We start from the raw sequence: 144,179 nt of genomic DNA on the forward strand, positions 1-144,179 counted from the left end.
TAATTTAAAAACTATTAAAAATGAATCAATTGAAAAGTTGCTTACAATTGACCATTCTATAACAATAATTTAGTAAAACGCAAGCTAAACCTGTCGAAGTCATGTAGAAGTCAATGGCAGATGTCCCTGAAGATGTTTCTTGACATCGTAATTTTAGCTGGTTTTTGTATAATAATCGGTTTTCGGGCAACAACTCAGAAAAATCGAGCGATTTGTGCGCCAAACTCGAAAAATCCGTAAGATTTGAATTGTGAATTTTTGAGATGATTTTTTGTTAAAGGAGTAAAATTTCAAGTTTAAGTAAATATCCCCCTAGCTCACTGGGGCATCACTTCTCCTTGAATGTCACTGCGAGAGCATGTGTGTGCTCACGTGGGGGGAGGAAGCATTATTATGAGCGTGAATTGCCTTTGGCGCACTGGCGACTTGGCCTGGCCCTGTAGTTGAATCTAATTTTTGCTTAATCATGTTTAGGAAACCATTAGTCTATCCCCTATATGTGCTAAAATGCACTAAGATTAGCCATGAGCAGTAACCCATAGCAACCAATAAGATGTTTGCTTTTAAACAGGTGACCAACTCTACCTGCCAATTGGTTGCTATGGGTTACTGCTCCTGGGCAAACTTAGTGCCTTTTATTACATAACCCCCTATGGGTGTTTTTTCGCGACTTTATGTGCCCAAAATAAATTGTGTGTTTTGTTGCCATGAAAAAATATTTTTGTGCTAAAATTTTGCAGGGGTTTCACAAAAATATTTGCAGATGGCAAAATGTGGAATTTTGCAACAAATCCATGTCATCCATTACTTAGACTTACTGTATAATTTATTTTCTTTGTTTTCTGTGGCTGGCAAATTTTTAAGATTTTTTTCAAGTTCATTATTTTAATTGCATGAAGGGAAAAAAGTATAGAAAATGGAATAAAACTCATTTAAAATGACATACAAATATAATTAACAGCATCTAGCTATTTACAGTAAATGCCCTTTACAAAGTATTTTTAATCAAAGTGCTGCAGCATTGGGCATTCTTAGAAGAAAAACTAATTGTCAACCCTTGTAAATTAACATTCATGTAAAGAAAGTTAAAGAAAAAAACAGCTGGAAATATTTTGGTAGTTTCCAGTTATTATAAGAGCAAGTAAATAAGGGTGCTACCATTTATGTGTGTCCATCTTTATCATTGAAGCAAACTATAATAACAGAACAGATCTTTTCTGCCCTGAAACTGCCAGCTATGATTGATAACCCCTTTTCCGTCATGACTTGTTGATTCAAGCTGTCATTCATCCTGTAGCTTCCAGCTGTCAATCAAATGAAAATGGCAAGAATAGAGGAGTATTGGGAGCCTTTGTAATCACTGGAAATTGTCCCAGAAAATGAGAGTCCTCCAGACTGTAGAGGAGACTGTGGACTGACAAATTAGATATAGTATATAGAGTGTATAGAGTAGTATGCAAGACCCACAAGGAATTTCACAGTGAGGCTATTCTTAAAATGATAGTATTAGAGGCAGCAACTTCAATCTGGGTATGCATAGAATGTAAAACATAGCGCTCGGCTGCTGTGAAGATTTAGAATGTTAATTTTGGTGTATAGTGACAAGTGTTACAAACAGAGTCCCAAACGCAGAACTAGTGCCAAGCTACCAGCCGCCGCTCACTCTTCCATCTATAACAACCACCTTTCGCTTCGGGAGGAGCCCTCCGCTACACGGTGCCGCCAGGTCTTAACATGAGAGGACCAGGGAGAGAGATCTGGGCAGGCAAGGGAAACAAACATTATAACTGGAACGGAGAAGAGGAGCTTGGTCAAGGGACAGGCCAGGTCAATACCAATCAGGAGATGCAGTACAGATTCAAGTGATGAGAGAGTAGTCAAGGTCACAGGCCGAGTCAAACACACCAATATCGCAGTACAAATCAGGATTCAAAAGAGTATTCAGTACAAAGGTCAGGAAAGGCAGCGAACTAGACAAGGTCAGGGACAGGAACAGACCAAAACACTAGAACACATTAGCATCCAGTAACTATGAAAATAGGCCTTATGTTGGGCAAGGAAAACCTTTAAAAATACCTCTTTAAATATTTGAACTCCACACGGAAGGGACCGCTCCAAACCCACTATCCCTAACTGCTCCCACGTGACCGGGTGCTCAGTCCACAGCTTCCCCACTGCCAATCTCAAATCTCAAAACCAAACAAAGGACGGCACTCCGGCAGGTTTATTGCAGGTTCCTGCTGGTATACAGTACATGGCCTTACACGTTTTGGGAAGTCCCTTAATCATAGGCTTCCTCTTTAAATATTTGAAATTTGCGCCAAGTGTGATGACATCAGATGCAACGCTCTCGCCAAAACCCAGAAGTGGCACGTTATTTGCGCATCACATTTTCATGATGTTTTATGCTTTCACCCTTATTTGTGAATGTTACAATCCATAAACCAATCTGTTGATGTACATCCTGCAATAAGCACCACTTTAAACATTCAGTGCTATGCCAATCAGCCAATAAATATCTAATTTACCAAGATTCATTGATTTGCTTATTAAATGTAGAATGCGAGTAATGCACACAGGGACATATTAAGTACCTCCTCTGCTGTATTACTTTCTATATATAAAGAAGAACAGATGATAATAAAGAGATGCTTTCCAGGTGCACTGATTTCCTTATTTTCTTGACTCCCTCTAGTGACTTGGTTTGATTTCACATGTAATATTGAAAGTAAAAACAAAGGAGGGGAGGCAAGCTACATTACACCCTGTGACATTTCTATAAGAAAATTAAATTTCAGTCAATAAAATCAATAAGCAAAGCAATTTCATGCTTTTACTTATTTGTTGCTTTCAGTTATTTGCTGTAGTTCACTGGAAGTCATTTAACTATTGATTATGCCTACAGTATGTGAACATGACTATTCAGCTGTTAAACTAAAACTTGCAGCACCCCTGAACCCTAACTATCCTTTTGGTGTCTATGGGTAATGGGCTTTAGTTCAGCAGCAAAGAAGGGTTGCTGATTGATATCATTTTGTACCATATCTTATATAACAGTACCAGAACCCGCAGAGGGTGTTATGGCCAGTGCTGTGCTTTATCTCCACTAATTTAAGTGTTATTTTGCTTTTATCTTCACTACTATTAGATGTGGTAGGGTCAAACTGTCCTGCTAGAGCTACCACATTGTATTGGGCCCTGACATAGGGAAATTTCCATGTGACACCACAGACCTTTATCACCTAAATCATTTATCACAAAGGGGGAATATAGTGTAGAGAAAATCCAGTAGCACCCTAAACAGTTGCAAGGTGCAAACGTTTTTTTATGTAGGCTTGATAAAGGCTTGATAAAGTGAAATGTATCCCTTTTGTACATGTTTATCTGGGATATATAAACATCTTCTACAACTTGCAAATGATTGGTGTGCTACTGTATTTTATCTAAAGTGTTATTGGAGGGTGGTCTTCTAGATTACAATTAGAGGGTTGAGCTCCCTGTAATCATGCTCAAAGGGGTGATATACTAATATGGGTGCTACATTGCACAAGTACTGTTAATCATCCCAATTTTAAATTTGTGACTTCTAAGAGGCTCAATCTGACTTGGTGCTATTTGCCATAATAACAGGTCTCACACTTGTATTACCCTTGCTACTGTTATGCCAGTATGTCTGTTTCTATCACAGGTGTCCCTTTTCTTTTATCTTACTACAGGTATGGGACCTGTTATCCGGAATTCACGCAACCTGGGGTTTCCGGATAACGGATCTTTCAGTAATTTGGTTCTTCATACCTTAAGACGACTACAAAATCATGTAAACAAACCATATATTATGTAAATAAACGCAATGAAAAAGGTGACACAAACAAAACACCCATTGACACTAATTTAGTTTCAACAAACTGCATTGTGCGAAGAAAAAAAAATGTTGCGTGTCAAAACACAGCTGCGCATCAGAAGTCAGATTCGCAACAAATTTTTTGACATGCGACAAAACCGTCATTCTTGTCAAATCAGTTTCACAAATTTTTTCGGCAAAGCAAAATGCCACAGATTTGCCCATCACTAGTAACCATTAAATAAAGTAAACCTAAATAGGCTGGTTTTGCTTCCAATAAGGATTAATTATATCTTAGTTTGGATCAAGTACAAGCTACTGTTTTATTATTACAGAGAAAAGGAAATGATTATTTTTTTAAAATCTATCAAAGACGTAATTTGGAGCTTTCTGGATAACGGGTGTCCGGATAATGGATCCATACCTGTATTGCCATTGCTGATATCCTATCTCCACAGATGCTGGTACTGCTGTGCTGCCTGTCCAGTCAAGATGTGAATAGTTGCAGGGCTTATCCATGCTGCCTCTGCCTATAAATGTTGCTCTATGGGGCACCACTCTATGAGAGACCAGAAGCATTCACCCCTACCAGAAGCCACCAAATACTTCTACTATAGAATTGATTGAAACAACATGAGAATTCTAATAATTGAAAAAGCTGGCTAGAATTGTTGCAAAGTGCAGCTCCAGCCATGTAAAACACCGTCATCAGCTCTGGGCCAGGGTTCTGTCATAGAGCAAAACCATTTTCAAGGGATCTTCCATCAATAAAATCAATAGACAGCAATTTCATGCCTTCACTTATTTGTTTCTTAGAAATTGCTGCAGTAACACCGATGTCATCTAAATACTGATTATAAACTGAAAACAAAATAAAAATTCAATGCCAGGCTGTCGATGTTACTAAAGGCATGGCTGCCCTCAGTGGTAGCAGGTGTGGGGCAAACCTACCTTCACACATCCCTACTTTTTATTAAGGTAAGACTCATGGCCCTTCTTCATTTAGGTGTCAGTTGCAGAGTGGGGTGATGCACATTGTGGGCAAAAAAATATGGCACTTGGCACCTTTTCCCTGTTCATAAATATGTCCTATAATCTCAGCAGCGGGCATTTAAATTACAATCCCTACTAGAACTACAATAAGTCCACAAAAAGTGTATGTAAAAGGCTGGCCAGGCACTATATGTATACATTGATGATTAATAAATACTATATTTGCATTTAATGGACAATAATTGAGATAAAATTATAGATGGGTAAACAGGAACCAAAACACAAATCGATGGGCAGAGTTGTCAATAAATGAGGAGAATAATAAAATGAGGAGAATAATAAAATGCACCTTCTTCTAACAGACTAAATACCAAGTATCTCAAACTGTCAGTACCCATGCTGCTCACTTATTGCACTTTTTCAGTACAGGTATGGGATCCGTTATTCGGAAACCCGAAATTATAGAAAGGCCGTCTCCCATAGACTCCATGGGGCGTATTTTACTAAACGTTACCTCTTTCGACAGACTTGTGCATTGGAGTTCCTAGATCTTCTTCAGTTTTTTGTTGAAAAATTTTCTAAGTCCCAAAAAACGCTGGTGTCTTTTTTCAGAGTGATAGCCTGCAAAAGTCCGTACATTTTTTTTTGGGTAACTGGGTTCTCCCATACATTTTATAACATATGGCACATAAACTATTCAATGGGCTCATGTGTAGGGCATTATAACAACTCTATTTTCTTTATTAAGCTTCACTGGACTTGTGAAATGTAATGCATTTGCTGCAACATATACGTCCATTCAACTTTATAATTTCCCACCGTATGCAAATTATCCAATGCTAGCGCATCTTCAATTTGATTGCCGAAGTAACGCTAGCAAAAATTTAGACGCAACTTCTCATTTTAGTGAACTAGCGTTGTGTGAGTGAGTGTGAGTGAGTGAGTGAATTTTGCCTGGTGAAGTGTAGCGATGGGTGAGAAGTGCTCGCCGTCGACTTTTCGGTCTGCCCCCATATTATCCAAATAGTCAAGTTTTTTAAATTGATATCCTTTTTCTGTGCAATAATAAAACCATATCTTTTACTTGATCCAAATTAAGATATAATAAATTTTTTTAATTTTTACATGATTTAGACTCAAGGTATGAAGATCCAAATTACGGCAAGATCCATTATCCGGAAAACCCCAGGTCCCGAGCATTCTGGATGACAGGTCCCATACCTGTATTAGTATATTAAAAAGGCAATAAAGAATACACAGTAACACACACACACACACACACAGACAGAAGCAGACTCACTCAATCTCTCTTGCCCAGATTCAGAGCAGATGCAGTTTTCTCTCATTCTTACACACACAGAAACAAGCAGATTAAAACGTCACCCCCACTCAAATAGAAGCAGTCTCAAGCACACACTTTTTCAAATAGACACACACGCACACTGTGCACGCACATGTGGTCCGATGCAATTAGCAGAATGCGTCAGTTTGTGAGAGCAAGGGGGATTCTATTGGGATGTGCAGCAGGGGGTGGAAGGGGAGGGCTGGGGAGTTCAGAGAGGCCCGTGACATCATCACCTGGCTTATATAGTTGGGGAATAGTCCAGATCCTCTCATGTTCCTGAGGCACACTGAACTCTACATAGCAGCCAAGGCAGAGCCCATCCTAACAACTTTTATTTTCTACAAATATATGGACTTGGCTTGGTAAAATACCTGGAAATGGCAGGGACAAGATTTCAGCTGGTGTGTTTGATGCTTCTTGCCTTCACCTGCACTGGGATGTGCTCAGGTACTGTAATCTGCTTCCACCTCTCTCTCTCTGTCTCCCAGTCCAGGCTCAGACATGCCATGTAGCTGTACAGTTTAATTTTCTACATACATGTCTCTGGTGTGTGTGTCTGTGTTTAGGGGGGTGTAAAGGGCTACACTTGCCCCTTCCTGGAGATGCCCAGGGAAAGGGCTTCAGATCCTTTTAATACTGTTAAAACTTCTAAAGGATCCCAACAAATGCTGATTTTATGACTCAGAGCAGCAAGCAGCATGATTTTTACTACAGATATATTTTAATACATAATATATATTTTATTTGTGTGTGTGTGTATGTATGTATGTGTGTTTGAGCCTAATCGGATTAAATGTTTTCACTATTAACACTTTCCTAACTATGAGTGAGTGAAACTATTTGAGTACGTGTGTGAGACAGACAGAATGTGTTTTAGGCTGGCTCTGCTTGTTTACAGCTTTTATATACTGTATATCAAGGAATAAAGAAGTAAGTAAAGAGAATGGCTACCTGTGGTTGTTGTACCAGGGGAACATCTTACAGTTAAAGCTCCTGTTCTGTTTCAAGAAGAAATATTCTATTGTTTGAATATTTCTTCCAAAGCTATGTTATGAGTCAGTCTCCCTATTTTTACTAACCATTGATTTAGAGTTCCTGTTTGCCTGTCTTGATTTTAAAACATCTCAATAAGTGTCCACAGAAGTCACAGAATATGTAAGAATGCTAGCTTTCTAGATATAATTCATCATATAACCCATTCAAATTATTTTTTGTACCAGGGTATCCACAAAATGGACTGCTGATTTTGGGACTTATTTAGTTAGTTGACATAAGTGATGTGCATGATGATGTTTTTACAGTTGTACAATATATATAGAGCTTACACCTACAAAGTACCTGCATTTTGTACTTGTTTGATAGACCTTACAGCTCAAGGTACAGAGTGTAGCTCAGATGTTAAGTTAAGGGTATCAGATACAACCTGTGTTGACTGATGTTCATGCAGATAGTGTTGCATGCACAGACTGGTTCAAATGTTTGCACTCTGTAGCACAGGTTGTGCCTGATAGATAAATTCGCCAGACACGAAATTGCAGTGGATTTCCGTGTTTCGCCGCATGCAAATTCATTCGCGAAACTGTGGCGACTATTTGCCAGTGAAAAATCAGCCGCGTCAAAATTGGCGCCCATTGACTTCAATGCGTTGCACCCATCACTACTGATAGACATAGGCACCAGCTTTCTACATATTGTAACATGTGCCACCTCCATTTTTTTATATTGCAATATGTACTGGCACTTTTATATGTGCTATGAAGAATTGCACCTAATGGGCTTGCCAGCCACTACAATTATATATTGAATAATTAATAATACATAAATTGGTATTCAAGTGGAGACTTACTGACATATATTGTGTACATAGATTTCCTTCTCAAGAGGGACCATACCTTGCTTTTGCTGCTTTTGAGCCCCCAAATTCGTAGTTTCATACATAAATGGGGATCATTTGCTTCTTACTGCTTCCAACAGGTTTGTGGAATATGTTTTCCTGTTGACTGCAAACACTTATGGCAAGATATACTGGATTTTCTATCATCTTTGTCAATATTGGTATGGGTGCTACTGATTTTAATCATCTCTGTAGGTGAAATTTTCTAGGTCAGTGAGTTACGACCCCGGGGCCTTTTGCTTTAAGTGCTGCTGGCAATAGTGCAGTGAAATATCACTTCCCAAGGATCTAACACATTATTTAAACCTGTGTCCCATGTATCACTCGGATCAAGCCTCTTTTAGCAGTTATATCCTGTTTATCTTACTATTTAAATGGTCTTTGTAATCAGCACCCCAGTTACAAAATGTATATAAATGGTGGGATCCTTACAGGGCTTTCCAAGCAATTTATACCCAGTTATCACAAACAGTCTAGGAAATCAATATTGTACCGGGGCAATTTTTTTTCATTAGTAACCCCTCTCCTGGAAGATTTCCTATGCATTCCCATGATTATGTTGCTGCTATATTAATACAAGCTTCAGAAGTTCATTATTCTTTACAGTAATATCAGTCCCATCGGGCTTTCATGGACGTTTTTTTTTTTGCAAAGCTTCTTTTCTGCTTACACTTTTTGTTCTTAGCTTGTGTGCTTAATCTAAGGACAATGAATAAATTCAAGTGTCATCAAAACGGCAAAGCTATGAACCAAGAAATTAGATTTGAAATGAGAGTTTCTGGTCCTGTTGCATGTCACAGAGACACACATACCTACATGTGATTTTACTGTGCCTCTATTTAAAGGTAATATATTATAGAATAACTGACATATCATATGACATTAGATACATTCATTGATTAAGGTCTTGTATACTATACCTTAATGTTATCTGTTCAACATCAAAAAAGTGTTAACCATTTATTACTTGCACTCAGACATCTGTTTTTTATTTTTATTAGTGCATATAGTAACATATTACATTATTTGTTTTACTTTAACCCCAATGCCTTTACCTTCATAATGTATTTTTCCTTCTCATACTGTATCTATCAATAAGCCATTAGCATTTGATAGATATGGAACAATCACTGCACCATGGGGTATGTTATTACACATACAATCACAATGAAAGGCAAATAATAAGTAAATAATAAGGATCAGCATATAAATGGATGTAGCAGTTGTATGAAGGGATAATATAACACTGGGGTATGAGTTAAGCAAATATTAAAATATGTTCATGCAGTTATTTATTATGGTAGGAAGGGAAGCTATTGGTTGTGGACGGGGTGAGAGATAGAAGCAGTATGATGGTGCATCCTTATAACATTCACAAACTAGTAGGATGAAACCATTAATGAAATGTTCACCTTTTCACTCATAATATCAGTGTTGTAAAGTAACTTAATAAATAATGCTAAAAGTGTTTCTAGCTGCAGGGTGAAGTAAATTAAAATAGGCTGGAGCCTTAAGTATAGATTTCCATTGCCCCGCATGTTGTTAATGTGCATGTAACATATTCACAGAACATTGATTCAGTGCAAAAGCACTTTCCAAATTATGCATGACCCAATACCCATGCAGATTGATTTTGTATGGGCTTTAAATGTATAAAAATGTTGAGTTTAACAGCAGGCAATCAGGCAATTAAACATAAATAGCACCACCCCGTTCCAGCTTGTACATTATAGATAAACACTTGATATAATGTGGATAGGTTTCTCATAATGTATTAAAATTAGAAAACAGATGGCATATTTAGATATTTACTTGCAGTAATAAATGCAGTTTAGTCCTTAGCCTTTGTACTTTTATACGTGTGTGTTTTAGGGCAATGGTGTTTCGTTTGTGTACTGTTTCACGAAGTGCAAATATTCAGTTACAACGAATAATATCATTTATATATCTGGGGACACTCATATTGATTAATCTTCTTAACTTTGAAGGATTAGATTCTTAAAAATATATTTTTTTATGCTTTTACCAACTGAAATATGCAGTAGTTCATCTTAGTCCTGCACTGTATGCATGTCTATATCTGCACTCATGTGCACCGTTACCAACCTTGCAGTACAGTTACCTATACTGTCATAATAAACACATATATCAGCAAGATGGAAACAAAATAGAAATCGCAACTTCTTAAATTTGAAAATAAAATAATGAATATAATATAAATATAATCTATATAATAAGAGAGAAGCTCAGTTCAACTTTACATTGAACATCTCAGAATATAAAGACTTTGAAATGACATCTGAGGCTAAACTGGTATATAAGTGAGTAAACTTATATAATTATTCTCTCAATAAATCTGATTACAATGTATTTTAAACACACACACAAGCTTTAATTTGAATGTTTAATTGAATGTATGCTTTACTCCCCCCCCAAAAGAAAACCCCAAAGCAAACATAAATAAATCTGTTTTCATTAATACATAGTCAGATATGTTTCTCAGTCCAGCATTTATATAAACAAACATTGGCTTGGCCAGTACAATGTGGACATCATCCAGTATTTAGCCACACGTCTTTTTTTGCAGTATGAAAAGATAATATTAATTTATTGTTTTTCATGGTGCAGATTCAGAAGAGGATATGAAAGCTCTAGAAACAGACGTTCTGAGCAATATATACTCATCCAAGGTGAGTGTCTGCTCTACATTCAATTGTACTGTAAATGCACTAATATGTATACAGGTTATCCAGAAAGCTATGGACCTGGAGTTTTCCAGACAATAGATCTTTCTGTATTTTGGATCTCCATACTTTAAGTCTACCAGAAAATCATGTAAACATTAAATAAACCCAATAGGCTGCTTTGTACATGCTGTGCTTTTGCTGTATGACTGTTTATGTTTGTACTTCTTGCCTAACAGAGTCCATTTTCCATTCATAAACATTATACAATAATGGAAAAACTATAAATATAATGCTAAAAAACAAATTGATCTGTTTAATTATCAGAAAGAATACCTCTACCAAGGTTAGAGTATCCCCCATTCGTGTCTATGTCTGAATATCCAAAAAAGAAATGTTATGTGCACATAATAAATTCAGCTGTCATAGCTAACCTTGTTATATGCTACAGAGAATATGAATATATTCTCTGGACTAATATCCATAAAGTCTGAAATTCTTTGGAAAAGAGTAAAGGTACAATTAGGGGGTTATTTACTAAACTCTGATTGCAAAAATCACGAAAAATTCATGATTTGTTTTTTATAAAATCGGACTTTTAAAAAATCACATATTTTTCAGAATTTATTAAACCCCGAAGATGGAAAAGTCTGAATCTGAAAATCCAGCATCTCAGACCTGTCAAGGTTGCATATAAGTCAATGGGAGAAGTCCCAATGATTTTTTGCTGTGCTATGGGTTTCATGCAATACCCCGAAGTTTTCTGAGTTTTCAGCCAAAAATCTGAGTTTGGGGTGAAAATCAGATTTTTTCCCACAAAGCAAATTTTCAGGAAAATTTTATAATAAATAAGTGCAGAGTTTGTAGCAGAAAAATATTGAGATTAATTCAGACTTTGATAAATAACCCCCATGAAGTAGAAGGGAAATAAAGGGTGAAAAGAGGCAGGGACGGTTTAAGGCTATGTCAGTAAAGGGAGGTGGAAATTAAAAAAGTAGAAAGGGGAAACATTAATTTAAATTATGATAAAAAAGAGATATTTTGAAAATATATGTTATCTATCTATCTTTCTATTTTTGTCTCTTTATCAATTTTAGTATCTCATCTATGTAAGTAGCTGCTATTGGTTATATAGAACAAGCAATTGTTCAAGATGAGACCTTTTCCATTTAAATATAGGGGTTAAAATGTGTAAATCCTATTTATTTTTAAACACCAACAGAAATGTTATGTGCACATAATAAATTCAGCTGTCATAGCTAACCTTGTTATATGCTACAGAGAATATGAATATATTCTCTGGACTAATATCCATAAAGTCTGAAATTCTTTGGAAAAGAGTAAAGGTACAATTAGGGGGTTATTTACTAAACTCTGATTGCAAAAATCACGAAAAATTCATGATTTGTTTTTTATAAAATCGGACTTTTAAAAAATCACATATTTTTCAGAATTTATTAAACCCCGAAGATGGAAAAGTCTGAATCTGAAAATCCAGCATCTCAGACCTGTCAAGGTTGCATATAAGTCAATGGGAGAAGTCCCAATGATTTTTTGCTGTGCTATGGGTTTCATGCAATACCCCGAAGTTTTCTGAGTTTTCAGCCAAAAATCTGAGTTTGGGGTGAAAATCAGATTTTTTCCCACAAAGCAAATTTTCAGGAAAATTTTATAATAAATAAGTGCAGAGTTTGTAGCAGAAAAATATTGAGATTAATTCAGACTTTGATAAATAACCCCCATGAAGTAGAAGGGAAATAAAGGGTGAAAAGAGGCAGGGACGGTTTAAGGCTATGTCAGTAAAGGGAGGTGGAAATTAAAAAAGTAGAAAGGGGAAACATTAATTTAAATTATGATAAAAAAGAGATATTTTGAAAATATATGTTATCTATCTATCTTTCTATTTTTGTCTCTTTATCAATTTTAGTATCTCATCTATGTAAGTAGCTGCTATTGGTTATATAGAACAAGCAATTGTTCAAGATGAGACCTTTTCCATTTAAATATAGGGGTTAAAATGTGTAAATCCTATTTATTTTTAAACACCAAGCAGTTCTGGCAGGGGCACATTTACTAAGGGTCGAATATCGAGGGTTAATTAACCATCAAACTAAAATCCTTCGACTTCAAATATCGAAGTTGAAGGATTTACCGCATTTAGTTCGATCAAACGATTAAATCCATCGATCTAACAATTTTCCTTCGATCAGAAATTGCTAGGAAAGCTTATGGGGAAGGTCCCCATAGGCTAACATTGGTGCTCAGTAGGTTTTAGGTGGTGAAGTAGGTGGTCGAAGTTTTTTTTTATAGAGACAGTACTTCGACTATCGAATGGTCGAATAGTCGAATGATTTTTAGTTCGAATCGTTCGATTCGAAGTCGAAGTCGTAGTCGAAGGTTGAAGTAGCCAATTCGATGGTCGAAGTAGCCAAAAAAAACCTTTGAAATTTGAAGTATTTTTCATTCTAATCCTTCACTCGAGCTAAGTAAATGTGCCCCTTAAAGTATCATTGAGAAATCTTTAATAGGTGTATTTTATTGCATTATGGAACAGGTCATGTATCATTTGCTTGGCTGACTGGCTATATATACATGTTTTAAAGGAAATGTATTAACCCTAGTACCAACAAAAAAACATTTCTACTTATATAAAGCCAAATTCCATGATAATAGGTTAGCTGGGGATATAGTATATCAATCAAGAATGTCTTTTAAACTAAGGTTTTGTTGCTAATATCAGTGATTGTTAATGACCAAACAATAGCTGAAATTAGACAGCTTCAGAACAGAAAAGTAATTTAAAAGGAAACCCAAACACTAAAGAAGTGATGCAAATTCAAATATTCTGTCATTGCCAACAATATTCTAAAATTTAATGTCACCATGAACGAACCCTATGAGATTGATTTTCCACAATTGTTACAGTATATGTAATAAGTTTCCTTACATGCAGATTAGATAATGCTAAAAGCTTCATTTACAAGGTACAATAAGGCATTCAAAATGGCTCCCTATTCCTGATTACAATAAGGAGTACAATTAGGAAATTACCCTTTTCAAAAGACAGCAATCCATAATTCTTGGGTTCAGTGGTGAGCTTAGAAGTTTCTACTCAGGAGACAATACCAATGGGCTTTTTCACAAAGTAAAAATGATAAAAATGGAGAAAGTTGTTAAAAATTGGAGGAGGAAATTGGCATGCAAAATAATTGGCAGAAAAAGATGAAGAAGACATGAGAAAGAAGTTAAAGTAAGAGGCGGTAGCAGAGAGATCAAGAAGTCATAAAAAACAAAGGGTGAAGTGGAGCAGAGGTGGAACTGGGAAACAAACTGAAAGTAACAAGTAAAACATGAGGAGAAAATAAATATTAGAATGAAGAAATGAATACTGGTAAAGATAAAAATATGTAGAGGGAAGAGAAAACAAAGTAGTAAAGGTTATTTTATAGGCCCAGTGTCTTTTTGATTAGTAAAGTACAAGTAACACCAGGAAATTAAAATGCTCTAAAAGCATTCACACATAAATGGGGCAAATTTATCTAGGGTCGAATATCAATATTCGACTGCCGAATTGAAAACATTCGACTTCCAATATTGAAGTCGGAGGATTTAGCGCATTTCCTACGATCGTACGATCGAAGGATTTTAATCCATCGATCGAAGGATTTTCCTTCGATCAGAAAATTGTTAGGAAGCCTATGGGGACCTTCCCCATAGGCTAACATTGGCCTCAGTAGGTTTTACTTGCCGAAGTAGGGGGTCGAAGTATTTTTTAAAGAGACAGTACTTCGACTATCGAACGGTCGAATAGTCGAACGATTTTTAGTTTGAATCGTTCGAAGTCGAAGTCGAAGGTCGAAGTAGCCTATTCGATGGTCGAAGTAGCCAAATTCGACCATTCGAAATTCGAAGGTTTTTTCCTTCTATTCCTTTACTCGAGCTAAGTAAATGGGCACGGTAGGGAAAGAAAGCGGCACCATTCCTTGAAAGTGTGATATTTGCATATGGGTATATTTCATTCTTTGTATGGCATTCAGGGAGAAATAATAAATATATAGAGTAAGCAATAGTAGATAGAAAATAGATAAAAATGTATACATTAGCTAACTCTACAATAAACAGACCAGATGGGCTTAGATTGGTGTTTGGACAACATATAAAAGATGGCTGAACAAAGCAGAACTGATGACAAACACACTGCCATAAAAACCAGTACAGGTATGGGACCTGTTATCCAGAAAGCTCAGATCCTGGGGTTTTCTGGATAAGTGATATTTCCTTAATTTGGATCTCCATTAAACCCAATAGTATTGAATTGCCTCAGGAAAGGATTAATCAAATCTTAATTAGGATCAAGTACAAGGTACTGTTTTATTATTACAGAGAAAAGGGAAATCAATTTTAACTATTTAATTAAAATGGATGAGAGATGGTCCTCCAGTAATTTGTAGCTTTCTGGATAATGGATTTCACATAAGGATTCCATACTTGTACTGCTGATAAAAATAAACAGCATGAAAAACATGTCAAGCTAAAGTAACATTTTAATCTTAACAATTATCTTTTTTGTGTTTTAGTAGTTTTGGACTATTTGTATCTTTAGTGCATTGTTACATGCCTTTCATTGTTTCATGCATGCTTCTAATAACATTCGTTTTTTGATCATTTATTTTCCAGCCAGATAGGATAAGGCAGATTTTATTAGTTTAGTTTACAATGACTACAATGACAATCTTTCTTAGTATTTAATTGATCTTACAAGATAAGAGAGATGTTGTTTATGTTTTGAATAAAACATTGCAGTGTGGGCTCTGCAACATTTTTTAAGCAGTGATTTGTGGTTGGTTTACAGCCCTAACATTGCAATTTAGAATCTTGTGCACCGGTGTTGCAGCTGAATCAGTGTTGCAGATGAATCCCACAATTAATGTATATTTCTGTTAAACACCAGCCAGTGGTCATGTCTGTAATTATCATAATGCAAGTCTTTAGCCTTCAGTTTTACTATTACTCTGTTGTTTCATAGCCCTGTCCGGTATTTCAACTGCACAGCTTTTGTAAAAAGACCAATTTTGCCTTAATGGAAAGTAACACAGTGCTACGCAATATGTTGGCGCTATATAAATACATGTTAATAATAATAATTACTGAATGCCTGGCATGTGCACCAGATGTGACTTAGTCAAGGCACTATCTGGCCAGCACTAGCAATGAAAGCTAAAAACAATGCATTATTTACTTGTATAATGGTTAAAGGTTAACTTTTCACAACAAAATTATTTCCTAGAAGTCATTATGTTTTGTTTATTTCATATAAGGGAAAAAAACTGATTTCAACCTGAATAAAAATCAGTTTTTTTTACAAAGATATTACAGGTATAGTATGCAGTATCTGGAATGCATGGGACCTGCCTTAACATTACAGAGATTTCTGAATATTTATTTAGGTTTCAAGACAACTCATTCAAAACCTGTATAAATGAACACGTTTATAACTTAAACAGCTGCAGATGCATCATATAGCACAAATACTTGTGAGGGGACATGATTATTTTTTACAAGTATATTAAATGGCATAAGAGACTGATAGTGGGAGATCTTTTTCCCATGGAAAATATCAATGCACCAGGAGCCACCACTTTAGACTAGAGGAACTGAACTTTCATTTGAAGCAGCAAAGGTGGCTCTTTATGTTGAGGTCAGTGAGGTTGTGGAATGCACTGCTGGGTGATGTTGTGATGGCTGATTCTGTTAATGCCTTTAAGAGCTTGGATGGTTTCTTGAACCCTCCTCCAGTACAAGGAGATATCCAGGGACACCGAGGTGTAGTCCCACAACTCTTTCATTTGCTGCTCCCCTGAAGCCTTATCAAACTGCTACCTGTAGCTGGGCAGCTGCAAAACACTCAATGGAGCATGGAATGGTGTATGGAATGAAGGGCCCATCCTGCTCTCCTCCATTCACTCCAGGGACCCATTTATCTGCCTTTTCTTGAGCCTGTACACAAACACAGCCATGCTTGCTACAGCAACATACATTCTACCTGAAGTTTAACAGTTTAGCAGTCTACCACTCGTGAAAAAAAATGTAACCATGGTCATTTCAAACACAGCTCTTATATATATATATTGTACATTTGCATTATTTGGAGGGGTTGAACTTGATGGACTTTGGCCTTTTTTATTCCAACTTAATTATGTATTACAGGTATAGGACCTGTTATCCAGAATGCTCAGGACCTGGGGTATTCCGAATAACGGATCTTTCCGTAATTTAGATCTTCATACCTTAAGTCTAGTAGGAAATCATGTAAACATTAAATAAACCCAATAGGCTGGTCCTGTTTCCAATATGGATTAATTATATGTTAGTTGGGATCAAGTACAAGCTACAGTTTTATTATTACAGAGAAAAAGGAAATCATTTTTAAAAATTTGGATTATTTGATTATAATGGAGTCTTTCCATAATTCGGAGCTTTCTGGATAACAGGTTTCCGGATAACAGATCCCATGTCTGTATATAATATTTTCTGATCAGTGTACAGACTAACATTTGTGCTACATTCCGTTTCTACAAATTCTCCAAGGTAGTGGTAGCTCCAGGGTTCCCATAGCAGCCTGCATCAATTGACGCAACATACTTATAGCTAAAAATTACATCGAATTTGCATTAAAGCGCATGTGCATATAGTGCATATAAAGTGTGCATATTTAATTGCATCAAACATAATTACGTCAGGCCACAATTATGTTGGAATTATGGGGAAAATTGTGTTTTAAATCATGGATAAAATCATGGAAACTTACTCTTAATTTTGCAAACTGCACTTGTGTTGGTAGAATAAACCTTATGTCTATGCTATTGAGCTACAGAAAACACTAAACTGTAATGCATGATTCACAAGTAACTTGTCCTTATTATTTCATATAACTTCTTAAGATTTTTAAGCTTTGAGCCCAAAAGCAAACATTACTGTTATTACATCACCATGTTGGGAGCCACAGACAGTTAAAAAAAAGCATTTTTATGCAGCCATAAACAAGTATTGGCTTGAAGGAATCAGCTTGAATTAAAAAAAAAAAAACAGTTCAACATATTCATCAAACATTTACTACAAGTTCAGTACATGGCAAAGATGGTTAAACTTTTTAAAGCAATGTATTAATATAACTATAAAAGCCTATTTAGTTTAATTAACAGTTGCAAAAGTGACCACCTGCCTCCCCCGGTGCCCAGTTATTCAATGGGGAAAAGTGCTAATAGCCTTAAGCTGGCCATACACAGAGAGATCTGCTTGTTCTGCTGATCTCTCCCCGAAATGCCCACATTGAGGTGGGCGATATTGGGCTGATCCAAACATGGGCCCAAGGACCCAATGATCGTTTCAGAATGGAATGGGACCACATCAACGTACAGTGGCTGCAATTCAACGGGATTTTTTACCCTGCCTGATCGACATCTAGCCGACTTTCAGGCAGAAATCTATGGGGAAGCCCGTCGGTGGGCTCCAGGCTCGGTCTGTCTGCAGCTTTTATCGGCCCGTGTATGGGGGCCTTTAAACATGCTTCCTTGTCCTCCAAGTAACTGTGACTTTAAACCAATCCCTTAAGCTTTCTAATGTGTACTCTCTTAACTCTCTTTCCAGACCACAGTGATCCTAGATCATGCCTGAAACTAATTTTTAGATCACTGTAGGATTTGAGTAAATAAGAGAATTAATTATCTGTGAGTGACTGAGAAAACAAAGTTGAATACAACATTAAATGATGCATTTAGCATTAGAATCCTGCTAACACTTCCTGTTTTATAAATACAGGTATGGGCCCTGTTATCTAGAATGTTCAGGACCCGGAGTCTTTTTGTAATTTGGGTCTCCATACTTTTATGTCTACTAAAAATATTTGAAACATTAATTAAATCCAATAGGATTGTTTTGTCTTCATTAAGAATCATTACATCTTAGTTGGGATCAAGTACAAGTTAGTTTTATTATTACAGTGAAAAAAGAATACATTTTTAAAAATTTGAAATATTTAATTTAAATTAAGTCTATAGGAGAAGTTCTTTCCATCATTTCGGAGCTTTCAAGGTAATAGGTTTCCAGATAGCAGATCCTATACCTGTATATACAATTATATATATATATAGTATTTTTACAAATAATATTCCTTTCATTCTCTTCAAATATCCTGCCTCACTTTACTGGGATTAAAATTAAATTGTCTGTCTGTCTGGAATAAACCCCCCTTCAATCTTAAAACAAACAGTAGCCAAAAGCAAAGACCATATTAAAACATTTCTGTATATCTACAAAAAGAGAGAGAACAGATTATGACAGATTATGGAAATCATTACCAGCAGTGGACATGACCAATAGTGCACATCCAATTAAAGCAGATGCTTTATAGTTTTGAGGCAGTGAACCCATGTAGAGATGACAATTGTAATAAGATAATAAGAAGTATGTATAGGAAAGCTGACATCCATCACATAACCACCACAAGAATACATTTTGTGTTTTTCTTCTGATATGAGCTTGCTATTAGGTCATCATTTATTTGGCTTTCAAAAAAATAATACATTTGCCTGGAGCAACTGCATATACTTTGCTGTTTTTTTTTAGTACAGGACAAACAACCAAAGTAAAATATACTCTTATAAGTGTGTGTGTGATTTGTCTTTCTATTATTTATAGTCCACAACAAGTTACTGAATAAATGTGGATAACACAAATACAAAAAGTGTTCCTGGCTGCTGGGATTTCATCATGCACATTAGTAGCTTTGTCAGTGGAAAAAGCAGACAAGAAAAAAACAAGAGAACAAGAAAAATTGGAAAGAAAGGAAACTGAAAAAGGGAAAAAAAAATTTGAACTACAATATTTCTCTGTGTTAATAAAAGGTTTAAGCAACAATTCAGTAATGTGTATCCTATGACACAACTTTTGTAAGATCACACTTATGAACAAAGCTTGTTGCAATCTGCAATTTATGGATAGTCACTGGAGATGCACATAAACATATGAAGATTCCCAGGGCATCTTTCAGGCAATGATGCAGACACAGTCCCACCCTCTTACTTGACTGCCATCCGGTAGGTGCAGGATGAAAAGGAACCCTCTACTTTCTACTTTTTTGCACCATAAAGCCCTGTGTAGGGCGGTTAGTGGATATTTACTATTTTGTACCCAGCACCCAGGCATTGATGAGCGGTTTGTGTGTGCATCAGCATACTATGTGGATATACTGTATATATTTAAAAAAATAATTATAGCATCTGCTACTTCTACATAGAAAAAAGGGCAGGGTTTAACTATAATCTGGGAACTGTGTGAACTTTTGCTGAAATTGTAAAATAAGGCACTTGTATCCCAAAGTACCCCCAAAATGTATATAATTTTAAAATCTACATTCCTTTTATATTTAGCGGAGCCTCTCTTGTGCTTTCAGTTCTAGCTGTGCTGTGTATTAGGCAACACATGAATAATATACACAAAGTACAAAGAATTGACCATATATGCTGTAGGTGTCCCCAAACCCACCAACTAACTTGTACAATATTTAGACACAAGTTAGGGAGAGTAAGGTGGTGCAACCTGTATTGGGACCCTGTCCTTACCTCCTGCCAAAACTGTTTATCTCTGCATTTTATTGTATTCACCCAGATGTACTGGATTGTAAACATGTTATGGCATTTATTTTAGGTGAATAAAAACTTAAAAACTTAAGACCTATTCACCCAGATGTACCGGATTGTAAACATGTTATGGCATTTATTTTAGGTGAATAAAGCAAGACTCTCATATTGGAAAATGACTCTTCTAAATGTGTGTGGTATAATAAACAATTTAAATAACCAAGCTGAAGAACCAGAAGAAAATGGTGAAGATGAGCTTCTTTTAAGAAAACAATACCCTATGGATGGTTTCAATTTGGAAGCAATGCTGACAATAGTCCAACTTCAGAAGATTTGCCAAAGCAGAGTCCTGCAGCACTGGGAGGTATGGTACATTAGCTTAGATTTATTCATGAGAGAGGGGGAGCGATTTAAGACTGCTCAAGCCTTTTGGCTCAAACAGTCATTAAGGAAAACCTTTTTGAGTTAAAAAACTCACTCTGGGTTTCCAGGTAAAAAAAAAAACCTCATTAGGTCTTTTTCCCCAAGCGGTATTCTGTGTCACTAGAAGAGGATAAATAGTAGATAAAAAAACAATGTCCCTTTTAATACAATTGAAAGACTAAAAGCCTAATTTATTAAAATGGAACGAAGAGTAAAAGAGGTAAAACCCACCAAGTTTTTTATACTGTGCCTCTTGCACTATCAATTTTGCTTGCTTGCTGAGATTTTCTCTATATGTAGCACTGCCTGTAATTCCAGTGCTACGTATAGTAGAAGATGGTCAGCATTTAGACATCTCCCAGAGGCACCCCCTCGCACACTCCTATGTTGCATATAACCTATATTAACAAATTGCCACCTTCTAGCATGGAAAATAAATTCTAAACCTAAAATGGTTGGTAAGATTTTATAGTTAATTATCAATTGGTGATAAGTAGGCCCTAATATGTACATATGCTACCAAAATACAGTCATAAAAAATGTATCTGCCTTAGCTACACCTAATATACTGTGTGCTCCACTCAATCCCACTGTGCATAAAATTGCCATATGTGTATCCTCCCAAGGCAGTTCAAACCATATGGCAATTTCACACAGTAACAGTTCTTGTTCAGAAAAGTGGGAGAATGGCCAACATGCAAATCAGGGATAAATAAAAAGTCATACAGTAGCATATGGTTGAGCTGGGGTGAGGTGTGGGTCAAAGGGCACTTTAGTGAATTCACAGGTGAAAACTGGAGCAGCAGATTGCATTTAGATACAGCTAAAGAGAATGTACAGATAATGCATCTGTGGAAGTGACATGCTAAATCAGTTATTGTACTTACTGTCCGATCATATGCATCTATCTATGTGTAATATCTACAATCCATAGCTCTACTGTCTCCCAGTAAAGAGGCACTGGTATTGTCATAAATATCTCTTACCAATATCTCAAAAAATGTGTATATATATATATATATATATATATATATATATATATATATATATATATATATATATATATATATATATATATATACAGTATATATATATATATATATATATATATACAGTATATATATATATCCATACTGTACTTTAGAATACAGCAGTATAATAACCTTCAATGAAAGATAAATCTCTGGAAAGAGTAAACTTGTCCAGTTGCCACCAGTACCGATAGCAGAACCTCACAGCAGCCATCAGTAAGATAAGTTCATAATAATAACCAAATTAAAGTGGAAACATATACTGGTAAGCTCTTGCTATACTGTCCAAAAGTAAGTCTATGGGGGTCATTTACTTATCCCCCATGTGCAAATGCTAAAGCACACCCCTTAGTGTTTATTTAACAACAGTCACACCCCAGGGAATACTGCACTTTGCTCCTTGCAGAACATGCAAGTTAGGGGGCGGGAGGGAGTGGCAGGGGGTGCCTAGGTTCTTGGATAGAACGTTGACTCATGCAGACAGCACTCTTTTCTAAGGGCTAGCCGCAGGTCTCATCTTTAAAGATTTGGGTAAAATTGCCAAAATTGGCCAAAATTCTTTGCAAATGGGTAGTTATTTGGTGGCTTTGGGAAGAGTCTACCTAGTTGCAGTTATGATCTCAATTAAAATAGCTCTCTTTCTTAACCATCTTTTACTGTTTTAGTGGTGTAAAAAAATAAACTGAATAAGATTTTTTGATATAGGGTTTCAAGGAAATTGTATTTTTGTCTTACAGTTAATGCAACCAGATTACTTAGAACCTAACAGCCCAAGCAATGAAAAGGATGAACTCATAAAGAGGAAAACACCTTATATTTTTAAAAGACAAACATATGCAAGCAAAGCAAGAAGACCCTACATACTTAAAAGAGGATCTTATTACTAAAATATATAACACATGAAAATGATGTATTTAATTTATAAGTAAATGTGATTTATGGTTATTTTGTTTACAATTAAAAATATATTTGTGTGATTAATATATTGGAAAAATATTGTCATTCATATCAAGTAAATCTGTTTTTATTCATGTTGTTTCTTAAAGGTTATTTTCCACACAGCCCCGGTCAATAGCTTCACATTGACAAATTCATTACAGTTTACAACATCTGTACAAATAAGGAATACAGGCAAAAGAAACACATTTGCTCATGATATCAAGTAGGAATAAACATTGTTCAAAGGAATTGTGACCATAGCAAGAATAGGAAAAAAAAAGCAGATATGAAATAGCTGCCAGATCTTATGCTGCAAGTAACCTTCCATTAGTCCCAGAGTTATACGATTTTTCTACTGAAATTTTAAAAAGCTGATAGGTAAGGATTGGATTTAGAGTAGAATGACAGCAAATTGCACTCACCAAGTCACATGAATAATTCCTCATGAATCCAATAGTAGTCAGGCTGTTGCTGCTTATGGATCACTGTTTATGTGAAAGAAAGCAGAGCAGGTAGTAATCCTTCTTGAAATTCTGTTGTATCTTCACTTACTTCACCAAGAATTATTTTGTGCCACATAGCAGCCTATTACACCATCACTGCATTTGGGAGCCTTTCTAGAATTGCCACTTCAGATTTAAAGAGATTTTCGAAAACGTTCCATGTGCATTCACACACACATTTTGGAAGAAACAAATCAATACAATAAACAAAAAATGGTGTGTATGTCTGCTTCTATAAATAAGTGTATATAAATGGTTTATCAAAGATATGTCACCAAGCAGTCTTATCCGAGAAACTCCCAGTCCGAAGATGACCAAAAAGTATTTATTAGGACTTGCATTGCCTAATGCGTTTCATGCCAAATGGGCACTTACTCATAGGCACGAAATGCGTTAGGCTATACATGTCCTATTAAATACTTTTTACATTTTACTATCATTTTGCTACTGCATTCACTAACTGAAGATCTTCTAACCCACTTTGAGCTTCTCTCCAAGAAACAAATCTGTAAACTGTGAAATTAGCTGTAGAGTTCCAGTAATTCCCTAAAAAGACAGTGATAAGTAAATCATATAGCTTGTTGCAATATTCATGTTTCATCTCTATTACCCCTTCTGCATTAATTGATCAAGTACATGGTTGATAGGAGATTGCTGCAAAAAATCTTAAAATACCCCTAACTCAAATTCGAGGTAGCAGTAAGGGGGAAGGCTCAGTAGCACCCCCATTCTCCCTAGCTTTTTATTTATTTTAAAGGTAACAATGTTTGATTAGTATAAACTTGGACCACATTAAATAGGGGGAGCTGGAAACCCATTAATGTAACCCTGATAAGTCCTACCCCCTATTCATAATATAAATGGACTGTAGAGATTCCCCAGACCCAGCATGGATCCCAAATTCCTATCGGTGCTGTTGATGGTAGCTAATGGGGTTACCAAGGGCATAACATTTGAAGGACAGAATGCTGCCACAACTTTGGCCCCTTTTTAGAATGAAATAAAGTTCAAATGATATTGGACTTAATTACATAGAAATTGGGAAATCCATTTATAAATCATCAGCTTGCCCACCTGGTTTTTGATCTTTCAAAGCACTTTTTCCCCGTGACTTTAACCACCCTGCCTCTAGTTCTCACCCAGTTTGAGCAACCCCTGGCAAATTACATATTTGATATGTAAAATTTTATAAGATGCAACCCCACGTCTAATTCAAACAAAACTTTCTGCAGGTCCTTTAGTGTATGACTTTGCATCTAATGGCTATTATAACCCAATGAGGTAACTATGGCTAGGAACCTTGTAAAAGAACAAGTGGAAGGGTCTCCAAACATCTACACATGTTCCATTTACTGTTTTCTTTGATTATCACAGTAGTTGTTTACTACTTTCCATGGGGCCCATTTCTGTAATGTAGTTTTGTCAAATCTGTTTTTCTACATTCCAGCACAAACAAGAATATATGGCACATGTAATCATTACAAAATGTGGGAAATGTGGAATAAACCTATCAAGAAATGATACTGAGGCATTCCATAGAATAATCTCTGATCAACCCTCAACTTTATAAATGAAACAGCCTGCTGGAAATCAGAAAAAGAAAGAATATCTACATAAAAATAAGAACACGATATAATGTTATTTTCTAAAGCTTGCTAACGTACAGTATGGTGTATATTAGTAGAAACAAGTGTGTGTTGCTTATGCAAATAAATAATTATGGGATTAGCAATTTGTGCCTTAGTAGATATTCCCCACTATATTTAATAAAAATAATGCAACCCATTTGTTAAACCTAATAATATTCCACTTAAAACCACATTTTCCATAGCTAATAGGTTTAATACAGAGGATTTTTAAACTCCTGTTCTCCCCATTTACTGTAGGTTAATTGCAACTGCCTTACAGTACAACAGTAGTTGTGAACTGGTGCAATAGTACTGGGCACTGGTCAGCTACATGAACATGCTAAATGTAGAAACTCAGAAACATATAAGAACTTAACAATGCTTTAATAATTAGTAAAAGCTCAGCCCATATTTACTAGTAACCCCAACATCAAATACATATCAAGGTACAAAACTATATTACATTTGGACCATTACCTATGCTTACCAATCATATGAATATGCATGACAAATTAATTATACCAGATATATTACAGTAGATTAGAAAGTTTAGGGAGTGGGTCTGTTTCCGAAATATAATATTATAATAATAAAAAGAATGAGAACAGATGATTCATTCAATCGGGTACAATCCCTTCCAGACCTAAAAAGACTTTTATCTAGCGCAACACCTTCAAACATGTAACTCACATAAAAATGATTCAGTCCAATCCAACAGAAAACCATGAGAAGAAGGTGGCTCTGATCCTATAGTATCATTGCATCTCTAATCAGATGGTTATGACTACACTGACTTATAAATATGTAATAGATTAGCACAGTAAATTTGGCAACTCCACCCTAGGGTCAAGTTTTGGGTAGTGACTAGTGATGGGCGAATTTGCCGCCGGCCCGTTTTTCGGAAAAAAAAATTTTTTGACGCCGGCGAATTTTTTCGGCAAATTTTCGCGGGCGTTTCGCAAATTTATTCGCTGGACGCGAATCGCGCAAATTCGCCGCGAATTCGCGCCTGGCGAATAAATTCGCCCATCACTAGTAGTGACACATGGAGCTTTGTAGTGCAAGTAGTGCAAAATACCGGAAGCATATTGTAATATTTATAGGTCTTGGTAAAAAGGTCTAAAACTTGTGTTCTCCTTTGTAGGATTGAAGGCACCCATGCTTGGATATAGGCTCACTTTGCATAGCACAAAACAGATAAACAATTTAGAATGCCTGGAATGGTATCCATAAAAAACCTGTAAGATTTCCTAGAATACTGCCACTTAAACAGTGGACGCATTTGCCACCTGATGTTCTCTTACTCATCACGAAAATCATCTTACTACATTTATAGGTCCATCTGCGATGCATCCAGCTGTTAGGCAGGTCTAATAGGAAATATGGTTTGAGGCTGCCCTGTCTGCTTTAATTTTCTTAAGTAAAGGATGACACAGGAGAAGGTACAGTGAAACTTAAATGGCACATATGCAAAATGTATGCATTAAGTGCATTTTTCAGTACACTCCTTATCGTAGAGTTGTTTTGCCATCTCTGTGTCTGTATCATTTTAATCAGCCAGATGATGATGGAATTGTATGATTCTATATGCCCAGCTCAATAACACAGTTTATAAAGACTGTAAGCGAAGGGAAATGTTAAACCCCATATTGCTATTACTGCCGTTTTTAAACAGAAATGTAAAACAAAAATAGTTGTTTTTTCAGGTTGTTTATCTATATCCTGGATGAATTATATTAAATTACAGAGTTAAAGGTCTTTCTTCAGGAACATTTGTTATTTCTGCATTTTGTTGTTTTTTTCACAAGCAATGGGTTGAGATGTGCCATACAGCATTACTTGCCCTATTGATAATGCTAAAAGCCTCTTTGATCTCAATTGACTGGCAAACATTTGACTGGAGCATCGCTCTTTACTTTAGTCAGTACTCACAGCAGTAGAAATCCTATAGTCTAAAGCCTCTTTGCACATTTCTGCATCTGCCTTTAATTGTCTAACTTTATGAAATGCAATTTCTCAAAGAAAGATACTCAAGCAAGAAAATACATTATACATGCATATACAGGATATACTATGCTCCTGGCCAGGCTATATTTTAGCTGCATGAAAACAAACCCATCTAAGCAAAATAGATATAGAGATATGTATTTTCAAGACTATTATTTGCCAGTTTCTTATTCATGTACTTCTCTCCATTAAGATAATATTTTCAAACTCTGCCATTCCTATTCATGAAGGTCCATACTGCATTTGTTAGAAATTACAAGGCAAGATTTTTTTGTGATTCATTTGTTTTTAAAAAAAATCCTACATTGACTCTCTCTTTTATGCTTTAGCTGTAATTTGCTCATCAGCTATTTCCAATTCACTGTGCTAAGTCAATAGTAATTCAATTGCCATAAACTAATGCAAATCAGTCATGAATTAGTCATTATACTCCCACCACTCAAATACAGGGCAACCCCTCCAGAATAATAAGGGCCTTGAAACAAGTTGAGAAGGAATACATGTGATTATTTGCATGCTAAAACTAAAAGGAAACTATTGAAACTTGTTTTGGATACGTGAAAGGGGTGTTAAATTATTTGCTTAAATGGATAAAGCTTACAACCTCCCCCCCAGTAACATCAGAACTCTACAACAATTAATGTCAACTGGTGACCCAAACAGCATTCATTTTACAGCTCTTTTGTATCTATCATATATGAATGTACAATAAAGTTTCATTTCTTGAAAAGCTACAGCTAACAATGTTACCCCATTATTGTGTTTCTCTTCCAGATACATTTATCTCAAAAGAAGAAATAAATGAAGCAATTTATTCCTTCCCTTCTAGTTAGGTATCAGTCATATTTTTGGTATTCCATTTGAAATATAAAAAAAATTCAGTAAGGTCCTGTCTCCAAGACAAGTCATGCTAACATTGATGTATGGAGCCTATACACCATTAGTAAGGAAACTAGGAAAAGTTCCTAGACAATGTTATGATTATCATCCTATATCATTTTTACAACACATATCAAATCATTGCTCTGTGATTGAGCAGATTGGTGCAAGAAGATCGGATCAGTGTTATCACAGGAAATCCTGCTGCTTACATATAATAAATATAGAGACCCATATACCAATCTTGCTCTGTCCCATGACAATGGTGGCCAAGAGCAAGAGTGGCTTCTGATATCGCCAAGGCATTTGGCACAATAGAGTGTTTGAGTCTAAATTTAGAAATATGGTTAGAATGCTCTGTCTATTGACTATGAAAGCTAGTATCAGATTTAATGATGACTAATTCGACGTTCTCCAATTTGTGAGTTTAACCCCTGTCACCCTTATTCATCCTTTTGACATGGAGCCATTTCCTCAATTGGAATGCAATAGCTAGATTTCAACTATGTAGTAAAGAAGAACGTATTTAATTGTATACTGATTATATTATCATATACTTGCGTGACAGGGGAGCTACACTACAAAATACCCTGGAGCATTTGGTAGAATGTCAGGCTAATTAAATCTAAATCTATGGTACTTATGATAGCCCCCAAGGGAAACATACCCCTTTTAGATTGTAAAGGAGATGACATATATAGGTGTTAAAATTACATTGACTCTTCAACAATAAGCAGTATTGAATTTAGTCCATATTTTGAATTGGATGTCTAACAAAAATAAGGCTTATCTTGGCTCATGTTCCTATTGGCCCTATTATGTGTTATAATAAAAATATTTCTTGTACTGTACGTGAATTTCTATATGAATTTCAGCATTCTTCAATATGTATGTATGTATGTATAACTTTATTTGTATAGCCACAGTGCTGTACAGTGCATAAAAGTACAATATTTACATAAAAGTATACATGGGGGAGACAAATCACATAATAAATAAATACTGAATCATAGGTCAAAGAGCTTAAGTGCTATGTGGTGAGAGATATCGTGGGAAGAAGGTCCCTGCCCCATAGGGCTTACAGTCTAAGTGGATGGGAGGCTAACATACAGGTACAAATTGGAGATAAAAAAGTGCACAAGGTAAGGCATAGTCAGTTGGGACAGGACTAGGCTAATGTTCTAGTGGTCCAAAAGGTAGAGTCTTAGTTTTTTATGAAGAAATTAAGAGAGGATTCCTTACGGAGGAATTCAGGTAAGAAGCAGCAAGATAAAAGGGTAGTGGCAGTGGATGTGGATGGTGTGAAGAGAAGGTGGCTCTGAGAAGAGCGGAGAAGAAGACCAGGAACGTATGGTGAGACAAGAGAAGAAATGTAATGAGGAGCAGAAAAATGAAGAGCTTTGAATGTTAGTAGAAGGGTTTTATATGCTATCCTTTGCTTAACAGGCAGCCACGTTAAGGATTTTAGTTGGGGTTGAGCAGGTTCCCTTTTAAGAGAGAGCAGAAGGATCTTGGTAGCAGAGTTTAAGATTGATTGGAGGGGAGAGAGATGGGAGTCAGGAAGACCAGTTAGGAGGAGATTGCAATAGTCTAAACAGGATAAGATAAGGGCATGGATTAGTGTTTTGGCTGTAAAAGAAACGGGCGTATCTTGGCTATATTGCAGAGGAAGAAATGACAGGTTTTGGCAGTATTATTAATATGTTTAGAGAAGGAGAGGGACTGGTCAAAGATGACCCATAAGCAGCTTGCTGAGTTAACCGGGTTAATAGTCATGCTATCAATAGTAATGATGGTAATGGAAAACATATGTTTAGATAATTGGTGTATACTAGACCTAAAATTTAACTGAATAAATTAAACCAATCCAAAAAAAATCGATAGAGTCACACAACTCTGGAATCACTCTGTGCTCAACTGATTTGATAAGGCACCTGCAAACTGGTTATTTAATAAACAACCCAGAATAACCCAGCAGTCAGAATACATCATTTCCATTCAAAAAGTCCAACAGGTTGCAAAAAAAAGAAAAAGTAAATTTCCCATCCCAATGGGGAAATCTAGCTTATCCTCTCATAACCAGGGTGGGACGATACGTAACCTTTAAAAAATCACAATTGGAAATATTTGGCAAACTAATACGGTTCTGTGTTTCTTATGCCAAAATTATATGATTCTATGTATGCTTTACTACAGCAGGAATCTCATAAATTAAATTTTGGATAATCTATTCTAGGCACTACCCTAAAGACCAAAATAAAAAATAAAATACCTAAATTACATTTTCCAACTATAATGTTTGCTATTGAATTTAATCAATAACTTCTTTTTGTCCAAGAAGCAGTTCTACTAGCTAAGAAATGAATTGAAAAATACTAGAGTCCCCTACTTTACAGGTACACAGTGCCAGAAATATTAATCAACTTACTGTATATACATCAAGCAAGGCAATTCCAGAAAGTTTAAAAACATTTAAAGGCAGTGGATAGTCCTACATCCCATTACCTATGCTAGTTATAATTGACAAGTAATGGTTCTTTGCTTATAAGTATCACTAATGTGGGCCTGGCAAACATTAGAACTGTAAACTACAACTGTAAAACTGTAACTCAAGATATAATTGTTTCAACATACCATAATAACATGTTTAAAATAGCTGATCAAGATCTTTATCATGTGAATCAGGTGGGTGTCTCCAACTGAATACTAAACCAAACCAAACAAGAGAAAAAGACACTTGGTCCGCACTTGATTCAACCCAATTCAATAATAACCCAATTGGAATCATCTCAATAAATGGAAAAGCACATCAAATATCGAGGGTCAATTAACCCTCGATATTCGACTGTTGAAGTTAAATCCTTCGACTTCGAATATCGAAGTCGAAGGATTTAGTGCTATTTTAATCCATCGATCGAACGGTTTTTGTTCGACCAAAAAAAGATAGCTAAGCCTATGGGGACCTTCCCCATAGACTAACATTGACTTCGGTAGCTTTTAGGTGGCGAACTAGGGGGTTGAAGTTTTTTTTAAAGAGAAATTACTTCGACTATCGAATGGTCGAATAGTCGAACGATTTTTAGTTTGAATCGTTCGATTCGAAGTCGTAGTCGAAGGTCGAAGTAGCCCATTCGATGGTCGAAGTAGCCAAAAATTGTAATTCAAAATCGGGAGTCCATATCATTAATCAGCCAGGCACAAGGGACTCGCCCCAGTTCAGAAAGGCATTCAACTACAAAAAATTTTTATATCAAAAACGATATAAGTCCCAGGCCTCTTCAAATAAAAAATATTAATTTATTGTAATTCACATTAAAACAGTAGCTAGTACATACAACCCCACATACCCCACCACATACCCCACCTTATGCGTTTCGCACCCTCCGGCACTTAGTCATAGGATACACCTATGACTAAGCGCCGGAGGGTGCGAAACGCGTAAGGTGGGGTATGTGGGGTTGTATGTACTAGCTACTGTTTTAATGTGAATTACAATAAATTAATATTTTTTATTTGAAGAGGCCTGGGACTTATATCGTTTTTGATATAAAATTTTTTTTTCGAAGTAGCCAAAAAAACAACGTTTTTTTTTCCTCTATTCCTTCAATCAAGCTAAGTAAATGGGCCCCTTATTGTATGCACATCTTTGAAAGACGTGATAATGCTCTTAAACTGCTAGAAGTACTTTCTGGCTTATCACTGGGCAGTCAGCCAATAGACTGAAATGATAATTTAGGTTAGGGATGTAGCGAACGTCGGAAAAAAAGTTCGCGAACATATTCGCGAACTTGCGCAAAAATGCGAGCGGTTCGCGAACGGTTCGCGAACCCCATAGACTTCAATGGGAAGGCGAACTTTAACATCTAGAAAAGACATTTCTGGCCAGAAAAATGATTTTAAAGTTGTTTAAAGGGTGCAACGACCTGGACAGTGGCATGCCAGAGGGGGATCAAGGGCAAAAATGTATCTGAAAAATCTGCCTGTGTGTGCTTGGAAGAGATAGTGTAGGGGGAGAGCTGTTAGTGATTTCAGGGACAGATGATAGTAAGTTTGCTGGCTAGTAATCTGCTTGATACTGCTCTGTATTGGAGGGACAGAAGTCTGCAGGGATTTGAGGGACATTTTAGCTTAGGTAGCTTTGCTGGCTAGTAATCTACTGTTCTCTTTAAACAACTGCCATACGTTGACCTTGTAGGCATTGTTTGCCCAGTTTTTTTGGACGCAGCCACTGAAGCACAGTTGCAATAAAAAATATGCCATATAAATGCTGAAAATAGTAATTTTTCGCCATACGTTGACCTTGTAGACATTGTTTGCCCAGTTTTTTTGGTTGCAGCCACTGAAGCACAGTTGCCAGAAAAAATATGCCATATAAATGCTGAAAATAGTCATTTTTTGCCATACGTTGACCTTGTAGGCATTGTTTGCCCAGTTTTTTTGGTCGCAGCCACTGAAGCACAGTTGCCAGAAAAAATATGCCATATAAATGCTGAAAATAGTAATTTTTTGCCATATACGTTGAGTCAACGTATGGCAAAAAATGACTATTTTCAGCATTTATATGGCATATTTTTTCTGGCCTCTGTGCTTCAGTGGCTGCGGCCAAAAAAACTGGGCAAACAATGCCTACAAGGTCAACGTATACACTACTACAGCGGTGGATATGGATTACGTAAAATATATTATGGCTGCTTGAAAAAAGTCACTCCGGTGTTTTTTCTGGAGACGGTAATATTATGGATATTTAGACAGAATGTGAACAAGGTCACACAGCTAGATGGCGGGTTGAAGAAAACAGTGTGCAAATAATGCCTACAGGGCAAATAATGCCTAAAAGGTCAACTTATACACTACTACAGCGGTAGTAAAATAAAAAAAAGTAAAATAAAAAAAAAATGAATATTAAAAAAAAAAAATTAAAGTTGGTGCTGCTGAACTACTAGGAGCAGCAGATTAGCACACCAGTCCCACTCCCCAACACTGCTAGACTAATAGCACTGGGCTCTTATAGTAGTAGTAGTAGTAGTAGTAAAACAACAAAAAAATAAATAAAAGCAGTCCTTACAAGGACTACTGTTATTGCAGCAGTCAGCAGATGAGATCAGAAGCAGGACAGCTGCCCACTGCAGCTACATACAGAGCACTGCAGTAGAAGGTAGATTACTAGCCAGCAAAGCTACCTAAGCTTAAATGTCCCTCAAACCCCTGCAGACTTCTGTCCCTCCAATAACAGAGCAGTATCAAAACGATTACTAGCCAGCAAACTTTCAACTGTCCCTGAAATCACTAACAGGCAGCAGCTCTCTCCCTACACTATCTCTTCAGCACACACAGGCAGAGTGAAAAAACGCTGCAGGGCTTCGGTTTTTATAGGGAAGGGGAGTGGTCCAGGGGAGAGCTTCCTGATTGGCTGCCATGTACCTGCTGGTCTGGGGTGAGAGGGCAAAAAAAAGCGCCAACAATGGCGAACCCAAAATGGCGAACGTCGCGCGACGTTCGCGAACTTCCGACGAGCGCGAACACCCGATGTTCGCGCGAACAAGTTCGCCGGCGAACAGTTCGCGACATCTCTAATTTAGGTTGACCTGGTGCACATTCTCCTGTCCCGTCGGAATAGGGGTTGTATCTGACAGCATTCCCTGATAATATAAAAATCCTCCAATGAACATGCAGCTTAGAGCTAAATGGATTAATGCCAGGGTGCTACCAGAGTATGTCCAGGTCACACTGAAGGCCACCCAATAGGATTCAAGTGAACACAATCCTTATAAACTGAGATGCTATAGGATTTGATGTCCATTAAAACATCCTTTGATTCCATGGATTTCAAAAACCTTCCACCCAGGGTGAAGAACCCTGAAAAAACAGAGAAGAAGACCTTCTGATATAAAGCCACAGTTATTAGCTTATATCTCTTCTTGCTTGTCAGATGTTTGTATTTGGATGTCCCAGTGATAGCTCCTTTATTACCCAAGATGTCACCAAAATATATTTTATGCTGAAATAAAAGGTGCAACCAAATTAATCTACAAATCTTACTAATATTCGCCATTAAATGGACATATATACATTTTATATATAGGTCCAACTGAATGAGTTCATGTCCGAAAGGGAGGTTTAAAATATACCTGGACTTTTTACATAAACACTTTCTTGCAATCGGTTTGCAATTTTATTGTCATAATAAAATTGCATATTACATAAGTGAATTTAAGCAACAAAGATAAAATAACTGTTATTTATAAATAATGCATTCAATTGTACAGTTTTTAATTACATTTTTACATTTTTTCTTGTATTATGGGAATAAGGGCAAGCAGAAAGATTCCCTTTCTGAAATTTTGAGTGAATATATGGTGACATCTTGTGGTAGCCATGCAATATTGCACCTTTTAGCATTTGTATAAATAAAGAAAAAAAAGTTTCAAAATAATTTACAGGTTCACATGGGATAAATAGCTAGAATTTCCTAATGCAGCCAAAAACAGTGGATTTAACCCACAGAAATTATTTGTAGGTATATTCATAGTTTCATTATTCAACACCAGGCAAATTTGCATCTGGGCAGTAACCCACTGTAGCGTGTTCATTTGGTGTAATCTACCTGGAAAATATTAAGAGCATGTATTTGTGTTTTGGTTATTATTAAGATAATGGGAAGTTCAGACAATGTTGAGCAGATTTAGTAAGGATTTGGGTGTGGTGTAGAAATGACATATTAAATTACCAAAATGAATATGTTGATAGATGTGTGTCTTTTCCAGCTTTATACATGCCCCAATTTATAACATGCAGTAGACGTGTTAAGGATTGCTTTTATGCTTACCCTTTTGCTTGTGGCTTTGCAGTTCAACCAAAAACAGTGATGTGCAATTGTATAGTAAACCAGAAATGGCTCAGGAAGATATCTGGATATTTAAATGAAGAAATCAAACATACAGTATGTCTCACCTTTAAGTTAACTTTTAGTATGTTATATGTCAATTCTAAGCTGCTTTTCAATTGGTCTACGTTATTTATTTTTTATAGTTTTGTAATGTTTTGCCTTTTTTGACATTTCCAGCTTTCAAATGGGGGTCACTGACCCCATCTAAAAAAACAAATGCTCTGTAAGGCTACACGTTTATTGGGTTATTTATCAAAGTCTGAATTTATCTCAATATTTTCTGCTACAAACTCCGATCAAACCTGCTCTGGTTTTTTACACTTATTTATTATTACATTTTCCCGAAAAATTTGCTTTACGGGTAAAAATCCGATTTTCATTATTTTTTCAGATTTTTTCATCCGATTTTCACCATTTTCATGATTTTTTCAGAATTTTCACCTGAAAACTTCAAGGTATTGCCCGAAAACCCAGCACACATCAAAAATCATTGGGGCCGGATTTTCAGATTCAGACTTTTCCTTCCTCAGGATTTAATAAATTCCAAAAATTTTTGATTTTTTAAAAGTCTGATTAATAACAAAAAAATCTAAATTTTTCGTGATTTTTGCATTTGGAGTTTAGTTAATAACTCCCTTATTGGTATAGCTACTTTTTTATTACTCATCTTTCTATTCAGTTCCCCTCCTGTTCATATTAAAGTTTCTTATTTAAATGAATGCATGGTTGCTAGGATAATTTGGACCTTAATGACTAGACTGCTGAAATTGCAAACTGGAGAGCTGCTGAATAAAATGCTACAGTAAATAACTCAAAAAACCACAAATAAGAAAAAATGAAAACCAATTGAAATTGTCTCAGAACCACTCTCTACATCATACTAAAAGATAACACAAAGGTGAACAACCCTTTTTCAGCATCTGTTGAAAGAACTGGGAGTGTGGTTCACTCCAATGTTGCCAGGTAATGTTCTCTATATTTATTAAATTATTACAAGATATTATAAAGAATGTGTGTATATTTAAGATCTGTCTATATACTGTTGGTTGGATTTAGAGCTAGGAAAGGTATGTGTGTGAATTTTAAGATTTCAAAAGAAAACACTATTTATTTTGTTTTACTATGATATTGTGGTAGGTGTTATGGTTTCAGGTGTGATGTAAGAGTTAGTGATCAGATTAGACTGTGGATACTGTAGCTCTTTTCTAGTAATTTAGGATGATTGTCCGCCTATCTCTGAAGGGGAAGTAAATAGTCTCCTGCTGTTTGGGAGTATGTAGATGACTTGTCACATAACCTGGAGTAATATCTAGAGTGGTTAAACGTTCACAGACTGAAGAGCAAAGGATTATTATGACTCTGTCAGCATAAGCAATTTTCTAAATTTATGAACAGCTTATTTAATAATTAATGGACTAGTGTTAATTGGGAAAAACAAATTAATTTTTTTTACAGAATGTTTGTTTTATAATCCCGTATTACTACCAAGTGGTAATGAATTGATTGGCAACTCTAATATTGAACTAACCCAAGTTCCTGGTATACTTGGAGAGGATGTATTTTTCCAGACTTAGTTACCATTGCTATTGACTTCCTATTGAACTGAAAGGGGTTTTAGAAGTATTAAAGTGTTTACATAATTATCTGAGCAACCAGCTCATAAATTTGGGTTATTGTGCTGTCCTTAAATTGGATGCCCTTAATATGCCATAACTTTTATTCAATTTCTTCATTTAGTGAGAGGCCAAGGAGGCCATAGAATTGTTTCCATAGCAGCCACCAGCTCTATGGATTCTCTCAATATCAAGCTGGGCATCGTCTGCTTTCTAGTTATCAAATACCTTAGCTGTCAGCATTTAACCTTGTCGGCTGGCTTCCATTTTTTGATGCAATTTCTGATTTGTATGCGTTTTCCTTGCTCTGTAAGAGTGAATTATAGCCTGAGACTGGAAAGTTTTAAAGCTGAGAGAATTTATTAACCTTTGGAACTAAGTTCACCTGACTTGGATTAAAGGAATTGTTCAGTGTAAAAATAAAAACTGTGTAAATAGATAGCCTGTGCAAAAAAAAAAAAAAAGTTTTTAATATATTTAGTTAGCCAAAAATGTAATGTATAAAGGCTGCAGTGACTGGATGTCTAACATAATAGCCAGAACACTACTTCCTGTTTTTCAGCTCTCTTTGTTTCCACTGATTTGTTACCAGGCTGTAACCAATCAGTGACTTGAGGGGGGGTCACATGGATCATAACTGTTGCTTTTGAATCTGAGCTGAATGCTGAGGATCAATTACAAACTCACTGAACAGTTATGTACCATGTGGCCCCTTTTCAAGTCGCTGACTAACTTAGAGTTAGAGAGCTGAAAAACAGCAAGTAGTGTTCTGGCTATTATGTTAGACATCCAGTCACTGCAGCCTTTATACAATACATTTTTGGCTAACTAACTATATTAGAAACATTTTTTATTTTGCACAGCCTATCTATTTACCCAGTTTTTATTTTCACACTGAACTGTTCCTTTAAGGTCTAAAAAGACTATACTGAATCCTTACACTAATCGATCCACTATAGGGATGCATAATGTTTTGCATAGGCCTCATTTTAGAACTCATTTACTATCGGATTGTGGTAAATAATGGTGCACTAAAGAGCACAAAATTGCACCTCTTTAGGGGACATTTACTTATGACTTGCACCTATCTGAAGAATGTGCACTGCACCTTTGTTATTTAAAGATGTAGCGCAAAGAGCCCTGTACTTAAATGGGGTTATTTACATGGATTTAAGTGGATAACACCCACTTTTTTGCCACCCTGCTGCACTCAAATGTCCCCTTAAACCTGCCTTAAGAGCCGGCATTAACTACAGGGTACCCAATGCACTTTGAATTTGCTGGTGTCCAGTGGCATATCTTAGCTATTCAACAGACCTTGTGGTCGTGGGGGGGCCCGGGTGATGGGGAGCCCAGACAGAGGGATCTGCTGCATCATAATACCCATAGCCCAAGGTGTACTTTTAAAATAGAGATGCAGTGAGAGCTGAAAGGGCTGGGAGGGGGGCCTGGGGAAGGGGGACTATTCACACTGGGCCCACTCAATAAATTTTTTTTGTGGGGGGCTCGATGCACCCGTTACCCTACTGCTGGCCCTTCTGACTGCACCTGCAGAATGGTGCACTGGTATGGGTTTTGCCTGTGGTCATGCATTGGGCACCCCTGCACAAGTTGAAATCGGGCATTTATATTTGCGGAAATATTACGTTTGCTCATTGCAAACGTTTTTGCATAAAAAAAATCAAGAAAACATGGTCTGTAATTTGGCCATGGGTGCCCAAATGCATTAGAATATTACAATGTGGTTTGTTTTGCTTAAAAAAAAATTCAGGAAAAAACACTAATGACTCAAGTCAAGTGCATTTGACATAAGAAAAAATAAATGTATACAAATAAATATGTGCCCATTTCTGAAAATGGCAACAATATAGTGTGGTCACAAAATATTGTAACTATTCATGAAGACTGTAGATGTTGCTTCACACTCCTTGTTTTTACAGATTAGTTATAATTATAATATAATTATTAGGGTTAATACCTTTGGAGATGCTTGTGTACTGGTGAGCATCACTGGCAAACATTCTGTTTATTAAAGCTCTCACCATTATAAATGTATGTATCTTTGCTACATCCTGTGTGTCTAGCTCACACCTACTCACCACCACACCTACTTCTCATCTCCCTTCCAACAAAATTTATCAACCAAGAACTTGGAATTTGCTTTGGTTTTCAAGTACTTGCTTTGGCTTTCTAATTTCATTAATTTATCTTTCCAGCAGTATCCGACTCTCCCTTAATTTAGAAATGATCCCCTCCCTCCCCCATGCCAAGAGAATTCAGTAACTCCATAAGACTGGCACCATTCAAGTTTTTGATTGGACACATGTGCCCCTCAGCATCATCATCATCAGAAGGTCAGTTCTACAGCAATGTCCTTTTAGAGTATTTCTAAATTTTAGAAGTGCTATATTTTTGCTCTTTCTGTATATATTAAAATACACACAATACATTGATCACCCTGTTGTTTGGTTACCAGTATTACACTATAATCAGACATCAATATAGAAAATATAATGCTGTTTACAGGGTTAGAAAATGCCACAATTGTATGAAGCCAAGAATTATAGAAACAGAGATATCGCAGGATTCTCATTGGAGAGTCATTTTGCATCAACTGGATCACTGGTCCTGGAGGACTTGGTGGAAAAAATGGTATTGTGCAGTGTTAACTGAAAGATCTATACCTATAACTGCTGGACATCAGCTTCCATCAACCTTTGATATTATGCTGGAGAATGCTAGAAGCTGTAGTCCAGCAAAATGTGAATGGAACAAAACTATAATTAGAGGTTTATGTCCTCATTAAATAAAAGTTATCCTCTGAAATTCCATCTGTTTAGTGAGAACACTTGATGGGTGAATATGAAACAGATATAGATCTACTAAAGATATACTAAAAAAAAAAAAACGTTAAAAATGTAACTATTTTGGAATGACAAAACTCACAGTTCAATGTTGAAAATTATTGTTTTTATTTTTGAATTCCTTACATAAATTTCAGATTTCAAAATATTCTAAAAGGGAAAGGGAAAAGGGAAAATAACTTCAAACAATCACAATTCAAGCACATTTATTAAATACCATATTTTTTTTCATAAATATACCCAAGCTGTTTTCATAATAACAGAAAATTGCTATAATGGAAAAGAAATAGTTGAACTTATTCTGCAATACAGTTATGTGCATATGAATTATGAACTTCACAAATGGTTGCTCAACAGGCTTTATAACAAGGATATGGTTACCCATGCTAATTCTTTAAAACTGTTGTGCTTTATGTATAAGTCTATAGGGATTTATCAATGTTCTAATTAATTTTATTTACAATTTTTTTGCACTAAGACCCAGGAATACTAATAAGAGTTTTGTAAACTTGATTTTTATAAAGATTTATTAAGTGCAAAAACTTAAAAAATGTACAGTAAATGTTGCCACAAGAAAGAATGTCCATTGACTTTAATGCATTTGGAGTGAGTAAAAAATGTGCAGCTTATTGACTTCAATGGGTTTCGCAAATTTTTTGCTGTTTCACAAATTTCTTAGCCGTTTTGGGAATTTGTCAGCGAAACAGGTGAGATTCACTCATTACTAGTTTCTGATGATTGTTTACAATATGAAAATAGGTTTTATTTTCACTTACCAGCTTAAATTTTTTCTTATATTATACTTTTTAACTAACCTCATGAAAAAAACACATCTATTTTAAAAGGAGACCCTTACAATGTATGTTTTGATTGTTGTATTTTATCATTGGAATATATGTAATTTGTAATAAGTTAATAACTCTTTCTAATCTGTGGAGCCAGTTTCCTTTTGGGAATGTTATATAAATACTATCATAATCATTTATATTAATTAATAAAGTATATACTGTAAGAGGTCAAATGCAGAAGTTGGTGCTTTGCATTAAAGTCACTTTTTTACTATTATAGTTTACTTATCTCAACAGTTAATTTTTACAACAATTCTAGTCACATGAAAAATATACTAATGTGCCAAATTGTATATATAGTGCATACAAATACATAAATTGAATATCTCATTTTCTTGCATCCTGCTCAGATATTGTATGGGAATGTCCTAATGTTATATTTTTTAATGCAGGTTGTTCCTTTAAAGCATTGGGCAAATAGTTTTAGGGAAAAATTATAAAGAACATTCAACAATGCTAGGATGGTTGGTGTGGGGGTGGTAGGGGTGGTTCACCTTTAAGATAACTTTTAGCCTGTTGTAGAAAGGCCAATTCTAAGCAACTTTTCAGTTGGTCTTCATTATTATTTTTTGTTGTTGTTTAATTGTTTGCCTTCTTCTTCTGACTCTTTCCAGCTTTAAAAAGCAGGTTACTGGCCCCATCTAAAAACAAATACTCTGTAAGGCTACAAATGTATTGTTATTACTTATGATTTAATGGATTTATGCCTTAATTAAGGCACATAATAATAATAATATACCTGTTCTAAAGCAAAGAGAAATGTTAAAGGAGAGCTAAAATCCCTTTCTCTCCATAGGCCCCCCATCCCTGCATATCCTCTTCTTTTCCTTTGGAAATCTTCGAAGCTTTCTGGCACATGCACAGTAAGCATACCAGAATAGCTCCAACTGTGCATGGGCAAAAATGCTCCGTGTCGGCACTCACTTCTGCAAGGAACCTGAAGATACAAAAGATGGCACTGAAGAGCTTCGCTGCCCTACTCTGCATGAATATGCCAAGGTTAATGCCAGGAACACAAGTCCTAAGGTACGGAGCAGGGAGGGGGGTCAATGGAGGGAAGGGGATTTTTTACTAACAGGGGTTTAGTTCTCCTTTAAGAAAATACAGTCAAGCATTTGGTACTTGATAGAGTGATAGAGTTTATACTGAACCAAATGAAAGGATTTCCTGTTTGCCAGTTGAGTCAAATTGAGAAGAAAAAAATTATGATTGAAATGTGTGTCTATGGGGCAGATTTATCAACATTTGAATTTTAGTTTTTTTAAAGATATTTTTTAAAAAAGATTTTGCAGCTAAAAACCCAAATTGCAGTAGAAATGTGAATTTGAATATTGTTAAATCTGGCCCTAAGTGATCGTCAGTAACGTAACGTCAGGAAATAACAATATCCTTAATTCTGCACTATTTCCAGAAAGCATTATATTTTCGTTTTAAAATACCTGCAGTTATATGTTATCTATAGATCTGTTGCAAGGCTACACTGAACACAAAAACCCGGATGGGTGTTAATAACACATACAACATGCTAGACAAGATAAGAAATGCCTTAAAACAAGGGAGACGTCTGCTTCAAACAAGACTTTTTTTTACTGGATAGATAGAAATAAAATGAGTTCATTTCATTTTTGGTATTACTGGTCTTTTATGTTTTACTTTTTTCCTACGCGCTCTCATTCCCTTATCAGCTTGTAACAAACAAGAAAATGAATATTTATTTGCATTTAGCAAGCACATTCAATTTGGCATATTCAATGACATTTTACATATATAACACTTCACTGAAGGTATTTTTAATTATGGAAACAACAAAAAAAAATCATCAGGCACATATATGCTTTGATGTACATTTCTGCTTCATATGATACAGCAAGCATCCTTGGGAAAGCATTCTTATTGCCCGACATGTGACATGAAAAGCAAAACATTTCCTCAAGGTAATGGATGAAGTGAATAACCATATAGCACTGGTTTTCAATATACAGAACACGTTTTATTACAATATACATCATTTTTAAAAACAAATTGGCAAAGATTCAACCCTAAGCACACTATTATCCATTAACATTACAAAGTCTTAATCCAATATTGGTTCATGAAATTACTTTAGCAGGTAGATTAGTTTAAAAAAAGAACTCCTTATCCACAGTGTTTTGTTCACAGTGCTGTATTTTAAATTCCAGTGGATACAGAAATAATAATGGGGAAGTGTTAAAGGGTAATAAGAGGTAGAATGAGCCTGAAGCAAGTGTAATATATAGTGATGGGTGAATAAATTCTCCAGGCGTGAATTCACTGCGAATTTCCATGATTTGCCGCTGTCGATTAAATTATTCGGACGACCATTGACTTTAATGTGGGCATCAAAATTGATGCGGGTGAATTTCACTGGAAATTCGCAAATTTTTCGGCAAAGCCAAACGGGACAAACTGACCCATCACTAGTAATATATAACAAAAAACAAAATAGGTAAAAAATGTCAAGCTGTCTTGTGACCTGTTAATTAAGTCATACAACTTCTATGCCTCTGTACCATTAAACATGTTTCTATTGGCACTTAAAACAAAATGAAATGTAAGGGCATCTAAACCCCCAACAATTGAGGTAACCTGTCCTTTGAGCATTTTTGCAATCTACAAAACATTTTTAGTGGTTCCTGAGATATTAGCTGTTTTTGGTCATTTTAAGATGCTATTACCAACAGCTCTTTTAGATCAGCGTGCCAGCAACCCTATGGGGCTCATTTATCAATTTTCAGGATCACGTTTTGCCATGATTCTCATAAATTGTGTCTATTTTTTTTTTTGCCAATCACGTGAAAAAGAAAATCATAAAAATAAAAATATTGCAACTTTAAACCATATAAGATGTAGATTGTGGAAAGCATAAAAAAACCTGGACAATGGAAAAAAATAAGCAAAAAACCTTAAGCTTGATTTCTGAATTAATAAATCAGCCCCTAACAGTCTAAGCACTTTCTGTAGTACTAAACCCTGGAGTCGAGATCTATTGAGCCAAAAACCTGGTAAAAGCAATCTAAAACAGTTCATATCTAAGAAACTGCTAAAGTAAGAAAATTCATGAAAATTGCATAAGTGCTTAAAGAAGCATTCATTTAATTCACATGAATTAATTTTTAGTTTAGATTCCATTTAAAACAGCATAACCAACACATTTGAACCAAAGTTTGCTTTGTTTTATATAAAAACTAGCACATCCAGAAACACAGGTATTGTTAAATATTGCATGACAGAAATAGTCAAATATAAACAGAATTTTCCCACACCATCTGCCATTGGCATGTTAGCTTTTATTAAAAGGTTTTTCTATTAGGGAAATATACCAGTTGGCATTCAACTGATAATGTCTTTCATTCTTCCAAAAGGAAGGAATATTGACTTACTGGTTCATTGGCTCTGTAGTCCATATGCTAATACTTTTAATAATTAGCCATTCAATTTGATTTTTAGTCAAAAGGATCCGAATACAGTCAATATTAAAAAGGACTTTTCGATCTATGTTTTCCATTTCAAAGTTCCCATTTTTAAAGTCTCCTAATCTGAGATAAGTTGTACATTTCTTTCCTTTTTTATTCCCAACTACTCTTTCTCCAACCTCTAATGTGCCATGATGCAAAATATCATTTTGACGATCTTCTGTTCCAGTGCAGACTTTTATTTTATTTATTTTGATAGGTTTTTCAAATGCAATATGGTAAAAGTCACCACTTGAAGGTGATTTGGCCCAGAAATATTCTTCTGTGCTACTATATGCCTTTATAGGTTCATAATTTTCAAAAACATTCATATTTGTGTTTAGGCTTGCTGATGGATTATCTGGTATGTCACATGCATCTTCTTCAAAATCATCATCTTTCAGTTTATTTTCTGCCCCTTTGTATGATGAGTAGTATCCCATATGCTGGAAGAGAGATGGCTTAAAACGAATGGCATCCTTTTGAGCCAGAAGGCCTCTAAAATGGATTAGCAACCAGTCGCAAGGCATTTCTTGGTAAAACATGAGCAAAAAATGAGCCAGCCTTGGTAAGTCATTAGAGAGATATAGCTTCCCAATGTATCCTAGTTTGGAAAACTCCAAGGTAACCCAACTGGATCCTTTTCGTGAAGTTATAACCTTTTTAATCGTTGTCAAAAAGTTTTTGGAACATCTAACATCATCCTCAAGCATCAAATAATAGTCTGAGAGATTAGCGCAAAAGTTCAAAAGAAATGCATAGTCCACATTTTGTTTTGATCTGAATTTAACACGGTCATCAGGGTCATTGTAATTTCTTTTTAAACCTTCTAACATGGGGTAGAATTCCATGGGCGTGTGGATAATGGTCAGTTTGCCAGCAATGATGTGATGGGAAAATTTTCGAGATATATCTTGAACAATACTTTCACACCAAGTGGAATCAAACTCTGCAAGGTGAACGACTACCATGATCTCTTTGAGTTCTTCGTAGCTTGACTGTTCAAATATGGATTTTATTGTTTCAAGTAAATAATTTCCTTTTTTCCTTTTAACTGAAGAAAGTCCAATTGTAAGATATCCTATAAAAATCAGATATATGAAAGTTAAAGAGCATTGCAGCAGTCTCACAAATTTACCAATGGACATTTATATATATATATATATATATATATATATATATATATATATATATATATATATATATATATATATATATTTGCTGTCTTCTGCCTTTTCATTAGTGTTTCCCTAAGATGGGCAATAACAAGTACTGTACTACTTAAAGAGGTGGTTCACCTTTTACATTTTAAATTTAACATTTTTCTTTTTAAACAAAAAGGTACAGTTTACTCCCTTGTTCAACATGAGTTCAATGAATAGGGTTTGTGCTGAACATACTTTTTGTATATTTTTTAAAGGTACAGTAAACCTAAAGAATGAGAATGTTATATTTGGTTTTAAATATAATGTACTGTTTCCTCAGAAACTCTACTACAGTTTATTAATGCCTTTGTAGTTGTAGGGACAGCCATTCAAGCTTAAATAGAGCAAAAGATTCATGTTTTCATAGCAGAAAAGCAGCAGCACAATACAAAGGGAGTACTATAGTTTTTACACAGCAAGATAAAACACGGTTTGAATTCTCTTTACCAGTTTTTTACACAACTGTAAAATGAAAACATTTCTCATATGAAATAGGGCTTTTGTTTCAAAGATATAGTTTATTTTTAGGCATTGGATGAGCAGATACAAACATGTAAATAAAATGTCTTTCTTTTAAAAATACTGGACAAATCTATGTTTTTTGCTATTTCTTGAACAAACATGGAAATTGAAGCTACTCCATGTTTGGTTCTTGCAAGGCAGACAGGAATAGATCATTCTAATTCAATGGTCTGGTTGTATTTACTGGTCATCTGTTTAAAAACAAACATATTATTTGTCACTATGGGTAAAATTTGTGACTTTAAATATATTTGGGGATACATCTGAAATGCTGCCATCTTAGAATATGGCCATTACAATATATTAAATGATATATTATATTATGATCATTTGTGCAAACACTATTGTATATAATACAGGTAAAAACATAACTTATGACATACTTTTTCTGGATAATGGCATCCCAGCTAAAATACGATATGTTACATTTATGGAAGAGGACAAATTAGATAAATTCCTTATTGTATGAATATAGCGATCTGAGCCCAGCTGATGAGTAGACGTGTCTCTAAGATGTTTATCTTCTTCTTCCTAGAAAAAAATACGAATAGAATGCAGTATGTATAAAGCAGAAAAATGTGCCATATAATTAGCCTTTTTTTTAGCAATATACTGTAAAATTAATACATGGGAAGGGTTTTTTACTAAAATCCGAATTTATCTCATTTTGAAAGCCTGCTAGTATAATTGCTATATGGAAATCTGTAAAACTACACTTAGGGGCACATTTACTATGGGTCGAAGTAAATTCAAAGTGAATTTTCAAATTCAAAAACTTCGCATTTCAAAGTAATTTTTTGGTACTTCGACCATTGAATAGGCCGAATTTGACTTCGACTTCAGTTCGAATTGAAAAAACTTTGAATATTCGACCATTCGAAAATCGAAGTACTGTCTCTTTAAAAAAATTTGACGTCGACACCTTAAACCTGCCGAATTGCTATGTTAGCCTATGGGGACCTCCTAGAACCTATATGCCAACAAGTTTTTAGAAGTCAAAGGTTTTTTTTTTTAAATCGTTCGATCAATCGATTAAATCGTTCGAATCGAAGGAATTAATCGATCGATGAAACGATTTTACTTCGATCGAATATAGCCATATTCGATCAAAAATAATTTCGACTTCTACTTCGATTAATTGTGCTCCTTACATTCACATTCTCCCATAAGGTTCCGAAAACATATAATTGTATTCCTTTGTATGCCACTCCGCCCCCATTTTCAGGTATGCAAACTATATTAATAGACACCCTTTAGAGACAATATTAAATGCACTTGAAATGATGCTCAGAATGAACTATTTTAATTTAATTTAAAAAATTAATTTTAACCTGGTCTTCTCTCTCATAGGGAAGGAAATAAATTCTGTTTACCTGCTACCTCCAGCCCCCTCCCCAGCATTAGTTATTTTAGTTGGGGATGGAAAACGACCAAACAAACTTTTGCCAAAATAATTCCTACCAAGCACATTGTGGCATGTCAAAATGTTTTATAGAATCAGAAGAACTAAGCAGAAACCCATCATTAATAGAGTCTGCCATCCCAACACCATCCAGCAGGGCATTCCACAACCACATTGCCCTCACTGTGAAGAACCATCTACTCCACTTCAAATGAAAGTTCAGTTTCTCAAGTCTAAAGGGGTGGCCTCTGGTGTGTTGATCGTATTATTTTTTCAGAGAAAACACCAACAATTTTGACAATCTACCCTCATAATTTAAATCTTTCATCCCTTTTACTAGTCTGTGCACTCTCTCCAGCTTATTGATATCCTTCTTAAGGCCTGGGGCCCAAAACTGCACTGCATACTCAAGGTGAGGTCTTGTCATGTCTATGTTACTTTTTAGTCACTTACCAGAACATACTCATCTTCAATGTACAAATTCATGAAGAGCAGACATATGATTAGAACTCCAAGGACTGGTATTGCGGAACGTTTTCGAAAACATCTCATTTTATCAAGGTATCTGAATCTAGTAGTTCTAAGCAGAGGTGCATATATTTTGTGAAGACCTTCACTGGCAATAACTATTTTTTCACTTTTTTTTACTGTTTCATTCTGCAAAATAAAAGCAAAAACAAAAGTAAAATAACAATTGCCATAAAATATCACTTTTTGGTATATTTCAAAAACAAACTAAAGTTGTAATATAAATGTGTTTGAGTAATTTGTTCGTGGGGTTCCAAATTTGCTTTATTTAAGGGGGGCAAGTATAAAAAATCTTTCATACAGTAAATCTTTGATCTTTGTACAGTACAAAAAGCTTCCAAATAAATTACTGTGGAACTATGGAATGTCTTACTATTAGGGATGCACTGAATCCACTTTTTTGGATTCGGCCGAACCCCCGAATCTTTCGTGAAAGATTCGGCCGAATACTGAACCGAATCCGAACCCTAATTTGCATAATTTTTACTTCCATGTTTTGTGACGAAAAGTGACATGATTTTAAGGATTTGGGTTCAGTTCGGCCAGGCACAAGGATTTGGCCGAATCCGAATCCTGCTGAAAATGGCCGAATCCTGATCGAATACCGAACCGAATCCTGGATTCGGTGCATCCCTACTTACCATATCTGAAAACAATGTATTTTATGCAAATAATTACATTTCTCTAAAATGATTTACTCTGTAGTAATAATAATAATATTAATAAAACAGTATGTTGATGGCAATAAAGCTTCATGTATCCATATTAGTGGCAAACAATCATATGGGGTTTATTTAATGTTTAAATGTTTTTAGTAGATTTAAGGTATGGTGATCCAAAAAACATAAAAACCCCTTCCCTGGAAAACACCAAGGTCTCAAGGACTACAGATAATTTAACCCATACAGGTATGGCAGGAACCCGTTATCCAGAATGCCTGGGGCCTGAAGCTTTCCATAATATGGATCAGTCTACTAGAAAATTACTTAAATATTAAATAAAACCAATAAAACTAATAGGCTTATTTTGCTTTCTAGGCACTGTTTTATTATTACGGAGAAAACCTTTTGATTATTTGGCTAAAATGGAAGATGGGAGATGTCCTTCCCATAATTCAGATCTTTCTGGGTAACAGGTTTCCGGATAACGTATCCCATTCCTGAACTTGTATTTTCATTGAACAGTAAAGATTTGTTAAGTAGCGCTTAAAGACACAAGGTGGCAGTATGTGCACTCAGATTACATTATATCCATGGTCAAAGCGGGCTTTATCATTTTTGTTTGCATTGGTAAAGCATTTATTAAAAAAAAATGGCTTTGACATTAGCATATTAAGTGTGAACAAAGGGATCATACATAGCATGTCAATTGCTTAATTCCAAAGAACATTTGTATTCAAATAAAAGAATCTAGTACTTTATATGAAGGAGCCTGCCATATTTACAAATACTTTAATGAAGATGTCCCTTTATAGGATTCCTCATTTTTTGGACCATAAATGTTGGGCATATTTATCAATATCTGAAAATGTAGCTTTGCTTTCCATTTGACTCAGCTTATGGCAGTTTCAGGACCTAAGAAGCTAAGTAGCGAACAAGAATTGAACAGTCCTCAACAAAATACAGACAAAGGGTTAATAAGCTGCCCCCATTTCTCTGCCCTGTTCGCAGTGGAGTAGGGATATATAAATAAATGAACTTATATTCATAGGAAACCAGACCAGATTTACACCCTATGCAGAAAGGTTAGAGGTAAAGACTCCCTCTTTCCGGTAGTCTTGGAAGGCCCTGTGGGTCAAAGTCACCCTACTATGAGTAAGGGTGGGTTCATTACTCTAAGTAGGAATCATACATTTATCTCCCCACCCCCAATGCTTTATTGCAGTGCCCTAAAACAGATAACCTACAGTGCCTCACCTCTAAGTGGTCAATTCTGACCTTTTACCAGAGGTGGGTGAGTGCCCTGAGAGGTATTCAGTGTAGAAAGGGGATACATTTAGTGCCTACCTCTTTCAGGAATGCAGTTCTAGCAATTTTATTTGTGTATACCAATTCTTATGTACCCTTATCGATGAACTACAAGTTCCATGAACTTTAAATATTTGAACATAAATAGTGGGTATATGTACTGTATGTATATATATATTGTGCAGAGAATAGACAGTGGCACAAAAACTGAAGGCAAACAGGATTTTTTGCCATTAATTCACTCCATTTTAAAACATCAACAAAGTGCATATCCGCATATGGCATCAAATATAAAGAACAGTCTTTCTCACAAATGAGATTGTAATGTTCCTGACTATCCCAGAGCCTTTAACAGATTTTCAACCATCAGAAGGTTATCACCCTGTTACTCACAGTTCAGAGATAACATCTCACTATAAGCCAAGCCATGCAGCCTACTTCCAAGTCAGCTTCACTTTCCCACACAGAGCCTTTCTCCAGCCACAGTCACAAGCCCCTTGGCACTCCCCATTTCTCTCTCAAGCTCTCTCTCTCTTTGGGCTAAACTACATGGGAGATTTTGATCAAATTTTGTGGGTAAGACTTTCTCTGACCCACAAAATCTTGTCGTTCCACACCATGCAACAGCACCAGATTTTGTAGGATGCTATAAAATCTGATCCCCATTATGTAAGTTGGATCAGAGTTGAATGTTCATGCATTTACATCTGGCAGTCAATGTATTTCAATGAGAATAAAAGTTTTATCTCGTCCCATGAGAAGGCATCATGCAGCATTCCTTCCGATAGGCATGCTGCATCAGATGGTATATATCCACTGTAGTTAACATATCAGATTTTTCTATTAATCCCATTATATTTTGACCCATGCAACTACAACTACAGCCTCTCATGGTCCATGGCCCCTTGGTTCTCCCTCAGGCTTCCTCTCACACACTGGGCACACAAGCAAGCCCTGTCTCTATATGCATACATACATACATACATACATACATACATACACACATAGACATATATACTATTGTGTCTTTAAAAAAAGTGCTCTATAACGCATGTGTAATTTACTAAACAATGCATAAAGCATCACATCATGTACTACCAATACCAGTCAGGGTCGGACTGGGCTGGCAGACACCGGGAAAAAACCTGGTGGGCCCCGGCTCTTGTGTGCCCCGCCCACCCACCCAGGCCTAGCCCCGTACCCAGAGCCCCGGGCCCCCCATTCCGACCCTTGGCACAGTTAACATTAGTCAGCAAAATGTTTATTAGATATATTCCTACCTTAGTTTTTTAAGAAATTGATCAGATTACAGATGCAACGGAAATCTATCATCAGCAAAAATAAAACCGAGGTCTGCGAGGAAACAAAAAAAGTAAATTATTAAAGCACAGAGGCCACTTAACTTTTTTCTACAGCCGTTGCTCAAATACCAACCTACAAGAACATAAAACTAATACATTAAGCACATTTCTGAAGGTAATGGAGGTGCTGCCAACACTTTTATTAAGCCATTTTAAATGCCTGACAAAAAGATTAATCATATCATTTGTCTACTTCCACTTACAAGCCACACAGAGTTTAAAAGATGCGTACATAAAAACAGCAAGCAATTCACCTGGTTTTTACTCTGGCTATTTTTCTGTATTTTAATAGCTTTTTTTGAATTAATTCCTTTATTGATCATGACAGTGTAGCTGGAGTACTCAAAGGCAAACTTTGATGAAAAACTCATTTTAGAAATAGATTAATAATGTGGCCAGTAAAAACCAATTTTCTCACATTTAATCTCCTAATCTATTTTACATTATTTCCCTGGGGTTTTCTGGACTTCACAGATACATGACTCTGTGCAAATAATCAATTATGCTGGAAGAAGCTTGTGAAGGTGTTGCTTGATATATTTGAAACTTCAAGCTTCCCAGGAAAAAAAGACAGTGATTTCCTTTTTAATACAAGGGAAGCTATAGGGCATTTGAATATTTTTATTAAATCACTTGGACAGCACATTCCTGCATTTGAGTCTAAAGTATTACATAAAGCCGTCTATAGATATAGGGCAATCCGATTCAATGTTTCTAATTTATTTCTCAATTAAACCATATTACACTCTACACAGGAAAAGGCCCTATTAGTTGGAATCGATATAGCAATTGAATATATTTTGATACTTTTTACATATTGCAGGATTTGATGTACAGCTGGGGATTTTTCCTTAAAATGTTTTGACACGCGTCAGATTTTGACGCCAAAGGTAACTTCATTTTCGCTTTCGCCTTTCATCAGTCATGTAACATTATATTACCTAGTATTTCTGATTCCTTACGTTTACACATAAATATATGGTTTATTCATTTTAACTTGGGATACAAAGCACTCAGATTTTATGTGTTTAGATTAATTATTAGTTGTGCCTAGTAGTTAGTAAGCTATTAGCAATATATAAACTATAGATTGTATTTTTGGTTAAAAAGCAATAAAGAGTAGTAGTAGTAGTTACCATTACCAGTCGACCAGAGTTAATGTAAAAAAATTAGACGTTTTTAAGAACCTGGAAAAATATGAGCCCTTATTTTCTTTTGAAAAGATAGGAGTCCTCTAACAATGTAGAGCAATTGTATAGCAGTATACTAATGAAACATGAATGTGAATTGGTCTTCCCATTGACTCCAATGCAATTCAGCACATTGAGGGGCAAATTCACTAAGCGCCGAAGCGCCAAACGCTAGCGTTAATTCGATAGCATTGGGCATTTTCGTTACTTCGCAAATTCACTAACGAACGCTGGCGTAGATTCGCTAGTCTTACTTCGCACCCTTACGCCTGGCGAATTTTCGCTACGGACGTAACTACGCAAATTCACTAAGGCGCGCAGTGTACTGAACGCTACCTTTTACGCTAGACTTCCTTCGCCACCTCAGACCAGGCGAAGCGCAATAGAGTAGATAGGGATTGCTTCAAAAAAAGTCAAAAATTTTTTCTAAGTCCCAAAAAACGCTGGCGTGTTTTCTACATTATGGGTGATAGGCTGAAAAAGATCGAAATTTTTTTTGGGGCTCCCCTCCTTCCCCCCTACATTTCCTGACTCATGGCAACTTACCTAGACAGTGTAGGGCAAAATAAAATTTTTATTTGATGTTTTGAAGGTTTTCTAGGCATTTGTAGTGATTGTACGTATTCCTCCATTGAAATTTGAATTTGGCGCCGTATGCAAATTAACCATCGCTAGCGTAACTTCTCTTCACTTAGCGAATAAACACTAGCGCAACTTCGCAATCTTACGCTACCCCTGTGCGCAACTTTGGATTTTAGTGAATTTGCGGAGCGCTGGCGAAACTACGCCTGGCGAAGTGTGGCGAAGTGCGGCGAATCGCGGCGAAGTTGCGCCTGGCGCAACTACGAATGTTAGTGAATTTGCCCCAGAGACACAAAGCAAAACATGCCATATTCATTCACCACAGTCTACAAAGCTTGGAAGTTAGGGAAAATGGTTTATTGGTAGCCCCAAAGCTGAAAAAAGGTGACACAAACAATTTAGTTTTTCACAATGAAAAAAACACAGACTTGCGACAAAAGTCAGATTCTTAAAATTTTTCTTGACACACGACAAAATCGATGTTCGCGTCAAATCAGTTTTGCGAATTTCTCACAGTTTGGGAATTTTTCAGTATGAAAAGCCACAGATTCGCCAGTCACTTTTTAGTTAAATAGACCCAAATAGGTTGGTTTTGCTTCCAGTAAGGATTAATTATATCCTGGTTTGTATGAAGTACAAGGTACTGTTTTATTATTACAGATAAAAAAATTGAAAACATTTGGAATATTCTGATAAAATGGAGTCTATGGGAGATGGCCTTTTAATGATTTAGAGCTTTCTGTATTATGCGTTTCTGGATAAGGGATCCCATACCTGTATAACTGATGTTAGTGAACCATAATTAAGGGGAATACTTTAGGGGAGGTGGTAGCTTGGTATCCAGATATCCATATGGACATAGAGTAGTTGATATCCCATTCAAGCATTGGCTCAGTCATATACCCGTTGCTTATAGAAAAAGAAATGCCTGCGCAAAATGTACAAAATTAATGTAATGTAATGTAAAATAAATAAGCAACATCCTTCCCCTGCCTGTCACCACTTCTTATTGTACAGAATGGAAAATGCTCTGTCTATGGCTGTCTATGCCAGATGACAAAGACTTGGGATGACTGAAGCGAATATTTCGGTGTATTGCTCTTCAGTCACTGGAGCATCTGCCAAAGGCCAGCTAGTTCTCCCTGAGGGCACAGTGGGGTTAAAAATGCAATGTACGGTATCACCTGTACCTTAAGCCTTAAGGGAAAACAGCCAATAACCAAAATCAGTTTTAGTTGATTCATCACCTTTAACATATACAATAAGATCAACCTAAAAGTCAGCACCTTCACTGAATCTTTTGTAAGTTGTTTGCACGTCCCACTGTGTTCACATGCACAGGTTTTGAAATTTTCAAGTCATGGACAGCACTCCAAAAATGGACCAACACAGCAACGTTTCAGGCCTACATTGACCCTTTGTCAAGCTATATATAATAAGTTATATAAAATGTAGATGTGTGTGTCTGTGTGCAAGTGAATGTGTGCTCCCATGCATAATATATGGCTACACTTACCAGTGCCAAAGAGTTTAACTCCATCAGAAGAACCATGTCAGTAATCGCAAGTTATGTGTCATTAGAATAATAAAAACAATTTCTCCCGTCAAATTCCAGGTTATCCTCATCCAACATCTTGACTTAAATACATTATAAATGCTTGCTAAGAGCCTAGTGGGGTTTTGAGCCTGAAAATCGAAGCTATAAGTCTTATCAACGGTTTTGCATGCATGTGCCCTTGACTTGAAGACAGGTTGCATGTTATTTGCAGTAGCTCTCAAAAAGTTCAGAAAACATGGCCACTTTCAGATGTTCATGTTCCTGCAATGCAGTGATCTTTTCAGTGTCATTTTTGGTTTTTTATATTTTCCTATTACGAAAGTATAACATGGTACACTGCTTATTTTTGCAAAATTCATCTTCATTGCTATTTGCCTATTATCAGCCTGCACAGTAATGTACACTATTAGTCCAGATACTGCAGGAATTCAAAATGATAACAACATAGGGGATTTATGTGTATAAACACATATGAATATTGCAATTTACATTGTTATATTTAAAAACCTTGGATTTTATTGTGAGTGCAATAACATGAAGGCATTTGGCAGTGGGTGAATTATTGTATTTGATTCCTGAATTAACTCATTTTTCTGCATTAGGCTTCTTGCAATCTCCTTGTGCCTAAGGTGCCCATCAAATATGCCTAGACTATACGTTCTCCTGGTTGGGTTTTGCTGTGCCTGAAACATTCTGTGTTTAGGCTGTCTCTAGCTATTTAGGTACTAAAGTATGATATAAGGATAGCTACAAAGAAAGCCAATTACCATCTTTCTATCTCATTCATGTGCTAAGAAAGAAAATGCAGAAGTATATTAATGTTTCTTTTCCATGACTTATTATGTGTTCAGTCCATGAAAAAAGCCTTTTGGTTCCAGCAAGCTGACACGTTATGTTACGCAGAGATTAATATTATGCTGCGTGTACTTATGCTTCCCGTTGATGCTATTGCATACATTCTCACAGCAGTAGATGTAATAAAGAAAACATTTTGACAATAATAATGTTGCTAAGCTAAGATTGGAAATTGCTCTTCATTATTTTTTATGGCAGCGTGAAACATTATTCCACAAAATCATACTATGCATTACCTTGTTTATAAACATGCTGCAGTTCATAGATTAATCCACTAACAGCAGTTAAAGTACGTGCTGCACTGATGTACGCTGGAAGCAAAACAAATCTACATTTCCATATGATACAGAAAAAAAGCATACAAATCAGCAAACTGATACAGCAACATTTAGTGGCAACAAGTGGTTTATTAGTAAAGTTTTCATCTTCTTATCAGTTATTTATAAGATCTCAACATTTTTCACAGCACTATTTAAACTGGCAAAATAGGTGCTAACAGGGTTAAAATGACTTGCTATACCAGCCACAATTAGAGCAACCCTGAGATGGCACAGATCTGCATTCCACAGTTATCCCTCGTGGCTCATTGGTTGATCTTCTCCATGATTCTATAGGGACTTTGCATGCCGAATATGTCTTGGGTTACTGTCAATGCTCAAAAAGTACGAATGTGTAATTGTAACGCAGGAAGAGAATAAGAAGCTTTAGGGACATGGACCTTCAATATCAGTGTGAAGTTTAAAGCATGGATATCCCAGTTAATATTAGCTTCTTTAAGGCCCTAAAGAATTAATGTCAATGCATATAAACAATATACTGTTGTATAACAGTATAATAACTGTTGAGATGTAATGTAGAAATATCTTAATGTGCTTTAAACTTTTGCTTCTGTATCAGAGAGTGATTTAAAGGGAAAAAAGCTAGAAACCAATGTGTCTAATAAAAGGTCATGCAGGCAATCAAGATGAAGCGTATTTAATTTCAGAGTTGGACTCAACATTTAATGACTACAGAGATTTTTTATTTGCCTAAAAATGTATGGGACGCACACGTATAGCATAAAGACGATATGGTATATGGTAAAAATAAATATGGCCTTGACAGTGAAAGCTACAAATTCTATTTAAGAGTTTAGCTGTTTAGCCAATATAGTCTCAGCATTTTTGAATGTCTGTTGCCAAGTTCATAAAAGTGACATCACAATAGAGATCACTACCGTAGAAACAAAATTACTGATCAGTAAGATTAATATTTATTAAAATGGTGTTTGGAAATCATATGATAGATGCTTTACAGCAGTCAAGCCTGATAAAGCCACAATTAGAGCAACCCTGAGATGGCACAGATCTGCATTCCACAGTTATCCCTCGTGGCTCATTGGTTGATCTTCTCCATGATTCTATAGGGACTTTGCATGCCGAATATGTCTTGGGTTACTGTCAATGCTCAAAAAGTACGAATGTGTAATTGTAACGCAGGAAGAGAATAAGAAGCTTTAGGGACATGGACCTTCAATATCAGTGTGAAGTTTAAAGCATGGATATCCCAGTTAATATTAGATTCTTTAAGGCCCTAAAGAATTAATGTCAATGCATATAAACAATATACTGTTGTATAACAGTATAATAACTGTTGAGGCCCATCAAAGAGCTTCACTGGATCTCTATGCTACATATATCAATGAATGTCATGAACAGCAGCTACCTGCTGGGATTTCCAGTGGAACCTTTATAGGCAAATAGGGTCTTTATTTGCCTTATGACTAGTTGGGCAATGTACCTATTGATCACAATATTGTGCAGGTGCATCATATTCTGTTGTACCAGGAAATTACAAAGAGGTTGGCTGAGACGTTGACACACCTTACAACACAACTCTTGTTAAGTCAGCAATATAAAACAAGTAATTAACATAGAATGGCCAAAGTTGAATCTAGAATAGTGTTAGTGTGGCAGAGATGTATGTGCAAAAACAAGTCATTTCAGGGTAGTACCAATGGTTGTAAGTGAGCATCCACCCACTCAGAAAGGTTCTCATTAAGTAACCCAAAGCCCAAAGCCAAAAGCAAACAATTTGCCTCCCAGTGGGTGGTCTCTGCTCCTTATGTACCTCTAATGTATCTCTTTAGACTAGGCAGAAGTTAAAAGAAAATTGCAGTAAGCACAGTTGGTTACAGATAGCCAAATTATTGATTTACAAAACCCGACCTGAAGCAAACAAACAAAAATAAGTGTTTAGAAAAAAAAAGAAAAAAATTGTTTCACAAAATATAAGTGGCCAGCATTTGAACTCTGTTGTGCAACTTAATAATTACTGTTTTATATTCTTCAACATAGAATATTTAATTACATTTACCATTTACACAAAAAATGGTGCCAAATGTCTCCTTGACTGTGTCCTTCCTCCTTAACCGCAACAATATTATATTGTGTTATAGAGGTACAAATAAAAATATAAAAATATTCAAGTTGATTAAAGGTATCTCCATACTAAAAAGATGGCTTATATTGAAAAAGATGTTTGTGACATACATTTATACATTTTAAGTCAATGTGAAACATTTCCTACATTTCCCACTTGTCTCCTATATTTTATTTTTAGCCCGAATCTATGCTTAAATCTGATCTCATGCTTGAAATTCCCTGTGATGTTTTTTACTGGCTTCCCTTGTGCTGCTCACTTGCCCTCTAAGAATAAATCTTTCCATTCCCTCACCATAGCAGTCTTTTAAATTATACAGTAGGGAGTTTTGCTGAACAGGAAGTGATGAATGGGAATAAAGTTTATGTTCTCCCAAGAAACAGCAGATGTAATGTAGAAATATCTTAATGTGCTTTAAACTTTTGCTTCTGTATCAGAGAGTGATTTAAAGGGAAAAAAGCTAGAAACCAATGTGTCTAATAAAAGGTCATGCAGGCAATCAAGATGAAGCGTATTTAATTTCAGAGTTGGACTCAACATTTAATGACTACAGAGATTTTTTATTTGCCTAAAAATGTATGGGACGCACACGTATAGCATAAAGACGATATGGTATATGGTAAAAATAAATATGGCCTTGACAGTGAAAGCTACAAATTCTATTTAAGAGTTTAGCTGTTTAGCCAATATAGTCTCAGCATTTTTGAATGTCTGTTGCCAAGTTCATAAAAGTGACATCACAATAGAGCTCACTACCGTAGAAACAAAATTACTGATCAGTAAGATTAATATTTATTAAAATGGTGTTTGGAAATCATATGATAGATGCTTTACAGCAGTCAAGCCTGATAAAGCTATTGCAAGCAGCACTGTAGTAGCACAGCTTATACAACTGAAACATTCTTCTCAAAGTGCAATATTGTATGATATGACTATGTCTATATTATATAGTGTGGTTGTTGCTTTTAATGTTACATTGTATACACGTCTATGAAGATTTTCATTCACCCAGGTCATGACATACAATATCTAGTTGAAAGAAGTCTAAAGCAAGAAGACTTAGAAAGTCCAGTTGTTTTAGACCTATTTCTACAAGTATGGGGCATGTTATCCAAAATGCTCTGGACCTGGGTCTTTCTGGATAACGTATCTTCATACCTTTAGTCTACTAGAAAATCACGTAAACATTAAATACACCCAATAGGCTGGTTTTGCTTTTAATTTTTTTTAAATTTGGACTATTTGGATAAAATGGAGTCTACGGGAGATGGCCTTTCCATAATTCAAAGCAGGTTTCCAGATAACTGATCCTATACCTTCACAAGATATTGTATTTACCTGTTAACCTATGTCTTACCTGGACTCCAGGATTGTCCTGCCAACCTGCTCATTTGCATTCCCCCAATCCTGTTCCTGCACATTCTGACCACTGCCATATATGATTCCTTTTCCAGGATTCAGCCTGACTGCTGCACATCTTAACTTTCATCTACATATGTTCCACTGTTTCCCTGAACTCAATGTCGGACTGGGACACCAGGGGCCCACCAAAAGACCTTATATCAGGGGCCCACTCTCAGTACCAATATAATTCCTCTCCTCAAGCAACCTCTATTCTGCTAGTCTCTTTTCTTTACATGCTATAATCTATTATTCAGTCTATTTAGTCTCTTTGTTCTCATAGAAATAGGGAATGGCCATGAAATATGACAAATATTTTGAAGTATGAGGGCCCACTGACACCTTGGCCCACCGGGAGTTTTCCTGGTATCCCAGTGGGCCAGTACGACACTGCCTGGACTAGGACAACATCTGGCAATCTTACCTTGCCTCACCTAGTCCATTTTCCTAGAGCAACTCTGGAGTTCTGTGAAAACTTCCAAAATCCCTTTTTGCAGTGATTGAGAAATTTCAATTTCAATTATATTAATTTTAGGGCATAACATTGCACCTTTGAACCATGTAGAAATATGGCACATAAAGGACATTGATATTGGGCATTGATTTTAGTAGTGTAAGTAGCGCCTTAAATGATATGAGTGACTGCATTTGGATCAATATTTATCTGGTATAAGGCACAGCCAAATTCTTTGCAAACATTCATGCACAAAAGAGCCAGTTTACATAGTCTTGATGCTAATTACACAGTTTGGATTGATTTGAATCATGATGTAATTCTAATCAACACTAATTCATTCTATTTCCTAATAGCATTCACACACTTGCTCCTTCAAGTGTCAGCTTGAACATGTAGTGCGTTACGTGCTTTCAACCTGCTCACTTTTGTAATATTGGCCAGGAATAAGAAAAAGAACAAAACAAGGCTCTTTTTCTTCAGGATAGAAATAATGTTTATATACTAACTATCACAGAAAACAATATTATGAAACTGCCCCAATTTGTTTTCAGTTGCAAAAAAAGCTTTTTAAATGAATGCAACATGAAATAGTATCGGTTATATTTAGTCATTTGCACTGATAGCTTCAGGTTGGTAGACAAATATACGAAATATTTTCCAACTGTCTTGTTTCACATTAATGATGTTCGATGTCTCCATTTCAGTCAGCAGTTAATTTAAATATTTTATTAATAACCTTTTTATAAGAAAAGAAGTCATAGTGTAATTGGTGAAATTACATACTATTCATTTCAACCAGTACTGAGTTTGATCTAATTCTTACTCATTTTAAACACACTTCTTTAGACACATAGAAGAAATAGTTATAGGCAAGGTACAATTTATAAGGACTAGTTTCAACTGGAAGTTATGTAAATGCAGTCCTACTTTTTCTATGTAGTTTGCTGCTTAATCTATAATATTTGGGGGCCGATTCACTAAATTCGAGTGAAGGATTCGAAGTAAAAAAACTTCGAATTTCGAAGTGTTTTTTGGGCTACTTCGACCATCGAATGGGCTAGTTCGACCTTCGACTACGACTTCGAATCGAAGGATTCGAACTAAAAAACGTTCGACTATTCAACCATTCGATAGTCGAAGTACTGTCTCTTTAAAAAAAACTTCGACCCCCTAGTTCGGCAGATAAAAGCTACCGAAGTCAATGTTAGCCTATGGGGAAGGTCCCCATAGGCTTGCCTAAGTTTTTTTGATCGAAGGATATTCCTTTGATCGTTGGATTCAAATCCTTCGAATCGTTCGATCGAAGGAATAATCCTTCGATCGTACGATCGCAGAATTTGCGCTAAATCCTTCGACTTCGATATTCGAAGTCGAAGGATTTCAATTCCTAGTCGAATATCGAGGGTTAATTAACCCTCGATATTCGACCCTTGATGAATCGGCCCCTAAGACAATAGGCAGGTTTGGAGTCATGAGAATCACATGGACAAAGCAAGTTGATCTTTACATAAATATATGTAAATGATCTTTCCAAGAGCAAGACAACATTACTACTTTTTTTTTGCAACATTCTGTTACTTTTCTATGGAGTAGCCTAATTTAAAATGTAAATCACTAATAAAAGATATTCAAACAGGTAGCAATTTACCACTTGACATTTGACTGCTTCTTATAGACATCCTCAGTTATATAATTGAATGTGTCATCAGATAAGATGACATGCAACAAGGTCGATAGCATTATATGAAGTGAAGTAGCAATCCAATCATTTTAAAATGAAAGGATAAACTGATTTTATTACATTATAGCTTCATTGAAAATGCCCAAGAAAAATGTCAGTAATCATTAAAGCTACAGTGTATCCACAATATTTGTTTAATTCATGACCCAGGCATCATTCGAAGCACATCCTCACTCTACATTGACTACTAATTAAAATGCATGGCATATCATTTTTGGAATGATATTGGCTACAGCTTTATTAGTTACAACAAAAGTACAAAACATTATGGGTAAGAAATGCATGGCCATATTTTAACAAAACTTAAATCAGGATGTTAAGCAAAACAATGTTTTACAAAAAAATAATGCAAATATGTCCTGAGCCCCTATCAGTCTGCCCTTTCATAAGCTGGAGCAATATTCCCTAGCTGCAACATCCCAGTGGTCATCCACTTTAGGGGTTAAACCAATACTAGTGATGGGCATGAATTTGTGGCGAATTTGTGGCAAATGTGCTTATTTTGCCGCCATTGAATAAATTAGCGAATTTGCCACGAAAAATTTGCTGGTGAAAAGTCACCGGCGTCAGGATTTTGCGCCACTTTAGACGCCTGGCGCTGGTGTCGACTTTGACAGCGGCGCCCATTTTGACTGTGGCCGGCATCAAAATTGCTGTTTCGCAAATTTCTCTCCACTTTCCAGAATTTCGCTGGAAATTAGAGAAATTCATGGCAAAGCGAAACGGGAGAAATTCGCCCCTCACTAACCAATACACTTAAATTCTTCACACTTCACTCCCCCGTCAGCATGCCCTGCTGCTATATGTGGCTCCCAAGATCATCAGTGGATCTAGGTTCCTTTTCAAATGGAAAAAAAACAATGTTTGTTTCAAAACTGCACCTACACATAGGCAAACATCAACAAAACTTTTATATCTAGACATAATATTGAATCCCTAGGAGGCCTGTTCTTTGATAGTGCCCCAGACAATATTAAGGCCAATTAATCCAGGTGTGGCATACATTATCCAGAAACCCATTATCCAGAAAGCTCTGAATTATGGGAAGGCCATCTCCCACAGACTCCATTATAAACAAATAATTCTTGTTTTTAAAAATTATTTCCTTTTTCTCTGTAATAATTAAACAACACCTTGTACTTGATCCCAACTAATATAATAAAACCTCATGAAGTACAATTCATTTAAGGTAGGAAATCCAAATTATGGAAATAGCTGTTAACAAAAAACTCCAGGCACTAAATTGGCTCACTTCCTGGGCAGAGAGAGATCAAACCAAACCCACCCTTCTTAACAGCTGAGGACTAATCAATCATAAAAATAATATTATATTGTTATTATATATATATATATATATATATATATATATATATATATATATATATATATATATATATATATATATATATATATATATATATATATATATGTAACAGCACTCACGTACATCTGCTTATTTTGCGGTGCTCGCCCCTCGAGGTCTCCGGTCAGTCCTCCACAACATACAAAAATTGGAAATGGACAGCACTTGCTTGTATTGCTCAAAAATTTGTATTAAATAGTAAAATCGTTACATTACCATATATGTGCACATAATAAATAGGGATGTAGCGAACGTCGGAAAAAAAGTTCGCGAACATATTCGCGAACTTGCGCAAAAACGCGAGCGGTTCGCGAACGGTTCGCGAACCCCATAGACTTCAATGGGAAGGCGAACTTTAACATCTAGAAAAGACATTTCTGGCCAGAAAAATGATTTTAAAGTTGTTTAAAGGGTGCAACGACCTGGACAGTGGCATGCCAGAGGGGGATCAAGGGCAAAAATGTATCTGAAAAATCTGCCTGTGTGTGCTTGGAAGAGATAGTGTAGGGGGAGAGCTGTTAGTGATTTCAGGGACAGATGATAGTAAGTTTGCTGGCTAGTAATCTGCTTGATACTGCTCTGTATTGGAGGGACAGAAGTCTGCAGGGATTTGAGGGACATTTTAGCTTAGGTAGCTTTGCTGGCTAGTAATCTACTGTTCTCTTTAAACAACTGCCATACGTTGACCTTGTAGGCATTGTTTGCCCAGTTTTTTTGGACGCAGCCACTGAAGCACAGTTGCCAGAAAAAATATGCCATATAAATGCTGAAAATAGTCATTTTTCGCCATACGTTGACCTTGTAGACATTGTTTGCCCAGTTTTTTTGGACGCAGCCACTGAAGCACAGTTGCCAGAAAAATTATGCCATATAAATGCTGAAAATATAAATTTTTTTGGTTGCAGCCACTGAAGCACAGAGGCCAGAAAAATTATGCCATATAAATGCAGAAAATATGCATTTTTTTGGTCGCAGCCACTGAAGCACAGTTGACAGAAAAATTATGCCATATAAATGCTGAAAATATAAACTTTTTGGTTGCAGCCACTGAAGCACAGAGGCCAGAAAAATTATGCCATATAAATGCAGAAAACATGCATTTTTTTGGTCGCAGCCACTGAAGCACAGTTGACAGAAAAATTATGCCATATAAATGCTGAAAATATAAATTTTTTTGGTTGCAGCCACTGAAGCACAGAGGCCAGAAAAATTATGCCATATAAATGCAGAAAATATGCATTTTTTTGGTCGCAGCCACTGAAGCACAGTTGCCAGAAAAAATATGCCATATAAATGCTGAAAATAGTCATTTTTGCCATATACGTTGAGTCAACGTATGGCAAAAAATGACTATTTTCAGCATTTATATGGCATATTTTTTCTGGCCTCTGTGCTTCAGTGGCTGCGGCCAAAAAAACTGGGCAAACAATGCCTACAAGGTCAACGTCGTTGACCTTGTAGGCATTGTTTGCCCAGTTTTTTTGGCCGCAGCCACTGAAGCACAGAGGCCAGAAAAATATGCCATATAAATGCTGAAAATAGTCATTTTTTTGGTCGCAGCCACTGAAGCACAGTTGCCAGAAAAATTATGCCATATAAATGCTGAAAATATAAATTTTTTTGGTTGCAGCCACTGAAGCACAGAGGCCAGAAAAATTATGCCATATAAATGCAGAAAATATGCATTTTTTTTGGTTGCAGCCACTGAAGCACAGAGGCCAGAAAAATTATGCCATATAAATGCAGAAAATATGCATTTTTTTGGATGCAGCCACTGAAGCACAGTTGCCAGAAAAAATATGCCATATAAATGCTGAAAATAGTCATTTTTTGCCATACGTTGACCTTGTAGACATTGTTTGCCCAGTTTTTTTGGTTGCAGCCACTGAAGCACAGAGGCCAGAAAAATTAAACCAGTAGGGTTTGCACCCTAGTTTGTAACGGTGGCGGAGGGAGGAGGAGGACGCTAAAGGACAGCTGTGTGTGGAGTCATGAGGCTTGAAGAGAAGGACAGCTGCATAGAAGTCAGAACAAGTCTTCCGGCGTGCAGTAACCCTCCGAGATCCCCCTCATTCATTTTAATAAAGGTCAGGTAATCGACACTTTTGTGACCTAGGCGAGTTCTCTTCTCAGTTACAATCCCTCCTGCTGCACTGAAGGTCCTTTCTGAGAGCACACTTGAGGCTGGGCAAGACAAGAGGTTCATGGCAAATTGTGACAGCTCTGGCCACAGATCAAGCCTGCGCACCCAGTAGTCCAGGGGTTCATCGCTCCTCAGAGTGTCGATATCTGCAGTTAATGCCAGGTAGTCCGCTACCTGCCGGTCGAGGCGTTCTTTGAGGGTGGATCCAGAAGGGTTGTGGCGCTGCCTTGGACAGAAAAACATTTGCATGTCTGACGTTACAGACTGGCCAAAGGGCTTTGTCCTTGCAGGTGTGCTCGTGGCAGGATTACTGGCACCTCTGCCCCTGGAATGTTGATGAGTTCCTGAAGTGACATCACCCTTAAAAGCATTGTACAACATGTTTTGCAGGCTGGTTTGTAAATGCCGCATCTTTTCGGACTTGTGGTATGTTGGTAACATTTCTGACACTTTATGCTTGTACCGAGGGTCTAGTAGCGTTGCGACCCAGTACAGGTCCTTCTCCTTAAGCCTCTTGATACGGGGGTCCTTCAACAGGCATGACAGCATGAAAGACCCCATTCTCACAAGGTTGGATGCAGAGCTATCCATCTCCGCTTCCTCATTATCAAGGACTGCATCATCCACGGTCTCCTCCCCCAGCCACGTACAAGACCAGGGGTCCCCAAAAGGTCACCACTAGCCCCCTGGGAAGCCTGCTCCTGTTGGTCCTCCTCCTCCTCCTCCACAAAGCCACCTTCCTCCTCTGACTCCACTTCTGGCACCTCTCCCTGCGTTGCAGCAGGTGCCTGGGTTCGTTCTGGTGATTCCGACCAGAAATCGTGCGCTTCCAGCTCCTCGTCACGCTGGTCTACAGCCTCATCTGTCACTCGTCGCACGGCACGCTCCAGGAAGAAAGCGAAGGGTATTAGGTCGCTGATGGTGCCTTCGGTGCGACTGACCATATTTGTCACCTCTTCAAAAGGTCGCATGAGCCTGCAGGCATCGCGCATAAGCACCCAGTAACGGGGGAAAAAAATCCCCAGCTGTGCAGATCCAGTCCTACCACCCAGTTCAAAAAGGTACTCGTTGACGGCCCTTTGTTGTTGCAGCAGACGTTCCAACATAAGGAGCGTTGAATTCCAGCGAGTCTGGCTGTCAGAAATCAAACGCCTGACTGGCATGTTGTAGCGCTGCTGAATGTCAGCAAGGCGTGCCATGGCTGTGTAGGAACGTCTGAAATGGGCCGACACCTTTCTGGACTGGGTGAGAACGTCCTGGAATCCTGGGTACTTGGAGACAAAACGTTGGACTATTAAATTTAACACATGTGCCATGCAGGGCACATGTGTTAAATTGCCTAGTCTCAACGCTGCCAACAGATTGCTTCCATTGTCACACACCACTTTTCCGATCTGCAGTTGGTGTGGGGTCAGCCACCGATCGGCCTGTGACTGCAGAGATGACAGGAGTACAGATCCGGTATGGTTTTTGCTTTCCAGGCACGTCATCCCCAAGACAGCGTGACAACGGCGTACCTGGCACGTCGAATAGCCTAGGGGGAGCTGGGGGTGCACAGGTGTGGAGGAGGAGAAGGAGGACCCAGCAGCAGAGTAAGAAGAAGAAGAAGACGAGGTAGAGAGCGATGGAGGAGTAGAGGTGGTGGCAGAACCGCGTGCAATCCGTGGCGGTGACACCAACTCCACTGTTGTTGTTGAGCTACCCATTCCCTGCTTCCCAGCCATTACCAAGTTCACCCAGTGGGCAGTGTAGGTGACATACCTGCCCTGACCATGCTTGGAGGACCATGCGTCAGTAGTCATATGGACCTTTGGCCCAACACTAAGTGACAGAGATGCGGTAACTTGGCTCTGCACATGTTGGTACAGGTGTGGTATTCCCTTTTTAGAAAAAAAATTGCGGCTGGGTACCTTCCACTGCGGTGTCCCAATTGCTACAAATTTGCGGAAGGCCTCAGAGTCCACCAGCTGGTATGGTAAAAGCTGGCGGGCTAAGAGTGCAGACAAGCCAGCTGTCAGACGCCGGGCAAGGGGGTGACAGTCAGACATTGGCTTCTTACGCTCAAACATGGCCTTCACAGAAACTTGGCTGGTGGCAGATGACTGGGAATGGGAACAGGTGGTCAAGGTGGAAGGCGGAGTGGAGGGTGGTTCAGACGGGTCAAGGAGAGCAGAGGTAGAGCAGTAAGATGCTGGACCAGAAGGAGTGTGGCTTTTAGTTTGCCTGTTGCCTTTGAGGTGTTGCTCCCAAAGTGCTTTGTGCTTGCCGCTCATGTGCCTTCGCATAGAAGTTGTACCTATGTGGCTGTTGGGCTTACCAAGGCTCAGTTTCTGACTGCACTCATTGCAAATTACAATGCTTTTGTCAGAGGCACACACATTAAAAAAATCCCACACTGCTGACTTTTTGGAAGTGTGCGATCTGGCGGTAACAGTAGAAGTTGGCGGAGTTGGCGGTATTGGCGGCAATGGCGGGTGCGTTGGCCGGCTGAACACAGGTGCCGATACATGTTGTTGCCCTGCTGATCCCTGCGGGCTGTCCTCCCTGCTTCTTCTAAGTCTTATTCTCCTACTGCCTCTCTGACTCTCCGTCTCTCCATCTGAACTACCCTCCTCTTGCTCTCTTCTACTAGGCACCCACAAAACATCAATCTCCTCATCATCATTCTCCTCAGATGCATCAATTTCTTCTGACACATCACAGAAGGAAGCAGCAGCGGGGACCTCCTCCTCATCACTCATTATGTCCATCTCTATCGTGTTCTCTGCCAGAATTAAATCTGGTGTAAGGTCCTCATCTCCTTCATCTTCTTCTGGCAATAATGGTTGCGCATTACTCAGTTCAAGAAACTCATTGGAAAATAACTCCTCTGACCCCAGTGAAGAAGGGGCACCGGTGGTGGAGGAAGTGTTACGTGGGGTGGCCATAGCAGTGGAGGATGAGGAGGATGTTGTGGTAAAGTTAGAAACGGTAGAGGATGGGGTGTGCTGTGTAAGCCAGTCAACTACCTCTTCAGCATTTTGGGAGTTCAGGGTCATTGGCTTTTTAAAACTGGGCAATTTGCTAGGGCCACAGGATTGCATAGCAGCACGGCCCCTAGCACGGCCTCTGCGTGGCGGCCTGCCTTTGCCTGGCATTATTTTTAAAAAAACAACAACAACAACAAAAACTCAGTTGGTTTTTCTGGAAACGATAATACACACAGCTAGATGGCGGGTTGAAGAAAACACTGTGCAAATAATGCCTACAAAGTCAACGTATACACTACTACAGCGGTGGATACGGATTACGTAAAATATATGAATGCTGCTTGAAAAAAAGTAACTCAAGTGGTTTTTCTAGAGACGATAATATTATCAATATTTAGACAAAATGTGAACAAGGTCACACAGCTCGATGGCGGGTTGAAGAAAACAGTGTGCAAATAATGCCTACAAGGTCAACGTATACACTACTACAGCGGTGGATACGGATTACGTAAAATATATGAATGCTGCTTGAAAAAAAGTAACTCAAGTGGTTTTTCTAGAGACGATAATATTATCAATATTTAGACAAAATGTGAACAAGCTCACACAGCTCGATGGCGGGTTGAAGAAAACAGTGTGCAAATAATGCCTACAAGGCCAACGTATACACTACTACAGCGGTGGATACGGATTACGTAAAATATATGAATGCTGCTTGAAAAAAGTGACTCCGGTGTTTTTTCTGGAGACGGTAATATTATGGATATTTAGACAGAATGGGAACAAGGTCACACAGCTCGATGGCGGGTTGAAGAAAACAGTGTGCAAATAATGCCTACAAGGCCAACGTATACACTACTACAGCGGTGGATACGGATTACGTAAAATATATGAATGCTGCTTGAAAAAAGTGACTCCGGTGTTTTTTCTGGAGACGGTAATATTATGGATATTTAGACAGAATGGGAACAAGGTCACACAGCTCGATGGCGGGTTGAAGAAAACAGTGTGCAAATAATGCCTACAAGGCCAACGTATACACTACTACAGCGGTGGATACGGATTACGTAAAATATATGAATGCTGCTTGAAAAAAGTGACTCCGGTGTTTTTTCTGGAGACGGTAATATTATGGATATTTAGACAGAATGGGAACAAGGTCACACAGCTCGATGGCGGGTTGAAGAAAACAGTGTGCAAATAATGCCTACAAGGCCAACGTATACACTACTACAGCGGTGGATACGGATTACGTAAAATATATTATGGCTGCTTGAAAAAAGTGACTCCGGTGTTTTTTCTGGAGACGGTAATATTATGGATATTTAGACAGAATGGGAACAAGGTCACACAGCTCGATGGCGGGTTGAAGAAAACAGTGTGCAAATAATGCCTACAAGGCCAACGTATACACTACTACAGCGGTGGATACGGATTACGTAAAATATATTATGGCTGCTTGAAAAAAGTGACTCCGGTGTTTTTTCTGGAGACGGTAATATTATGGATATTTAGACAGAATGGGAACAAGGTCACACAGCTCGATGGCGGGTTGAAGAAAACAGTGTGCAAATAATGCCTACAAGGCCAACGTATACACTACTACAGCGGTGGATACGGATTACGTAAAATATGTGAATGCTGCTTGAAAAAAGTGACTCCGGTGTTTTTTCTGGAGACGGTAATATTATGGATATTTAGACAGAATGGGAACAAGGTCACACAGCTCGATGGCGGGTTGAAGAAAACAGTGTGCAAATAATGCCTACAAGGCCAACGTATACACTACTACAGCGGTGGATACGGATTACGTAAAATATATGAATGCTGCTTGAAAAAAGTGACTCCGGTGTTTTTTCTGGAGACGGTAATATTATGGATATTTAGACAGAATGGGAACAAGGTCACACAGCTCGATGGCGGGTTGAAGAAAACAGTGTGCAAATAATGCCTACAGGGCAAATAATGCCTAAAAGGTCAACTTATACACTACTACAGCGGTAGTAAAATAAAAAAAAGTAAAATAAAAAAAAATGAATATTAAAAAAAAAAATTAAAGTTGGTGCTGCTGAACTACTAGGAGCAGCAGATTAGCACACCAGTCCCACTCCCCAACACTGCTAGACTAATAGCACTGGGCTCTTATAGTAGTAGTAGTAGTAGTAGTAGTAAAACAACAAAAAAATAAATAAAAGCAGTCCTTACAAGGACTACTGTTATTGCAGCAGTCAGCAGATGAGATCAGAAGCAGGACAGCTGCCCACTGCAGCTACATACAGAGCACTGCAGTAGAAGGTAGATTACTAGCCAGCAAAGCTACCTAAGCTAAAATGTCCCTCAAACCCCTGCAGACTTCTGTCCCTCCAATAACAGAGCAGTATCAAAACGATTACTAGCCAGCAAACTTTCAACTGTCCCTGAAATCACTAACAGGCAGCAGCTCTCTCCCTACACTATCTCTTCAGCACACACAGGCAGAGTGAAAAAACGCTGCAGGGCTTCGGTTTTTATAGGGAAGGGGAGTGGTCCAGGGGAGAGCTTCCTGATTGGCTGCCATGTACCTGCTGGTCTGGGGTGAGAGGGCAAAAAAAAGCGCCAACAATGGCGAACCCAAAATGGCGAACGTCGCGCGACGTTCGCGAACTTCCGGCGAGCGCGAACACCCGATGTTCGCGCGAACAAGTTCGCCGGCGAACAGTTCGCGACATCTCTAATAATAAACAGCATCACCATTATCACCGACTCTTAGAGATGCTGTTTATTATGTGCACATAGAAGCTTTCACAACTAGGAAGTGGCTGAAATGTTGCATTATGATTAATATTTGTAAACACTGTTAGAAGACCATCATTGTTTTCTGTTCTGTGACCTTTTTAAAACAAATATATTCACATATTGTGAAGAACATCTAGCTGTTTCTATGCTCTCTTCTGTCTGCATGTAACAAGAGTTGTAGTGAAGAAACTGGGGTCGCAATTTGACCAATCCTACCCTAACCAAACTGCCTCTGGTGGTTTATATTAGACAGCTAATAATCCATAATTAAAAATAATGAATCTGTTTAGATTTGGCAAACTGAGAACTGGATCTGTGCACTGAAGATCATAGTAGGAGTCAGAAAACAGTATAGCTTAAATGAAAAGGCAGGCTATTAGTTCTATATTTCCACATAGTGTCACTTTCATTCAGGACTTAGCTTAGTAAAGTGTTCAGATATTTCCCATCGTTTCCTGAAATGATTTGTCATATTCCTTGTCCTAAGAGTGCTCTCTTTTTTAATATATCTATCTTTTTTATATATTAATCTATTTATCTATCATCTATCTTTCTATCTATCTATCTATCTATCTATCTATCTATCTATCTATCTATCTATCTATCTATCTATCTATCTATCTATCTATCTATCATTACATTATAGACTGTATATGCAGATTTAAAATTGTAGTAATACCATAAATATTAATGATCCAATAAATCCACAAGTTACCTATTTTAACCCATAAAATATTTATTTAATTGCTTTTGTATAATATGGACCTGAATACAACGATCTACCATTTAGTAAGCAAGTTAAATTTGCATTAGTAATCATGACTTTCAGGGGAAAAGCATCAAGTAAAGAGATCAGAACCTTTTTCTTTTGCAGAAATTATATTGATTAGTTTGAATTCAGGGCACTGGGCTATTCTGCTTAACGATTATTCCCTTTAGTTCACAAATTCAAAACTATTCCTAATATTGATTCTTTTTCAGAAAGACACTGGGCAGTACAACTTTCCTTTTACTTGACAGAATGGTTATTTATGTTATTTAATCATTTTAAACATCACCTTACACTATTAGGCTTTTATTGTTGTATCTGTATTAATTACATACTTGTAATATTTTTTGATGGATTTAGGGATTTTCTGAAACTGTAACTCACCTTGCTTACAGGTAAATCTTAAAGTATAGATATTATATTTAAGACATTTACATTTACTTCATATTTTTAAAAATAAAACATATAGATATAAAGTAGTTGCTACAATACTGCATATATGTGTTTATTTATATTGGTACCACTGTAGTAGCCAATACACAATAAAGACACATAAGAGAGTTTTTATTATGTAGCAGGCTGTAGTATTAGAAACTTTACTTAATATAAGGCAGAAAATAAATGCTGTATTAACCACTGTAAAGCCTGAAATAAAATTAGAAGTAGTGATGGGCGAATTAATTCGCCAGGCGCAAATTCGCGCTGAATTCCCGCCGCCAAATAAATTTGCAAAAATTCGGCAGCAAAAATTCACCGTAGTAAAAAAAATGGACGCCTGCATCAAAAACGAGCGCTATTTAACGAATTCTTTGCAGTTTCGCTAATTTCGCAGACATTATTAAAGCAGCTTTGACTTGTAGTTGGGCCACATACTGTACCTTATGGTGTACAAGAAGAGTCCAAATGTTAAAAAGTAGAATTGCTACTGGCAGATAATTTTTTCCCTGTTTTCTAAATAGAAGATCTATACATTCCATGCATTAATAGTCTTGCCTACATAATGAAGCCAACAAGGATGTGTAAGGATATAAAGAGCAACCATTTCTCTGAATCATGTGGGGGGCAGGTGCAGTTAAGAGACATGCAGATAACACTGTCTGTGCACAGTTCTCTCAGCACGAGGGAACATATTCTCACTCTCCCCCACATTTGTATTTTTTTTGCAAATTTTCAAATTTTAGTAGTCAAGAACTGCCTCTTTTGCATTGCCAATTTGCCGTTTTTCCCATTAGCTTTTCTGATTAGTGCTACAAAGAGATTTTAAATGGAGTAACTTTCAAAATTATCGGATTAGAATTCAGCATTACAAAGGGTATAAGTAAATGCAAAATAACATGTACCAAGAGATTTTGAATGTGCCAAATTTACCGCAAAATTGTATGCTTGCCTTTGTGACCAATCATATAGTATCATTCTAAAGTGTTGTAGGAGTAAACAAACAGAACATTGAAGCAAAAGGCAACGTATCTGCCTGCAGTTATCATGATTGCTTCTTCCTAAAATATTTCTGACACGTGTGCTTTAAGTATGCTGCTTTCACCACAGTACAATGCTTTCTCTCTACTGTATTATATGTACTGTTGTCAGAAGCATTATAATGAAGTGGACCAATCAAGAACCATGTTGAAGGAGTTAAGAGTTTAAGGTAGATTGTTATTCAGGACTTTAGGAATGCACCAAACTTTTAATATCCAGTCATATAAGAAAATATACTTAACACAAATAGCCACACATCTGGTGAATTACATGTGACTTATACATGAAACTCAGTTAAATAGCAATCCACTATGAGCAAACAATCAGGAAAGTGATCAGACAGGTTGAACACCAATAAAATTATGCTCCAGTGGGCTTTATTCAACTTTAGAGTCAATTTACAAGATAGTGGAGTAATGGACACATTTGGTGAGAAATCACTACTCTCTATTAACTGCTGCCTTTGTTTTAACTTTGTTTTTGTTAATCAGGGATCAGTGTAAACATTTTGTGCCACATTACTTCATGCTCCAACACTTATCCAAAGCATAGTATGATGCTCACCTTTTACAGATAATTCTATAAGCACAAGACAAAACCAATTTATCTTGGTCTGTGACCTATATTTATACTTTTCTTGCAATTAATCCACCTGCATGTGCTCTTCTTCGGAAGAAATAGGAGGGTTAATTTACTAACAGGAATGCAGAGTGCAAAAAATGTCTACAACATTCACTATTGTTTCTTGCATTTTGCACCCAGCTTTCCCTTCTTGATGAACTGCTTTCTCTTTAGGAGTGTAGAGAACTTCCCCCAAGAATACAGTGCTGCCTGTGTTTGCAGTGCTGTATTCATGTGGGCTATGTGGGGGTAGTAGCAAGGTGCAGAGTGCAACATACTGTTAAAATTACATTTATGTGCAACACAGTCCACTATGGGAACCCTGGAATTAGGGCTACATTCAGGGGTCACCTTGCATCAACAGAAGCACTTGCATGTTATTCATCAGAACAGGCTAAACAGGCTCAAATGGGAGTGCAAGTAACTTGGTTAGACACAAGAACCTTTTATGAATAAAGTCAATGCATGCAACAAATACATCCATTTTAGCACTACTGCACTTGTGGCTGCTTTTGCTCTGAAGCCATCACACTTATCCCATTATGTAAAAAAAACAAGACTTTTGGTCTAATTAGTGGCACTAAAAGCTGTGCCAGTGTTTATCCATAAGGGGCACATTTACTAAGGGTCGAATATCGAGGGTTAATAAACCCTCAAAGTAAAATCCTACGAATTCGAATATCGAATTCGAAGGATTTACCACAAATCCACAGATCGATCAAAGGATTTTACTTTGACCAAAAAAACCTTAGAAAAGTAATGGGGAAGGTCCCCATAGGCTAACATTGTACCTCGGGAGGTTGAAACTACCGAAGTATGTAGTCGAAGTTTTTTTTAAAGAGACAGTACTTTGACTATTGAATGGTCGAATAGTCGAACGATTTTTAGTTTGAATCGTTCGAATCGAAGTCAAAGTTGCAGTCGAAGGTCATAGTAGCCTATGTGATGGTCGAAGTACCCCAAAAAATACTTCGAAATTCAAAGTTTTTTTTACTTCACTCGAGTTTAGCAAATGTGCCCCAAAGTGTCAAAGGTTTATATTACTATACTGTATACAATGACCCACTTTTTTTTAAATATTATTTGTATTTTTAACAATCCCTGAAATCTTATTCACATAACAGGTTTCTTCTATCCAACAAGAACCCAGAAACCCTACTTGGATACTATAGTAGCAGCACAATTGTATTCATTTTATTAGGCTTTCTAAAGTGGTGTTTTTGGCAATTATTGTCAAGAGAGCTGGTACTAAGTTGAAGGTCATGTTTTACTCTAAGCTTTAAAGGAAACTAAACTCAAAGTTATCAAATACATTGCAAACCTGATTTGTATTGCCCTTTGGAAAAAGGATATGGCTGTTATACCTGTGGATTATAGTTAAGGTATAAGCTACAGATGAAACAGACCTTAGTGCAGCAACGAACATTCAAAACACCAAGGGAAAATAATGGTAGTAAGAGACAACTTTGTGCATTAGGTTCTACAGGTCTGTATGCATCTGTTCATGCAGTGGCATTACTAACATAACACTAAGGGATACTTAAAGGAATCTGAATTGTATAAAGGTTAAGATCATCATTCTTTCATTTATAGATATACCGTAAGTATAAGAAATATAGAAACACAACTATAAAACTGGTTAAAAATATTCTTTGTAGACTTTTCAACAACAGGACCACAATCCAATATGATTTCAGGTTGCATGGAAAAAGTTTAGCATGAAGAACCAATAAAAACCAAATAAACATCAATAATATGGACAGTATAAAAAAAAACAAAAAACATTTGACACGTTTTGTGAAAGCCATCTTGCTAGAGAGCTCCTTTTTCCCTTTTTCTTCATAGACGTGTCCCCTCTAGCATGAATCTTCAGATAATTACATTTGCAAAATAATAAAATCCATAGCCCTTTTTAAAATTATTTCTAAACATTGCACATTTTAGGAAGAATCGTCTCGTGCAGTTGCTAAGTTCTATTCACTGGAGTGAAAATAAAAAGAAATACCTTTGGGCAGTCTTTGTGATGAACAAAACAGATGTGCCACAGGCACCATCCATCTGAATTAAATCTGTCAGGCATTCTTCTTCAAAGTACTGGATATTGCAGAATTCACTTCCACTACTCTCATTGCAGTTTAAATTGCCCCAAATCTGTTTTGGTTCTGAACCATACAGCTTATTATTTTTACCAGTTCAAAAATACATAAAAAAAAAGATGACTTCTTATGTATAAGTTGTAGAAATTTCCTACCAAAAGTAATATTTTAACACCTGATGCTGGGTTTTCAGCTAGAAAGAAAGCCTAGGTTAGAAGCTTGTAGGCAATTAACACATTTTAGGGAGCTTTCCCTGAAATTGAATAAACTATTAATACAATATGAATTTAGCCAGACATTTAGGAACATTGGAACCATGGGAAACGCACTGCATTGTGGTTAAAAACATGGCAATTGCACCTTGCCCTTGAAGTCATAATTGACACCTTGTATGTCCTGAACAGTGTAAGATACTGTAATAAAGTTGGAATAAACAGCTTCAAAGCAGTATTTTCAAACTGCATGTGTTTCTTTTATTAGCAGTGCAAAACACAACATGTTTCGGGTACAACCCTTTTTCAAGTGTACACTTGAAAAAGGGTTGTACCCGAAACATGTAGGGGCAAATTCAGTAACCTGCGAAGTTGCGCTAGTGCAGGCTTCGCCGCACTTCGCAGGCGAAGTTTCGCCAGGGCGCCGCTAATTCACTAAAATCCGAAGTTGCGCTCAGGGAGGCGAACGGTAGCGAAGTTGCGCTAGCGTTAATTCGTCAAGCAAAGCGAAGTTACGCTAGCGATGCCTAATTTGCATACGGTGCCAAGTTAAAGTACAATGGACGTATATATGTAGCAGCAAATACATTACACTACACAAGCCTGGGAAACCTTCATAAAATAAAATAGAGTTGTTATTTTGCCCTATACATGTGCCCACTGTATAGTTTAGGTGCCATATGTTAGGAAATGAAGGGGGGAAGGAGGGTACCCCTAAAAAAAAATTCGATCTTTTTCAGCCTTTCAGCCTATCACCCATAAAAAAGAAAAAACGCCAGCGTTTTTTGGGACTTAGAAACATTTTTAACTTTTTTTGAAGCAATCCCTATCTACTCTATTGCACTTCGCCTGGTCTGAGGTAGCGAAGGAAGTCTGGCGTAAAAGGTAGCGTTCAGACAAATTTGTGTAGTTACGTCCGTTGCACAAATTCGCCAGGCGTAAGGGTGCGAAGTTACACTAGCGAATTTAAGCCAGCTTCCGTTAGTGAATCGGCGAATTAACGAAAATGCCCTACGCTAGCGTTAGACGCTTCGTCCTTTAGTGAATTTGCCCCGCAGTGTTTTGCACTGCTAATAAAAGAAACACATGAAGTTTGAAAATACTGCTTTGAAGCTGTTTATTCCAACTTTATTCCAGTATCTTATACCTTTTGGGAGTGTGACACAGGCTCCTAGGAATTCACAGCGATACACTTTTTGAACTTATATGCTGGGACCAGCAATTTGTCTTATTTTGTCCTGATCAGTGGTAATGCAAAGGCAAAGCATAGATAATGGTACAGCACTTACAAGGTCATGCATTAAGATACTATGTAAATTTGCTATAGCGTTTTCCAAGTGCAGACTAATATAACATTGCCTTCTGAATAAAAAAATCTAGAGAGTGTCCAACTGCAAATGTTTCCATACAAGAAATAAAATACATTACGTATAGCTAAAATCAATATTCCACTTAACCCACTAAACCCTTTTCTGATTGAATCGGTTAATATTATTCCCCCAGGCATGCAGACAAACTAATTATAAATATCAAAATATAACATGATACCACTTATTGGAGAAATTAAAAGAAATCCCTTCCACTTTAACATAGGCTGATCATCAAGTGTGGCATATAATCAACATGGAGAATAGCACAGCTCTCTTGAATAGTTCAACAAACTGTGTAAGAAAATCCAGTTACCTTTCATCAAGCTAAATTGGCGCGTTCTCCAGGGAACATTTATCTTTGATAACTGAATACTGGGAACCAACAAGTCATGATTCCAAATCCATTCATACAATGAAAATTATTAGCTATCCACAACATACACTACTCTAATAAATAACATTCCTGTCTTGAAATTACCCAGAATACCTTGGACTTTAAAGAGTTTCCTTGAGTGCTCTCAAATGTCTCTTTTCATTTGGCAGGTGTCACAAACATTTCACTGCATTTTTTTTCTGAAATATGGTTATATTTCACCATTCACACGAAATGCGGTTGCTATGATTTTGTTTGGCTTCTGATACAGACCACTGTATTAGTTACTAAGGTCAAATTAGTAAATTGTTTCCATTTTTTTTTCTTTTTATAAATTAGTTCAAAATAAGAGTATAGGAAAAACATTTGTCACATACATATTCTCAAGATATTTTTTATTTGCTGTTACTGTACTGTACTTCCATAAGGTTTTATAGCATTATAGATAAGAAAAGCAAAATAGCAGCAGAAATTAGTAATGGGCATTGGGCAAATCTGTGGCGTTCGCAAAACGTTGCCGGCGTCTCGTAAATTTATTCGCCGGCGGGAATTGCGTGAATTCACCACGAATTCGCCTGGCGAATAAATTCACCCATCACTAGCAGAAATCTTTCACAAATGAAAAGCAATGTTACTGTTGTACTTGCCAATATTTTATCCAAAGAAACAAATCTTTATTTTTTCCTAAGCTCTAATTGCTTTTTTAATGTTTTGAAACATTAGATCAGATATCCAAATAATAAGTATATAGGGGGAAATTCAGTTAATTATGCATAAGAAAGTAGTTAGTTAGGCTTGGTGCACCACCAAGTGCACCAAGCCTTTCCTTCTCCTTTAAATGAGAGATTGAAAAAGGAGAGGGTATGAATAGAAAGGTGAGTAATTAAAAGTAGCTGTAACAATACAATTGTATGTAACCTTACTTAGCAATTAAGATTGCTGCTGGGGTCAGTGACCCCCCCCCCTCTTTAAAAGATAGAATCACACGGCAAGTAAAGGTAAATAAATAAAAAGTTAAAAAAAATCAAGACCAATTATACACTTCATAAAAGACCATACTATAAATCTTATAATACCATTCTTGGGGATTAAACTAGCCCTGTAATGTCCAATATTAGAATAGAACCTACAATTCTTCTATGTATTATAAGTGATTAAACCAAAGCCTTCATGTATGCAATAAATATTCACTATAAAGTGCAACTGTAAACACTGCATTTTTTTGGTTCTTGATACATTTTTTACTAGTGATTTATAAAAGACAATGCAATGATAATATTCTACCCTGCTTTTCTTATCATTCTCTCCTTGCTCATCATACTTTCATCCACCCCCCTTTTTTAACTTTACCCAATTTCCGTCAAATTTGCTTGGGCTCAAGCATTCTAATTAAGCTTAAGAATGTCAGCAGACATCAAAGCACATGCTGGCTGACTTGAAAGAAACTATTTTTTAAACAATAAAAGACACATCCTAATTTTTTCTGGATACCTACAAAGGGTACACTTTTTGTGTTAATTAATATGTTTCTACTCCCACATATAGAACATTTTCTGACAGAATAGGTCTTCAAAGTTGAACACCTGGTTCATCTAAAATATTGTAATGATGGTTGCCTTGTATTTATTTATAAACATAACATGGTTTAAAACCTAAAACACAAAGAATATAGAGGGTATAATATCTGCAAGGATAAACTACCTTGAAAATTGCATGCGCCAGGTTTACATTCTAAAAATCATAGCTTTACTATCTAAATCTTCATCCATAATTGCCCAGTGTATAATTTCCCTGATAAATTCTAATCAACCTTCAAGAACGTAATCTGTATTCAAGGATAGAAACTTATGGAAGAAGATACACGTATCTCCTTTATTAAATTCTTTGTATATGCTAATGATTGAGAGTGTTTGTCCTGTTGAAATAGGCCCAGGGGTTTAACTACCTAATTTAAATACCAATAAAATAGATCAGTTATATACTTGGAATAATTATAAGCATGGAGTAAGTTTATTAAACTGGAAAACTTTTCCCCTACAATGTTACATATATAATATGTGGAAAGAGGGCACATTAGAATTTACATTTTTTTCAAGACATTCCCAATGAAATTTTGAATAAGTAATATAAAAGAAAAAGTAAATTAGCACTCATTTCTGTGAAGTAGAAAGTGCAGAAGGTAAATAGATGTTTGTTGTACTATGTTCACTGATGGAACAATAAAAAAAAAAGAATAAATATAAACAAAAAATATATATTTATAATTTCTTCATGTCCTCGTGTCCGTCATCTATTTGGAGCTTCTTGATAATGGGTTTCTGGATAATGGATACCCGTGTGTGTGTGTCTGTATATTTGCAAAACTGATAATCTTCTGATGCATCAGTACTACACTTCACTTAAGTCTCTCTTTGAAAACACTTTCACTATAAAAATGCAAAGTTGGAAAAAGATATTCACACATAATCACACAGAGAAAGATTACGGGGCTTATAGATCAGCAAGACACAGGTTATATCCCTTGAATCCTTCTACATAAGGGAAAGGCTGTGCCATAGCAAGAAAAAATGTAGCAACTCAGGAGAGCAGTTATGCTATTAATACTGTCAGCTGTGCCCAAGACAAGACAGCCAAGTTGCTGTGTATGACCCATCTACACTCACATTAGAGCTTCAGTTCAATGCTTTGTCTTGAGAGACAAGCGTTCTGATCCTTGTTGTCTAATATCTAATCCAATTTCTTTGCCAAGCAAGATAGGACTGTGGTAATTTGACAGAAAGGGAATAGAAAAGGCCATTTGTGTACATGAGAAAACTATTCCTCAATCAAACACACAAATTGGCTATTATTTAATATAAATATGTATTCCCTAAACAATATCCTACATTACAAATATTTAAGATTTTTTTTCCAGGTAAATACTTTTAATGCCAAAGGTAGTATCCCTTTAAGCCTCTGTGTTGCACAGCATCAACTGTTTAATCTATTCTATTGTATATTGTGAAAACAAAGAAAGAAATCTCCAGTGCTCAGTCCAACACACACTGTAACACTGACCAGCGGGAACCTGCCCGGGGTTATTCCAGTGAGCACCGCGGATCGCTCCTCTTTCGGCTTCTTCCCATCTTAGAGTGAAGATTAGAGTGAAGAGCTGAACTTTAACTAAAAAGTTGGCTTTTTCATTCTGCGCATGCATCTGCCCGGGGAAATTTGAAGAAAGAATAAGCCAGAAGAGAAGCGCTCCGTGGTGCTTGGTGGAATAACCTTTTGCCGGTGCACTTTTTTTTGCTGATAGGAGCACTTGCCCTGGGTTTCAGGTAAGTAAATACATTCACTTGGTGGTTCCTAACATTTGGCACCCCCAAGTGGTAAATAACTTTCCTTCTCCTTTAAGAGCAGCGTGCACCCAGGTTTTTGCACACTGCCTTTGTCCGTTAAAAAGGCATACTTTTGTGTCCCTTAGCTATCTAGCAATTGCACCTTGAGGAAAACAAACTGTTCCCTTTAAATGTAGGAAATGAATTAAAAGTTGCAAAGACATTAAGAAGATGTACTGCTGAAATAATTTCAAGCATAATGTAAGCCTTGGACATGAATAAAGCAGTAATAGATTAAGATATGAAGGACATTTTTTCATCCTATAAGAGTGAGCTCATAATTTGCTAGGGATAATGTATCATTAGTATATAAATAAAAAAACTATGACTTTTTTTGACAATGAAAAATTATTTTTTATTAAAGTGATTCAATGAGCTGTAAAAATGTATTTGATTAAAGGGGTTGTTCACCTTTTTTTTTTTTTTTTTTAATATCTTTATTTAGGTTTTTTTTCAATACAAAGTATTCTTAAAACTTTCTTTATACCCTCTTTAATCCTACAAACCTTTCCCTATACCCGGGGGCCAAAAATACATTACATATTGCATAAGATAAATGGGTTTATAAAGTTACAAAAAGTATATATGTATTGGAGCTCTCCAGAGGAAGACAGTAAAGCAAACTGCTTAAACCAAAGTATTTATGACTGAAAAAAAAATGCTTAGAAAGCGCAGTGATTTCACTTAATGTGAATGGGATCAACGAAAAGAGGAAGAGAACCCATATTTTATCTGAATGTAAAAAATATCAAGCAAAAATAATATTGATACAAGAATCGCATTTTAAAGAGAACCATGTTCCATCTTTGGAAATAAAGTCCTATCCCCTTGTTTATACAAGCAATAATCCAGTAAAGAAATCACGGGGTGTGCTTATATTGATCCATAAGGACCTCCCCTTTAAGTATATAAACTCGATCTCAGATGCAGAGGGTAGATATATCATAATAAAAGGGAAAATATTGAACCAAGTGTATACCATAGCCAATGTTTATGTCCCCAACTCTGGACAAGTTGCTTATATAAAGCAATTCCTAGAGGTCCTAGACAAATTTAGAGATGGGACTGTAATCCTAGGTGGTGATTTTAATTTAACTCTAAATCCACTGACAGATTCTTCCTCTAAGAGGAGTAGTGTCTCTTATAGGGGAATTAAGGAAGTGAAACAGAGATTAAGTGAGATGTCCTTAGTTGACATATGGAAAGCTTTAAATCCCCTAAAGAGAGATTACACACATTACTCCAAGGTCTATAATGTGTATACTAGAATAGATCTAGTCTTTGTTTCACAGCAGTGGCTACACCTATTCTCTAGATCAGATATTGGGATCTCTTTATACTCTGACCACTCCCCAGTAATAACACATTTTACAATACCTCATTCTCTGAAATCTGAGTTTAATTGGAGATTGAACGACTATTTGCTACATTCAAAAATTAGAAGAGATCTTATTAGTTCTTGGATAAGCGATATTGTTCAATTGAATAAGAGTACAGATACCCTCCCTGCTACACTCTGGGAGACACTTAAATGTGTTTTAAGAGGACACCTGATCTCGTTAGGTGTTAACCTAAAAAGAGAAAAGAAAAATGAGATCACTGTTTTACTAAAAGAAATAGCATCTTTAGAACAGGCCCATAAAGAATCATTAGCCCAAAAAACTCTTGCTACTCTGGAAAGCAGAAGGCTTAAACTAAAATCTCTCCTTGATCAAAAAACCCAGAAGGCCTATTTAAGTAGCAAGCAAAAATACTACGAATTGAATGATAAGAGCACCAAATATTTTGCTAGAACGTTGAAAATGTTACAACCCCAAACACATATTTTATCCGTTAAAGATAAAAGTAACATCCCACAATGTAGTACTAGGGGTATTGCTGAAACATTTCAAACATATTATCAGGCACTCTATAAGCTTAAACCCCGATATAAATCTGAAGAAATGATGGAAAAAATTGAAAAGTTTATTGAGGAGGCGAATCTCCCTAAATTAACCCCGGATCAAGCAGCAGCCCTAGATGTTCCCTTCTCCTTAGCAGAGATAGAAAATTGTATTACCTCATTGCCTAATGGGAAAAGCCCCGGACCTGATGGTTACACTGTATTATTTTACAAAGTTTTTAGAAAAGATATTTCTCCTTATTTATTGGAATATTTCAACTCTATTAATAATGTTACGAGATTTCATCCCCAGGCGCAAGAAGCTCATATCACTTTAATTCCCAAACCAGAGAAAGACCCACAATTATGTTCGAGTTATAGGCCTATCTCCTTGATAAATGTGGATCTAAAAATCTATGCAAAAATCATAAGCAATAGATTAAAAGAATACCTTCCAGAATTAGTTCATCAGGACCAAACCGGATTTATACCCAAAAGACAGGGAAAAGAGAACACCGCTAAGGTCATCTCATTAATAAAGTATTCTAAGAATGAAAATATACCAACACTCTTACTTGCCACCGATGCGGAGAAGGCCTTTGATCGGGTTTCTTGGCCCTTTCTAGGAAAAATTTTAAAGGGCTTTGGTTTGGGAAAAATAACCATACAGAGAATTATGGCATTGTATGACAACCCAACTGCAAAATTAAAGGTTAATGGTTCACTATCATCCAAGGTTCAAATATCTAATGGGACTAGACAAGGGTGCCCACTCTCTCCAATTCTTTTTGTGTTTGTAATGGAATCCCTCCTGGCCCATATTAGGAGAAGCCCAAATATACATGGGTTACAGATAGAGGGTAAAGAATATAAGTGTATCGCTTTTGCGGATGACTTGCTATTGTGTATTTCGGATCCCATTACTTCCCTTCCCAACATAGTGGCCCTATTGAAAACATTTGGTGATGTCTCAAACTTTAAAGTTAATTACGCAAAATCGGAAATTTTAAATATTAATACCCCAGTAAGATCATTTTCATTGATAAAACAAAATTTCCAATTTAAATGGGCGAATAGTGGTTTTAAATATCTAGGCGTTCGAATTCAATCTGACTTAAATAAAATATATCATGATAACTATGTCCCTCTAGTGACAACACTTCAAAATCTATTAGATAAATGGAACAAATTACAACTTTCCTGGTTCGGCAGGATACATGCGATTAAAATGATCTTACTTCCAAAAATATTGTACCTTTTCCAAGTATTACCAATATTTCTGCCCCAGTCCTTCTTTATATCTATAAAGTCTATGTTAATTAGATTCATATGGGGTGGGAAAAACCCTAGATTGAAATACCATCTATTAACCCAGCCCAAAAACAAAGGCGGGCTTGGACTACCAGATATATTTTTATATTACATAGCAGTTCATTTAGAACGGATCTATGGCTGGTTTAATGTTAAAGTAAAGAAGGACTGGCGCACTCTGGAACAGGCATTTATCCCCTATCCTATCGAAAACACTTTGTGGGTTGAGAATGAGATCTCCCTTAAAGAACCATTAAAGCATCCTTTCATAGGGGCAACTTTGAAGGTCTGGTTAAGAAATAGAGGCAAATATCAATTTACCAACCTTCCATACTATCTTCAACCACTAATGTATAATCCTAATTTCACACCAAGCATGGAAAGGGGCTCCTTTAACAGGTGGAATGAGTGGGATAATAGAAAAACAAGAATGGGTGACCTATTTATAACCCATAAACTGATATCATTAACTGATATGCAAAAGCGATGGGGTTGTCATCCAAGAGACGAATGGGGATATAATCAACTCATCGGGTATGCTCAAGCAAATAAAGTATCAAAGAAGGTATTAAACTGGAATAGACCGGCAACCAGTTGGGAACAAATACTTACTACAGCACCTGAGGTCGAAAAAGTTCTGGCAAAATCATATAAAATCCTCTTAAGTTCTCAGGCCTATCCTCCATCTAAGAATACTTTTTGTATTGCATGGGATAAAGAGTTAAAAATTAATACATCTGATCATATGTGGGAATTAGTATTTAAATCAATCCATAAATCATCAAGAGCTTCGAGGACTAGGGAGGCTTCGTATAAATTGGTTACCAGATGGCACCTTACTCCTGCCAAACTAAACAAAATATCTTCGAAATTTACTATTAATTGTTGGCGCTGTAAGGGTTGTTCACCTTTAAGGTAACTTTTATTATGTTATAGAACAACCAATTCTAAGCAACGTTTCAATTGGTTGTCATTATTTATTTTTTATAGTTTTATAGTTATTTGCCTTTTTCTTCTGGCTCTTTGCAGCTTTTTATTACTGATCCTTCTATTCAGGCCCTCTCCTATTCATATTCCAGTCTCTTATTCAAATCAATGCATGGTTGCTAGTTACCAGATTGCTTAAGATGCAAATGGAAAGATGCTGAAAAAAAAAGCTTAATAACTCAAAAACCTTCAATAATAAAAAATGAAAACCAATTACAAATTGTCTCAGGATATCACTCTCTACATCATACTAAATGTTATCTCAAAGGTGAACAACCCCTTTATGAAAAATACTTAAAACCAGCACACAATTGATTCTCACAGGCGTTGTTGCAATTGTTTTGTCATAAATAAATAAAGGGTTTTATTGACAGTGCTATACTTGTACAAAACAACAAGGTATGGGAGACTGCTGTCATCATAATTCTTTAAAATGTTCTCTCCCACTGAGTAAAATAGGAGTAAGCACCAGATTGTGGAATGCTACTTTATTAGCGTTTTCAAGACTCACATTGAACACAGTGCAAATACATTACAAAAACTTCCTGGAGTGGCTGATCTTCAAGTTGTGGCGTAGTTACTGCAATATTATGCATTCACATGAGTTTAATTAATTCATTTCTGTTCAGCAAAGTCAAGCTAGACAAACACAGTCTGTTGACTGACTAAGTCAAATCCTGAGGGAACTATCCTCAGCAAGCTAGTGAATTTTATCAGCGATTATCAAAGCCACTGTCAAGGAAATGTGAACTTGTAGTTTCTTCTTTCTGAGGAGATCATGATATGCATATATATCACAGATGGAGGAGAATAATTAACCTCTGTGACTAAAGAAAAGTAACAATGCAAGATCTAACATCTCAAAAGTGTGGTTCTGAATTGTTATGTGATCTTCTAAGGTGACATATCTGCAGACAATAATGCATAAAACTATCATATACAGTATAAGCATTGGCAGTTATGTTGTGGGTCTCACTAGTCTTGGGCACTGTGTTGCCATTTCTGTCTAAGGCATGCTATTCTCAGGCATTTTAGACTTTAGATACAGTAAATGGCTTTTATAGAAAGAATCAATGGCCACCGACAGCCACTGTAGTCCTCAATGATAACTTTGCCTTATACAGGACTTCTTGCCAACTACAGTAGATGATCCATAACGGGCTAAGTGCCAGCAATCTTCTACAGCAGTGGTGGATGGGCACGTAGGGGAGGAAACCAAAAGCTATATCTTGTGGGTTCCAGACCCACAGAGAAATTTGATAAACCACACTTGGTTGATTTATACCAGGGCCTATAGCGTATCCCCTGGCAATCACTCTTCCACTTCCACACTTCAGCTGTGACATTGCTACAGCCCCCAGTAAGTTCCTTTTAGGACAGGTGGGTGGGATGCTGCAGATGAGCATTAACCCAAAGAGGAAGACTCTGCTACTTCTTGTTCCCCTCAATGGAATTGTTCAGTGTAAAGATAAAAACTGGGGTAATAGATAGGCTGTGTTTCTTTAACCAGTCCCACCAAAGCTCCTCCCACTATGTTGCCTACAGGTACAGAGCTTCTTTGATACACTCTGGCTATGGCCAAACTTTGGCTTTCCAATATTAATGCTTTTTACAGAAATGATCCTCTTAGATAAAGATGATTTCACCTTTCCAAGGCAGTTTCACTATATTTAGTGTATATCTAGAACTTTGACAGAAAGGAAGTGGAATTCTGCCATGAGGTTATTATTTATTACTCAGTTACTCAAGTAAGGAAGAAGCATGTGAGTGGGAAAAGGCTGCAATGAAGCAAGTAATGGTGGAAGTGAAGTGCATCATTTTTGTTTCAGTTTACACTCAGTTACACAACAACAAAAAGTTGATATACACCAAACTTAATTGAAAGGTAGGCATTTTGCTAATGCACAAACCTTCCTCAGTTTACCAAGCATTGAGATATTTGGGAATAGAGATATCCCATGGTTTGGTATAAGTATAGCGTAAGAGTATTTTAATAGTACACAGTATATTGACTGCTTAACTTACACTTGCTCAGCTCACTGACTGTAAACTTTCAGGAGGCATAAGAGACCCCGCAGGGTGCTTTATCTCTGTGCTCAAATATTGGATCAAAGGGTCTATCTAATATATACGAAAAGTTTTTCGTTGTTGTCCTTAAAGAACCTCAAATGCAATAATATGGTTTGATTTTACATTAGTTTATGTTTTGTCTCTTAGTGCTTCATTTCACACATTATCCCAGCAAAGCACTTTACATTGGCATTGTATAAACAAGCTATTAGTTTTCCTCTTCCTGTAATTCTGAGAGGATTATGTTTACTCTCAGGATTTTATGAACTAATTTAAGAAATATGGCAGAATGCTTTAACATTATACAAATATCTTAGCTAAAAGAAAAATGCTTTTAGTTCCTAGATCCACGCAGATTAAGATACTGTATATATGATGAGTCACATTTATACCATTACATCTTCAAATGGAATCATTTTTGTATACCATGTATTATGATATAGTGCATTATGTAAAAGTATAAAACATTTTACATTTTTCAGAACCTTTCACCTTTCTTTACATAAACATGCAGACAGTATAGTACATTATGGTTTTGAGTAGATTACTGTATTGTTTTTTTTTTACTGTATGAGCAGTCCATCTGTGTGTCCCAAACTTTTTTGCAATCAAGAATGCCTGTGAAGAGTGAGCCAGAACCTTGGAATGACAGGGCTATGACAGGACAAAGAAGGAGGGAACCAGAAGAGGATGTTAGGGATTATGGGTCTTATAGTTCCTTGGTTGCTGTCGGGATAAGTGGAGACACAAAAGGCTAAAAGAGGAAGGAAGTGAAGGGAGTGATCAGCTCCTGCCCTCCCCAGAACAAATGGGGTAGTGGTATAGGGGGGAGGTATTAGCAAAGTGTTGCAGTGGTAGGGACTCCCCTGGGGGGAGCTGGTGATAGTAGTATCAAGTGTAGAGCATACCACGGTTTAGACCTGGGGCCAAAGTAATGGAAGGGGTTCAGTGGAAGGGGTATCAGTTACAGAGGAAAGCCGCGACTTGGAAGAACAGCAGACAGGACCCTAGCTCTTGAGTGAAATTGTGAAATTGTTTGCAGCCTTCAGCAGCTATCAGATGTAGAGATGAGCGAATTTTTTCACCTTGTTTTACCATGGGAAACCATGCCCATAGACTTGTATGGCGTTGTGCATCAAAAAAAATGATAAGCGTCAAAAAAAATTTTAATGGGCGTTGGCGACATTTTGCCGGCTGCGAATTATTGACGAAGCGAAACGGGTCAAATTTGCCCAAGCCTAATCAGATATTATGAAAGTCAATAGTTAAATATTATATACATGTGATTATACATTACACCTACACTTAACTGTTGTTTGTTTATGTTGGTCATTATTTATGTGATTTAATAAATATAAGCTAGAGCCTTCACATGTAGTTAGTTTGTTATTTTTAACTAAGTCGGGCAGAAGCTTGATGTTGTTGGGAGGAGCCTGTCCGATTGAAACTGCCCATATCATGTCACAGTAGAGACCCTGACACATGATGGCTTATTTACGTTCTTCTCCCCCATGCATATCTGGTGTTGGCAAACTGAACCCATGAAACAAATCTTGAAATTGGACAGGAATTGGTTCTAGCCATGTGGAAAACTAATACTTTTCTCATCTAATCTAACATTTTTTTCCTTGAAGAATTGACATACAAATGTGCATTATGTTGAGTGATAAACAGAAAATGCTATGCTGTTATTAGATCAAAAACCCTTATATAATATAAGCCTGAACACCTTTCAGCACAAATCCTAATTGTACAATCATAGAACAACAACAGAAAAAGGGTATATATTTTGTATCACTACAATTGTCCTGTTCTCAGGTTTAGTATACATTTGGTGCAAACTTCATATTTTCAGTATAGTAGTAACATGTTATGGAGTAAATTGTGTAAATGTTAAGCCTTTCCTAAATGCCACCTTTACTGCACTGGAGAAAGGCAAAAGAATAGGCTGGTAAAGAAACCAATTTTGCAATAACAAATGGTAAACTCAAAATATACTAGTGGATGACACTCTTTGTAGACTAAGGCAATGTGCTTGGTGTAAAAAATGGTACATAACTGCTGCTTCTAATTTATGGATTATTCTGTAAAGTGAACAAAACTATAACTCATGTTCTAGTTATGGTTTAATCTAGTAGCACCTATACTTTACTAATGAGAGGTCTACTTTTAGTGATGTTGTCCTATTATGATCTACATCTATAATAGCATTGTTATCATTATGTTCCAATATTATTTAAATATTATATTGATTAATGAGCAAATGCATATTGCTATGTTTAACTGACAACTATTTATTATGTAACTTTAACTTTAATAAATAAACTGTAATAAATATCTGAATAAAAGTATGAAACAGGAGGGAGATTTAGACAAACTGTATGTTGACCTGAGTCAACCTGATCACCAGCTAAAGGTCTACTGGTAGATCCCAATCTTCTTTTTGGGCACCCCTAGTTTAATCCAATAAGAGTGACACATATATTGTTTTCCATGGAATAAATTCCCAAATTGTATACATTTGACAATTGTATTTAAAAATGTTTATTAAAGTGCATTTATTTACCATGAATCTGACATTTGTATAGAAAGATGTTGGAATCTTGAATTTGCAAAAAAAAAAAAAAAATGGTTATCCATAATACAGGATGGCCATTTCCCATATAATCCATATAAGCAATACAACCCTTTTTTCATACATAATATTACATTTTCTCTGTAATAAAAATGTGCTTTGTACTTGATGGCAACTAAGCTGAATGAATCCATATTGGTGTCAAAACTAACCTATTGGGTTTATTTAATGTTGACATGTTTTTTTTAACAGAATTCTGGATAATAGATGTCATGCCTGTACTAATAGCTTACTAAACCTCTCTATTTCTAAAGGGATAGTTGTTATTATGACAGTTAGATCTTTGCTCCAAAAGATTACGACATGCTCTTCTTAAAAGTGGGCAATTAAAATTTGCAATGCACAATTAAAATTCAGAATGCAATAACAGTTTAAGGAAGAATATTACATTGCGAAATGCAAATTTTTATTCTTATTTGTGCAAATTGTTTTGCTCTTTGCAACTTTTATTACATCCCCCCATTAAAGTCTTAGAGCTATGGTATTTTATTTCAAGAACATTTACCAATGAAACAAAAGCATCGTCGCTAATTACTCCCAATTAGCTAAAATAGTATTAGCTTCAATCAGTTCATGGTCTTTTTGTATTGTTTCAAACTCCCCTGTACTAGTAAAAAAAATAGATACAATTAACTGAATACATTCAGAATTTGCACACAGAGCCATGCCCTTTCCCTTATAAAAGGGTATTTCATTTTTAGGATCCTTTATTCTTAGTTCTTCAAAAGGGATTAAAAGTATTACATTGTAAATATATACTCCACATATGCTCCACATGAACAAGAGACTCTCTCTTCATTGGTATGCAAGACACCATTGAAGGAAACCAAATTTTGCTGCTAAAATTTCAGTTTTTATTGATTTACCCTGTAGGCTTAAGCTAGAGCACAGCATCTGTAGCTGCTGATCAGAGACAAACTCAATAATGTGGAGATTTTTGTTCAGCATATGTGTAGCCAAGTGGTTACATATAAAAGGCACATCTGAAGTAATGTAACCCTTCATTTATAAGCAAAACAACAGGAATATTGGAAAGGAAACCAAGTTACCTAAAATTTCCATACACTATAGTAGATCTGAATTCACCCACAGCAGAGTGTAAACTGCATATAACAGACTCCTTCGCTCTTCAGATTAGGAAAAAATTACATGTGCAAAACAGTTCTCCCAATATTTCTAGATCAGACATTAAAATGTATTATACTGTGTTGCTTAAAAAGCCCATTGATACAGTTGCTGGTCTACAGCTCTTGGTTTAACCCTTGATATGAAAATGCAGACATTTGCAGCCCACCAACTGTTTGGTAGTGAAACACTACCAGGGGAGTTTAACATGCTCATAATGTTAGCGTGTTAAATCTCAGTACCTATGTCATTAGGCACTTTCTGCCTACTAACGATTACCATTTACATCGAAGTGACATTAGGAAATGAATAATTCAGTGTGACATGTATTAATTAATGCAACAATGAGTTTTGAAGGGAACCTTTTCCACTGATTTGAAATAGGGTTTAAGTGTATTTTAGATTTTATTTTAATGTCAAGAAGAACAGATTAAGGTTCATTCACAATGCTCTATGCAGTGTACAAAGTGCACCATTTTTGTACTTTGCCCTCTGCATGGGATATTGGGCAAATAACTGCACCCCAGACCTGAGGACTGTTCATCAAATGTAGTGTTTCTTTTGAAATGAATGATGAAGGCCTATGGCATCCTGTTGGCCCAATATGATACTTTGTTTTCAAGACAGATGATTTTTTGTGGTTCAGCTGCGTAACCTTCCATTTCTAAATAGCATAGAAAGTGTGGCTACCATCTCATATTCTTCTATAGAAGAGGGAAGCATCCTGACTTCCTACATGGAACAAACTGTGGTCAGTCCTATCATCCACAGATTTTCATGCCCCGGGGGGACACAGGAATGATTTCTAATGTACTTTTAGGACAATATACTGTTACTTTAAACCAAACACCTACTTGTTAGCTATAGGAAATTGTGTTTGAAGAGTATTCTGGTAATTTAGCTAAAGTAGTGTGGCACAAGGTACTTTATTCTGTCTCATAACTTGGCAAGCAGGCATATAATCTCTTCACATCAAGCAAGGGCAGTTATTATAACATTCAGTTTTAATTATATTTCACCAAGGATATTTCTCTCGCACATCCTACCTCTAATAGCTAATGTGAACAGTGAAAAGAGGATACGCATAAAACTTGTCCTTTAACAGTCATTCAGAAGATGTCAGTTTTTAAAGTGCCTGAATAGGGAATGCAGTTATAACTTCCAGCTTGTATTGTATATCTGAAAATTATTAAAAAAATATGTTGTTCAGGTTCACATTGATTCCCAATGTAAGCCTTCAGTATAACCTTTCTAGAGATAAACCAACCTTTCAATAGTAGCTGGAATATTTTTGTAGTATGCTCAATAGTTTTTCCAGAATGATTGAATGAGTAATGAGGAAACAACTTTGCAATAGGACTTAATTAAAAAGGTTTAATCCACAAATTGGCAGATGTAATTCCATTTGCTTAAAATGATAATGACCAAGACCCTAAAAACACAGATGGTAGTAATTTAATGATCGCAGAAATCCTTCAATTGGCAAATAGACTCAACAGTTCATGATAATTAAGTATTGGATTGTGATCATTGTTTTTTTCATCTTGTAGACTCTTTTTAATCATAATTTATATTTTATTAACAAAAAAAGGCCAAAGAAATAATTTTCTGCTCTAGGATAACTCATATAACGACAAGCTTTATTGCACATAAGGGTGTTTTAATTACAAAAAAATACAAATCTTCGGCATAAATTACAAAATGTGACCATGCTAAAAATTTACTTTTGACTCAACTTTAAACCATCTGTTGCTTAAACTTAATAATAGTAGCAGATTGCATAAAAACACTGTGTAATCTAAAAATGTATGATTTAAAGATGAACTCTTACTAATTTCATGTTATTTTATAGCGGTTTTCATTAAGCTTTTTATGAAAGGACCCATGTTTTGATAAGATATCGGCTTTGTGATGCAAAAATTGGTTTAGTACTAGTTGTGCACATTGTTTTAAGCATTGTTTTCTATTGCAAAAGAGGGGGAATATGGTACACCATCAACAACATATGTATGCACTTTTGTTTTCCAGCCTGTAGCTTAAGAACGAATGGTTCCTATGTAGGGATGAGCGAATCGGACCTGTTTCAATACGTCAAAAATTCACGAAACAGCAAAGAATTTGCAAAAAACAGTAAAGTCAATGGTCATTCAATTTTCAAACTGCATGACCATTTTCAAACCGTGACACATATTTTTACTATACATTTGAGTCTATGGGTGTTTTTAGCAGCAAAACATGGTAAAACATTAGCTCATCCCAATTCATATGATATTTTGTCTTCAAGTATTTAGCACCCATAGGTTTTGTGCAATATACTGTTACTAAGGTAAATGCATGACATAGATTTGGTTTGATATGGTTGAATATCTACAGAGTATATGAAAATATATGAAATATATGAAATGCTAATATAGGTTTAAAGAAAACATATTGGCTACAATTTGTACCTGTCCTAAAAGAAAAATGTTTGCGCATTTGTAAGGTTTGCCATTTATTGATTGGAAATACTGTACAAGATACATGATAATGCATTTTGTTGCCATTAGCAGATTGCAGTCTCCAAACCAGGAAGTTATACTGTAAACTCCAAATGCAGTGTAAGTTTTCACTACAACTGAAAATGTTGAATCACAATTGCCTTCGACTGTAGCAATAAATGACAGTGCATCCTTTTTATACTCCAAAGTTGCAGTTGATGTGACTTTCATTCCCAAAGATGCTAGTAAAATACAAACCTGTTACGCAATTCACTGCTAACATAAATTGGCTGTTTGGTTCACTTCAAACACAAGGGTTTACATTACTGACACATTATTATTCCTGAAGTGCATTCTTAATCTGCTTAATACATCTTGCTCTTAAAGTGGCCACAGATTATATATATATATATATATATATATATATTTCTATTTATATATATATATATATATATATATATATATATATATATATATATATATATATTCTACTACTGTGATCCAGAACTGCAAAGACAGAACATAAAGAGTTAGTGGGCATTAAAGGTAAACTGGCTGAATGTGTCATGAATGTGATAGATTGTTTTATGGCTTTATACTGTAAATCAATATGAAGAGGAGAACAATATTCTGTTTGATGGTCTGGTTAAGCAACAGAGGCCTTTTCATCAGATGCTATAGCATTAAAGGGTGTCTCAGAACTATACAGCTGTACAGTAACTTAACACCGTAATGATTAGTCTATTACATATTTAACTCTTTCTTCTTTTTGAAAATATACATAGAGTAACTTTGGGGCAAATTCACTAAGCGCCGAAGCGCCGAATGCTAGTGTTAATTCGCTAGCGTTAATTTGCTAGCGTTTGGCATTTTCGTTACTGCGCAAATTCACTAACGAACGCTGGCGTAGTTTCGTTAGTGTTACTTTGCACCCTTACGCCTGGCGAATTTTCGCTAGCGACGTAACTACGCAAATTCACTAACTTGCGCAGTGTACTGAACGCTACCTTTTAGGCTAGACTTCCTTCGCCACCTCAGACCTGGCGAAGCGTAATAGAGTAGATAGGGATTGTTTCAAAAAAAGTCAAAATTTTTTCTAAGTCCCAAAACACGCTGGCGTGTTTTCTACATTATGGGTGATAGGCTGAAAAAGATCGAAAACATTTTTGGGGCTCCCCTCCTTCCCCCCTACATTTCCTGACTCATGGCAACTTACCTAGACAGTGGGCACATGTGTAGGGCAAAATAAAATTTTTATTTGATGAATTGAAGGTTTTCTAGGCATTTGTAGTGCTGATACGTATTCCTCCATTGAAATTTGAATTTGGCGCCCTATGCAAATTAGCCTTCGCTAACGTAACTTCGCTTTACTTAGCGAATCAACGCTAGCGCAACTTCGCAACCTTACGCTACCCCTGTGCGCAACTTCGGATTTTAGTGAATTTGCAAAGCGCTGGCGAAACTACACCTGACAAAGTGTGGTGAAGTGCGGTGAAGCGAGGCGAAGTTGCGCCTGGCGAAACTACGATTGTTAGTGAATTTGCCCTACCCAAATAGCAATTTGTGCACTAAAACTGGCCTGAGTAATCCTGGCAGGGTGCTAGAAAATATATATAAATGTAACATATTTATTATCACTTAGAGTAAACAGTCTGGTGCATTCTTTATAAAAGCAATAAAAAAGGGGGCAAATGTATGAAGAAATAATAAGGCAGCCACAATATAAAGTCAACTTTGATCGAAGCTGTTGTGCAAAAGCAATCTAAATCATTCACTTGAGCAGGCATAGAACAAAAGATTATTTTTTGAGGAGGTATCATTAAATGCCAAGGTATAGTGATAATTTGCCCTTTGCCTGGCTGCTTTGTGTTTTGGGGTTGAAAACAATCTGGATATTTATTTCACAATAAAAATCACCAATTAATTTGTACATAAAATCTGATATAATTATTTGCGTGTGCACACATCTACATCTATATACAGGTATGGGATCCGGTGTCCAAGAAACCAGCTATGCAGAAGGCTGTCTTCAATATACTCCATTTTATACAAAAAATTTTAAAATGTATTTCCTTTTTCTCTGTATTGACAATTAGTACCTTGTGCTTGAAGCAAAACCAGCCTATCAGGTTTATTTAATGTTTAAATGATTTTCTAGTAGACTTAAAGGGGTGGTTCGCCTTTATGTTAACTTTTAGTATATTATAGAATGACCAATACTAAGCAACTTTTCAATTGGTCATTATTTATTTTGTATAGGTTTTAAAGTATTTGCCTTTTCTTCTGATCCTTTGCAGCTTTGAAATAGGGGTCATTGACTCCCATCTAAAAAACAAATGCTCTGGCAAAAAATGTATTGTTATTGCTTCTTTTTATTACTCATCTTTCTATTCAGGCCTCTCATATTCATATTCCAATCTCTTATTTAAATCAAAGCATGGTTGCTAGGGTAATGTAGGCCTAAATAAGGAGAGGTGCTAAATAAAAAGCTAAATAACTCAAAAACCACAAAGAATAAAAAATGAAAACCAATTGTCTCAGAATATCACTCTGTATATCATACTAACATTTAACTCATAGGTGAACAACCCTTTTAAGGCAGGAAGATCCAAATTACAGAAAGATCCACTATCAGGAAAACCCTAGGTTCCAAGCATTCTGGATAACAGGTTCCATACCTATATGTGGGTTTCTTGAGATAAGTGTAACCTTCAAAAATATTTGTGCCTTCCCTTTTCTTTCATCCATGTGATTCCAGCCAAGTCTCTTTATGTCGATGGGTGTTTTTTCTTAAGTTCTCTCTCAAAATGCATTAAAGTCAATGGGAGTTTTCTCGCAAAAGTATTTCTTACTCAAAATGCATTAAAGTCAATGGGAGTTTTCTCGCAAAGTATTTCTTCCTCAAAATGCATTAAAGTCAATGGGCATTTTTTCTTGCAGCAATTTTTTTGTCTTAGCGACTTTTTTGTCTTGGTGACTTCTCAGAAATTCTCAGAATTTTTTTTTGCCACCAATCGATGCCTGGTGAAAAAGTTCGCTAATTGCAATCAATTATTTATTAGTGAAGATTTACTGTTTTAAATGTTATTGTAGGAAAGTATATTAAAGTGTGCTGTTGGGTCCGCTACCTTTATCTTTACTTATTTTACATCTTACATTTCAGGTCCATATAATAATAACTGGAAGAAGGTTTTTCTTACCCTCAGTGAAAAACACAGTTATTCAAAGCAGATCAGCATAGAAAATCTGGTTGGTGATTATTTAAGCAAATGCCTACCTTGCACTTTCATTCTAATATGGTCTACATAATAGGTCCCTTTAAATTCAACACATTGATTTGCCTTAAGCTTCCTGTGGAAGTTTAATTAGGACTGAATAATCCTTTCTAGAAGGCTAAAGAAGGAACAACAAAAGTAAGGATCAATTAACCTTTCAGTGACAAGATTATTTCAGTATCTGTAAGATCGTCCTAAGAAATTAAATATCAAACTAAATTGTTAATTACTTCTTTAATGCTCCATCCTAAAATAAGGAAATATTTTTTTATTTATGTTTTGCAACTTGTACATTTACCAAAGCAGATTCTTATTTGCAAGCACATTGCTTCACACACAGTACTTGCAGGTGTTCAATATGACAGAATTCGGGGGTGAATGTTGCACTGTAAGTAAAAAAAATCATGGTGATTTCACACTGTACTCATAATTGAGACTATGGGAGAAATATCATAGAGTTTTTTTCAAAATTTGCATAAACAAAAACACAGAATTGAATATTCTTCATTAGGGGGCAGATTCACTAAGGGTCGAATTTCGAAGTAAAAAATACTTCGAAATTCGACCCTCGAATTGAAATCCTTCGACTTCGAATATCGAAGTCGAAGGATTTAGCGCTAATCCTTCGATCGATCGATCGAAGGATTTTTAGTTCGATCGAACGATTAAATCCTTCGAATCGAACGATTCGAAGGATTTGAATCCAACGATCGAACGAAAATCCTTCGATCAAAAAAAGGTTAGCAAGCCTATGGGGACCTTCCCCATAGGCTAACATTGACTTCGGTAGGTTTTACCTGCCGAAGTAGGGGGTCGAAGTTTTTTTTAAAGGGCAAGTACTTCGACTATCGAATGGTCGAATAGTCGAACGATTTTTCGTTCGATTCGTTCGAATTCGAACGAATTTAACCAATTCAATGGTCGAAGTACCCAAAAAATACTTCGAAATTCGAAGTATTTTTCATTCGAATCCTTCACTCGAGCTTAGTGAATCTGCCCCTAGATGTTATTAGCACATTTTAAGGCATGCTTAAAAGGGATGTATTTTTGTGATGCAAAAGCAACAACCTTTTCAGTAGGAAGTTTTATTACATTAATTGCTCTCTGGGGCAAACTATAACATTTGCATACTTTTTTTCCATTGCTCTATTGGGTTGCTAAATGCTTTGCAAAAGCTATATTAAATTTGTGCATAGCTAATATTGTTTTCATAAATAACCCCTTTGTGATGTTTGAAGTAAAGGGCAGATAAGTGACTTTAAAAACTACTTTTACTTTATATTTACTTCAATCATATATTCCCTAGATGTGAGTGTAATAAGTAAGATTAACATTAGAAATGTATAGGTGTACCTCTAGTTATAGTTGTATTCCCCAGATAATTTGGGAAATCAGTGGCATTTTTTATGCATATTCCGGGGCTGCCCTTGTAGATTTTCTAGAGGTGTCCCAGATTTTTTGCATAATTTGTTAATTTACAAAGACAGGGATTTTCAAAGGTCTTTAGCTGTGTGACTTCATAGCTGTTTTTTTTTTTAATAATTAGCAATTTACTGTTCATATTTTCTTATCTGAAGGATCTCATTTTTCACTTGTACTGTCAGATAGTGTACTTTTAAATAATGGTTATGTAGATTAGGTGGGACTAGTTCCTGTGCAGCCAGTAGTGTTTAACATGCCAATTGTATTGATTTTTAGTTGGTTACAAATAAACTGCTGGTTACTGCTTAACTTCTATATGATGGAATGGTCACATGATCTCCTAGTTTATGGACTTATGGTTTATGGACACTAAGGGGCCAATTCATTAACTTAGAGTGAAGGATTCGAAGTAAAAAAACTTCGAATTTCGAAGTGCTTTTTGGGCTACTTCGACCATCGAATGGGCTACTTCGACCTTCGACTACGACTTCGAACCGAAGGATTCGAACTAAAAATCGTTCGACTATTCAACCATTCGATAGTCGAAGTACTGTCTCTTTAAGAAAAAACTTCGACCCCCTAGTTCGCCACCTAAAAGCTACCAAACCCAATGTTAGCCTATGGGGAAGGTCCCCATAGGCTTGGCTAAGTTTTTTTGGTCGAAGGATAATCCTTCGATCGTTGGATTAAAATCCTTCGAATCGTTCGAAGGATTTTCATTCCCAGTCGAATATCGAGGGTTAATTAACCCTCGATATTCGACTGATATTCGACCCTTGATGCATCGGCCCCATAGTAAGAGAAGACTTTAAAGAATAATTATTATTCAGTCAATGATTATGTCTGTGCAAGTAAAAGGTATGTATGGAGAAGCTCCCAATAAAAAAAAAACAGAAGTATCCAATATATGTTAACTCATGCACTAATGTAAATATGCAATCCCACACCTAGTGCTGGTGTTTAGGCTGATCCATCTCACCACTCCATGGGAGAAAGAAATGTTTGTGATACAGATAAAACCTCAAATATGACAAAGCAATGATTAAGATATTCACTGTGGTGCAGGGGATCTTGTATTTCTTAGGGTTCTCTCTAAAAAGCTTTTTTTCTGGAAATGTCTTTTTTCATCACAAATAGTGTTTGCTTGTGATACTCAATACAGGGTATAAGAAGTGAAACAAAAGCTTAAAAGATAGTGGAGGCGGTTGGTTGCATAGCTATAAGGCAATTAGTGAAAAAGGGGTAAGAGGCTGAAGCTCTCTAGAGGCATGGTGGATGGACATAAAAGAGCACAGAGCAGATCAGAAGAGATTAACTTAAGTGTTCTAGATGATGAAAGAGATAGTAAATGATGGGTTATTTAATGTGAAAGAGAATATAGTAAAATATAAAAATAAAATGGAATTATTTATCAAATGGCAAGTTTACTTTACATACAAGTTAATAACTCCATTTTCCATTTTTTATAGAAAAGCACATCATGGGTCATTCCTCTGTCTTTCCCTTCCTGAATTTTACATGTACAGGATTTCCCGTCAGCACACGCACAGTGGATTTCAGCATGTTAATGAGAAAGTGTGCATTTCGATCCCCAGCTAATGTAATAAAGATTTTATGAAGCTCTAGTCAGGACTAGACTGTTTCACTTTGCAACACTGAATAGTAGATGGCTTTGTCATGAAGGAAATGCCTTGCAGTTGCACAGTTCCCTTTTTAAGGCTTTGAATGTATTTAAGTTCAGAAGCGGTTCAGAACCTGCACTACAAGGGTGTTGAAAGTCTTCCTGCTTACAGACTGAGGCTGCAATTAATTCAATTAACTCTCAAGTTCTGACTAAGTAGGCATTTTAAGGCTGTAACCAAACAGGCTATGAGAGGTGTCTTGATCTTGTCCGCTTCAGCCCTTTAAAGCAACAAATGCAACTGCATTTCTAATTAGTACCATGTATTATCATAAATGGTCTTTATTGCTACTTGTCTAGCAATGCATAGCAGATAGCTGAATTTTTATTTACTACTCAACTGTTTAAAAATAAACATCTGATTCGTTGCTATGGGTTACAAGATTGGGCAAACATAAGACAACACAAAAACATTACATATTTTGTACATATTAATCTAAAACAAATTCACAGCAAAAATTGTTATCATTTCATGTTAAGTTAAAACACAATAAAAGGAGCAATTCGTTAAATGTCAACCTTACATAATATGTGATACATTATTGATATAGTCAGTAATGCCCTAAGTAGGTTAACATTTACAAATGTCAAGGGCTATTGCTACTGCTGATAATGTCACCAATGTCATCAAGGCACAGATGTTCCCATGTGTATGTACAACAGGTCAAACCTTGGCTCCCAGAATGACTCGGTATGAATCATCTACTGCAGGTAGTGAATTAATGACCTATAGATCACGGATATTAATGACCTTTCATTTCATGATAGATTGAAAAGTTTTACAAACATACATGTGCAAGCTGATGATAAAGTGGTTCCCACACTACATGAGGGTGCTGAAATAGTGAAGAGAGAAGCATAAAGTCCAGTTAGGATAACTGTACCCCTATGCTGGGTAACATTGATAGGTGCCATGAATGGTCTGCTGAAGTGGTGAGGAACAGAAATCACTCATGATGAATGGATAACATGCAAAATAACAGTCCTATATTCAGACCAGTGGTCACAACCAGGATCCAGGCAAGGGACACAGGAACCAGACAGATAACTCAGGAATCAAGCAGATAACTCAGGAACCATACAGGAAAATCAGAAGCTAGGCAGTGAACCCAAGAATCAGGCAGGCAAAGCATAAACATAATGGTTTTCAGAAAAAAGATTATATGGGCTCTTGATTGTACCTAACTGGCACCAGTCTTGAGTTGGAGAGTCTGCTAAATTCTCCCACAGTACAGGTTTCAAATCTGGGCAGGTTTTACTGATTTACACTGCCATTTTAAGGGTGGGATAGATAGGTCATTGGATATGGGCCCATAGGTTTAGTAAAAGTAGACTTTACTGCAATTATAACAATGATAAAGTGATATGAAAAACGCCTATGATGCATCCATTCATCTTCTCTTTTCTAAATAAAACAGCCACAATGCCACACATTTAACCAGAGGCTGCAGAGAAGCTTTATACTGTAGTCAAGTTGGAGGACAGCTGGTTGTTTATCACAGATTTACATTTTCTCTCTAGAATGGGCCCTCGCTTCTTTCTCCTGTCATCAGTATGTATGTAAATATATATTTATATATGCAAATACGAATGCATTCACCCATCTAATTCAACTCATACACAAGAATATTTGTACTGTGCTTGTCCTCTGTTAACCCCGTCAATGCATTATACTGTACATTTGTCAGATTCACTAAAAATCCATTGCATGGTCTGTCAATTACCCATGTACACCACATGAAGACTGCGCCTTAAAATGTATACACCATCTATTTCAAACGCTACTGAAATAACAAAATATTTCATTTGTGAGAGGAGAGTACTGTAGCTTTATTGCATATACACAATATAAAGGCCATTGCTTTTAGCATTTATTTTTACAGTTATTTTGTGGGTTTTGTGTATTTTATGTTTATATGTTTGTTTGTGTGTGTGTGTGTGTGTGTGTTTGCCCTGTATTATTTTACATGGTTAGCAGAATATACTGTGCATTTTTTTCTTTTCAAATACCCACTCATTTGAATGAAAATGTATAACTGTAAAATGAATTCTTCATAGACGGAAATTGAAAATCACTTTGGATCATCACAGTAACTGAATATATATGCCTCTGCATGCAGTGATGCTTGGGTGCGAGGGGACTGTCATATAGCAGAGAATGAGAATGTGCTCTTATGCAAAGGGAAGACTATGGTACAGCCTGCAGCAGTGGACTTATCTGAAAATTTCAAAGTATGAAAAGCTTTAAAGGAGAATTCAACCCTAAACTTAAAAAAACCCTACCCTACATAGACCCCCCTCCCTCCTCCCCCCCAGCCTAAGTGTTACCCCGGGCAAATGCCCCTAATGTTTTACTTACCCCTCTGTGCAGATTCAGGCATCAGAGTTCACGGGCACCATCTTCAGCCGCTTTGGTAATTTTTGTAATGAGACCGGCGCTTCTGCAATTTTCGGTGCAAACGCAGTTGTCGCAAAACAGGAAATTGCTCCAACTGCGCATGCACCGACATTCCAGTTTCATTCCAAAGATTTCCGAAGAGAAGAAGATGGCACCCGTGAACTCCAATGCCTGAATCTGCACCGAGGGGTAAGTAAAACGTTAGGGGCATTTGCCTGGGGTAACACTTAGGCTGGGGGAGGAGGGAGGGGGTCTATGTAGGGTAGACGGGTAGGGTTTTTTTAATTTTAGGGTTGAATTCTCCTTTAAACAGTGGATTTGATTTTGAGACAGAGCATAATAATGTTATGCAGGAAGCCCATGTAGACAGCTGATCTTGGTTTTATAGGGAAGCAGCTACAGATGAATAGGGCAAATAAATGAATCCTAGCATTTGTATCTGACACTGAACAGGAAAAACAATAACAAGATTTTTACGGTTCCTCATTATCTCCTTAGAACAGCTTCAATCCCTCTCCCCCTCCCTCTTTCCCATCCTATACATCTCTCTAGCTTGCTCATTTTCTTCATGATGAAACAACATTTCTTGATAAGTACGATACATGTCTTAAGGGTTAGCACATTAATTTTCATGTTAAGAATTGAAATAGAAAATCACTTCGGCTATTTACTCGTTTTCCCATTTTTTTTAGACCACGCTGAACTGACAGGTGGCAGTATTGTGGCACAGATGTGTCTGTCTGATTGCTGTATTAAGCTACTGACCACATTTACAATAATGCAAAGCTACTTTAAATGCCTGTTATTGTAATATTTGAAAGCAGAATTGTTTTCCATTGCATTGTGCCTCTGCTATTTAATGAGGCAGTAAAATAATACATTAGGGTTTTAACTAGCCTTTATTATTGTTTATAACAAAATAATTTCTCAATTAAGTATAACTAAAACAAGGCTTTAATTAATGAAAGCATTTGAAATCTATTAACTGAACAAATTCTGCATAATGTGTATGTATGAATGTAAATACTGCATGCACACACCAGTTGACCTTTACCTAATGGGTATTCTGCGATACACTGGTTTCTAGCGAGGGTCATTCAAGAGGCCTGTGAGCATACATATTTTTGGCAAAACTGTGGTACTAACAACTCATTGTTGGCAACAATAATTTATATAAATTTACACAAGTGAGTGCTGCCAATCATTTTCTTTCTTTTTGTGCGGAAATAATGGCTGTATATGAAAGTCTGTAGAATAGTTGTCAATTAGGCTGTTTCAAAGATGTACCTTCATTAGCTGGGTATTACAAGTTTACTTGTATGTGTTATTAGAGCTCCAGAGTCAAGGATAATTTCACACTGTCTCATCGCTTCGTTACAAATTATCCTAAGCTTTTGCTGTGGGATTAATGATCTAAATGAACCTTATGACTTATTACACTAATAGGCAGTGCTAGAATCGTATACTCATGTAAGGGGCCTAAATGTGGCACGTGAGCTTACACATTTTGGCCAAAGTTGGGTATGAATATCCCATTGTTTTGTAACCATTATTTATAGATTTATAAATTTACACATGACTTACATGTCTTGTGTATTCTCTCTCTCTCTCTCTCTCTCTCTCTCTCTCTCTCTCTCTCTCTCTCTCTCTCTCTCTCTCTCTCTCTCTCTCTCTCTCTCTATAAAAATGCTGCATACTGTATTGTAAATAACAAGTGCAGAAAGCAGTGACCTTTAGTTGGCTTTTGTAATGCAGAGGTTTCCAACCTGTGGGTCTGGTTCCCTAAGGAGCCTCAAACCAGTGCTGAGAGTTCAATCCTGTCAAGTTAAGTATGTGCATTAAAGGGTTGGTTCACCTTTAAGTTAACTTAAAGATGAACAACACCTTTAAATATTAGCCTTCATTTTTCTTTTTTAAAGGGTATGGGTTTGATGGGAGTCCACATATGCAAAACACACCAGTCATACTGAGACCTTGAAAAGTATTTGCAGCCAGTTTGCTCCTGAAAACATCTTTTGTGCTGTGAAATATATAATATTAATAATGTACCCCCTATTGTTAAATATAAGAATATTTTAACTCATAGAGGAATGTCATTACCAGTTCCATTATCATATAAATTTATGAGACTCAAAGCCGAGTGCTTTTGTGAACACTATGGAACTTTGCGGTGACTTCTAATACCCCCCATATTTTACAACAGGGGGTACATTATTTATTATAATACACACATATCGGTGAGTCATATGACAGAAATTCCATCACTAAGCACTAGTAATGAGAGAATCTGCCGGGTGTTGCTTCACAACAAAATGTGCAAACTTATACTACTACTACTAAGGGGCATATTTATCAAGGGTCGAATTTCGTACTGAAAATACTTCGAAATTCGAGTTCAAAAAGACCAACCGATATTGAGTCGAACTTTTTTTTTGGTCAAATAGGTCCGTTTTCGATCGAATAGGTCCGTATTCAGCCAAATTCGAATCATACGAATCAAAGGAATAGCGCATTCAAACAAACAAAGTCCACCAATTGACTCCAAATAGGTTCTAGGACGTCCCCCATAGGATACAACAACAATTCGGCAGGTTTTAGATAGGAATGGTCGAAGTAGAATTTTTAAAGAGACAGTACGTGAGAAATTTGATATTCAAATTTTTAGATTTTTTCAAATTCTAATCGAATTTGGACTACTCCCTAGTTGAAGTACACAAAAAAATAGCTCAAAATTCTATTTTTTTAATTCGAAAATTCCCCTCGACCTTTGATAAATCTGCCCCTAAGTAACTATGCTGCTGTTTAACAAACATGTGCCATTTGTAGCTTATATATTTCTGGCTTACAAACACAAAAATAAATCAGACACAAACAGATAATATCTTGGTGCTTTGTATCCCACATTAAAATGAATAAAATATATATGTAACTGTACTGAATCTGAAATACAGGTGTGGGGACCTGGGGCTTTTCGGATAAAGGATCACCATTGGCTCTCCATACCCATAAATAAACCCAATACAATGTTTTTTCTTCCAGTAAGGATTACTTTAATGTTACATGACTGAGAATGAGAAAATTCATGGTTGCATTAGTAATCCAAACAACTTCAAAAACCAACTGAGTAGAAAAACTTTGCTTCATTATTTTTTTTATTTTTGACATAGAAAACAATATAACATTACAGCAGTGCACAAAAAGAATAATAGAAAAAAGAAGAAAATAGATAGGGAAATAAACAAAAACAAGTCTTTGAAGAAGAGGAGGGTTCCTCAGCCATGTTGTCACCACCAGAGATGTCTTCCACTCCTAAAGTTCTAAGTAGTGATGGGCGAATATGTGCAGTTTTGCTTCACCGGAAAAATCACGAATTTACAGCGAAATTCGCCAAGCAGCGTAAAATTCGCTAAATTCATTGGTCAGTGGACATCAAAATAATTTTATTCAAGCGCCAATTTTGACACATGTCAATTTTTTTGGACGCAGCAGATTTTTCAGCTTTGAATTGTTACCGCAGTTTCACAAATTCATTTATTTGTGGCGAGGGAAATTCTATGCGAATTCGTGTCTGCCGAATTTATTCGTCATCACTAGTTCCAAGGCTAAGACATGTTTTCTTCATTAAGTAACCTTAATGTAGAACTTTAAGCTGTTTATTTCCTTATAGTTGTGTAAATATTGATTTGAAGCAATATCCACCATTGGTATTTTATTCTGTATATGTACGTCAATTTTTATACATCTATTGAATAAAGTAGGCATCAAATCCCATTGAGCATCTTTTTTTGACACTGCATACACATATGAAAGCTTTCAAACAATTTAGCAGCTCGGCTTTGAGTCTCAATTTAGCAGCACTCGTTGGATGAGACCACTATTTACCTGAATTTGTAGGCAGGTGTTTCTACAAAGTGCAAACAAATTGAAGAAATTTAGCAGCACTTGCCACTAGACAAGATAACAGTTTAGAAATATTAAGCACTCTATGAAGAGACTGCTATTTGCATGAATGGGGGAATCTCTACAGAGTGCTAAGAGGCAACAAGACTTGACAAGTAGTATCATTAGACAGGATGACAAAAGTTTAAAAATATTGGGTACTCATTTAAGACTGATATCGGTATGAATGCAGGTGACTCTAGATTTAGATCTAGGTTTCTACAAATTGCAGAGCAGAGAGTAGGACCCGGCTTGGGTGAAAACTAGGCCCCACCTCGATAAATTACTTATGCCAAGTTTGTCAGGCAGCTTTTAAAGATGGCAGCCAAACAGACAGCCAATGGCAGATAGTAGGACACTGAGTAATAGCACCTCCTTATATAGACAGTGGGAATGCTGATGTGGAAGTGGAGAGGAGGATAATATGCTGTTTGCCTTTTTTCACATGTACCATGTATATTTTCCCCATGCCTTTCTTTCCCTGTGACATGTATATACATTTATATTATATATGAATAAAAAAATGCCCATAGCAATTAGCAGTGGAATACATTTTAATCGTATTGAATTGTGCTCTTTTACTTGTTCTACTGAATCTTTCCTACTTATTTCCAGGTATCAAAATGAGCTAATCCCAACAGATATAATTTATATACTCTCTTTTACATGTATACTTTAGCATCTCAGCCATTGGGGGATACATTATACTTTATTATCCATTACGAGACAGTTAACAATAACATTAGCCGGGCAGAGTCAAAAAACAGTTGATTCATTTAAAAAAAAAGCTACTGTACTAAAAGCTTTTAGAGTCCTCAGACATTGCTTGTGGAGCATTTTTAATACACTTTTCCACATTTCTCAACTTTTATTATGTCTAATATTTAACAGAAAGGTAGAGGACAAAAAATGTAAAATGTATATGGAAGGGAGTAACTGGAATATTTGTGTAGTCACAGCAGTTATGCAGAATACACCCATGCAGTGTGAGGTAAAAACTGTAAAAAGTAAAGAATTGCCTAATCATATCAGGGAAGATGCACATAGGGGCTTATTTAGTAAACTGAGAATATATAACTCATCATGGTCCCCCAGACTCTATTTTCTTGAATGTCATATTTAGGGACATATTAACCATCCCTTTTAACCACTGATAAGTAAGTCCCTAAAAATCTTATACAGAAATAGAAAGCAATGGCATTGCACTATTGTGAATTCTGGTAAGCTATATGCCCCTATAGGTGTAATTTTCACTTAGACAAACTCACAGAATTCACAGAATTGTAGAAGACCACCTCTATTAGTGTGAGATTGAAACATCCAGTTTATGGCACATAGGAAATACTAAAATGCAGCTGTATACATAACCAATCCCATATGTGATGTGTTTCATACGTCAAGCCTTACAGATACAGGAAGAACTATTTTTGTGTTTCACCCTCATGCTCTATAAGAGAGGGCAGGTTGCGTTAAGAGAATCTTCCCTAACACTCTTCACATTCCCTAGATTTTCAAAGGAGATATTCCTGACTTAATTACATTAAAATGTAAAGTAACTCAAATGGGACAAAAGATGACTAATACCAACTAGAGAGGTACATTTCCTGAAGAAAATGTGAGTGGTGCTTGCCGTGGCAAAACTCAGGCCCAAATCTGATTGGCTGTTGTTGCCCCGCCCCTTTTTTTCCTAATTGTGAACCACAGTCACTCAGTGACTAACATACCAAAGTTTGGGAATGCTGTCATTTAATGTGTAAAAATGGCAGCATTTCTATTTTTTTCTATTGAAAATCAATGAATGAAATTTGATTGGTTGTTGGTGGCTCCGCCCACTTTTTCTAAACTTGAAGTGGAAACCCCCAGCGACCACATTTGTGATATTCAAGGTCCCTGACATCAATACTGAGAGAATGGCAGCCTTCTTAATTTTTCCCATTAAAACCAATCAAAGAAATCTGATTGGTTGGTTTTGGCTCCACCCACTTTTCTTAATTTTAATCCCAGTCCCCCAGTGACCAACTGTGCCAACTTTGAGGACCCTGCCATTAACCGTCTAAGAGCGGCAGCAGTTTAAAATTTTCCTATTTAATTGAATGGCTGAAATTTGATTGGCTGTTGTAGACTCCGCCCACTTTTTGTAAATTTTGGCTGCAGTCACCCAGTGACCCACGGTGCCAAGTTTGGGAGCTCTGGCTTTATTACTGTGAGAATTACAGCTGTTTACATTTTCTCATTGAAGTCAATAGGGAAAATTTGATTGGTTGTTTGCGGCTCCGCTCACTTTTTTGGGTCCCCAAAATAGGACAGAAAAGTCACAACACCCCATTCCCGAATAAGCTGAACGGTTTGACACCTCATTCATGGGTCTGCGACAAACTAATTATTCGATAAATTCCCCATTATAAGTCAATGGGGCAAATTTGGGGACCTCTCCTGCCCCGGGGGTAAAACTTATACCCTCGTGTGGGGTATCATCTGACACAGGTCGCAAACCTCTTCAAATGTGGTAAATTTAACGTTTCTACAAGATTCCCTCTCTGCGCTAGAATCCGTCAAAAGTTGGCCTCAATGTTAATCTATGGGACTTTTCGGGGTGGTTAATTGCCCCCGCAAGGGGCAATTAACCACCCACCCCTTAGAAAAGTCATACCACCCCATTCCCGATTAAGCCGCACGATTTGACACCTCATTCATGGGTCTAGGACAAACGGTGCGGGACTAGTTACGCGCCAAACTTTCATACGGAAGAAGAATAAAAATAAGTTTGCAAGATAACAGTAGTGATGCTTTGCTTCGCAAGCACCACTAAAAAAATAAGTTTGCAAGATAACAGTAGTGATGCTTTGCTTCGCAAGCACCACTAATAAGTTTGCAAGATAACAGTAGTGATGCTTTGCTTCGCAAGCACCACTAATAACCAGTGATGGGCAAATTTGATCTGAAAATTTGCAAAACTGCAATTTCTTTCAAACTGAGCAAAGTTTTGTTTTACTATACATTAAAGTCTATGGGCATTTTTTTTTTTGTTGCAAATCATTTGATTTTTCCCTACAAATAAACAAAGTACTACAACAGTGATGGGATACAGATATACATTAGCAGGCGTTCTCTCAACTTATGCAGTGTTTGCTTTTCTGAAACCACCACTGTAGAGTCCTGCTTATTTCAGTGTAACATGATACTGTCAATAAGAACTGGTATTTTCTTAGAGCGAGCTACCAATTATTGCTATCCACATACACAGAGAACAGGCGATTATATTTATAAATTATAATTATTCCTATGGTATTGTCATTACAGTGTATACAAAAATTCCACTGGAGAAAAGCAGAAATCTAAATCAAAAGGAGCTCTGTTAGTTCATTTAGCCAAAATGTGGTGGCAAATTATACAAATATGGCTGTACAGTATATTCATATCCTGCATCAGGCTTAGGGAATAACTGTGAGCCACAATGAACCAAACTGAGTGCAATAAATACTGGGCTTCATGTGTGGGCCACACTTACAATCTTATATTGTTGTAAAATATTTTATAGATGGTTAACAATCCCATTTGCTAACAGTTGTTCATGCCCCTCCCACTTATGTTCATAACAAACTTAAAAAGAAATAAAGGGGTCTATTTATGAAGCCTCATTTTTGTCTGGTTGAGTTTTTATGGAGAAAATTCACATTTTTAGAGGGGAAAAGATATATTTTTTTGTGATTTATTATGCTCCAAAGCTGCTTAAAATCCAAATACGATTGCTCTGGTTTAGGCTGACAGGAACAAGGTGAAGCAGAGCACACTCTGATATCTTCACAGAGAACGCCTGGTGCACAGGGTAGAGAGTACGGCAACCCCCAATATATAGTAGAAATAGAAAAACTCTGGCACTCGAGGCAAGTGAAATGCAGGGTTTCCCCTTGCTTTTTATTTCTTGTGCAGACGTGCAACGTTTCGGGGTGGCCCCCTTTATCAAGCTTGTGCAACGTCTGCACAACAAATAAAAAGCAAGGGAAACCCTGCATTTCACTTGCCTCGAGTGCCAGAGTTTTTCTATTTCTGGGTAGGCTGCCCATAGTTTTTATTCGTAAACACTTAAAGGAGATCAAAAGGCCTTCTTCCACACCCAAAACTTAGTGCTGGGCACTCAGCAAACAGCAGCTCTAAGTTTTGCTGCATAAATGTGAAATGTTGCAGCGGGGTGATGTGCCATTTAGCGCAAATGAATGCCCTTTTCACTGCACCGCTGAAGCGTGTGTGGTTGATAGGGATGTAGCGAACCTCCGATTTGGTGTTCGCGAACGCCGTTCGCGAACACCGGCAAAAAATGCGAACGTTCGCAAACAGTTCGCGAACTTCGAACACCCGCTAAAATCGTTCGATTCGAACGATCGAAGGATTGTAATCATTCGATCGAAGGATTTTCATTCGAATCGAACGATCGAAGCCATTCGATCGAATGCTTTTCATTCGATCGAATGCTTATAATCGTTCGAACGAATGGAAATCGTTCGATTTTAGCGGTCGAAGGAATTCGAATGGTCGAATGGTCGAACGACTTGTATTCGAATCGAACGCGAACTCAAAATGCGAACGTTCCCAAACGTTCGCGAACATTCGGCAGACGCGAACGGTCGAAGTTCGCGCGAACTAGTTCGCAGCAGAACAGTTCGCTACATCCCTAGTGGTTGAAGCTAATCTGGATCTGGCTGCAACTGCTCATCCACCTTGTTGGCATTCTCAGTGAAGGGTGACATGAGATGGCACCTGACAACCCCACTGTGCTGCTCTACATTTTTTCAGACAGAAGCTGTGGAGGGGGCCTGGGGCTGTCAACAGGCTTTTGTTCTCCTTTAAATATTATTCACAGAAAGTAATGATTCTGATGCTAGGAAAAGGAATGAACTGAGCATACAGTGTTTCATAGCAAAGCAAACAAAAGGTACATACTGAACAAGTGTCAGCAATTGCATTGTTCAAATACGTGACACGCATAGAGAAAAATAAAGGAGGCAAACATAAAGCAATTTTAATGACTTAAAACATGTAAAAGTAATCAATAGCACAATGGGAAGGCTAGACTTGCCAGCTGCTTTCTACCACGATTTTCTGTTTTTTATTGATCTTACTAACAGTATATTGTTTCTTTATGTTTGTTTGACTTTGTGAGGACATTTAGTTTATACCAGTAGCAATGCAATGTCTTCTTGATTATTTTTTTGTTTGTTTGTTTGTTTTTTGCACCAAAAGTGTATTCTAATGCCAGACTAAGTTACCAGCATTAGTGGGGTCAATACAATGATCACATTGTAGAAAATTTGATCTAATATATTAATTTTATTAGTCTTGGTATGGTATAGCATACTTTTTTTTCTTCCCAGAAAGCAATAATATAAATCAGTTTTAGCAAAATATACTGCATTTTCCCAGTCCCCTAACATACACCTAGCAGCATACAAAATCAATGTAATAATCAATGAATAGTAAATCATACTAAAGTAAATCTTGTTCTACCACAGAATGCATGCCAAGCACCCCACAGGAAACAATAGCTACTAAATTACACAGCATCAGTTCTTTTGGTGCCAGAATACTTAGTGAGCATTGCCTGGGAGTCAATAAAAGAATGTAATCAAAGTAAATCATACCACTTTAGGTATAGTCTGTTTCTACAGTAAGGCACCCAATCTTTTCTACTATTCATCTGTCACATTATAAGGTAATGTATGGGTGTCTGCAAGAAAGCACATTTGCCATATTCAGCAAGAAAAGTGAGTTGACACCGTAATTGCATTCATTTGTAAGAGTCTGTCTAGTATTATTTTTCACTGATTGAAGCACGCGGATCATCTTGTGTTTTTCCAAGCCACAAAGAGCATTGACTTTTTGTTAGGAAATTGCAAGTACTTAATAACACCAACTAATAAATAAGCAAATAGGTATTTGACTCATGGGGGAGAAGATAATGAAACGGCACTGATGTCAGTTACACCATTCTTTTTCCCATGAATAATATTACAAGAAAGGGATGCTCTTGGACTATTTACCCTATCCGTGTACTGAATAGAATCTAAGAGGTTTTAAGGTGGATAACCCTTTTTCTTTGTGTAAAGAATTCAGCATATCATCAGCACATAAATACACACTATTGGGTGTTATTGCAAAGTAATAGGGAAACTTCCAATTGGCACGCTATGTTATTTCTTTTTTACTTTATAAAATCTCAATGATTAAAGGGGCTCCAAGTCTACAGCAGGGTGTGGAAACCCTGGCGACTTCAGGGTTAATACTAAGCAAGTGGAATTGTCTCTCTATATTACCCATGCACACACAAGGAATGCATCTAGGACCAGGACAGTTGAAGACTAGAACAAACAAATATTCTGTAAGTGATTGAAATATGCATTTAGAAAGCAAAATTGCTTTAGCTTCTAGAAAACAATCAATGTTCCCACTATGGTTAATGTAGGTCTCAGTCTCCCCAGCACTTCCTAGAATCACTCCATCTGAAACATAATACAGTTGAAAAGTTAAGATGCCATTAACCCTTTCAGTGATGAAGCCTAAACCCTGCTAGAATAATGCCACCTGGATGCTCTGTTTCACTAAAAATGTAAACATTTACTCAAGCAGCAAAGAGTTTAACGAATTCCTCTTTCGTATGTTTTTTGTTGTTTCTGACAAACAATTATACTTGTTTAAGCATATTTTATACATAAAATTCAAAACAAATGGCTCATTTCAATCCCTACACGCTGATGCTGAGAAGTTACACTGATTATTGAATTCCTCGTGTAGAATCCAGTGCACTCATTCAGTCAATTAAATCTCTTATTACATCTGATGTATCAGTGTCAATATCACTGTTTAATCTCTGAAATCCACATCAGCTCAGGAGCCTTGATATTGGGTGTTTTTTTCAGCTGCTTTGAAATTCAAAGGGCTTGAAAGGCCATTTTAACAGGGATGGACAGATACATTTTTTTGCTGCAAAAGCTCATAAATAATAAAACATTTGGGATGCATACAGAATTTTATAGTAAATTCTATAGGATCATATCTAAAGACAGAATCCTTTCCATGTTATTATGTACCCACTCAAAACACCCCAGCCTATACTTTACAGCTTTTGTGAATTTAGCTCCAACCCCTGGCAGTGTAAACAAAGCAACCACAACTTATACGTGAACTTAAATAACCCATTAATTAGTAACAATCCAAAGTCACTCGCTCATTGCTCCAGCAACTGCAGGGCAGTGCAACGTGCCCAGGGTAAGTCCTTGTTTCTATTCATTTCACAACCCCTGTTTATTCCTTTGAAGCAATTTCATACTAAGGGTAAATCTGCTCTGTGGGTTAAATGCTAGACATCACCTGTGACTGCTATGTATTTTATGCAGATTATAGGAACACCAATATACTGCCATGCAGATACAGCCAGTTTGAATCACTCAGCAGTGAAAACTGCAAAATGCTACTATATACTACAGCGAAAGGCTGTGCCAGCATTTTCCGATGCATGTTACACATCAGCTCCAATATCTACAAGGGGGAAAAAAGGCTTTCTTACCATACATACAGAAGCTATTCGTTCCGCTAGATCCAATACTGCTGTATCCAAACCGGCAGCATGAGTGATCCTTGGGCCTCACACAAAAGCAAGATAATTGGCTCTCAATGAAGAGATGTAAACATCCATCATAATAGCACTGGTGCTGAAGCTGAAAGCTACCTCAGCTTTTCTATGCACTCTGTGAGATGATGTCACAAGCATCATCTCAGTGTACTCTCATTGGCTTTTGCTACCTGGAATCATATCTTAACCCTGAGCGTGCAGCATCAATACCAAAGCCCATCTTAGCAGTGTTTGCAGGGCTTGGACTCAGCTGTTAAAGTAATGAATGAAACAATGCACATTTTAAACAGCAAATGAATAGATTTACATAGAATAGCTTTAATAAGCGTCCAGTTACATTTGTTGCTATATTTCATGGATAAAGCCATGTTAGAAGATGAAATTACAAGCAAACATTTTTGTTTTTGTATTTTAGTATTATTCATCAAAAATGTAATTATTTTGATTTTTTTTTTTTATATGTAATTTATATTTGAAAACATGCAACTAGATATATAAAAATAAATTTTGCTGTTTAATGCTGTTCTATTCTACACTGACATATGGTTTAGCAAAAGGGTGTAACTAAAATATTTCATTTCCAGACAATTATTAGACGTTCTATCCTTTCACTGAGGGGCACATTTACTAAGCTCGAGTGAAGGATTTGAATGAAAAAAACTTCGAATTTCAAAGTATTTTTTTGGGTACTTTGATCATCGAATAGGCTATTACGACCTTCGACTTCGATTCGATTTGAACGATTCGAACTAATTCTTGGAATTATTGCTTCTGTCAGTTCAGTGAAGGATTCGAATGAAAAAAACTTCGAGTTTCGAAGTATTTTTTTGGGTATTCCAACCATCAAATAGGCTACCACGACCTTCGACACGAATGATTTGAACTAAAAATCATTCGACTATTCGACCATTCGATAGTCGAAGTACTGTCTCTTTAAAAAAAACTTCGACTACATACTTCGGCAGTTTAAACTTACCGGGGTACAATGTTAGCCTATGGGGACCTTCCTCATCACTTTTCTAACCTTTTTTTGATAGAAGAAAAATCCTTCGATCGATCGCTTGAAATCGTTCGAATTGTTCGATTCGAACGATTGTTACTTCGAACGATCGATCAAAGGATTTGCGCTAAATCCTTTGAATTTGATATTCGAATTCGAATGATTTAAATTCGAGGGTTGAATTCGAGGGTTTATTAACCCTCGATATTCGACCCTTGATAAATGTGCTCCAAAGTATGGGTTTTGTGAAATGCATTTATGTGGGCATTATTAATAAATATTATTCTTAATTAACTTGATGTCACAAAATTAATTTAAAGGGGGAATTGTTTAGCATTTTTTGTGGGGTATTTTTATGGATTATTTACAAGATTATAGTTTAAAGGGCTTAATTCCCCTAGCAACAAGGCACAAGGACCTGTTATCCAGAATGCTCCAGACCTGGGGTTTTCCAGATAATGGAACTTTCATAATTTAGATCTTCATACGTTAAGTCTACTAGAAAATCATATAAACATGAAATAAAGCCAATAGGCTGGATTTTCTCCCAATGATGATTAATTATATTATATATTAGTTTGGATCAAGGTACTGATTTTAATATTATAGAGAAAAAGGAAATCATTTTTAAAAATGTATTATTTGGATAAAATGGAGTCAATGGGAGATGGCCTTTCCACAATTCAAAGCTTTCTAGATAACAGATACATATAGATTGTTCAACCCATCTGCAATCTGTACCTTATGTAGAGATAATTAGACAGTATCATAATATATAGTGAATAAAGTACCCCCTATTGTAAAATATAATCATATTATACATTACCAAGGAGTTCCATGACCATATAAAAACAAACACAAGGCCGAAGGCTGAGTGTTTTTATACAGGTCATCGAATTCTGAGATGACTTTTAATGTCTTTATATTTTACAAGAGGGGGTACTTTATTTATTATAATACACACGTTTCAGTGAGTCATGTGACAAAAATGAGTAATCAGTAAGCTCCGATTATAGCCGATGACATCACTAAGCACTGTTTATATATATAATTTACAGGATATAATTTACAGGATATAATTTACAGGATATTTATGGCTCTTGTGTATTATATTTATAAACTGCACATATACATTAAGGGGCCGATTCACTAAGGGTCGAATATCGAGGGTTAATTAACCCTCGATATTCAACTAGGATTTAGCGCAGGTAGTTCGATCGAATGATTGAAGGATAATTCCTCCGATCGAACGATAAAATCCTTCGAAACGAACGATTCAAAGGATTTTAATCCAACGATCGAAGGAATATCCTTTGATCAAAAAAAGTTAGCCAAGCCTATGGGGACCTTCCCCATAGGCTAACATTGACTTAGCTTTTAGATGGCGAACTAGGGGGTCAAAGTTTTTTTTAAAGAGACAGTACTTCAACTATCGAATGGTCAAACGATTTTTACTTCGAATCCTTCGATTCGAAGTCGTAGTTGTAGTCGAAGGTTGAAGTAGCCCATTCGATGGTCGAAGTAGCCCAAAAAAACCCTTCGAAATTCGAAGTTTTTTACCTTCGAATCCTTCACTTGAAGTTAGTGAATCGGCCCCTTAGTGATGTATTAGTCACATATGGTTATATATGCGATGTGTGTATATTGCAGATATTTTGCTCTCTTTACTATATAATGATTCCATTCAAACATCTCTCTATAAGAAACAGGTTGCATATTAGTGATGTAAAGTGTTAAGTAGAGTGTGTTTTAGAGTTTATGTTGAAGAATATAAAAATGTAACCTATTGAAAAATGCAAGAAAGTGTAATGTGTCCAAGAAACTGGTCATATCCATTGTATGGAGAGAACAGTCAGACCCAGAGCTGGGCCAACCCGGCCAGGCACCCTAGGCAACCTGGCAGGCCATGGCGCCGGCTCAGTGCCCGTTCGACTGTGCATGCGCGAAACTTCGCTCCAGCGCGCATGCGCGAAACTTCGCTCCATCGTGCATGCGCATTTACGCAAAGACATCAGCGTCAGTGGGGGAGAGTTGGGACGGGACAGGGGGGTAGGCGACAAAGCGGATACGTGCCTGGCGCCCCCTCAGCTTTGCGCCCTAGGCACGTGCCTACTCTGCCTACCCCTAGTTCCGGCCCTGGTCAGACCAGTGTAAAGGTGGCCATACACAGAGAGATCCGCTTGTTTGGCGATGTTGCCAAACAAGCGGATCTCTCCCCAGATATGCCCACCTTGAGGTGGGCGATATCGAACTGATCCGATCATGATTTTTAGCCCTGCCCGAACAAAATCTGTCAGATTTTCGACCAGATATTAATCGGGGAAGCCCGTCAGAGGGCCCAATACATGGACCAATAAGCTGCCGACAGCTTATCGGCCCGTGTATGGCCACCTTTAGACAGAATGGAGTTCTTTAGCACTTTTTTTTATTTTGGAGAAAATATTTTGGATAAATACTGCCCATATCCATTGTATGGAGTGACTTATGTTACGTCACATGGAGATAACAGCCAGACCAGTGTTAGACAGAATGGAGTCTTTTAGTACTTTTTCTCATTTTGGAGAAAATGTTCTGGATAAATATGACAACATTTAAGTTTTTGTTACTACATTTTAAAAGTGAATTCATTGACAAACGTTTATGTTTTTTATGGATTGGATGATATATTTGCATTTTTATACAACTCCCCTGTATGAGCGAGACAGGTGCCCTTATTCTATGTTAGAAAAGGGACTCACATAAGCAACTGTAAAGACTTGGAAAGGCTTTGGATAATAACTGTTTTATCCCCTTTAGTGTTTTTGTATACAGTAGTATGCTTTGGTGCAATGTAATGTGCTTAATAAACTTGGAAACATTTTATAACTTTGCATAATTTTTATGAGTGGGTGAGTGCTAACATTATTGTTAATAACTTTTGGTGTTATTTGTATAATCTAGGGAAAGCTACTTCCCAAAGCTAAAGGTAAAAATAAAAATAGTGTAAATATTGTACTATTCACACTGTGTTTTCTTGTATAGATAAAAATAGGCTAGCATTCATATATTTGTTGACCATACTGCAATGCAGAATATAGGGGACATTTACTTAGACTGGGTAAGAACAGGTCACCTGTTTAAAGGCAAACAGCTTATAGGTTGCTATGGGTTACTGCATGGGGGATGGATAGTGTGCAAGCCAGAGGATTATCTGCAAAGATACAGCTAAGACAGACACATCCATCTCTACATCTCAGAATTAGTGAAGCTGCACTCCACATTCAATAAAAGATTTTAATTACAACACTCAGACCAGGATGCAAAGGGCAAAAGACAGCTGCAAACTAATGTTTTTCATACTTTGCACCCTCAGCACCCATAGCAGCAGAACTTTGCTCTCCAATCATGAGTACAATCACCTCTACCTCGCTTAGGAATATGCAGTCAAATTGCATCCAGACGCACACGTCTGGATGTATATTAGATCTAATTATTGGCTCTCATTATATTAGCATGTTATTGTGTCTCATGCCTAGCCAGTGTTTCATAATTGTGTATCATAAATGTTCCCTTCTAATCTAGTTCCAAAAACATTTGGCGGAGATCTACCCAACTGGTACTAACCACAAATTTCTGCGAAGAATTCATTATCGCAACATTGCATATTCACTAGGTACAGAACAATAAATACAAGAGGGAAAAACACAAAGGGTTACAGAGAAGAAAAGGTGAAAATGGCTTCTTTATTTTTGCTTACTCCGCATTTAAATTGAAAAGAATGAATGAAAAGTAAATATTTCATTAGTGAATATTTTATCAGATTTTTAACCTAAGATGTTCTTACTTAGATTAAAACCATGGCATCTATTCTCACATTCTCTTTGAATTATCATCTTTCTCTAGCCTAATCTTGAAGCCAAGCCCCTCCTCCTCCCAAACACTGTTGTACCTACTGTCAACCATAAACTAGATTTCACTCATGATGGAGCTTGTTCACATCAGAAACAAAGCAAATGTTTATACAATCAAAAATAAACACCCATCTTATGTGTATATATCCCTCTCTTGTGCATGTATACTCTCTCTTTCACATATAAAACTCTAAATAACTAGGCAATAATGAACCCTTGGAAATTTTTACTAAGTAGAATAAATGTTACAACATAGTAAAAAATGACCCTAGGCTTTAATTCTCAAAATTGGTATGATTCGTACATTGTGAAAAATAAATCTCCAAATCCTTTCTCCATACATGTGTATTTGCATTGGGGAGTAATGATTTGGCCTGGTGATACTGTTTAGCATTGCAGCTTAAAATATTCCTGACAGTCAAGAAATTGTATTTTAAAAATAATGTGCATAGAGATCCTGAGAATCCTTCTGGATTTTCCAGATTGATCTGTATGATCTTCTGATGAAAAAAAGGACACCATAATGTTACCAAAACTCTGTAGGAATTTTCCAACCATTTTTAAGAGCTCTACATAACAGCAGCCTTTATGACGACAATGTCTTTGAACAGACCTGTTAAGGAGTAACTGGAGCTGCAAGTAAGGTCCTTTAATTTGTAGAATCCAGAGCACTGACATTTTTAAGCATACTACTATATGGCAGTGCAATGTGCTACACATTGGGACAGCAATTGCACAAACATATATATATATATATATATATATATATATATATATATATATATATATATATATATATATATATATATATATATATAGACAAAAACAAGAGGTCCTCTGCACTGAACCCATTATCAATATATTAAGGACATTGAATCATTTTGTGCCTTACGCTACTAGAAAATGCCTTACCCTTTAAACAAAACAGGGATTGTTTGTCCATATATTGCAATATATTTAAGCTGGCCAACTATGTCAAAGTCATCCTCAGTGTGGCTAGTTCTTACACTCAACTTGCATCTGATTAATTTAGAATTCTATTGCTTCATTATACATTTTATAACATGCTAAGTTTTACCTGCAACTTACTAGCTGCTTTTAAAGTAAAACTCCCAAACTTGGCTGCCCTTTTATTAGACACCAGTGGGATCACCTGACTATAGCTGGAAAGTGTGGGAGCTACAACATGGAGCTGGTCACTGCTCCTGTATTACTATAACAAACGAGGGAAAGTTGTGCTCACCACTAATTTTTGAAAACATTTAGGGGGGGTTGCAATGAGGTTGTGATCAAAACATTCACATAGACAAATACAAGAGGATATATATATATATATATATATCAATAAAATTATGATGTTGTCATCTGTATAACATACATAGTACAATTAGCATACAGTTAGGGGCACATTTATCAAGGGTCAAATATCAAGGGTTAATAAACCCTCGCATTTAAATCCTTCGAATTCGAATATCAAATTCGAAGGATTTAACGCAAACACTAAAATCCTTCAAATCAAATGAAGGATTTTTCTTTGATCAAAAAAAGGTTAGAAAACTGCTGGGGAAGGTCCCCATAGGCTAACATTGTACCTTGGTAGGTTTAAACTGCCGAAGTATGTAGTCAAAGTATTTTTTAAAGAGACAGTACTATTGAATGGTCGAATAGTCGAATGATTTTTAGTTCAAATCATTCGTGTCGAAGGTCGTGGTAGCCTATTTGATGGTTGGAATACCCAAAAAAATACTTCGAAACTCAAAGTTTTTTTCATTCAAATCCTTCACTGAACTGACAGAAGCAATAATTCCAAGAAAGGGATTATGTATTTTTAACAAATGGGAAAATACAAAACGTACGTTCAATTTTAAGGAGCAGCTTGGCAGGAGAAGATGAATACAATGCGAAGTATTACATATTATAAAATATTTTAAAAGTAATAAATTGGAGAACCCTGCTATTTACAGTGATATCACCATAGCTAAAATAAATTGATCTTGACCTGTTCTTTAAATAATTATGGTACCATCAAATACCTTACCAGTGGGGTTTTTGCTTGTGACTAACAGCTGCCTTCAGAGCAAAACCAGCATCTCTCCAAGCACACTCAACTCAAACTGGGATAACATGAACCTCAGAAAAGAAAGGAGTAATATCTGGGGTTCCTCTTATCCCAGTTTGAGTTAAGTGTGCTTGGAGAGATGCTGGTTTTGCTCTGAAGGCAGCAGTGTCCTATTTTATCTGTAATAAAAAAGTGTATCTTGTACTTGATGATAACTAAGCTGCATTAATCCTTAGTAGTAGGTTTATTTAATGTTTAAATGTTTTTGGTAGACTTAAGGTATGGTGATTCAAATTACGGAAAAATACTCTTGTCTGGAAAACCTCAGGTCCCAGGCATTCTGGATAAAACATTTAATTTTATGTTTCTACTTTGTTTATCAATATGTTTATAATAAGGTCACCATTACATGGTCTTATATAGTACTGTTTCATTATCAAAAGATAAGGACTTACCCATTCCTAAATCACACTCCCCTCTGGCAACCATCAGCATTAAAAACACATGCTGCATAGTTTAAGACAAAGCATTACATGCTACCAAACCACCTTATTGGAGGCGTATAAAGGCCTTTTACTTCTATTGCCTCTTAAAAGTAGAAACACTAAAGCAGATAAAGAGACTGATATGAACCAATGGGTCCAGAGGGTAGAGTTCCAGCAACATAGCCCCTTCAAAAACAAAACTATCTAAAAAGACCTTGACATGCAGAATCATAAATAAATAAAGACATCAATAAAACAAATAGTACATACAGTAAATAGTACATACGCGGTATACAATATTTGATCTGATTTGGACATAACCTATTGAAACAGGCTGTAGTGGAAGCCCTAGAATTACTGCCAGCTTGAAGGTGGCAGTAGCTTCTGTGTTCCCCTGTGTCAATATGTGTGCTTGTGAGTGATTTGGAACAGGAAATCTACCTGTGCTGAGAGCAACTACTGTATATGAATGTGCAAAGAGGGACATATGTTTTAAATTACACCTTTTTTTACTTGTGTTTATCTAGAGCAACATGTACAAAAGGTTAAACTTGGATTTGTATTGGTTTCAGGATCAGCTACAGGATCTTTCTCTTCTATGAATGAGCAAGATTCACCTACTTCTGCACCACAGCATAACATCAAGGAGACTTTAAGTGATATGGTTGGAAAAACATAGTTAGAAGTCAGTGTTTCAGTTATCTTTTGTTAGATTTTTATTGATTTTCAAGAATTTGATATATAAAATGAATATACAATATATGGTAGGCTTTAAATATATACAGAAGAATTTCAATGTACATTACAAAATCATGTACATTTAGCATATCAGTAAACATAGCAGAAGTAAAAAATAATACATAGCAAAAAACAATTAATTAAAAAACAAGATAGAGGTAATAAATGGTAATAAAAAGGTGACCTTTCTCTGCATGTGGACTATAGAGAGATAATATATTAGGTGGAAGCATACCTCCATACCTTAAATACACAGGGTGGTTCAGTTATATTTATTTCTAGTCTTCTTTTAAAAGGATATGGGTAATCATATGCATGATTATATAGGTATCAGTTGTTTTCTTAAATCACCGTCTGTACTGTTTTCTTTTTATTCTTTAAGGATTTTCTTTGCATGACATTTACTACAATTTGTTGTATCAGCCATTTTTGTGGGTAACATTTTCCATGTAGCACTTCTTCCCTGTTTGCTTGATAAGCCAAGCCTGCCAGTCATAAACATGCACCAATTCAGTTCAATACCCCTTAAAGATCAATAACATATTCACATTTTCTATCCTACTATTGAACATGGTGTTGTTTTCAATTGACTTTGGCAGCCACAATTCATGTTTTTTTTTTCAATAAACACTTCACAGAAGTACGCAATTTTGGCACATATAGGATTATGATAAATCTCAGCACTCATCTGTATTTTGTCATTTGACTAGAACATAAACTATTGAGTTTCCATTTGACCGAAATGAAGAAATAGACTGCTTGTGTATTATGTCTGTGTTATTCTTTGGTATGGAACCAGTATAATTACACCACTATGCCGCCTCATTATTATTATACTGTAACATTTAAGCAGTTTGCAATACTTCATGTCTCCTCCCCCAAAACATACTATTATTGAGCAAATGGGCTTCAAGCACACATATAGACACATAAGTAACATTTAACCTATTTAAGTAATTTTTGTATATTATTTAAACAAGTAGTAATAGTGTTACTAAGAATAGTTGTAGTAATACAATATAAAAAAAAATATATATATATATATATATATATATATATATATATATATATATATATATATATATATATATATATATATATATATATATACACACACACACACACACACACACACACATACTTTTTGTAATAATCATATTTAAATATGCAGGCTACATGACCCTTTCCTCCATCATAATGCAATATGTCACACAGGAACATTGCTAACAGCTATAACTAGGTTTTGTTTTTTCCTGTGGGTGCATAATGGGCTAAATCATAAATAAAATCATAAATCATACAAAAAACATATATTTATATAAAGAGAAAGAGCAAGTGAGAAGATGAGAAAATGAATGTTTGGGTGTGTATGTGATATAAATAAATACAACAAAGAAAATGATAACATCTAAAAAGCCATCAAATTCAAATATCAGGAAACACATAGTCTGTGCGTCTGGTAAAGGTTGCTTGGCAACACAATCACTACCAATTTCTCTGCTGTGTATGTGTCCATGACCAGAATGCTATTTATCTTCATTATAACTAAGTAATTTATGTTGTCAACTCTCCTGTGACCGTTGGGTGTCTCTTAGCTATGCATTTATTGCTTAAGTGGGTAGTAGAGCAGCAGTAAACCACTCCATTAGGATCATGTCCCAAAACTCTAAATATAGTTGAAAATGCATCTTTTATTAATTTATATCCACAAAGGGATGCTACAGTGGATGAAAATCGTTTTAGAAGCAAGAAAAAAGATGAACTATAATAGAGATAAGGAAACAGGGACTTTGTTATTAATTACACTCTGTTATCATAAGTGATTTAATATGATGTATGCTTTTTAATATGAAGGACATTTTTTTGATGTGTATTCCATATAAAATGTCTATAAATCACAGAAACAGGGCAGGAAACTGAAGATATCAAATAGGGCATCTACAATAATAAGGTTATTGAGCAATAGAGAGATACCATACTGATGTGTGTTAATCATTAAAGAAAATAGAAGTGAAAATATACCCTAAAGCTACAACAGAAATAACAGATGCCATTAAATAGTGATGGACGAATTTATTCGCCAGGCGCGAATTCGCGGCGAATTTGCGCGATTCGCGGCCAGCGAATAAATTCGCAAAACGCCCGCGAAAATTCGCGGCAAAAATTCGCCGGCGTCAAAAAAATTTTTTTTTTCGAAAAAACGGACGCCTGCGTCAAAAACAGGCGCCGGCGCCGTTTCGTGAATTTTTCGCCATTTCGCAAATTTCGCGCGAAATTCGCAAATTTTTCGGCGAAGCGAAACGGCGCAAATTCGCCCATCACTACCATTAACACAATGACACAAGAAAAAGATTGGTTACCCCTATTATTCTACACAAACTTCCAAAGAAGTATAAGAAGGAAGGAACTATTTAGTCAACTATTACAGCAATCTAATTTATGGAAGAGATGCTCAGGGCAATAATAATCCTAAACCAGGGAACAGCAAAAAACTATGCTCAAACTATTAACCAGTGTTATGATTGGTATCCCAAACCCAGAACAAATCCCAAGGTCCTGGTCGCAGCTCAGTCTTCCACCTACAAGAGCCACCTTTTGCTTCGGGAGGAGCCCTCCGCTAATCAGGTGCAGGGTAAGAGTTCTGGGCAGCCAAGGGAACCGCTCGTCGTACAGGAATGGAGAACAAGAAGTGTAGTAGAAATCACTGTCCAGATCAACACACCAAACGGGCAACATATTACAATAACAGGACACAAGTGCGTAGTCTGGGTCAATACACCAAACAGGCAGCGCAGTTCAACAACAGGAGACAGGAGAATAGTCGGGGTCACAGGCTGGGTCAAAATACCAAAATCATAGACACGGGAAAGGATCCAAAATAATGGTCAAAGTACAGGCAGAGGTCAGGAGAGGCAATAAGCAGACTTAGTTAGGAACAGGCATGGTCAAAAACAACTTAAACGTGCACAGAATTGCACCCAGGAACTAATGAATAAACCTTAACGTTGGGCAATGGACACTAGGCAAAGAACCCTTTAAATATTCAAGCCAAACGATGACGTCACGTTTGGTACTTCCAAATAAAGCTGAAGATACCCGAGTGGCGCTAACCCTGAAGTACAGAGGAGAACATCACACGATTCAACCAGGTGCCGTGGAAGGGAGCAGAGGCAGCAGGCCCCCCATCGAGGGTGCAACGGGCGTCCCCATCGTACCCCTGCTAGACAACCAGGGTAAGTTCTCACAACCAGTTTCTTGAAAGTCCATTAATTCAGACCTAATTTAAAATAAGTCAGAGGCAGCAGAAAGAAAGGTCATTGTGACTGATAGGCCACTGTATATTTTTATACTGAGAGTGCATTGGAATTAATTATAATACAGTTATGTCATATAAGAAGCAGGGAAGAGAACATGTACACAGCAACTGCTCAGGATACGCCCAGCTTTCAGCCTTTCCCTAAGTGGAACCTGAGGGAAAACTCACATATAGTGATGGGCAAATTTATTCGCCAGGCGCGAATTCGCGGCGAATTTATTCGCCAGCGAATAAATTCGCGAAACGCCCGCGAAAATTCGTGGCAAAAAATTTGCCGGCGTCAAAAAAAATTTCCAAAAAAACAGACGCCTGCGAAACGGCGCAAAAATCATACAAATACTCAATTCGTAAGATCAGATCTTTGCGTCTATGGTCAGCTTTAAGGTGAGTACCTGACCTGTCTAGGTTCCACTGGAGCTCTGCCTGCCTGCTCAGGCCAGAGCTAGCGTCAGCTTATGCATACTTTGTACAAACTCTGCAACTAAAAGAGTCTTTTTTACCAGAGTTGCAGTTCAGTTGTGCAAACATAGGGTTTCCCAGGGGGCTTTATGTTGGAGTGCTGGGGTTAAATTTTGTAATATATATACAGTATATAATATATATATATATATATATATATATATATATATAACAAGGGAAAGTTGTGCTCACCACTAATTTTTAAAACCAATATGCGGGGGTGCAATGAGGCTGTGACCACAAAATACATATAGACACATACAAGAGGTACTCTGCACTCAACCCATTATCAATATATTTAAGACAGCGACATTTTGTGCATACTGCTACTGAAAAATGCCTTACCCTTTAAACACAACAGGGATTGTTTGTCCATACTGTATATTGCAATATATTTAAGCTGACGTCAAAGTCATCCCATGACTGGCAAGATATGGGATGACGTAGTTGGCCAGCTTAAATATATTGCAGTATATGGACAAACAATCCCTGTTTTGTTTAAAGGGTAAGGCATTTTTCAGTAGCAGTATGCACAAAATGTCTCTGTCTTAAATATATTGATAATGGGTTGAGTGCAGAGGACCTCTTGTATGTGTGTGTGTGTATATATGTATATATATATATATATATATATATATATATATATATATATATATATATATATATATATATATATATATATATATATATATATATATATATATATATATTATATTAGGCTAATATTAAAATTTGCAATTACTTCATTGATTTTATGTGAGGTTGCATTTACTGGAAGTTTTTTCCTTCCCATTTTGAGCCTCTATTATATATTTATTCCACTTGTTTAGGCTCACGTTCTGAACAGTCAGATGTGACCAGTAAAGAAGGAGCAGCAGCACTTTTGACTTCTTAATCTACTAATACACCATGCACTCACAGGTAAGGATCATTAGATTAATTTTTCACATATCAACTGCAATCAAGCATGTATGAACAGCTGAGGTTTATCTGTGCTCTTTAAAAATCAATCAACTACATTTATTCCTACCACAATTGTTCAGATGAACTGGGTAGGCTGAAGAATAAAAGCACCTTTTAGTTTGTGCACAAAATAACACAAAATACTGTATAAAACTGTCTACATTTTCAATGGGCTTGAATTGAACAAGGCAATATTCTGCACCCTTTTTGAGTCTAAAGATGAAAGCCACAGTTTCAGTAATAGCCCAGTGGTGTTGTTGTTTTGCACTTATTTCCCTTGAACCCAGATTGATAGGGGATGCAACCAATTGGTGCACAGATCAGTGTATGGCCACCTTCAACCTATGACAGACACAACAAAGGTGTTAAGGGAGGGGTTTACAATATGGAGCTTCATCTCTATTTAAATGTACCCATCTAATTACAGAGAGAAAGAAGGAAAAAGCAAAACATTCATCTGTTGATGCTTTATAAAGCATAATAAACAAATAAAGATAAAAATAAAAATCAATTAACTGTTAGAACTTTAAACTAGTGGTATACCAGCTTTGTATGCTGGTGGTATAAAGCCTGTTCTGCTGTCTTCCAATCCATGTTCTTTATGCACTGACATGGCACACATGGGGCAGTTTTCAGAGCAGAAATGCATAATTTTGTATTTTTAGCAAAATTCCTCAGTACAGACAGGGGGCGAGGTGCCTTTCAGTGCACACAGAACAAGTGGCAGCAGATAGTGGATAGGCCTTTTCTCTGCCAAGTGTGCCACAAGCCTTAGCCAGAATCAGCAGAAGTGAAATAAGTGGAGTGACAATAATGAAAATAGCAAAAGCTAAGAGGTGCAGAACAAAACCAATTTAAAAGAGCATTTCCATCCAGGGTCTTACTGCAATGAGTGCCGCATAATAAATCTGGCAGATGGCCCAGTGCCATAGTACAGGCAGTAAGTATTTTGCCCCCTTCAGCATTCCCTAATGTGTGCATCTGAGTGAGTGATGGGGCATGCCTACATAACACCCCTGCCCACCCCAATGAAAACAGCACTGTGAAATGCAGGCAGCAATGTACTCATCGATGGAATGTGGGTCTCTGTGTTCCAATTTGAGGTACAGAGACCCATGGCCAAATGATGTAGGTATAGGCCAGGGCACAACGTGCAACAATTCTGGCAGATTGTGACCATTTTTTGCACTTTGCACCAACTTTTCCAAAGCTATTTTTCTCTCATTTTCAAACCTAAGCTCTCTTGTACCCGATTTAGACAATATCCTATTTGCACACAGTGTAGTAACTTACTATAAATGTAGCCATTTTAAAGATAAATATTTCTCAATTCATATTCCCGAAATCCAAAAATTCATAAGCTTCAGAGCCAATATTAAACAATGGGCAAAGTGAAAATGGCCCTATGTTAAATGGAAACTATTGTAGCCAGAGAACATATTATTATATCTTATCGATATAACAATCAAAAACTGTCATCGTAAAGATTTCTGTAGTTTTGCAATCAATGTGTTTTGCTATAAAGCTCCCAGCAACCAATCTGAGCATTTTACAAATATATATGCTGTAGGTTAATTTGCTTAGGCAATCCTAGACAGCACATTACAAATGTATACTAGGAAAAAATGCTTGACACTCCCCAATATGGAGACATTCTACCATGCAGCCATTATAGACCAAATGATACAGTGGGAACTCCCTGATGAAAGCAAGCACTGGCTATAAATAGAGAGTGAGAGAATTGAAAATAAGACCAGTAAAACTACAGCACCTCATGTGGGATTTTATCTAGAAAATAATCTTCCATGTGCTCACAGCAGCAAGACAACTAATTGCAAGAGTTTTGCAAGTGCAAAGTCTCCCTCGTGGGCTAATTTAATAAATTTATCGGACTCCTGACCTCATGTATAAACATGTGCTAAGGAAACTCTCAAATTCAAAGCATCATGTGGATCTAACCTGGGAATTCTGGATAAAATGACACAGTCAACCTGTAAGGCCTCCTATTTGAGCCCTGCCGAACCTCATTAACAACACTGGTCCAATTAGAAAATGTTTCAATTACCACCACTTATTGTAATATAGCCAGTTTTCTATCCAGGCACAAATACTATGTTTCAGGCCAACATTCTTTAAATTAACCAGTAAGCTTCTGTGTGACACTGTATAGCAACTGTTGATTTCTTGTGTTGGCAAAACTTCAGGGTACCATGCTAAAATGAGACTTTCTGTACAACTTAGAGGCAGTTTAAATGTCTGAATTAATAAATACAGTATGAGTTGGGTGCAGGACTGGAACTAGTGGTAGGCAGAAGAGGCATGTGCCTAGAATGCAACGAATGGGGAGCTCCAGGCACGTACCTTTTCTTTCACATACCCCTGGTCCAGGACCTTGTTTTCCCCCCACCGCTTCTGTACATCACTTCTTTATGTGCACTCCTCCCCTGTGCATTGTCACAGGGGGCTGAATTGGCCTTGGTCTGGTTGGGCGGTCATGCCAACATGGGGTCCTATTTATCATGCTGTGTAAAACTGTGGAGAAAACGTCACCAGTGATGTTGCCCAAAGCAACCAATCAGATCTTTGCTTTTGTTTTCTAACTTGTAGTTGACTGTTGACTGAAATCAAATTGCTGATTGATTTCTATGGGCAACACCACCGGTGATGTTTTTCTCCAATATTATACACAGTAGGATAAATAGACCTCATACAGTAAAAAGAATACATATATAGTACATACAGTCCAAAATACATTACAGTAGGTTTTTCTTCTCAGTGAAAGACTACTAAATATGTTGATTATGGTTATAAAACTGAATATCATAAGTAAAAATAATAATCGTAATGAGAATTTGAGGATAGGAAAAACAACTCATTTTGCCTTAAATTAAAAAAAATGAACAAAATGATTTAGAAAATAAGTATGTGAGGCATAGCACAGCTAATATAACATTCTTTGCTGAATAACATAGTTATTTTTATATAAAGTATTCAGCGAAGCTTTGTATTTTCCATATTATAATGAGAACAATATGGGATTTTTGATAGCTGAATATGAAACTAAAAAGAAGTAAAATTAAAATCTAAAAATGACTGATTACTTCTAAAACATTCAAGTACAATACAAAAGGAGAAGGCACCAAATGTTTTGAAAATGGAAAGGATTGAGTAATGAATGTTTGCCCTGAAGCCAAGGTTCTGACTTTCACCTGGAGTTGCACACACATAGAATTGCTTTCAAATGAAAAACATTAGACTATATTAAAATATAGCCAGCCAGTCATATATTCCTTTGTATACAGAAGTTATATAGAAGTTTCTTACATGTTATAATTTCTAATGCATATATCGAGCATCCCTGTACTGCACCCCTTTCTGTTTATAGGATGTATTCTATCTGCCATAAGTCCTCAGCTTTTGTCTTATCTTAGACTGCATTAAATATATATAAAAGTGTCTGTATATCCTCGCCATCCACATAATAATACTGTGGACACATGAGAACTGTTCTCTTTGTGAGCTATTGTATACAGTATAACTGAAAACTGGTACAGGTATGGGATTCATTATATGGAAACCCATTATCCAGAAAGTGCCAACATACAGGACCACGATTACCCATATAGTCCTTTTTTAACCAAATAAATCCTTTTTTAATGTTTTATTATACTCTGTAACGGTAAACCACTACTTGTATTAATAGCTAAAATAGTTAAATGTCAGTGACAGAACAATCCAGCTGGGCTTTTAAATACTTAAATGATTGCAGAAGCCTTGAGGTATTGTGATCTAAATGCCTACCTAGAACCTATTTGGAGTCAATTGGTGGACGTTGAAAAATCGAAGTTTTTTTAGGGAAAAACTTTGAATCGAATTTGATCGAATGCACTATTCTTTCAATTCGAATTATTCAAATTCAGCCAAATACGGACCTATTCGACCAAAAAAAAAACCTTTGACTTAATTCCGGTTGGTCTTTTCTTGTTTTCAATTCAAAATTCGACCCTTTATAAATATGCCCCAAGGTGTTAGGGAGCTGTTATCTTGTTACCTTCCTATTGTTCTGTTGAGAGACTGCTGGGGAGGAAGGGAGGTGGGTGCTATCACTCCAACTTGCAGCTTAGCAGTAAAGAGTTTAGCAGAGCATAAGTCACATGGCTGAGGTCACCTGAGAAACTAAGAACATTTCTAGGGTCACATCACACTTCAAGATTAAATTTAAAAATATCTGTTTGCACCTTTGAAAAATTGATTTCAATGCAGGATTCTGCTGGAATAGCACTATTAACTGATGCATTTTGTAAAAAAAAACAAACAAAAAAAAAACATATTTTCCTGTGACAGAAACCCTTTAAGATAGCCTTTCTGGCTATTTCGTATGTTATGAGCATTGGCAAATGTATGTCAATAAAATTGTAAAAAATGTAGTATTAAAAAATCTTATAAAGTTTAATAGAAACTTTAGTTTGAAAATCTAATTAAGCCTCTGAAAATACAGTTACTTTCAAATTACACTTTCTTCATTGTAATTAAAACATGTCATTTGCTTTGTCATTTTATCATTTTAAAAATTGCGAATGATAATCAAGCTGTTCTGCTCTTGCCTTAAATTAAATGGCTCAAACAAAATTACATAACTACACTTCACATTTCTAGCACATTTCTAGCACCCCAATCACTTCAATTGACTCATAAGTGTTTATTTATTTATTTTAACAAGCCCAACTCAACAAAAATGAACATCAACAGCAGGAAGACTACTGCAAGGTTTAATTTCTGCTTAGGGTATTCCTGAATTCCTTAGCTGGTATTAAAATTGAAAAACTGGTAATATAAAATTAATTTCTATATATGGAAAATAATTCAAATTACAGTTTCTGTGTCTACTTTTATTTGTTTGTTCGTTTTTAATTAGTTAAAAATATATCCCTGTATTCTTATGGGACTATTTATAAAGAGGAAATTAAAGTCGCATTAAAATACAGTTTATGTTGCCATTTTAACATCATGGTGAATCTTATAAATTTGTGTTGCTCGGTGTAGAATTCTGGTATAACTACTTGTAGGGGATGTAAGTGTAAGGGGATGTCGAGGGTTAACTTCTACCACTGTGTAAAGTGTTACCTATGGCTGTGGAAGAGATGTGCTACCTTTAGCCAAAGTGTGTTATAAGTAATCCCTAGCCTATAAAAGTGTCGGGATACCATAGTTCTTTCTCTTTTTACTCCACTCCAGGAGGAGGGGTGGATTTCTTGGGGAGCATAGGACCAGGAGGTGCCAGTAAAGACGAAACTTGAACCTTATGATAGGATAAAGTCCTATTATATACATTGTCATTACTGGCTACATCATTATGTTCAGAAAAAACACTGTAAACCACTGTAAACAAATCAATAAGAGACTCACTCAGTAACACACCAACTAAATATTATGAACAAAGCAAGGACAACTTGTGTCTTCTATCAGATGATCCCGATTGGGTCAGTTATAACTGGGCTATCATCATACTGACAGAAAAAAGAAATCGATGATAAATGGATGACAATGGATGACACACTGGGAGATACAATTCTGAAACAAAAATTACAATAGAATCAGTGTGAAATTTTTAATATTTATGAATATTAGTATTTAATACCAGCAAAAATGTTTGAAAGTGTCTGCAGCCAATCAAAATGAAGCAAGGTGTGAAAGGAAACTGATTTTTTTTTCTAGCATGTCTTTGACCACTACATATAGTATTGGTGATGCACGAGGAAGGCTGAAGGCTGCATTTGACACATTTACCTACTCCTTTTAGACAGTCTGTACTTGTGACGCTCCTCTTCATGGATTGAATTTTAACTTTCTAAACATTCCTTTAAAGTTGTTTTTTCTGCCCGCAGCCCACTGCTTCTCTCTATTAACTATACCCAATGCTCTGTATTTGGTCTTCTGCTCATCTCATTTTATATTTCTTCTCTAAGAGAACTGCATGTTGATGACTCACAAATCAATATAGGGGTAAATGTATCAAAGTGTGAAATTAGATGCTCACCAAAGGAAAACTCCTTCATTCTCTATTCATTCTTATGGGACTTTTAGAGGTGCATTTATCATTGGGTGAATCAGCTGGAGTTCACCATTTGGTAAATACACCTCTAAAAAATCCCATAGGAATCAATAGAGAATGGAGGAGTTTTCCTGTAGTGAGTGCGATTAAGCATGGTTTCCATTAAAAAATCGAGAATTTGCATTTTGTGCATTTTTTCCTATGTTCTAGTTATGCAGGGGTTGTCTGTGAGTGACCATAAGCAGTGCGTCTTTTAGATGATCTGTGTGTTCTGCATTCAGATACTGTGCATAGCGTTAGAAAAATATAACAAGCATAGGTCAGGAGTTACAATATCTGCTGGAATTTTTTCTTCCTGTTCCATGCCACAGCCTGCAATTTCCTGTCATAGCCATTATAGTCTATAGAGAAGAATCACATGTCCCTTCTTGCTTCAATTTAAAGATCAAGACCTGCCTTCTGTAACTAGCAGCAAGCCTTTTTCAATTGTGGTTTGCAGTTGGGAGGTTTTTTTTCTTCATGCAAGGGAAAACAGAAGCAGTGCTATTTGTTGATGTTTTCTGGCGAAGAAATAATATGTTTATAAATTGTCTTCATATTTCTGTTTCAATACAGTATAAACTGAAAATGTGTTGTCAAAAATTCCCGACATACAGTACACAATCAAAAATAGTTTGCATTTTAAAAACCTAGCACAATACTTTTTGCTTACCTTTTTTAAAAAAAGTCACATCATTTCAAGCATTAAAAAAGACCTAATAATTTAAATCTTATGAAATACAATATTTACACATGCAAATGTCCCATAGAAATATATTTAAAGAAAAACAAATGTTTACCAGATCTAACAGTTTCATGTGGGGAAAACCTATTATTAAGTTCATACCAATATAAGGCACTACCCTTACATTATGTGGGAAAAATGTATTTCAGTGTTCAAAAATACAATAGTAACCATAACAATGGTAATTATTAGGAAATATAAAAATCTTTTATGTATAAGAAATTTCATCTTTCTTGCGACTACATACAAGGGCTATATTTATCAACATTTGAATCTGATTTTTAATTTTTTAGGGGTGCACCGAATCTGGAATTTGGTTTGGATTCAGCCAAGATTCGGCTGTTTTAGCAGGATTTGGTGAAGCCCAGTGCCTGGCCGACTTGAATCCGAATCCAAAAAATCACGTGAAAAACATTTTTTAACGCAGATGGTTCTCTTTCCCCTTTGTTTCCCTAATTTACATATGCAAATTAGGACTCGATTTGGTTTGGTATCCGGCAGAATCTTTTGAATGCATTTAAGTTGCTTTAATGCAATCACATTTTGAGTTTTTTCATAAATAAGCGCACAAGTTTTGAGTTTCTTGGAGTTTAAAGACTTAAAAATTAGAATTTTGAGAAATCTCCCTCATAATTTACACTTGTGTGGCATCCTATAATCGTAGAACTTTGAGAGATTATATCATTTTTATGCAGCTTTCATTGTATTGGGTGGGGGCATTTTATTGTATTACTGTATGGAAAACCAAAATGTCCAAAACCATACTGTTTTTACTGTAACAGTGCAATGTCAATTTGGCAGACTTCCTTGCTCAACACCTCACCCATACCACATTTTCCAGCTCCCCCACTTATTTCACAGCACACCCCTTATTAGAGAATTAGAGACAATGATGACATCCAGGATGAGATATAAACTGGCCATAACTTTTCTTAAAATGACAATAATATAATAGATAAATACATACAGACAGCAAGTTAAAGTGCAACATTTTCACCAATAGCATGGAACATACATGTTGTAACCCCATTGGAATGCTTGCCAACTAAGAAACAACCAGCAGTGGCTGTCTGACATGGCGACCACCTTCTACAGTAGCATCAGGTCAGCAAGGTTGAAAAGGCAAACCATAATACACCACCCACCTGGGACCCTTGTACAAGGAAGTTACCATCCATCTTTTGATGGATACTGTAGGCTGTGACAATATACCCCTCCCCTCTGACACTGATCGTACTCAAAGGGAGGGCGGGTGGGCCAAAGCTCTTTGGATTCCAGCAGGTAAAAGAGACATCCTCTTCCTTTTCTCCCACTCCCTGTCCTGACCTCACTTCCTACTTGCCTCCTCCTCTCCTATCACTTCTAACCCTACTCCTGTTAACCCCTTCTCTCTGCCTGTCCTTTCAAGAACTGCAAAGCATCCTTCCTTTAAAGGGCATGGCGTTCCCTGACAAACACTGTAAGCCAAGTGCATTCCTACTGCATTTTGTACATAATTATATAATAGACCAGGAACCACAATCATAAGATTTATATATATATATGGTAAAAAGTGTTTGCTGGCTTCATGGGCTTTGTCGAAGCTGGGCATAAATAATAAACACTGTTTTATATTCACCTGTGAGTACAAATCTTCAACTATTATAGAGTATACTATCGTGACAGCTGCAGTGGGGCATTCTCAACTAAATTATGCATATGTATAATATGCATCTTCTTGTATTTGATTATTTTTGTGTGTGTGTGTGTACATCTATATTTCACTGGAGTCTGCATTCACAAGTATAAAAAGTCACAAATTTTACTATAGCATATTCTCTCAACAGATTAGAGTAGAGAAAAAGATCATGGAAAGATGAGCTGAAGAAAAAGAAAGTAAGGAGTATGGGCGAGCAGAGCAGAAATGGGTTGATAAAAAGTGGAGAATGTTAAAATAGTGTAAGAAATAGAGCACAATAAGACTGGGTCAAGGAAGGTTGATAGAAGGATATGGAAAAATATAAAAAAAATATCATTGAGAGCCTTGTTCCTCCTTTTTGATAGTTAAAAAGACAATGCTTCAAAAGTAGGAGAACTGGGCTATTGCATTGAATTAGTTATACAGCTCTGCTAAAGTCAATGAAAGCAAAAAAAAGTGTGTCTCCCTGTGAAAGAAGCTGCTATATGATAAAATCATCACACATCAATCATATGACCTTATTCATGCCCTGTTACAGAGTCAGGACAAGTGCATTTCAACTACGTGCATACATATTGACTCTACACATGCTTTTTTTTAACCTTATAGCACATTTTAAAGTATTACATATTTATGAAAAAATACACTAGGAAGCACATTAAGACCTAAAGCTATTATCATTTTGTTCAAGGCCATACATTATTGATTGAAAGACAAGCCATTTTCTATGACCTAATGACTGGTGAAATTAAGTGAACAATGAATATTTTCAGCTGCAGTACTTTTAATGTCATCCAACTAATCGTAACGGGTTTTTTTATATTTACGAGTGAACGGATATAAATTGGGAAGTTTTTCTTTTACTATTTCTTTCATTATTGTCAGGCATGTTTACAGCATTATTGATTCTTACAAGAAACTTCAAAATGATTCAAAGTGAGTGATAATTAGTTTTTTCTATTTGTTATAGAGTATAGACATTGAAGAGCCATCATAAAAACAACTGAAAAATTGTTTCCATAAACATGTGCAATAGACAAATTTTTCGTGTTTTTGGTCTACTGTCTTTCTTCCCCATGCTATACGTCTTTGTCAAAAAAAAATGCTGGTTTGTAAGTAGACAATTGCTGATTAAGCACACTGCTAATAAAAACTAACATTTTCACTATCACCCTGTCTCCCCAGGTCCCGTGTCTTGGGGTCAGCCTAGATTCTGCCCTGTCCTTCACTCCTCATATCCAGTCACTTATTAAATCATGTCACTTTCAACAAAGAAACATATACAATATATGATTATTACAGTATTATCACCGAAGATGCCACCAAAATTCTTGTTCATTCTCTCATTATATCACTTCTAGACTGCTGTAACTCTCTATTAATTGGCCTTCTTCGCCAAACACAGTCCATAATGAACACTACCACCAGGCTTATACACCTCAGCAACCTTTCCTCCTCTGCCATGCCACTCTGCCAATCCCTGCGCTGGTTTCCACTACCTTTCAGAATAAAATACCTGACATTCAAAGCACTTCAAAACTCTGCCCCATCCTACATCTCTGAACTCATCTCTAAATACTCACCCAACTGCTTACTACGCTCCTCTACTGACTTGCTCCTCAACTCCTCCGCATTCAAGACTTTGCAAGGCCTGTACCCCTCCTCTGGAACTCTCTCCCACAGTCTGTCTGACTTTTCCCAACCTTTCCGCTTTCAAAAGATCTCTTAAAACACACTTATTTATAGAATCATATACCTTACTTTGTTTAGCTACCAAATGCAATATCATATGTTACATCTGTCACCTGCTTATTTCTTATCTTGCCCACTCGCACACCTTGTGCTTCATTCCTTGCCCCTTTAGATTGTAGGCTCTTTTGCACAGGGCCTTATTCACCTTTTGTACCAGTGCAGGTCATTATGTATGTAACTCTGTATGTACTATGTATGTAATTCATGTGATTTCTTTGTATATAATTGTACAGCGCCATGCAATATGTTGATGCTCTAAAAATACATTTTAATAATAATTGTTTACATGAGATTCAATAATAAAAACTGAAAATACAAAAAACACAAAGTATATGAAACTGGCTAAAGGTCAGGACTGGCAGCAATCAGGTCCATATAACAGGTCTGCTTCATTGGACGGAAGCGCTAGTGACTGAACTTGTTGAATCCACACACTTACTACTGATAACAGGTCAAAGGGCCTTATTCACCTTTTGTACCAGTGCAGGTCATTATGTATGTAACTCTGTATGTACTATGTATGTAATTCATGTGATTTCTTTGTATATAATTGTACAGCGCCATGCAATATGTTGATGCTCTAAAAATACATTTTAATAATAATTGTTTACATGAGATTCAATAATAAAAACTGAAAATACAAAAAACACAAAGTATATGAAACTGGCTAAAGGTCAGGACTGGCAGCAATCAGGTCCATATAACAGGTCTGCTTCATTGGACGGAAGCGCTAGTGACTGAACTTGTTGAATCCACACACTTACTACTGATAACAGGTCAAAGGTCAGGACAGGCAAAGAACATATAGAGTTAGGTAACAGACCGAGCTCAAACCAGGAAGTTAGATCAAAAGGAACAAAGTGAGTGATGGAGCAGGACTTACAAGGCAGGAACTGCAACTCAAGTACAACATCTCAGTACAGGAACATCAGATAGCTTGGAAAAAGTAGATGAAAAAATGATCCAACAACAGGTTGTAGAAGGAGGCAGGCTTAATTAGTCCCCTCATTAGGCAGTTTGATCATAAATGTGGTTTCCAGGGAACCTTGACAGTCATCGATGTCATGGAATGAGCTCAAACCACACCAGTGGCTCAAGCAGGAGGGGCAGTGTCCATTAAACATCAGGTCCCCCGATTTGAAACTAGGGAGTTCCCGGCACTCTCTCTTTATAGTCTGTCACTCACAAGTATATAATGTTTAGTTAGGAATTAAAAATTACAACTGACCAAGAAGAAAATAAAAAATGGCAAATACTGTATAATAGGCATTTTGTACACAACATAATGAGTAGATTTTAAAGCACACTGTAACTGAGTCTCCATTCATTTTGAATAAATACAGGATACAGCGGGTGAATAATTATTAATATATTCATATAATTATTATGTGAACTATGCCTACTCTTATTACAAATTGTAAAAATTGTCTTTTACAGTAATAAGTGATAAAGACTACTTTCCCTGCTAAATGCAGAGGAGATTGTTAATTTTCTCAGTCTTCTGAGAATCCAATGGAAACAGTTCAAACGGCCTTTTAATTATGGATTGCAATGCACAATATTCAAAACTGAGATGCAAAAATGCATCATTCAATAGGTCTGAGCTCCTTTTCGGAAGAAAATGCATCACCGTGAGGAGCTTCTAAAGCGATGTGCCATCTTACCTGTCTTTCTCAGACATCCCTTTGGCAGACTTAAAAAAGAAATATATGAGACTTTTATTGAATATTTAAAAAGCATAGACATAGTATGAAGAACAGATATAGACAAGGTGGGGATGCATTAGACAGGTGGCTCTATTTTTTTTTTTTTACTTTGGCTACAGAAACAGTAATCAGCATTAACAAGCTTCTGTTGGCCATCATTTAGATGCCCATTTACCTAACTTCAGGTTTGGTGTAATTTTAGAGGTTTTTTTCTACTTTGAATAAACTCACAATGTACAAAACCACAAATGTTACCTTATTTATTAAAAAAAACATGTAAAAATTTAAATGAATAAAATCATGAAATTAAATTTGAAAACCTCAAATTTACATGACATAATAATAAGTGATCTTATTCATTTTGAAATAATTCATGTGTTTGGGCTTTTTGCATCATGCCATAATGTATCCAACAAAATGCATTTTAAAAGTGATTAATAAAGGATGAAGTACATAGTACAGAAGATCAAGGTTGTTTTTTGTTTATTGATGTGATCGCTTTGTTCAGAGCCAGAGCTTCTATACCACAACCATACCAGAAGTGAGGTGGGGAGATTTGGATCAAAGGCGCGGATGGATCAGTTTGTTGGACTTCAGCGTATTCTTTAATAACCATATTTTTTTTATAACTTTAATTTCATTGGTAGTGATTAAGATATAAAAAAAATGTTGGTTAGGTAGTAGGTAAGTTGAACTTTTAATATTTATATCCATACAAGCATGAATAATATCTGTGTAATTTATCAAATTGATTTTCAGTGTGAAATTTAGTAAATACTTGTCTATTGATAAGACCAAACGTTACGTTTTAAAAAATATATTAATATGTAAGAACAAATACATTATGTGATTAAGTATGTGTTTAAAGCATGGTCTATATATAACACAGTACACGTATGGTATCAGTTATCCGGAAACCCGTTATCCAGAAAGCACTAAATTACGGGAAGCCATCTACCATAGACTATATTTTAATCAAATAGTTAAAATCTTGAAAAATGATTTCCTTTTCCTCTGTAAAAATAAAACTGTACTTGATCCAAACAAAGATATAATGTATCCCTGTTGGAGGCAAAACAAGCCTATTGGGTTTATTTAGTATTTAAATGATTTTTTTTTAGAAGACTTCAGGTATAGAGTTCCAAATTACACAAAGACCCGTTATCCAGAAAAAAACAGGTCCTGAGCATTCTGTATAACAGGTCTAAGCCTGTATCATAAACTGGACAGAATAGTGAAGATGATTCTTATTAAATATTATTTATAACAAATGTATTCAGTAATACATTTATATTAATAACAACTGATATGTATCAGTAGTTGGTGCCTCATTTAGAGGTATAATCATATAAACCGTGAATTTACAACTTCAGTGAAGAGATAACATTAGTATATTACAATAGTTTTGATTAATATGCTCAGTACATGTTTTATCAGCCACAGTATTTGCTCACAGGTCTCAAAAAGCACTGCACTTTACAATCACAAATATCTATTTTTTTAAATGGAAGAATGTTTATCACTTGGTATTACTTCTTAGCACAAGATTTACTTGCAGATTTAATGTATGCTATTTAGTCCCTTTCATAATTTAAGCATATTTTTAACCATTTATGCCTAGAAACATAGTATAGTTCCTAGAATATCATACAGATCAGAGTAAATGTTCTACTGTGAAGTATATGAGTGCCACAGCTTACAAACACTAAAGTTTTTTTTACTTACCTCAAATAATGAACACTTGAAAAATGTACATATTATTTTTTGAAGTACTTGGCATGGCTGTTCTAAGATGTTAAGCCTCAGAATATTCAGAGCTAAAAATTAATGCACATTTTAGACAGAAATGCAGGGAATCAGACTATTGATCTGATTTACTAATGGTCATTAGGGAAGGATCAAACCCTCTAAATCCACAATAATCATTGGTATTTAGCGCTGCAATGATAAAACCATAAAAATCATAATCAATGTGACATAGATCGCTTGGACTTTATTCTTTGAAAAGCAGATTCAGTCAATATTGCTTCTGATTATATCTCCTTGAAAGAAACTTGAAAATGTTAATGTTGCCCATAGCCTTCTTTGAGATTTTACATCCTAAACCAGTGGTATTTTATAACCAACGTAGAATAGGATGGAGCACACAAATTGAAACAAATGAATTTGTTGTGTCACAACATGTTTCCCAATGAAAACATGTTTTCAAGTGAAAAGATCAACATGGATCCTTTTTCTCACTTGAAAAAGGATCCATGTTGATCCAAACATGTTGTGACACAATACATTTGTTTGCAGCAGATTCTGTCATTGTGCTCCATCGTATTTTAAGTTGGTTATATTGTATTCTGGTCAACTGGTGTGGCCTGATTGGAAAGAGGGCACTATACACAGGGGGAAAGCAGTTGAACAAACCTCTTGATTGAAACCAGTGTTATTTTGGCTGGTTTAGGCTTGAGGCTTAGACAACAACTTTTATCAATTCTGTGATATTTTTTGAATCAGTCAAACTGGACTAACAAATTCCTACACATTTTGCAGCAGTTTTTATAAATCAGCACCTGGATTTTTTGGCTCTGCACATGCAGGTATGCCATCCATATATCCAGAAAACCATTATACAGAAAGCTCTAAAATATGGAAAGACTTCCCATAGACTTCATTTTAATAAAATAATTCAATTTTTTTAGTTATTAACTTTTTCTCTGTAATAATAAAACAGCAATGTGTGCTTGATTATATGGAAAGACCCTTTATAAAAAAAAAAATGTAGCTCCCAAGCATTTTATGTTTAGAAGTAATTTTTGGGTACTTCGACCATCAAATAGGCCAAATCTGACTTCGATTCGAATTGAAAATACTTTGAATATTCGACCATTCGATAATCTAAGTACGGTCTCTTTAAAAAACTTTGACACTTCGCCACCTTAAACCTGCTGAATTGCTATGTTAGCCTATGAGGATCTCCTAGAACATATAGCCAACATTTGGCTAAGTTTTTAGAAGTCTAAGTGTTTTTTTTTGAAAACCGTTCGATCGATCGATTAAATCGTTGAATCGTTCGATTCAAACAATTTCTATGATCGATCGAACGATTTTAATTTGATTGAAAACAGCTAAATTTAAACAAAAAAAACTTTGACTATCGCATTTTTCAATTCGATGGTCGAATTTCGAAGCCTAAGCTCTTCGAAATTCAACCCTTTGTAAATGTGCCACATAATGTCCAAAACACATATAAATAAATAAATATTATATAATGCACTAAAATTCTGAATGTTTTGGTGCTAAATGTATAAAATGCTAAATAAATGCATGAGTAAGAAGTCTATAAAAAAACATTCATAGCAATCATACCATCTGATAACAATGGGACATACTAATCAGTCAAGCAAAACAGATTAAAAAGAAAGAGAATGGGGTCATTTCTCAATAATCTGCAGGTTGATGCACAACATGAGGTGTATTTTTGATTCTTTTATGCCATGTGGTGGGTTATTTAGGAATAGTTGGTCATTTACTGGTTTCCAGTTGAATGCTACTCTGGCTTTGAGATTCCCATGCACTGTGCCCAGTACTGGAGGTGGTGCATGCAACTATAAGCCTGTTTTTCGCACTTTACCTCTTCCGCATGTATACATTTTAATGTTTATCTTTTAATACAAGACCACATACCAAAATACATGATTACATCTAGATTTGCGTGTGGTCATCAGCTTGTGATCATCAGCCTAGCCGATAAGATGTATTGATAAAATAAAGTTATCATTAATAATTACATATCTGTGTTGTTGCAATATAATTGTTTAGTTTGTACACCCAATAAGATTAATAGCAGCACTACTTTGCGATGAAACCCTTTGGTGTAACTGTGATCAGCTAAGGTTTAAAGTGATAGATTTAACAGCAAAAACTATTGATTTTGCACGATATAGGTCAATGAGTCTAGTCTGGTACTCTTACATACAGTCTTCTAATCCTTCCTTTAATTTGATTTTTTTTTCTTTGTCCTTTTATAGCTACTGTAGACTTCTTTTTGTGTACCATTTATTCTTTGATCAGACAAATGGACTGGTGTTCTCTGCTTGATAATTATTTTTTGTCCAAGATCTTTTCTCCCTGAACGGCTGTTATAATTAAGGTTTTATATTTTGAGTCTGCGTTAATACTAGTTTTAACTTGTGTATGATTTGCTTCAGTTGTGCATCCTTTCTTTGTATGTTCTTTACTTAGACATTAATATATAGTGCATAATGTTCCACCTACTGTCATTAATCAAGATAATAGAAGTCATGAAGGAGTAACATGACCATGTAAAAGCATGAGGCCAAATGTTTTAATACAGGCCATATCAGCCCATTTCTTTTACTTCCTCTCCCATCAGTCAGTCAATTTCACCTTTATTTCTTCTCTCCTATCCGTTCCCATCTGCTAATTTTTAAATTTTTTAATGACTTTTGTTAATTTTTTTTTTGAGAGTAAGTTTTTCTGCAATTTTATTAATACTTTTTACATGCTTTCACTTAAAATTCTACTCCTGCTTGCATAAACCATTATAACCTATACAGTATAGGTAGTTCTCCAGAATTCTAGAAGAATATCTATTTGAAAAGTCATCACAAACTAGCATCCCATAAAACAGAATAGTGTGCAAAGCGCATTCTGACTAATTGACTTTCATGTCCTATTCCTGACACTCAAGAAAGATTTCAAAAATCAAAAACAAAACCTTACTTCCCAGTTCAGTCTGTAAGAAAATCAGCCCCTTTATGTTAAACATTTAAAATACAAAATAATTCATTTTCAAGAGATGATTATATCATGCTTCTTTCTGTTTCGTCTTAAACCACATACACGAGCAGTACTGGGAGAAAACACAATTTATAATAAATCATTCACACATTTCCAAAAAAACGAGTTTCAGTAAGTGACTCATTATTCTTTAAAATGTTATTCAGTAGTCCTTCTAATGCATAACTTTTAGAAATAATTAATCCCCTAGGAGCTTTCTACTGGGAGATTTGACGGTAGGCCATCAGGATATGCTAATCCTATATCCTATAAACAATGTGTTTGTCAAACAAACTGCTGGAATGTGTTTTTAGCTCTTATTTAGTGTATCATGGATTTGTTTAAAATACTACATGCTACTAGGTATATACCAATATAACTTACGGCATAAAATAAATTAATAACATTTCAGTTATAATTGCAAAGTATTATCATAGGGATATATTATGTTATAGTCCTAGTAATATTTTTAATGGAAGATGCTGTTGCTAATATGAGCAGAACTTTACGGTGATCTAAACCCAAATAATTAATTGAAGTAAATTTACTCAGAGTGATTCTCTGAGTACTACAATGTACATTAATATGCTAATTTTAGACATTTCTAAGACCTCTTTAGAATAGCAATTCCAGTATTTGGCTCAACAGTTAATTAGTTATACAGGAAGAGTGTAGTCATATAACTAGGACAAGTGTATAGACAACTGCAAGACAGTTGTGGGACTGTCCTTCTGACCTTCAAAGAGAGTTGTAACATATTAACATAGTAACATAGTAAGTAAGGTTGAAAAAAGACACATGTCCATCGAGTTCAACCTTTTTTTTTTTATTAACTACCTATCTGCCAGTTGATCCAGAGGAAGGCAAAAAAAACCCATCTGAAGCCTCTCCAATTTGCCTTAGAGGGGGAAAACCTGACTCCAAAATGGCAATCGGACTAGTCCCTGGATCAACTTGGACTATGAGCTATTTCCCATAACCCTGTATTCCCTCACTTGCTAAAAAGCTATCCAACCCCTTCTTAAACCCATCTAATGTATCAGCCTGTACAAATCCCTTCCGAATATTTAGGCTGAACCTCTTTTCTTCTAATCGGAATGGGTGACCTCATGTCAGCTGGAAAGACCTACTGGTAAATAAAGCATTAGAGAGATTATTATATGATCCCCTTAAATATTTATACATACCTGTAGTCATCATATCACCCCTTAAGCGCCTCTTCTCCAGCGTGAACATCCCCAATTTGGCCAGTCTTTCCTCATAGCTAAGATTTTCCATACCTTTTACCAGCTTAGTTGCTCTTCTCTGTACCCTCTCTAATAAAATAATGTCCTGTTTGAGTGATGGAGACCAAAACTGTACGGCATATTCTAAATGGGGCCTTACAAGTGCTCTATACAGTGGAAGAATGACCCCTCCACCCTTGACTCTATGCCCCTTTTAATACAGCTCAAGAC

At 36.3% G+C, this 144,179-nt stretch overlaps 2 protein-coding genes across 3 annotated transcripts; one reads left to right on the top strand and one right to left on the bottom strand.

The window, feature by feature from the left end:
* Positions 1-6,428: 6,428 nt before the first annotated feature.
* nts.L (neurotensin L homeolog) lies at positions 6,429-22,880 on the top strand. The gene is made up of 4 exons (XM_018252375.2): positions 6,429-6,626; positions 10,702-10,763; positions 20,541-20,759; positions 22,587-22,880. Exons 1-4 carry the CDS (start codon positions 6,557-6,559, stop codon positions 22,734-22,736), a joined length of 501 nt encoding a protein of 166 aa, XP_018107864.1. The 5' UTR covers positions 6,429-6,556; the 3' UTR covers positions 22,737-22,880.
* An 18,509-nt stretch (positions 22,881-41,389) lies between these two features.
* Positions 41,390-113,154, bottom strand: mgat4c.L (MGAT4 family member C L homeolog). Of its 2 annotated transcripts, XM_041586298.1 has the most exons (5): positions 112,984-113,154; positions 50,394-50,466; positions 47,072-47,275; positions 45,600-45,747; positions 41,390-44,570 (listed from the first exon to the last, which is right to left on the bottom strand). In XM_041586298.1, exons 3-5 carry the CDS (start codon positions 47,168-47,170, stop codon positions 43,414-43,416), a joined length of 1,404 nt encoding a protein of 467 aa, XP_041442232.1. In that variant the 5' UTR covers positions 47,171-47,275; positions 50,394-50,466; positions 112,984-113,154; the 3' UTR covers positions 41,390-43,413. The 2 variants fall into 2 exon arrangements, with proteins under 2 accessions (XP_041442232.1, XP_041442231.1); XM_041586297.1 differs by lacking the exon at positions 50,394-50,466.
* Between the last annotated feature and the right edge of the window lie 31,025 nt (positions 113,155-144,179).

This window comes from Xenopus laevis, chromosome 3L (genome assembly GCF_017654675.1).
Source record: "Xenopus laevis strain J_2021 chromosome 3L, Xenopus_laevis_v10.1, whole genome shotgun sequence".
NCBI classification, from domain to species: Eukaryota; Metazoa; Chordata; class Amphibia; order Anura; family Pipidae; genus Xenopus; species Xenopus laevis.

Bases quoted from the DNA above. Each gene is read 5' to 3' on its own strand.
- nts.L (XM_018252375.2), top strand. From the start codon at position 6,557: ATGGCAGGGACAAGATTTCAGCTGGTGTGTTTGATGCTTCTTGCCTTC. The intron at 6,627-10,701 runs GTACTGTAATCT...TTCATGGTGCAG, and splicing joins CTGCACTGGGATGTGCTCAG to ATTCAGAAGAGGATATGAAA. The intron at 10,764-20,540 runs GTGAGTGTCTGC...CATTTATTTTAG, and splicing joins GCAATATATACTCATCCAAG to GTGAATAAAGCAAGACTCTC.
- mgat4c.L (XM_041586297.1), bottom strand. The intron at 45,748-47,071 runs GTAAGTGACTAA...ATTTTTTTCTAG, and splicing joins TTGAAGATGAGTATGTTCTG to GAAGAAGAAGATAAACATCT. The intron at 44,571-45,599 runs GTATGTCATAAG...TGATTTTTATAG, and splicing joins GATGCCATTATCCAGAAAAA to GATATCTTACAATTGGACTT.